At 32.9% G+C, this 144,179-nt stretch overlaps 3 protein-coding genes, 2 long non-coding RNA genes and 1 pseudogene across 6 annotated transcripts; 4 read left to right on the top strand and 2 right to left on the bottom strand.

The window, feature by feature from the left end:
* Positions 1-6,446: 6,446 nt before the first annotated feature.
* LOC144552480 (disease resistance protein RPM1-like) lies at positions 6,447-55,782 on the top strand (annotated as a pseudogene). Its single transcript, XR_013511157.1, has 2 exons — positions 6,447-6,855; positions 53,016-55,782. The product of XR_013511157.1 is annotated as a disease resistance protein RPM1-like (transcript).
* Positions 7,094-56,964, top strand: LOC144552478 (disease resistance protein RPM1-like). The gene is made up of 3 exons (XM_078300459.1): positions 7,094-7,565; positions 11,899-14,723; positions 56,535-56,964. Exon 2 carries the CDS (start codon positions 11,950-11,952, stop codon positions 14,683-14,685), a length of 2,736 nt encoding a protein of 911 aa, XP_078156585.1. The 5' UTR covers positions 7,094-7,565; positions 11,899-11,949; the 3' UTR covers positions 14,686-14,723; positions 56,535-56,964.
* LOC144552479 (disease resistance protein RPM1-like) lies at positions 29,565-39,402 on the top strand. The gene is made up of 2 exons (XM_078300460.1): positions 29,565-29,582; positions 36,618-39,402. Exon 2 carries the CDS (start codon positions 36,670-36,672, stop codon positions 39,400-39,402), a length of 2,733 nt encoding a protein of 910 aa, XP_078156586.1. The 5' UTR covers positions 29,565-29,582; positions 36,618-36,669.
* LOC144553004 (uncharacterized) lies at positions 44,753-45,620 on the bottom strand. Its single transcript, XR_013511298.1, has 4 exons — positions 45,276-45,620; positions 45,060-45,180; positions 44,897-44,970; positions 44,753-44,806 (listed from the first exon to the last, which is right to left on the bottom strand). It is a non-coding gene; the product is annotated as an uncharacterized LOC144553004 (long non-coding RNA).
* Positions 56,965-118,639: 61,675 nt separating the features above from the next.
* On the top strand, positions 118,640-119,159 carry LOC144552435 (uncharacterized). The gene is made up of 3 exons (XR_013511147.1): positions 118,640-118,797; positions 118,891-119,015; positions 119,121-119,159. It is a non-coding gene; the product is annotated as an uncharacterized LOC144552435 (long non-coding RNA).
* Positions 119,160-137,394: 18,235 nt separating this feature from the next.
* On the bottom strand, positions 137,395-138,250 carry LOC144553302 (zinc finger CCCH domain-containing protein 55-like). The gene is made up of 2 exons (XM_078301404.1): positions 137,672-138,250; positions 137,395-137,537 (listed from the first exon to the last, which is right to left on the bottom strand). Exons 1-2 carry the CDS (start codon positions 138,152-138,154, stop codon positions 137,436-137,438), a joined length of 585 nt encoding a protein of 194 aa, XP_078157530.1. The 5' UTR covers positions 138,155-138,250; the 3' UTR covers positions 137,395-137,435.
* Between the last annotated feature and the right edge of the window lie 5,929 nt (positions 138,251-144,179).

Raw genomic sequence — 144,179 nt, forward strand, 5'->3', positions numbered from 1 at the left:
GTTGTAACAACCGATACAGATTTGTTTGGTATCTGTGTCGCCCTCATCAGGATCGGTTGTGAACCGATACTGATATCTGTATATAACCGATACTGATTCTATTTTTTCCAATAGTGCATGTCTCACAATTTCTGGTCACTTCTCACTTCTTTTTAATTCCTGTTCATTCAACGCCATCTCAGAGCTTTCCTATCTCTCTCCATCGATCCCATGCCTCGATTCCTCTTGATATTAGGCCAAAGAGTAACAAAAAAGGAAAAAGAAAAAGGACAAGTCTGCAGCAACAACTGGTGCGGTGGAAGGGCTTCTAACTTACTCTTTTGTTTCTCCAGATCTAAGTTGGTAATCCCATTTTAGTTTTATTAATTTGCATTTTTTATTTAATTATGATTTCTATAATATAACTTCTTAAAACGATCCATCAGCTGGTACTTTGACTTCGCACCTTGCTGTTTGAAATATGATATTATAAACGATCAAATGTTATGAAGGGCTAAGTTTTATATTTATTTATTTATTTTCTTATCATATATATATACTTTTGGAGGAAAAAATATAATTATTTTTATTCAATGGTTATTTTTTAAATTAAATTATATATATCTATCCCAATTCTTAAAAGATTGTAAAATATTTTAAATTGATAAAAAAATATACTTTTCATAGAAAAGTTCAATATATTAGTTATAGCAATCTTACTTGTCTAAATTAAATCATTATCAAATACCATATTGGAAGTGGCATATTAATTCTTGCATAGTAAACCCTGGTTTAGTTAGGTGAGCACCAGTACAAACTATAATTTCTAGAATACCTATTGCGCACTACATCGGGACGTGATCTTGCCTGCTAATCCAACTTTGGTCTCTCACAACACTTGTTTTTATTTCATTTTCATACCACGCCATCTCAGAGCTTTCCTCCCTACATCCCTGTGACGAGGATAGACGCGCAAGTCTGTAACACTTGGTGCGGTTGAAGGGGTGCTACTAGCTTACTCTTTTCTTTCTTCGAGAGGTAAGTCCATAATCCCATTTAAATAGGGGTGTCAATGGGTACGATACGGGGAGGGTGGAACCATTTTCATACCCATACCCAATAAGAATTGACCTTACCCATACCCTACCCATACCCGTTAAGAATTTGTCTTACCCTACCCTACTCATACCCGTTATGATTAACGGGTAACGAAACGGTAGTGGGCGAATAACGAAAATACCAATATAATGGTTCGGACAGCATATGGTTAATTTTATCATTTGTTACATTCTTTCTTCTAACATTTCATTCCATCTCATTTAATTATTAAATATATATATTCATAGTATAACCTTGAGAAAGCTGACATGTAATGCAAAATTCAGACGCTGACATTAATGGATTACTTATTTAGACCAAACAATACATTATTGCCATAAAATAAGGTGAGGATATATTTTCTTTGAAACATTGTAACGCCACGTAATTCAGAATACTAAATTAAGATACAACATAAATAACGTATATATATATATTTTTATTTATCCTCCTATATCATTTTTTCTCCTTTCCTTCGCTTAATTTAACAAACTCCCCAAATTAAAAATGTCATCAGAAGAAACTAATGGGTTCCGACATAGATCATGACTTAAAATGTATATAGCAGATCATTGCCAAATCTTGAAAGCCCAATAAAACCCAATTAATTCATCGGCCGAAAGTATTATGTCAAAAGTTGCGATAGGAGAGACATTTAAAATTCAAATTGATAACTTTCCAATTATAACTGCCGCCTGTCTGATCCGTAGGATACCAAGTTAATATATATCGGTTCCTCTATGTATATGATTTAAACCCTACATCTCTGTCTCTCTCTCCGCAAATAACCCACAGAAGATTAAGAAAGGGAAAGGGGTAAGATATCTGGAGTTTGATTATTTTCCTTCCTACGTAAATAATTTTGATGTTCAATTATTTCTTTAACTGTTTTGATGATTCTTATAGCCATCAATTGGATTCCTCTATTCTGTGTTAATTGTATAATCTTTATACTATAGTTATTTCGTTTGATCAGAATTTTATCCTTTCATATAATGTTTATGCTATATTTTAGTTATTTGATAAGAATTCCTGAGGGTTATAGAAATTTTGAAACTATTTATCTATTAGGATATATTATATTATTGATAAAAATATCTTTTTAAAAATTAGTAATGATTTTGATAGTTATTAATTCTTGAAATTTCCGGAAGTGCAGAGTTCTAATTATTATTATCTTATAATTTTAGTTTTAAAACCTTATACTATATCAGAAGCTTGGATTTGTTTAGGTTTCTTAAGACTTCACCGAATTGCATCTATTATTGAGTTGCATTCATTCTTTTATTAGATGATAATTTATTTTGCCGATAATCCTAGGATTTATTCACCGATAACCCTCGAACTATTTCTATTATAAAGAACTATATTTTTAAAACTTATAAATAATATAACTAGTTTTTCTGGTAAGAAACAAACGTTAATTTAATATATGTATGATACTATATTTCTAAAACTTATAAATAATAGATATAGTTTTTCCTGGTAAGAAACAAACTTTAATATATGTACGATTGTATAATAAAATAATATTATATCTGGTTTTATATACAAATATGTCCTAATTGCATTTCCTTGAGTCGGTCAAAACAAACTTTACATATTATGTATGACTGTGTGATAAAATAATACTTTATTTACATTCCGACTATGCTTATCAACAAATATACTGACAGACAAAGGAAAAATGGTATAAATATTAATTTGGAAACCGTGTTACATGGTCTAGGTTTGAGTTCTGGAGTAGAGAGTGACGTAGAAGCGGGAGTGAACTACACCACGATAGCAGGTACGGGTTTCCTGGATTTTGTGAAATTATTACTTACCATTTTGTTTGCATTTATTTTTTTCATATAGTTGAATTATGCATGTTGGATTCGAACAACCATTTGACTTTGTTAGAGGATATTAAAAATAGAATTATTCGTTTGATCAAAGGACTTACGTGAATAGGATGTGTTGACTATGACATGAGTGATGCGCTAAATGAATGAATGAGAATTGAACAGATAATTAAAATGAACAGGGGCCGATATACTTGTGTATCGGAATGTATACATTGGGTCCGGTGTTCGACTAGACCCCTCGTTAACGTGATTGTAGGCGAAAGCGGTCCTATCACGGATGTGATTGTAGGCTGATGCGGTCCTCTCACGGACGTGATTGTAGGCTGATGCGGTCCTGTCATGGACGTGACTGTAGGCGAAAGCGGTCCTGTTACGGACGTGACTGTAGGCGGAAGCGGTCCTCTCACGGACGTGACTGTAGGCGGAAGCGGTCCTATCACAGTCAAGATCTAGCGGAATATGAATTCGCCGTCTAGTGAGACAAATAAAATGGATTAACAGAAACTTGAAAGTGAATAATGGTTTAAATATGTAGGATTGCATTGCATTAGAGGTAATTATGCATTTATTTTATCATATTTTATCTATATCATATTTGTGAGAACTAAGTTGATTTTACAAACTCCGGGCTGGAACTGAATCCCGCACTGAGAGAATGTTCGAATCTCTCACCCGTTCCATATTTATATGGGTTCCAGGTAAGGAAGAAGAGGCGCCAGAGCAAAGGTCGGGAGTAATAGCAAGCGGAAAGATCCAAGTTTAGATGAAATGCCACTTATGTTTGCTTTTGTATCGTGTGTTTTATTTTCCATAAAAATTGGTACATTTGAACAAGCATGGTTGTTATCGTATTCAAACCATGTCTGTCGTGACTACTGCTAGACTACTTTTATTACTATTGTAAGACTTGATTTGTGAAATTAAATGTGGCATTTATGGATGATTATTGATAATGTATGTGATGTGCTTACGCCTTACGTGTCAATACGTGGCGGGTTGTCTCGGGGTGTGACAAACATGAAATATTTCCATTTGTAGAATTGAGAAAAAAGACAATAACGATGAATAAGGAAGAAAACAAGAAAATAAATTTGTTGATATATATGTCTCTAGCGTTGATAGAGGCATACAACAATATGAAAAGAAGAAAAATAAATAAATTGGATATAATATTGATATATTTATATATAATATATTTCATATAATTACCCATTACCCAACGGGTACGAAATAACCTTTACCCGTACCCATACCCGTTTATCTAACGAAAAAAAATCTTTACCCATACCCATACCCAATAAACTAACGAAAAAAAAACCTTACCCATACCCGTCTTATCGAATACGATACGGGTAGGGTAAACGGGTAAACGGGTGTCATTGACACCCCTACATTTAAATTTATTAATTTTCATTTTCAATTTAAGTAAAACAATTGTGCTACAATATTGCCCCGCAAACAGTTTCATGATCAGCTAGTACTTTGACTTCGCATCTTGACTTTTGAAATATGATATATATGTTCAAATAGTATCTCGAGATATTATAAAATTAACGAATGACGACGTCTGTAAACCTTCTTATTGTACTTTAAGAGTGAAAAAATCCTAATTCTAAATAATAGAAATATTGTAACACTTAAATTTGAAATTTTTTAATAATTTTTTTCAAATAAATATTTACAGCACATCAAGAGGCTCAGATAAATGGTTTGAATTTGAAGTCACTATAACATAACTCTTAATTAAAGTTAGGGTCCACTCAAATCAGCGTATTATAACAGATCTGTTCATGAAACATTTTAGGCGTTAATTGGGATAGCTCATAGATGTAAGATGTTTCAGGCTCCTCCTCCTTCTCAATATTATTATTGTTGTTGTTGTTGTTGTCATTATTATTATCATAATCATCATTACTGTTAATATTGTTAATATTATTAATATAGGTTGTAAGAGCATTTTGGTTAAATCAATAGATTTTCTTCTATCAGAAAATAGCAGAGAAGTACAAATCTATAAATCTAATTGAACAGTTTGAATTGGTCAATCAAAACTCTAACATGAACATTTGGAGCTTCACACGCTGGCTATATTTCATTCTTTTTTTCTCCTTTTGAGGTTAAAATAACTATATTATCGTTACTTGAAGCTGGAATGAATTGAGATTGAACTAAAGTTCTCTATCCTAAAGTTTGCAGATATGGCTTCCATTTTCTTCATTGGAATTGATCTTCGCATACAAATGTTAGCAAGGCCTTGTTAAAATTTCTTATCGATCATCACAAATTTCCTGGGATCTTTAACAGATATTGGTTTCCAGGTACATAACTATGTCCTCTGATTTCGTTGCTTTCTGCTATGTTTCCTTTTTTCGTTGTTCTATTTTGTAGATTTCTACGACAGATATAATTAATATGGGATAGATATAATATATATAGAGCACCGAATATTTTTTTCTATACTGTAGTACATCACGCTTAGAAGGTCAAATGTATAAAAGGAAAAAATCAGCCGTTCAATTTTTTACTTTTTGTATGACTCGAACTAGGGAGCTCTAGAATATCAATTAAGTCAACTACCACCACATCATGATATATTTTGTTGCTAGAATACATAACTACATGTAAGTATAAGTGTTTAAACAGCTATTGAAGAGGAATAATACTTGTATTATATCGTATTGGTGGATTATTTGATTGTAATCATTTGTCTAAATAGAAATTGTTGACAAATTGTTTTTTTAGTAAAATAAATTTCTGGCAGAAAAGTCCGAGATTCCTATCCAATTTGGTTTATTCCGACCAAATTTACCCGATTCCTATTTCCACAGTCAGAAGACCGATCCCGCTTCCAGTTCCGATTTTTTCTTCTATGGTCAGATGTCCCTATTGTACTTCAGCTAGCTCTTAGTCGATGACAATACGGTACTTGATAATTTATGTATGTGCATAATTACCTCGTCATTTTTTTTTATAAATAGTAGATGACACGCCTATTAAATTTCCATTCGTAAAAAAGATTAAAGTACTATATGTTTCTACATAAATGTATAAAGAAAAAAGCTAATATTAGAAGGTAAAAAATATGGCTCATTACAATAACCAAATAAGACACACGATGGCCTCATGAATCATTTAAACCCAAGGGGACCTAAAGTCTCCAACGCATTGAGTGTCGGTGGTAGTTTCTTGAACGATGTGATGGTTCATGGTTCCTCTTCTTTCATAAGTCTCACAATTATAATGTTTAGCATTAATTATGAACTTTCATCTTTGAAACTTCTCAATCATTATCAAATACCATATTGCAAGTGTCACTTTTATCCTTACATAGCAAACCCAGCTTCTTCGGTAAGCTTGGCACCAGTTTGAACTATACTTCCCAAAACAAAAACAAAAAATCTCACTCGTGAATTTCTCAAACAACTTTTGGGCATTAAAACAGAGTGACATTGTGCCCTGACTTTACTGGTAAATTACACACCATAAACTCAATAAAATTTGAATCAAGCAACACTAACACCCAAATCAGCCATCCTTTCAACCTGATTGCTTCACAAACTCATACGATTGTGCCACTTGTAATGGATCTAGACGTCGATAAAAGTTTTACAAACTGTCATTGGCCAATTCATGCAGTGAACGGTACTGCATGAATTACCGAAGTTTCTTACAATTGGTTTATTACCTAGAGCTGTCAAGAAATAAAAAATAGAAATATATAAGAATACAAAATACACCTCGGTTTATATTACTCTTCAACTTCAGCTCTCTTTTTCTGGTTGTCATTAAGACAACTGCCATATCATATCCACAATATTGAAGTTATCTTATCTACACCTCTGTTTTTTTATTGCTCTCTTCAGATACTGAGCCAGAAGAAAAGGGGAAATGAACAAGAGATACACAGGCCCTACACAACAGAGCGTGTCAGGTATAAAATGCAACTCTGCAAGCACATACTCTTTATTTCCCTAGATATTGATCAGTAACTGTTCGCCCACTTTATTTTTGAATTAATCAATACACTAAGTTAATTGTTTAATTGGTTAGTTAATGTCTTTATTTTGGATTTAATTTTAGATAATTTACTCTAAAAAAATGTTTCAATATTATATAATATAAAAGATGAGGGATTGAATTACACCATTTTATGGTGACACATCTTGACACCATATGTTTATAAGTTATTTTTGTGATTTCAAAATCTAAACAGTTGATCTGAGCTCGTTACGAGAAACTGCTTAGGCTGACAGTTTATAAATCTGACTTGGAACTTCCTTACAGTATCATGCACTGTCTAGATGGCCCAGAAGTGTTTTAAGAAGGCCCCTCTTATCTCTTTTTTACTTCTCCCATGTGCCATCCTCCATTAATTTGTAGCGATTTAACTAAGTTTTGCCTCTTCCTGGTAGTTGTTACCACATGAAAATAGCTTGAGTTTCCACCACATGGAAATAATTAGAGTTTCACAGAAGCCTAATCGAAATTCCGTCTCCCACAATTCACTTCTCACATCTTTATTTCCTGATCACTTCTCAAAATTCGTCATCAGCTTTGCTCTCTACATCCATATCTTCGATTCCTCTCTATATTCCTGGTATGGTTGAAGGGTTGCTAGCTTATTCTTTTGTTTCTCGAGATGTAATTTGTAGGTAATCCCATTTTATTTTTATTAATTTGCATTTTTAAATTAATTAAAAAAAATATGTAGTGATATTGCTCATTTGCTTCGCAAAACGTTCTAACACCTAGTACTTTGACTTCGCATCTCAATATTATCGAGGGCTAATTTTTAAATGATCTATCTATTCTAGTTCTTTTGTGAAAGTTAGTGCCTTTAAATGCCTACTACAATTTTATAGATAAAAAATATATTTACAACGAGTCAAATAACTCTCATTCATAGATATAAACTCATTTATTCTCATAAATTCATCTAAATTACTCTAATTCAATTAATCATACTTATCTGCACTCTTAATCACCATATTAACTCATTCTCCATCTCTCTCCACTATCTCTCCACTATCGGATCCGCTTTCGTTTGATAGCCGCTGCCCTCCGATGACCAGGTCTTCTCACCGCCGTGTTCCTATTGAGATAGGTTTAGAAACTCTACTCTCTAAGCTCTGACGATATCACGTTCTTGGCTCCGGTCAGCTCAGCTCCCTCCCTTCTCTCTCATTATCCTCTCTACTCAAGGAGGTAGAGTTGAGAGAGGAAAAGATATCGTTGTGTCGGATATGAGGTATAGAAAGAAAGGAGGGGTGCGAGAGAGGAGGGCAGCTGAGGTTGATCTTGGATTTGGATTTGGTTGTTTTTGGTTTTTTTTGTTAAATTGACAAACTGTAGTTTTCAAACAAAATTCAACACATTAGTTTTAGCAAGCTTTCTTATCTAAATCATTATCAAGTACCATATTGCAAGTGGGCATTTAATCCTTGCATACAACCCAGCTTCCATAAGTTGGCACAAGTTCGAACTACACTTTCTGGAACAGGATACAAACAAAAATTAATCTCACTCCTCGAACACCTTTTGTGCATTAGAACAGGGTGACGTTTCGAGCGGACCTTGCTGGTAAATTACACACCATAAACTACTATAATTTTAACCAACTCAATGGTAAATTAAATCAAGCAATGCCAACACTCTAATCAACCATCCTTTTATCTGATTGCATCACAAACTCATGCAATAGTATATTTTCTCTTTTATTATGCGTGTAGATGTCTTAATTCGTTAACGGTTGTGATTGAAAAATAAAATTTTGAATTGAATTTCAACTCTCCGATCAAATAATCTGCCTTTATTTAATTTTATATATCTTTTTATGTTTTCTTACGTGTCAAAGTCTAAATTTATTTAAATACATACTCGCCAATGCCTATCCAGCGCTCTATGTCTCGTAGAAGCTATGCTTTCTCTTCTTTCTCCATTTTTTCCAAAAACTTTTCAAAACCCTTTATTTGATTGTCAGATACTTGATTTCTGATTGGTCTTGATTTCTTTCTATCTTTTAAATGTCATTGAAGAAATTTTTGAATTTATTGATAATTGATTAGTCATTTAAATGAACTTAGTAGGTTCTTAAATATTATTGTCAATACGACATATGATTATTATAAATATCTGTTGTCTCTTATTGTGTACAAATTGACTTTTTATTTTATATTTTGGATTTAGAATCAATCTATTTTAATATTATTAATGGATATTGTTGAATAATTTTTCTTTTCATTGGCCAATTTTTTATGAAAATGTCATTTTTCATGAGAATTTTTTTTAATTTGTTCTCTTAAAATATGTCATGTTACAACGCACAGACACGATACTTGTCACTTATGATGGATCTAAGATGGATAACATTTTATAAACTACCATTTACCTTGGGGTGCAAACGGATCAGATATTATCAGTCCAAATCTATATCCGTATTTGATTTTTTCAGATTCGGATATTCGAATACCAATAGTTTGCGAATACAGTTCAGTTTTTGAATATATATTTAGCAAGTAATATTCTTTGTTGGTTTCTTTTGATTAAAAATATGATTATATTGGGCAATACTTTTTGTTATTGAGATATTATTTTGTAATTACATCACAAGTTTAACATAAGGAAAATTATATTATTCACTATAATAATCGAATGTACGAATATAATTCATATTTTTTATTTTGTTATTTTTTATTTTCTAGTAAAAACTAATTTATTGAATAATATGTTAATTATGTTACCATATTTCAATTAGATTTTCAAATTATATTTATATCTGTATTTACATATCAGTTTTATATCAGATTCCGTTTAATATATATCTGAGCTCTCCTTCAGAGCTCACAGCCTCATAGCCAGCACATTGACCAGTTGACCACAGTCGACCTTAAAAAGAGTTATCATTAGAGCTTGGCAGCTGCTAATCCAACTTTCCCTTTCTCACAATTCCTCCTCACTTCTCACTCGTTTTTATTTTCTATTCATACGACACCATCTAAGAGCTTTCCTCTCTCTACATCCGAAGCTTCGACCCCTCTTGATATTAAGCCAAAAGGTAACAAAAAAACGAAAAGGATAGGACTATAAAAGACCCGCTAGTGCAGCAATACCGGAACGAATCTCAAGTCCGTGCAATTCCAGATCTCACAATTCATATTTTGAAATGCACGAATCTCATGAGTAGTTGTTTTCTCTGAACGAATCTCAAAACAAATGAGGAGTGGATGTGGAATCGCAGCAGATTTATTTCCAGCAACACCTGGTGCGGTTGAAGGGCTGCTAGCTTACATAAAACGATCCATCAGCTAGTACTTTCACTTCGCATCTTGATTTTTGAAATATGATATTATAAACGATCAAATGTTATCAAGGGCTTAATTTTATATATTTTTTACCTTTTATTTTTATACTTTTGGATGAAAAAAGAATTAATGTTATTCAACGGTAAATTTTTAAAATTACATTATCTGTCTATCCCAATTCTTAAAAGATATACATTTGTAAAGTATTTTAAATTGACCAAAAAAATATAATTTTCATACAAAATTTGAATTTTAAAACAAAAGTAATATATATATATATAGTCCAACAAAAGTAATACAATATTCGAGTTTTCAAAATCCAAACGGTCGATCCGAACCGTTCATCTTATTCTCCATATTAATATCTGCTTGGAGACCAAATTTTACATTTTTCTGAATTTTTTTTACTATTTATTAAGTATTTTACAAAATTGTTGATCCAACGGTGGCTGCACAAAACAGTAAAACCGTTGGATTAGCGATTTTCAAAGTGGCTTAATAAATAGTAAAAAAATTCAGAAAATTATAAAATTTGGTCTCCAAGCAGATATTACTATGGAGAATAAGATGAACGGTTCGGATCGACCGTTTGGATTTTGAAAACTTGAATATTGAGCCGTAGCACGGGAGGCCACTATGCTATCCATAGCACCCTAGCCTAACTCTATATATATATATAGAGTCCAGCTAAATTGCTGCTGGCAGCAGTTCTGCCCAAGTGCTGCTGGGGCTATGTTTAACCGTGTGATGTCCAAACAACTAATTCAAACTGTTAGATGTTTAATCTATATTATAATCTACTTGGAGACCAAATTTTACATTTTTTGAAATTTTTTTACTATTTATTAAGCTGGTTTGAAAACCTCTGATTTTAATGCTGCAGAAATTTACTGAAAACCGCTGATTTCAATGCTCATTAAAGAATAATTGTGCCGCTTATTATTTTAATGAACACCCTTTATTTGAGTCTTTCAAGCCTATGTCAATCCAACTCATCTAACATCAATCCAACTCACTTAAGATTTTCTTAAGTTTCCAATAAACACATCACCAATAGGAATGTTCAAACAATTCGGTTTGTTTGGTTCTCAATCGAACCAAAAATTTTCAATTTAAATGGATCAGTTTTTCAGTTTAAATTAATCACTTCAGTTTAGACTTTTCAAAACCAACTAAACTGAATCAACCAAATTATAATGGTTCAAGTATAATTTATATTTATTTGGTTCAATCATCATTTTCTTTCTTTCATTTTGGTTTGAATATTTTAGAACATTTAATATTTTGTATAGAATTGAAGAGCTTGTGTAGTAAAATATATACCTTTTCTTAATAATGGTGTCAATAGGTTTACTTCAGTTTGAACCGAACAAACTAAAATTTACTTCGGTTTATTCAATTCACGGTTCTATTTTTTAAAACTGAAATTTTTTTTGATTTAATTTACTATTTTACTTCGGTTTCAACCGAACTGACGGTTTATACACCTCTAATCACCAATTGGTTCCATACATAAAATTCCAACAATATTTAACTTAACATATATTTAGAATAATTGTTGTTAGTTTTTAATGAATAGAAAACCAATTTTGATAAAATTGAAAATTGTTTATATAATGAAATGGTAGGTTTTATATGATTGCCTAATTTTTATATATATTTGCTTTGAACAGCTCACGAATGAATGAATAAATAATAGTATAGTTGAACCCGGTTAACTGAGCATGGCTGAGGCGGCCATTCTTGCAGCCCTCGGGGTCCTTGGAGAAACCTTAACTAATGAAGGAGCCAAGCTAGCAATCTCAAAATTTTCAAAGCTTTGCTCAACTTACAAAAACCTTGAAGCAAACATAAACAATATTAGTAGTGAACTTCGGGTGATGCAAGCATTTCTTGATGGGATAGAAATGGACGATCAAAGCAATAAACCTCAAGTAGCTTGGATAAAAGAGGTACATGAGTTAGCAAATCACATTGAAGATATCGTATCTGAATTTGCATACCTAATTAATAATCAAAAGTTGGATGGAATATCCATTTATGTTACCAAACTTTTTAAAGATCCAAAGTTATTGGTAGACCTTAAACGAGTTGCCTCTCAATTGCTCGTAGCAGAAACTAGTCTTGTGAATATTGCAAGGATGAAAGAGAGATGGGTGCCGACAACAACTGTCAGTATTGGGGAAAACTCAAACTACTCAAATGAATCATATAAAATGGCCATCTCTGCCCATTTCGTTCATGAAGATCAAATCGTGGGAATAAAAAATAATAGCGAGAAGTTGATGAGCTGGCTAAATTCTAAAAATCTAGAACTCTCTGTGATATCTGTTTGGGGAATGGGTGGTGTAGGCAAAACAACCCTTGTTACTAATGTTTTCAATAGAGAAAAAAATAACTTTGATTCTCATGCATGGATTAATATCTCTCAATCTTATACCGTGGATAATCTTCTCCATAATATGATCTCCGAGATTTGTAAAGAAGGGCAAAATAATTCAATCAACACAGACAATAAGGATCTCAGAGAATTAAAAGAAATCGTGGTCAAACTCTTGAAAGAAAAAAAATATCTAATTGTGTTAGATGATATGTGGGATCTAAAAGCATTTCAAGATATAAGGGACACGCTTGTTAATGACCATCGAGGAAGCCGAATTATGATTACGAGTAGAATTGCAAATCTAGCATATCTTGCTCCAGAAAGCAATAGGTTAGAGCTAAAACCTTTACCAGAATTAGATTCATGGGACCTGTTTTGTAAAAAGGCATTTCCTATTGAAAGAAACCATGAATGTCCTCCTCCCTTGAAGGAGTGGGCAAAAGAGATTGTTTCGAAGTGTGACGGGTTGCCATTAGCACTTGTTTCATTGGGTGGTGTATTATCTTGCTCTGAGAATACGAAATCTGAATGGAGACGTGTACATGATCAACTAACCTGGGAACTAGACAACAACCCAAATTTGGATCCACTGAAAAATATTCTTAATCTAAGCTTCAAGTACCTTCCAAAATACCTCAAGAATTGCTTTCTACATTGTAGTTTGTTTCCAGAGGATTTTCCACTTCCAAGAAAAAAACTACTAAGGCTTTGGATAGCCGAGGGCTTTATACAACAAAAAGGGAGAAGCACATTAGAAGAGGTGGCAGAGGGTTATCTCATGGAGCTCATACATCGCAGCATGTTACAAGTGGTAAAAACAAATTATTCTGGTCGAGTGAAGAGGTGCCAAATGCATGATACATTGAGAGAGTTGGCCATCTCTTTATGCAAAAGAGGAAATTTTGGATTCATTCTAGAGGATAACAAGTCAGAAAATGCCTATAGTTCTACTCGTCGGCTGTCAATAATCAATCTAAGGGAGCCAGTCAACCATGATGTTTGTCTACCAAAACTCAGAACCTTTTTGTCAGTTGACGATAATGTGCCCTCATCTCCTTTGTTATCCATGGTTTTTGATAAGTCAAGATATCTTACTGTTTTGGATTTAGAAGGCTTGCCAATTGAAACGGTTCCAAATGCAATTGGGGATTTGTTCAATCTCCACTATTTGGGTCTGAGAGAAACAAAGGTGAAATGTTTACCAAAATCTATCAAGAAACTTCAAAACTTGCAAACATTAGATCTCTGGATTTCCCAAATACAAAAGCTACCAGACGGCATAGTAGAGTTAAAAAAGTTACGGCACCTATTTGCTGAGGTGGAGGTGGATCCAACATATAGGTCATTCCGGACTCGTACTGGAATCTCTTTACCTAAGGGCATGTTTTACCTAAAAGATCTCCAGACTATACAGGCATTAGAATCAAATGCTATGGTAGTAAGAGAACTGGGTAATTTAACTCAACTGAGAAGCATCCGAATATATAATGTGAAAGAAAACCACTCAGTAGAGTTATGCAAATCATTATCAAAGATGAGTTTCCTTTCCCATTTATCTATTAATGCAAGCGATGAGAATGAGATTCTCCAATTGGAAGAGCTAAACCTCCCACAACTTCAAAAGTTAGATCTCTATGGAAAACTGAAAGAAACCATGCTTGAATCCCCTTTATTCAAAATATCTGAGAATAACATCCAATCGCTATGGCTTTGGTGGTCTCAACTACAAAATGATCCTCTGCCATCTCTTTCCCATTGCAGAAACCTCACGTGGTTGACCCTCATAAGAGCATATGAAGGGCAACGACTAATTTTCCAAGAAGGGTGGTTTCCTAAATTGAAGAGACTGAACTTGAATATAATGCCTAATCTGATTCAAGTGGAGATGGAGCAGGGCACCATGGCGAGCCTTGAAGAGATTTGGTTGAGGGAACTGAAAAAGCTAGTGGAGGTCCCAAAGGGAATCCAGCACCTCGTTTCCCTCAAGGGGATGGTCTGCGATGATATGCCTGTTAAATTTGGGAGTTTTTCTAGAGGAAGTCACAAACTATTTCATTTCACCTGTGTTGTTCGCTAGCTGGCAGCCAATATCACACTCAATAATTTGAGTGCAAGGTAATACCTCCACTTATATTTTTTTTTTAAAATTTTGTATTCTGAAACTTCCGCATATAATTTTTTTTGTCTGTTTCTTGAGAAAAATTTGAGAATTTGTATCAATCATTAATGTATCAAGAATTTGTATCAATCATTAATGTATCAAAATTAGGGGTGAAAATGGAGTCGGATTATCCGGTTCAGAATCCGCTTTAGATCTGGATTCGGATATTACTCGGATCAGATTCGGATAATTTCTAGTCCTCTGCGAACTTTTTTACCCGGACAGACGGGACCAATTTCAACTCCCCAGTTTATTTTTTTCAAATCTTCCTCCGCACCTCTTGTTTATTTTCTTCTCCATTAAGGAATGGGCATGCACACCTCCATTTTAATCCTTTTTTATTTTTTGATTTGCTTTTTTATTTTCTTAATCTTGTTAATTGATATTTGTATCTTAAAACTTGTATGACAAAATTATCCGACCATTATTCGTTTTATATATGTATTCAATTCGGTATCTGTGGACTATCCGTTCCATATCCGTATCTGTTTAAGGCGGATTTGATTTTCAATTTTGATATATGTTTACTATCCGCATTCGTATTCGTATCTGCTCATTATCCGACGGATGCGGATATGGTATCAGCATTATCCACTCCGTTTTCACCCCTACTCAAAATGCATAAAAATATTGTTGTGTCCTTATTTGTTTATTTCCTTAGAAAACTGATCGAGACTTGTTTCTTTATGATTGTAATGACTCAACTTATTTATTCATTATTTCCAAAAAAAATAAAAAATTGTTCCTGCATGCAAGATCTATTCTATTGCCATTTTTTTCATGAATATTTTCTGTAATGAGAAAAATAACTGTTTTATTATTATTTTCTTTTTTTGGAAAATCTATGTTGTATGTTTATGTAATAAGCAAGTTTTATTTGCCACGAATAAATTTTAGGAAGCGTCTAATTGTCCACAGCTTTTTGTCCACCATTTGTCCACAGCTTTGACTTACGCGAATACTGTAAAATTACTTCTACATGCTGTATAATTATAGAATATATTACATAAAATATATCAGTTAATCACAAAACATCTAGCAACTATTTGAAGTGGTCTCATGATAGTTAGAAAAAGATTGCAACTTGCACAACATGACAAAATAAATGTATTTTCAAACTGTACTTTCGAAAATTACAGTTATAGGAAGTTATTGGCAGTTAGAGTTAGTTATTAGCGGTTATGGGTAGTTAGAGTTAATTATTAGCATCCGCATTGGGTTGAATCTTGTATACTGTAAAATTGAATCTTGTATACTGTAAAATTGAATCTTGTATACAGTAAAATTTTCAATTGAATCTTGTATACTGTAAAATTGAATCTTCTACACAATAAAATTTATAATTGAATCTTGTATACTGTAAAATTGAATCAGCAGAACTGTAAAATTGAATCTTGTATACAATAGAATTTTCAATTGAATCTTGTATACTATAAAAATTAAATCTTGTATACAGTAGAATTTTCAATTGAATCTTGCATACTATAAAATATATATTATAAAATTGAATCTCGTATACTGTAAAATTTTCAACTAATACTGTAAATTTTCAATTGAATCTTGTATATTGTAAAAAGACAGTTAGATGGGAGTGGATAAGGTTGTGGACAAATGGTGGACAAAACATAGTGGACAGAAACCTTTTCTCTAAATTTTAAATTACCATCATCTATTATATAATCACGAATAAGTTTATTTTGCTGCTTTGAAATTTTGAATACACTTAAACTAATTAGACACAATTGCAATTCCACCATGCTTTTTCTGAAGTTTAACTTTTATATTTTTCCAACCAATAATTAATTAATGTTATTGACTTGAGAGATTACGATGTCCATAATTAGTTTATTGGTTGTATATTAAATAATCGGTATAAAATAATTACTTTTTTACTCTCTCTTTTTCAAGTTTTCTTAAAACTCTACAATTGAAAAATATGTGCTTAATTCCATATTGCAGGCCTTTCACACATTTGAATTGCATGCAGCATCAATCATCCCGGAGCTCTTTGTTTAAGAAGGTTGTTATTATGTAATGAATAATATTTTGTTGTGTTTTTTCCTTCCAGTTTGGATCAAAATAAAGTTGAGTCTCAGTCCCTTGTAGTGCTTATTTATGGCAAAAATATGTGATTTGCTAAGTTGTAGGCCTCATACTACCTTAGCAACTTGCGATATAATTTGCAATTCTAAGCGTACTATCCAGGAAATTCATGACTCAAGGAACCTTGTTGAATTTGTGTTTGCTTTGTGTATTATTTTTATTTGGAATTGGATTTGATGATTGTAAATTTAACTACCATGCATGGTCTGTGTATGCTATTGTTGCCTAGTTCTATTTAACTTTTTCAGATTGGGATGAAGGGTTAAATGGCTGGTAACAATCTTGTAATTTGCTCTGTGTATTATTATTTGTACTTTGATATTGATATTTGCAAGTTTAACACCCCAATCATATGTACTATGTATGCATGCTATTGTACAACTTTAATGTAGTTGTATGCAAACAATTTTTTTTTTTTTTTTTTACTTTTTGTGATGATTTCAGTACATTATCCTAAAGAAATAATCATTCATCATTTTTTTTTCTTTTTAGTAATGCTAAGGAGTACGAATAATAATATATATAACATGGAAACTTTCTCAATAGTGATGAGGAATTGATAGCTGGAAGGGAAACTAAATTGCAGTGAACTAAATAATATTGTGATTCATGCAAATAAGCCCCTAAAGTTGAGGTCTACTTTATTTTATATAAAATCAGAGTTTAAGAAATAAAAACAGATTATGTTCCTCCTTAATATATAAGGTTTGAAATTTGCATGATTGAAATCTGGTTTACGTTACTAGGGTCTGAATAATGTTTGCCTGACATAAAATTTAACAGTACTTTCACTCTTTGGATGGTCTTCCATATGTATGGGAAATAGGATCTACAAATTACATAGGAATAACTTAATTCTTCCATTTTACATCAACTATATAATTAAAAATTGTGAGATTGTGAGAATTTATAATTTGCTTGGCGCGGTAGTGCTACGTGACAAAATATGTCAAATTTTCCTTGCATGTGTTTTGACTTTTGAAGAGAGAGTATTGTCTCTTCTTCTTCTTTCACTATCAACTATAAACTAATTAACAAAACAAAAGAAACATATTCATTAATCATTATTTTGTTCTATTTAAAAGCATAATAATATTTACCAAAATACTGCCTTAGTTGACAAAATTAGAGTTGATTTCTGCAAGTCATTATTTAGTGATGATCAAAGATTCAAAATGAAATGCAGAACGCGCGCTTCAAGTTGATTTTTCCAAAACATGTCAGTGATCTGTTCTCAGCTAGTTTACAGTTGCTGAAAAAATATAAAAAAAATATATATTATAATCACAAACAGAAAGAGCTGAAATATCAGGTCTTTACATTGGTCCTGAATTCTTCATTGTTTATGAATGGGTGTGTTATCCATTTTGTTGAGTAATTTTAAATAAGCCAATGTGGCCCAATCAAGTCAATGTTCAACTTGGCCTAGCCTGCTGGAGGTGGAAACCACATGGAAAATTATAAAAAGGTGAAACATTTAGCAGTTATAGGCACTATATGATATTTTATAAAGCATACATACAGCTATGTGTGTCTGTGTGTGTGCTATTATTATACATGCAAAGATGCATATACGATTATACATAGCTTGAATATCCAGTTTAGGATGGGTGCTCATATTGACAACATTAATTTTTTTATTAACACAACACCTTCAAATAATTTTATTGTTTAGACAAATATGCCCTTCATTAATTATTTTCTTTTAAAATTAAATCTTTCACTTATATTGATGTCTATCAATATTTCCTTCAACGTTTATTTTTCTTTTGTAAAACTATAAATTGTAGATGCATTACCATATATATGGCTTTATAGTAAAAGTAAAATGATTAACAATAAATTTATTAGATGAAATATCATGTTTCGTATGTCAACTTCTATTCTGTTCTTTCTCCACAAAAACAATTGTCTCGATTCTTCAATCCACACCATAATTGAATTATTGAACTTCAATCCCGTCCAAAACATAAATTATAATTATTTTTTTTAGTTTTATTGAGATATATATATATATATATATAGATTTAAAAGTGCATAATTAGAATAATAACTAAAATAACCTCAAGCAATATAGCTGTATTATTTCGGATCAAATAAAATACAAGAGTAGAACTAGGTTGTTCTTAAGTTTATCAAATTTTTTGATGAGCTTAAATTCAAAATTTATCAGATTGACTCCAAACGACGAATTTAAAGCTCCAAACCGTTAACACAGATCAACTTCACAAGTGATATATTTAATGACGAATTTTAATTTTTCAGATTAATTTAGTATAAAGTCAGGAGGTAAAAAAAATGATTTATGAGTTAATTTTTTTTTATACTTGACTTTATACTAATTTAATTCAAAAATTTATAAATTTGATAGGGAAATTCATCACTTGTGAAGTAAATTATCTTTAACAGTTTGGATTCATTATTTGAAGTCAATCCGATAAAATTTGGAGTTAAACTTACCAATAGATTTGGTGAAGTTAAGATCAGCTAGTTCTACTCAAAATACATATACTAAATTATTTATTAAATTTGTTAAAAAAAAAGCAATATAATAAATTGGTTCATTCTCCTGTCAATCAATACTTAAGATTTTAGATAATTTTTTTCCTCTTTTAAAAAGTTAACAAAATTAGAAGAGACGATTCAACAATTATAGAAATTAATAAGTAATAAATGATCATAGCATATAATTTGCATAAAGAAAAGATATAAAAACTACAATAATAATTATGAGGGGATAAAATTGACCATTCTATAAAGATATTTGAAAATGTTGTGTTAATAAAATAAAAAAGTGGTGTTAATATCACTGCCCATCTGGAATCAGTTGGAGACCCTAGTATGAATGCATGGCAATAATAATTTTTGAATATTGACAATTAATGAAAATTTATTTTAGGACTGCTGGTTGCTTATTAAGGAAAAATATATTTCCTAGCTGATTGTGTACTGGTATTGTTGAAATTCTTCATTGCATTGAATGTCAAATTGTCAATATGACAATTGAATATTCCAGTTATCCAATTAAGAGATACCTGCACAAATTCTTCCAAATCAGTACGGTACTCATTTAACCTTTCCCAATCTAGTAACTAGTTTCACAGTGCAACAACTTTTTTTAGTTTTTCTAATTAATTGAGGGTTAATACTTAAAAAAATTGTATGAACAGGTTGTTCCATGGTAAACAGATGTCAGTCTCTGTCTCTATCATATTTCTTCCACATAAAATAAAAAATGTTAAGATAAAAAAAACATCCCATCTCAGAGGACTATACAATATTATCATGAAACTCTATGATTAATTAGTAGTCCAACTAAAATTAGATAGCAATAATAGAGACCCAAACATTCTTAGTGCATTGCATTTGCATACAGCAAAGGTCTCAAGTTTCTTTTTACATAATTAGATCAACCTGCTGCAAGCCAAACTTGTTTTCTTCTTAATAGGAGTGAACATTGTCACATGCACCAACAAAAATTGGCAGGACCCATTACAAGACCTTGTGAAACAAGAAAAGAACTGCTTTTGTTATTTCATTATTTTGCAAAATCTATGTTGTATGTTTCGGTAATAAATAAGTTTTAAATTACCATCATCTAATATATCGCCACGAATTAGTTTTTAATTGTTTTGCTGTTTTGAATACACTTAAACTGATTAGACACAATTGCAATTCCACCATGCTTTTTCTCTGAAGTTTACCTTTTATATTTTTCAAACCATTAATTAATTAAATGTTATTCACATGAGAGATTCGCAAGTTAGAATAATTAGTTTATTCACTTTATTGGTTGTATGTTAAATAATCAGTATAAAAGAACTACTGTTTGCTCTTTTTTTTTCAAGTTTCCTTAAAACTCTTAAATTGAGAAAATATGCAATCCATTTCAAATCGCAGGTACAGGCAGCATCAATCAGCCTGGAGCACTTTGTTTTAGAAGGTTGTTATTATGTAATGAATAATATTTGGTTGTGTTTTTCCTTCCAGTTTGAATCAAAATAAAGTTGAGTCTCAGTTCCTTGTAGTGCTTGTTTATGGCAAAAGTATGTGATTTGTTAAGCTGTAGGCCTCATACTACCTTAGCAACTTGCGATATAATTTGCAATTCTAAACGCACTATCCAGGAAATTCATGACTCAAGAAACCTTGTTTAGTTTGTGTTTGCTTTCTGTATTATTTATATTTGGAATTGGATTTGATGATTGTAAATTTAACTACCATGCATGGTCTACGTATGCTATTGGGATGCTTTACTACTTAGTGATAAACATTTGGAACTTTGATTATAAATTCGGTTCAGTGACCTTATACATAATCATTTCTCATATATTACTACTACTACTACTACTACTACTACTACTATTGTTGTTATTGTTATTGTGTTTTTGTTGTAATGGTGAGGAAAGAATATATAAATATTGTAACTTTCTCACTAAAATGAGGAATTTATTGACTTGAAGGGGAAAAAACTATTAAACTTCATAACAATATAATTCCTTCAAATATGCCCTCAGAGTCTGAGAAATAACAAATTATATATGTTTGTTCCCTTACCAAGGTTTAAAATTTGCACTAAAGAATATTACGCCTACTACATAACTTTAATTAATGTTGTTGCCTAGTATTTAACTATTTCAAATTGGGATGAAGGGTAAAATGGCTAGTAACAAGCTTGTTATTTTTATTTGCTTTGTGTATTATTATTTGGACTTGGATTTGATATTTGCAAGTTTAATAGCCTGGTCACATATACTATGTATGTATGCTATTGTACAACTTTAATGTAGTTGTATGCCAAACATTTTTAACTTTTAGTGATGATTTCAGTACATTATCTTAAAAACAATATGATTCATCATATTTTTTTTTCTTTGTTGTAATGTGAAGGAGTAAGAATATTAATATAAAAAAAAACTTGAAGACTTTCTTAACTGCAACAAGGAAGTGAGTCTGGAATGGAAACAAAATTGTAGTGAACTTCATAACATTGTAATTCATAAAAAATAGGCCCCTAAAGTTGAGGCCTACATTTACAAAAAAAAAAAAAAAATCAAAGTTTAAGAAATAAAAACACATTATGTTCCTCCTTACTAGAGTTCGAAATTTGCATGATTAATGCCTGGTTTGAAAATTGTTTGCCTGACATAAAATTCATTTTTTTTTTTAGGAATACCGGGCAGAGGCTGCCGGGAGTTGCCTGACATAAAATTCAACAGTACTATGCATGGGAAATAGGATCTCCAAATTCTTCAATTCTACTACTGTCCATGAGATTGCCTATTACAATTTGAAAATTCTTTCCTCCATCGGTTCAAATGGAATATTTGCAATTACCCATTATATATAATGAATTTGTGAAAATTTTCTAATTTGTTTGACGCGGTAGTGCTATGTACATGATAAAATATGTCATTGGTAACTTATAATTCTTTGACCATGAAGTATCAACTAATTAACTGTAATTATTTTATAAATTTAGAATTAGAGGAGCTGTAAATACTTTTATCTTGGTTTAATATAGATCGTTGCTAGGGCGGCTTGCCCAGCAACCTTAAAAGAAAAAGAAAAAGAAAAAAAACTTTACCAAAATACAGCATTATTGAGTATTGACAGTGGCACTACTTCATTGATGTAGTGCTTATTTCTGTATTTCGTTATGCATTGATGATCAAAATTGAAATGCAGAACGCTTCAAGTTGATTTTTTCCAAAACATGTCAGTGGTCTGTTCTCTGGTGGTTTACAGTTGAACTGAGAAAAAAAAAATTAACATAATTACAAGCAGAGAACACTGAAAATACCAGATATATGCAACTGCCATTGAAGTTGGGCCTTTACATTGGTCCGGAATTCTTCATTGTTTCTTGAAGTTTCTTTGAACACCTGCCATGCATTAGAGCTGTTATACCATACCAGTAAATACATGCCAAAGCAACTGTAAGTTCCATCAATTCACAGGGACATTAAACCAACCGATTCATCATCAATCTCAACCAGATATAATTCTACCAGATTGCATGCCCAGTCACAGACTTAGGGGAAACTGCTATCACTGGATACCAAGTAAACAACAGAGATACTTAACTGCCAAATTTAAGGGCTCTTCTCAGTTGGGAAGCTTAGTGATGCCTTAAGACGTGGATAAGGCTTAACAAAAACTGAGCAAAAGCACACAAAATACTTTTGGTTGAGACGGACACAGCGTGAATCACAATAGCAGCGCTGATGGGGTGGATGTATTTCCTCTGGACCAAAAACAGAGCAAACCAACTGGCATTGAATAGAACAAAAGGTCAAACTGCTACAAAGAGTTGAAACAGATGGTCAAATGTGATTTAATTCACATCGACCGTCTAGAGAGAATTAAGCTCTGCGTTCGGCAAGCTTTAATGCATTTAACATGGACCGCACTCATTTGAACTCAGATGCCCTGGTAACACATGCATCATCATCTTTGTAACTATGTTATCAAGAGGAAACAGGTCTTGGCCGCCTGTAAAAGATCTGGTATATGTAGCCACGACATGACATCAGGCATCGGCTCATATTGGCCCAAATATGGTAATGTTTACTACCAGTTAAAGATCGTAATAAAACCAAAGACATTTTTTGTTTCCTGACTAACCGACCATATCGGCCCGATACTCCTATTGGACTTGGCCCAAATTTGTGGAAGATGTTATAATACCAGCAAGAGAAAACACACAACAATTTTTACTTAATATGTAGTTATGCCCTGCATGTTAAACCGGTTTTAAAAAATAAATCGAACCAATTCATTAACAGGAAAAACTGAACCATTTAATCCCATCTCTCTCGGTTCGGTTTAAAACCGATCAAACTAGACCCCATGAACAACCATTTAATGGACAGAGTTTGAGCCATTCCAATCGGTTCCATTGAGGAAAAGTTCTGAAAAATTAAGTAATTTCTAAAGGCCAGTCTTCCTAAGATCTATCTTGGATGGTGAAGATTTTCTACGCTATTCAGCATGCTAAGCAGTGACGTGCAAAATTCATTTCTTTGTGCAATTTTTCGTTAAGTCCCTTTCACTTCTCTTTAATTCCAAAATATTATAGATCTAGGAACCATTCAATATAATGGTAACCTTATTTTATTATAATTAAATATTATTTTCAAATATGATGCATGTGTTACCGGGGCATGGGCCATGGGAGTTGAGAGGAGCGGGGTCCATGTTAAATGCATTAACGCAAATGATCGATCCCGGGTACATAACAGACAGTCTAAGAGAATTAAATGATCACATGTGGCCATCTACTCTTAACTCTTTTTACCTGTCAGATATTTTCCTCTTTTCTATGGCAGTTCTTTTGCTCTGCTTTTTAATACAGAAGAAATGCATCCACCCCAACAGCCCCTCTATTGTGATTCAGTATCTCTGATGTTTTCTTGCAATCAAGGGCTAGCACTTTCCCCTAAGTTTGTGACTGGGCGTGTAATCTGGTAGAAAGACATCTTACTGGGATTTATGTTATCTTGGTTGGTTTAAATGTCCCTATGAATTGATGGAACTTACAGTAGATTTTGCGTTTACTTACTGTAAAACAGCTCTAATGCACTGCAGGTGTTTAACCAAATTTCCAAATGAGATTTTGTTGGATATTCAGACCTTGTAAGTATGACTATGATCTGGTGCAAATCTTACTGAAACAGATTTATTATACAATGATTAATGTGCTACATGTGGCGGTATTGGTTCATGTTGTTCCTAACGCTACTTAACTGGTAGAAAGATTGCCCTGTGAATTGATGGGATTTACAGTAGCTTTACTGGTAATTAATGCAACTGTTTGGTGCTTAACCACACATTTCATATCTGCTACCATCTAAGTTCACATTACAAAGGAAAACTAATTGCTGAATTCGAATCAAAAGGCAGGTTATATAGATAATTCTATTATTCTCTGACGAATAAAACTAGTTGAAATTTTTAACTCATGTGCAGTGACATTTACAACAAAACACACCACAAAAGGTATAGGTAACATATATACTGATACAAGCAAGAAAGATCAACACCCATTTCGTTATTTTACAAAATTTACTAGCTTTCTTTTTTTTCGTTAAAAAGTCTAATAGAGACTTGGTATCATAAAAGACCAGGAAATTTCCCAAGTAAATCATCTTGGCAGTTCCATGGAATATTGCATGCTAGTCTCTAGACTATACCACCTGAGTAAATCATCTTGACTTCTTCCTCTCTACCACCTGAGTAACTAGAATTTTCTGTACATAGAATTGCCAGCGCCTTGCTTCCTAAGAATCAATATTTATCACTTTCATTTTCTAGATAATTAATTATATATTTATGACTTGATGGGAATATATATGAATTTCTCTAAGATTTATTAGAATAAGAAATTTCGACTGGGAGTCTGGGAGGCTATAGCTAGGTAACTTTGACGTCCACATTGAAGAGTACTGAAGATGCTCGAGCAAAGTTAGCGTGTACTATGCTCACGTTTCGTAAACGTGAGCATAGCTCTAAAATATATTAGATTGGTTCAAAGAGACAAATCCAAACTATTGAAATTAATCTACTTCATAAGTAATGCGTGTACAAAGTCAAGGGGTAAAAAAAAGATAAAAAATGAAGGCATCAAAATAACTTATAAGCTAGATTTGATTTTTTTACTGCTTGATTTTATATTGAATAAATTTGAATTTTCAAATTTTGGTACATACACACGTCACTCGTAAATTAGATCAATTTCAATAGTTTGAATTCATCATTTAAAATTAATTCGATATATTTTAAAGTTTTGCTCACCAAATTCTTTTGATGTGCATAGCACATGCTAAATTTTAGAGTTATACTATAATTAAGCCTCCCATTTTTTTTGAGACAATGATAACAACATCTAAGTATTTTTGCTTCCAAGTTTATTTATTTATAATATAAAATTTTATACAAATTTAAATTTTTGCATACTTTATATTTTAAAGAAACTTTTAATATATTTTACAATTATTATTTTATAAGGTTCACAAATGATGGATTAGAAATTCAAATGATTTGCCTACGCCTACGGGCATGTATTGGAAGAAAGAATACAAAATGATTGGCAAATCAGGATCTAAAATTTCTAGACCCTATTCTACATGTTCCAATGAGATACGACCTTATAATATTTAGTGTGTTTAACCTCGCAACCTCCAAATATCATCAGAATGTAATACGTACACAAATGACTTTCAAATTATTCAAAATGTAATACACAAATTAACTATCTAAATAATAAAAAAATTTATCTAACATTATTTACAATTTGAACTTCATTAATTGTGACAGGCTATTAAATAAATATGGTTGCTTTAAAATTAAAATACATAGGAAATCCAAACAAAGTTTTCTAAGACCCATCTCTCTACTCTCTAGAATGGAAACCAAATTAACCTGGTTGAGTCAGGCAGGGTTGACCACTGCGTTGGCTTTTTGACGATCCAAGATAGGCTCAACAACCAAATATATATATTTCGACAAAAAGGCAGAACGAAATCCGTTTGTATACCTTTTTTTTCTTCTTCTACCCACGCATGATAATTAAAAATATATATATATCGGTAGGGATTTGGAATGTCCGATCCAAACCTAGGGTTAGATATGGGCCATGTGGCACATCTGGTCTATTTATTATTTTGGTTCCTGGTATATGTTAGCTCTCCTTGTTTCTAATAAAATCAGTGGACCTTGAATCCACTACTGTTCAAAAAAAAAAGTTTATACGTTTTATTTAAACTCAATGAAGATCAAATAATTTCTTACTCGAACAAAAATATCCAACACTAATGATAAAATATACGATGAAGGTTCAAATACCTCCATTTTTTGTGCATCCATCATGCCTTTATTTTTAAAAACTTCAATAACTCAAAATTTTGAAACTTAAAAGTCAAAATAAAACCCTTAGATATGAAGTACATCATTTTATATATATGCACGTGTAAAAAATTATAACATTTCAACTTAATTTGTTTTGACTATCATCAAGAGCTTATAAAAATATATTAATGTAGATAATTTTTAGATATTAATCTTTCAACCTATTAATTTACATTAAAAAAATAAAAATATGATAATATTTTATGAGTGCATAGAAAAAATAATATAGATCATATTTACCAATTTTATTTTAATATTTATAATTTAAATTTTAGTTATTAGCTTTTTAAAAATAGAGATATGATAAAGACATTTAAACCCTTCTCCAAATATAAGTTCAAATTTTGATATATATAATTCAAGTCATAGGGAATGACTTGTCAAAAGAGCCCGCCCAAAGCCAGAGACAAATCATTGGGTTCCACATACCAACCCAACTTGGACGGTTAGTTGTGCATCAAAAATGTTTCTTGTTAAAATGGACTTCTGAAAAAAACGAATTAATTCCAGATTCTTTACACGAGTTGCTTGGTCTCGATCCTATGAAGAAAGAAGGGTCCAGATTCTTCATTAAATTTTATCACGGATCACAAAACTTTATTTTTTTTAACAAATTGACCTCTAAAATTTGAACATATTTACATATTCACATGTAGATGCATCACTCGTCAGGTAAGCGGGTTTCAACAGTTCAAATTTGTTATTTAAAACTGATTTGACAAATTTTAGTCTTGAGTTCACCAAAAAACTTGATGAACTAATTAAGAACACCTAGTTCTACTCCTCTTATATATGTATCTGTGCATCTGTAATAAAGAATCTGGACTTCTTGCTTCACAGCTCACAAACTGATAAACGAACGTACCCTCATTTTTATAATTACAAAACTCAAAATTTAAAGCTTAAATGTAAATTAAAAGTCATTATATATGATCTATGTCATTTTTTCTATACATATCTAAAAAATCATGACAATATAACTTTTTTTTAATTAGTATTAAGAATTTTTTAAAATATATCAATGTAGATAACTTGTATTTGTTGATTTTTCAACTTATTAAGTCATATAAAATCAAATTAAAGATAATATTTTTATATAAATATAAAGAATAATATATATCACATTTAACAATTTTATTTTAACATATAAATTAAAAAAAAATTAAAAAAAAAAATTAGAAGCACCGCATTGACACACAAATAGAAGAATTTGAAGTCTCCCCAAGATTTTTATATATGCATTAAAATACGAAGAGACGTGATGCATTGAAAATGACAGACGAACTGAGAGGGCTGTCATCATCTCTAAAAAGTCAAAACAATAATGAGAATATGCAATTCAGGATTTTATGTTTCCCGTACACAAGATGCTTTTATGCAGTGCTGTGGAGAATTCATCCTACTCAAGGTAACAAATTATTTTTGTTTGAATCTGGACTGTCTAATTAAAATCCTCATTACAATTAATGTGGTTTTGTGCATTCTAACCGGATTGGTTTAGATTTTAGACAGCTGTGATTAAAAAAAAAAAAATATTAAGTTACATGATAAAATATGGATTTCTACTGCAGATGGCATGTGCTCTCTAGAGTTCAGATTTATACCATAATGATTAATGAATTATTTGGATTCGGTTAAGCGGAAACAAAAATTCGTGATTTAGAAATAATTCAGATATAAATTGAGAATAATTTGAAATTATTATCTGGACCGAAGATCTCAGCTCCACAAGAGAGCAAAAACAAAAACAAAAATTAATGAATAATTTGTAATATTTAGGAAAAATATGTAATATTCATAAATTATTCACTATTAATTTATTCAAAGTTCAATCAACCAAATAATTCGTCGTTCAGTTCGCTATTATCACAAAAACATTTAATTTACGAATAATTCGTGACTTAAATACGAATTTTGTGACTATGCTCCAGACCAATCAAAATAACCCTCTACACTTTTATGCATTTGTGCATCTACAATAAAAAATCTGAACTATTCTTACTTCCCAGTTCACGCAATCACGTCCTCATTCCCAGTTGACCACATATATAATTAGGGCTTGGTAGCTGATGATCGAACTTCTACCTCTCACAATCCATCGTCGCAATTCTCACTTATTAATTATTTCCTGTTCGTACGACGCCATCGGAGAGTTTTCCTCTCTACATGGCCTAGCTTCGAAATCCTCTCGATATTTAACCAAAAGGCAACAAAAAGAAGAAACAGAGAAAGGACCACAAAAGACGCGCAGGCGCGCAGCAACACCTGGTGCTCTTGAAGTTTAAGGGCTGTGATAGTTTCTCTTTTGTTTTTCTAGATGTAAGTGGCCCACTTAAAGTGGGTAATTCCATTTTATTTAATATTAATTTGCATTTTCAAGTAAATTAAATAAATTGTGCTACAATATTGCTTCGCAAAAGGCCGAAATTTTCATTAATATCCTCCATTAAAAAAAACCAAAAATGCCCTCAAATTTTTTTTTTTTAAATGCTCCAACCATCAAAATTTCTGGTGTGGTTTACTGTAGCACATAACTGCTAGGATTCCTAGTGGTTCTACTGTAGCTTTATTTTTATTTTTATTTTTAGGTTAAAATAAAAGTATATAATTGTTGCTTGCAGATGGAATAATTTGAGATTGGGTTAAAGTTCTCTATACTAAATTTTGCAGATATGACTGTTGTGATCGACCTTCCATTCTTTTCTTGGGCTTGATCTTCACATCCAAATGTTAATTAGCAGGGCCTCGATAAAAATTCATACAATCACATATTGGAATCTTCAACACATCTTGGTTTCGAGGTACCTCAATTAAGTTCTTTGATTTCGTTGCTTTCTACTATGTTTCTTTTTTTTTCATTTTTCTATTTTGTAGATTTACACAACATCTATAATTAATATGGGGGTAGATATAATCTATTGTTGGGTGTGAAGACAACTTGTTCACCAAGTAATGTGATATGTTACTTGATCACAAAGCAAGGTGATAGGCTACTTGGCTACCACTCTTCTTTGGTTTAGAAATGTTTGGTAGAGGAAATATCTTGTGATAGATATTTGCATTAATTAGGTTTCTTTGCTCCCAAGTTATTCTAGGCTATATAAAGGAGTCTAGACTCCCTCTTGTAATCATCACTTACAGAATAGCTTTCTTAAGCTTGTAATTCATTTCTCCTCTATAAACAATATTAGGCCAGCGGGGTTTGTGGTTTTTGACCACTCGTCTGGTTTTCCACAATTCTAGTGTTCTATTATTTCTCTCTCTCTCTCTCTCTTGCTCATCTCGGTATCGTGTTGTGTTATTGTGCGGCTACCTTGACTTTACAACTGGTATCAGAGCCCAGGTTACGGGGAGGTTCTGTTGGTGTGCAAGTCCAACTGAACGTTTGTGAAGGAGGAAGTGTTGCTTGATCAACATGGAGGATGGCAAGGCAAATATCCGATGTTTCGATGGCAAACATTTTGGTTATTGGAATCTACAAATAACCGATATGTTGTATGCCAAAGAACTAGAGGATGCGATGTTAGAGAACAAACCCGACACCATGGAGGACAAGGTGTGGAAGAAGCTAGATCGCCGTGCACTTGGTCTCATTCGCAATACCATCTTAATGGATGTGGCTTCACATGTCGCTAATGAGACCACAACCTTTAGATTCATCAAGAGACTATCTGACTTGTTTGAGAAGCCCTCGAGTTCCAACAAGATTCACCTTCTACGACGGCTATTTCAACTTCAAATGGCCGAGGCTGTTTCTGTGACGGAGCATGTAGCCGAGTTCAACCATATCGTGAACCAACTGAAGGCGATTGCATATCCCTTGGACGATGAGTTGCTCGCGCATTGCTTGTTGATCTCTATGCCGGACAGCTAGTCAACTACCATAGAGGTGATCTCGGGCCAAGAGAAGGTGACTCTCGACTATGTTCATGACCGCATCATTAGCGAAGGGATTCGTAGAAATGAGCGAGGTGAAACAAGCGAGTCGGCCCTAACCGTTCAAAGGGGTCGGGAGAGTCAAAAGGGTGAGAACCGAGGTAGATCCAAGTCGAGAGGACGAAGCAAATCTCGAACCAAAGGTGAGGCGGAGTGCTGGAATTGTGGCAAAAAGGGTCACTTGAAGCGTGACTGTAAGGCCCCTAAAAAGGCGAAGAAGAGAGGAGACGAGTCCAACTCGGTGAATGCAACAACCAAGGAGGACTCAGATGATGCTCTAGTCTTATCTGTCGACAGCCCAATCGAATCTTGGATTCTAGATTCAGGTGCTTCTTTTCATTCTACCTCTTGCAAAGAATTGATGAAAAACTTTGTAACTGGGGAATATGGAAAAGTATTCCTAGCGGATGGTAAACCTTTAGATATTACGGGCAAAGGTGATGTTCATATTAAGTTGAGCAATGGCTATAGATGGACATTGCATGATGTTCGTTACATTCCCGGGTTGAAGAAGAATTTAATCTCTGTGGGTCAATTGGATTGTGAGGGGTATAGGACCATCTTTGGAGAAGGTTCTTGGAGAATAGTGAAAGGAGCTATAGTTGTAGCACGAGGCACCAAGACGGGTACACTTTATCTAACTGACAGCAGTGTAGACTTGGTAGCAGTTGCGGGGGTTGAGACCAATCCAATCTTGTGGCACAACAGGTTGGGACACATGAGTGACAGAGGGTTGAAGGTTCTAGCATCAAAAGGGTTGTTACCGGCTATGCAGTCTGTTGAAACGGGCTTTTGTGAAGATTGCGTGCTCGGCAAACAGAAGCGGGTTAGTTTTTCAAAAGTCGGGCGAAAGCGTAAGGAAGGCAGGCTAGAACTTGTGCACACTGACGTGTGGGGACCAGCACCGGTCCAATCCCAAGGAGGCTCAAGGTACTATGTCACATTTATCGACGATTCCACTCGCAAGGTATGGGTCTACTTTCTCAAACACAAATCTGAAGTGTTTGAGGTTTTCAAGAAGTGGAAGGCAGAGGTCGAGAATGAGACCGGTCAAAAGCTGAAGTGCTTGAGATCGGACAATGGTGGCGAGTATGATGGAGCCAACTTCAAGACGTATTGTGCGGAGCATGGAGTCAAGCTAGTGCGAACAGTCCCCAATCGACCACAACAAAATAGGATTGCTGAGAGGATGAACCGAACTCTCAACGAGCGCGCTAGGGCAATGCGACTTCACGCAGATCTTCCAAAGATGTTTTGGACAGAGGCAATCAACACGGCAGCTTATCTCATCAACCGAAGTCCCTCGGTGGCCTTAGAATTCGAGCTGCCCGAAGAGAAGTGGTCGGGTAAAAAGGTATCTCTATCTCACTTGAAAATTTTTGGGTGCACGGCATATGTGCACGTGGACTCGAACAAAAGGGACAAGCTGGATGCAAAGGCCAAGAAATGTATTTTCATTGGGTATGGGTCTAATTATTTTGGTTATAGATTTTGGGATGAGAAAAGTCAAAAAGTAATTAGGTCCAGAGATGCTACCTTTAATGAAAATGAGTTATATAAGAATATGTCCAAATCTAATGTGAATGAAGTGAGAAAGATTGATTTGGGTGATTTGCAAGTCCCAAATGGTATGGCCGACAATGAAGGGATCGAAGGTGATGCGGTCCAAGGAGATCATGAAGCCGATGATGAATTTGATGATGTTGTGGCCGAAGATGCAGTCAATAATCAAGAAGAGCCCAATCCACAAGAACCAGTGTTGAGAAGGTCTACTCGGGTTCGTAAACCTAACACCAGGTACCTATCTTCCCTCAACCATTTACTTTTGACCGACTCGGGCGAGCCTGAAGACTACAGTGAGGCGATAGACTCGAGTGATGCGGTCAAGTGGGAGCGAGCAATGAAAGAGGAGTTAAGATCCCTGGAGAAGAACAAGACATGGGTCTTGACTCAATTGCCGGAAGGAAAGAAGGCGCTACAAAATAAGTGGGTGTATTGAGTTAAAGAAGAGGCAGATGGCAATAAGCGTTACAAGGCGAGATTGGTGGTCAAGGGTTTCTTACAAAAGAAAGGTATTGATTACACCGAGGTCTTCTCACCTGTGGTGAAGCTTACAACCATTCGAATTATTCTCGGTATTGTGGCGGCCGAGAATTTGCACCTAGAACAACTTGATGTGAAGACGGCTTTCCTTCACGGAGATTTGGAGGAGGAAATCTACATGATGCAGCCTGAGGGATTCGAAACTCAGGGACAGAAGGGTCTTGTGTGCAGGTTAAATAAAAGCCTATACGGTTTGAAGCAAGCTCTGAGACAGTGGTGCAAAAAATTCGACAAATTCATGAGCAGTCGTGGATTCAAACGAGGAGACACGGACCACTGTTGCTACTTCAAAGATTTTGGTGGCTCTTATGTTATTTTGCTTTTGTATGTCGATGACATGCTCATTCCAGGTGCAAGCATGAAGGAAATCAACATATTAAAGCGGCAGTTAGCACAAGAGTTCGAGATGAAGGACTTGGGTCCAGCAAGTCAAATTCTAGGCATGCGCATTTCTCGAGATCGAGCGGCAGGTACTCTAACTTTGTCGCAGGAGAAGTACATCAACAAGGTGTTGGATCGATTTCGAGTGCAAGATGCTAAACCAAGAATCACACCACTGGGAGTACAACTCAAGTTGTCAAAGGCTCAAGCACCAAAGACGAAGGAGCAAGACTACATGGCGACTGTGCCCTATTCCTCGGCAGTTGGCAGTCTCATGTATGCCATGGTATGCAGCAGACCCGACATAGCTCATGCAGTGGGAGTAGTGAGCCGTTACATGGCAAACCCCGGTACTGCACATTGGGAGGCGGTGAAATGGCTGCTAAGATACTTGAAAGGCACCTCAAGAATGGCACTGTGCTTCAAGAAAGGCGGTGTGGGTTTAGAAGGTTTCGTTGATGCGGACCTTGGTGGTGACTTGGATAGTCGGAAGAGCACTTCCGGTTATGTTTTCACGTGGGGAGGTACGGCTGTAAGTTGTAATTAGGTTTCTGTGCCCCCAAGTTATTCTAGGCTATATAAAGGAGTCTAAACTCCCTCTTGTAATCATCACTTATAGAATAGCTTTCTTAAGCTTGTAATTCATTTCCTCTATAAACAATATTAGGCCAGCGGGGTTTGTGGTTTTTGACCACCCGTCTGGTTTTTCACAATTCTAGTGTTCTATTATTTCTCTCTCTCTCTCTCTTGCTCATCTCGGTATCGTGTTGTGTTATTGTGCGGCTACCTTGACTTTACAACTGGATATGTAGAACACCGAATATTTTTTTTCTATATATTATGAGTAGAACTAGGGTGTTTTTAAGCTTATCAAATGATTAGTGCGGCTAACTCTAAAACTTATCGGAATAATTTTAAATGACGAATCCAAACCTTTGAAACTGATCATATATCAAATTTATAAATTTTTGAATTAATTTAATATAAAATCAAGTGGTAAAAAAAAAAAGGTTTATAAGCTAATTTCTTTTTTTTGAAAGTTAGTGGCTTTTATGCCTACTAACAATTCAATTGATAAAAAATGAATTTACAACGAGTCAAGTGACTCTAATTTCTAAATTTACTTCTTTATTCTTCCAAAATTCACCCTTAATCACCCTCTAAATTTGTAAATATACTCTTGTACTAGATCTACTCTTCTATTCTACTTATATACACTCATAATCACTATAATACCTTAAGTCACATCTCGCTCCACGACCATATCCGTTATTTCGACCGCCGTTGCATTTCGATGACCGGATCTACTCACCGTCACGCTCCAATCGAGATGAGAACTCTACTCTCCGAGCTCTGACCATACCACGCTGAAAACATAAGAGGTAAGAAAGGAATACAAGAATGTTTTTATTATTTCTTGATCAGTCTCAACAGTACACAGTATTGCCCTTTATATAGGGAAAGTAATTACAAGCTGTTCACAGAAACATGTAGAAGCATAGTCTGTTATAACTAACTATCTCCTAACAGCCTATGCTAACTAACACCTGTTCTAACTAACTGGGTTGACTGATCTTGAGTAGTATCTGTGATGACTCTATTACACGCTCTTTGTTCCGGTTGTCTCCGCTCGGCTCCTTTTCCTCTCCCTTTCAAGGAGGTAGAGACGAGAGAGAGAGGAGGGTATTATTCTACCGAAAGTGAAAACTCGAAGAGGAGAGGTGTGGAGTGAGAGGCAGGGTATTATTCTGTCGAAAGTGAAAACTCTAAGATTTGAGAAAATTGGAACAACATGGTACGTCATGTGAAAGATTTGATCATGGCATAGTACGGCACGTGGTCAAGCGAGTCACGCTTGGACACTTCACGTGCGGTCACGGTATGACTAACGTGCCGTGACCGTCCTTCCGAATTTAGTCACGGAACATCACGTAAAAATCCGACTTGGTCATGGCATGGCATGACGCGTCACATATTTAGCATTTTGGGGCTTTGCTAGCTTGGGTTGAAGATGAACCCGAAAATTATTGAAAGAAAAGCTGATCTTGGAATCGTAAAAAATCTTATTTAAAATTAGTGTATATAGATAGTCCATCGTCAAACATATATATAGATTTCCCCTAGCTAATTCGTAATTAACCAAAAGTTGGAACGAAAAACTGACTCAGGAATTCAATGAATATCACTAAATGCATCTTTGTTTTATAATGACCATTACAAAAAAAAAAAAAAAATGAACATGATGATGGTTTATATATTTAATTAGACTATGTCTAACGAGAGTCCGTATAGTTAACTTGCCATGTAAACAGCCACATGGGTCGCAAATGGATAAATTTTTTAAAAGGTAAAAAGTTTTGGATGAGAACTTCCATGGGATGCCAACTGCATGCATGGAGGTATGAAACTATCCGAATTTATTATTATGGATTATGGATAATTCTAATGTATGTACATTTAGGTTATTTTGTATATTTGAAAGAAATCATGAACGGAACATGATATATATATACCGCAATTCTTTGATTTGTTCAGAAGATCTTATGAGTTACATTCACGTGTGACACATCTTAAGTTTTCAAATCTCTTAAAAATTACCGGCTGAAAAAAGACCATGAAACCCAGCCATGTTTATCTGTTCCATGACTCAAGAACCTCATTCTAAGCTTGTGGTTTTCTGTAAAACCAAGTGCAAACCCTTGCTAAATGTGTCTCTTTCTTTCTGTACTTAGTTTCTCTCCGTAGAAACCTTCTCTAAATATTCGACTGTGTTCATAAGTTATTAGTTATTACTCAGACAGTGGATCATATTAATATATTATACTAGGCGAAATAGTGCCTTGTGCACTTCAAAAATTGGCAAAATAGTGAGGGTCCCTTGGTTCATGACCAGATACATAGGGTGTGAACTGTTCGGTTTGTACCTAACTGCGCCCTGATGGACAGTTACAGCACTCAAAACCTTTTCATTTATCCCAGAACGAATGCTTAAATGACTAATCGAAGCCCCATTCCATGATGGAGCCTCAAATTTCCATTAGTCGTAACACCATGTTTCATTGTTTTAAGTCTATATTGATCTATTTCTCTCAAAAAAGTCTATATCGATCTAACTCATCTAAGATTAATCCAAATCACAAGTGTCTAGGAAAACACAACACCAATTTGTTCCATACCCGAAATTCCAACTATATTTATCTAAACATATATTTAGATTAATTAATTATTACTTTTTAAAGAATAGAATATCAATTGGGAATAACAGAGAAAATTGAAAAAAAAAACATATATATATATATAGAGAGAGAGAGTGAAATTGTATAAAGATTTTATATAAAGGAAAATCAATTATTAATTTTCTATACAAAATTGAAAATTTAATGAGATAGCCTAATTTTGATATTTGCTTTGAACAGCTCTCGAATGAATGAATAAATAAGAAGTATATTTGAAGTTGATTAACTGAGCATGGCCGAGACGGCCATTCTTTCAGCCCTCAAGGTCCTTGGAGCAGCCTTGGCTGAAGAAGTAAAGAGCTTAGCAACCTCAAAAATTTCAGATCTTCGCTCAATTTACGCAAACCTCAAATTAAACATGAACAAAATTAGTACTGAACTTCAAGTGATGCAAGGATTTCTTAATGAGATAGAAACAGACCACCCAAGCAATGAATCTCAAGTAGCTTGGATAAAAGAGGTACAGAAGTTAGCAAATGATATTGAAGATATCGTGGTTGAATTTGCATACCTAATTGGTAATCAGCAGTTTGGTGGAAAATCATTTTATCTGAAAAAACTTTTTAAAGAGCCAAAGTCATTGATAGCTTTTAAACGAATTGCCTCTGAACTGCTTGAAGCAGAGGAAAGGCTTAAGAACCTTGCAAGTATTAAAGAACGATGGTTGCCAACCATAGAAAAAAAAAATGAAGAGGACTCTAACTTCTCAAACAAGTACTCACACAATGTGGCTGTCTTTGCGCATGTCGTGGATGAAGATCATCTTGTGGGCATCACAGAAGATAGGGTGAAATTAACGAAGTGGCTAAATTTTGAGGAGCTACAACTCTCTGTTGTATCCGTTTGGGGAATGGGTGGTGTAGGGAAAACTACATTGGTTACCAGTGTTTATAAGAGAGAGAGGAAAAACTTTGATCGTCATGCATGGGTTTCTATATCTCAATCATATACCCCTGAAACTATTCTATGGAATATAATCTCTGAAATATGCAGGGATGAGAAGGGTGTTACAATTGATGCAACCAACATGGATATTTTGAGATTGAATACAACTTTACAAAATCTTTTGGGAGAACATAAATATCTGATCGTCTTAGATGATATGTGGGATCCAAAAGCATTCCTTGATATAAGGGACACACTTGTTGATAACCATCGGGGAAGCAAAATAGTGATTACTAGCCGAATGGCTGAGGTAGCTAATCTTGCTCCAGAAAACAAGAGACTAGAGCTAAAACCTTTCTCAGAAACATATTCATGGTCCTTGTTTTGTAGAAAGGCTTTTAATCATGAAAAAAACCACTCATGTCCTCCTCCCCTGGAAGAGTGGGCAAGAAAGATTGCTTCAAAGTGTGGTGGATTGCCGCTAGCTATTGTTTCCATAGGTGTTATGTTGTCCTTGTTTGAGAAGACAGAATCCAAATGGAGACAGTTATTTGATCAACTTAGCTGGCAGCTAGACAACAACCCAAGCTTGGATCCATTGAAAAATATTCTTATGCTAAGTTTCAAGTACCTTCCAAAGTATCTCAAGAATTGCTTTCTATATTGTTGTTTGTTTCCAGAGGATTTTCTTCTTCCAAGAAAGAAACTGTTAAGGCTTTGGATAGCTGAGGGCTTTATAGAACAAAAAGGGAGAAGCACATTAGAAGAGGTGGCAGAGGGTTATCTCATGGAACTCGTAAATCGCTGCATGTTACAAGTGGTAGAAAAAAATTATTTTGGTAGGGTGAAGAGGTGCAAAATGCATGACACATTGAGAGAGGTGGCCATCTCTTTATGCAGAAAGGAAAATTTTGGATTGTTGCATGAGGATAATAAGTCAGAAAATGCCGATGGTTCTACTCGTCGGCTCTCGATAATCAATCTAAGGGAAACGGTCAACCATGATGTTTGTCTACCAAAACTCAGAACCTTTATGTCAGTTGACAATGATGTGTCCTCATCTCCTTTGTTATCCATGGTTTTTGATAAGTCAAGATATCTTACTGTTTTGGATTTAGTAGGCTTGCCAATTGAAACGGTTCCAAATGCAATTGGGGATTTGTTCAATCTCCACTATTTGGGTCTGAGAGAAACAAAGGTGAAATGTTTACCAAAATCTATCAAGAAACTTCAAAACTTGCAAACATTAGATCTCTGGCTTTCCCAAATACAAAACCTACCAGACGGCATAGTAGAGTTAAAAAAGTTACGGCACCTATTTGCTGAGGTGGAGGTGGATCCAACATATAGGTCATTTCGGACTCGTACTGGAATCTCTTTACCTAAGGGCATATTTTACTTGAAAGATCTCCAGACTATACAGGCATTAGAATCAAATGCTATGGTAGTAAGAGAACTGGGTAATTTAACTCAACTGAGAAGCTTCCGAATAATGAATGTGAAAGAAAACCACTCAGTAGAGTTATGCAAATCATTATCAAAGATGAGTTTCCTTTCCTTCTTATCTATTAATGCAAGCGATGAGGAAGAGATTCTCCAATTGGAAGGCTTGAACCTCCCACAACTTCAGAAGTTAGAACTCCGAGGGAAACTGAAAGAAACCATTCTTGAATCGCCTTTATTCAAAATATCTGGGACTAGCATCCAATCACTATTGCTTTGGTGGTCTCAACTACAAAATGATCCTCTGCCATCTCTTTCCCATTGCAGAAACCTCACGCGGTTGATCCTAAAGGGAGCATATGAAGGGCAACGACTAATTTTCCAAGAAGGGTGGTTTCCTAAATTGAAGAGACTGCAGTTGGATATAATGCCTAATCTGATTCAAGTGGAGATGGAGCAGGGCACCATGGCGAGCCTTGAAGAGATTTGGTTGAGGGAACTGAAAAAGCTAGTGGAGGTCCCAAAGGGAATCCAGCACCTCGTTTCCCTCAAGTGGATGGTCTGCGATGATATGCCTGTGTTGTTTCCCTCTAGAGCAAGTCACAAACTATTTCATTTCACCTGTGTTGTTCGCTAGCTGGCAGCCAATATCACACTCAATAATTTGAGTGCAAGGTATACCTCCACTTATATTTTTTTTTCAATTTTGTATTCTGAAACTTCCGCATATAACTTTTTTTGTCTGTTTCTTGAGAAAAATTTGAGGATTTGTACCAATTATTAACGTGTCAAAATGCATAAAAAGATTGTTGTGTCCTTATTTGTTTATTTCCTTAGAAAACTGATCTAGACTTGTTTCTTTATGATTGTAATGACTCAACTTATTTATTCATTATTTCCAAAAAAACAAAATTGTTCCTGCATGCAATATCTATTCTATTGCCATTTTTTTGATGAATATTTTCTGTAATGAGAAAAATAACTGTTTTATTATTATTTTCTTTTTTTGGAAAATCTATGTTGTATGTTTCTGTAATAAGCAAGTTTTATTTGCCACGAATAAATTTTAAATTACCATCATCTATTATATAATCACGAATAAGTTTATTTTGCTGCTTTGAAGACACTTAAACTGATTAGACACAATTGCAATTCCACCATGCTTTTTCTGAAGTTTAACTTTCATATTTTTCCAACCATTAATTAATTAATGTTATTGACTTGAGAGATTACGATGCCCATAATTAGTTTATTGGTTGTATATTAAATAATCGGAATAAAATAATTACTGTTTTACTCTCTTTTTTTCAAGTTTTCTTAAAACTCTACAATTGAAAAATATGTGCTAAATTTCATATTGCAGGCCTTTCACACATTTGAATTGCATGCAGCATCAATTATCCCGGAGCTCTTTGTTTAAGAAGGTTGTTATTATGTAATGAATAATATTTTGTTGTGTTTTTTCCTTCCAGTTTGGATCAAAATAAAGTTGAGTCTCAGTTCCTTGTAGTGCTTATTTATGGCAAAAATATGTGATTTGCTAAGTTGTAGGCCTCATACTACCTTAGCAACTTGCGATATAATTTGCAATTCTAAGCGTACTATCCAGGAAATTCATGACTCAAGGAACCTTGTTGAATTTGTGTTTGCTTTGTGTATTATTTTTATTTGGAATTGGATTTGATGATTGTAAATTTAACTACCATGCATGGTCTGTGTATGCTATTGTTGCCTAGTTCTATTTAACTTTTTCAGATTGAGATGAAGGATTAAATGGCTGGTAACAATCTTGTAATTTGCTCTGTGTATTATTATTTGTACTTTGATATTGATATTTGCAAGTTTAACAGCCCAATCATATGTACTATGTATGCATGCTATTGTACAACTTTAATGTAGTTGTATGCCAAACATTTTTTTTTTAAAATTTTTGTGATGATTTCAGTACATCATCCTAAAGAAATAATCGTTCATCATTTTTTTTTTCTTTTTAGTAGTGCTAAGGAGTACGAATATTAATATATATAACATGGAAACTTTCTCAATAGTGATGAGGAAATGATAGCTGGAAGGGAAACTAAATTGCAGTGAACTACGTAATATTGTGATTCATGCAAATAAGCCCCTAAAGTTGAGGTCTACTTTATTTTATATAAAATGAGAGTTTAAGAAATAAAAACACATTATGTTCCTCCTTAATATATAAGGTTTGAAATTTGCATGATTGAAATCTGGTTTACGTTACTAGGGTCTGAATAATGTTTGCCTGACATAAAATTTAACAGTACTTTCACTCTTTGGATGGTCTTCCATATGCATGGGAAATAGGATCTACAAATTACATAGGAATAACTTAATTCTTCCATTTTACATCAACTATATAATTAAAAATTGTGAGAATTTATAATTTGCTTGGCGCGGTAGTGCTACATGACAAAATATGTCAAATTTTCCTTATATATGTTTTGACTTTTGAAGAGAGAGTATTGTCTCTTCTTCTTTCACCATCAACTATAAACTAATTATCAAAACAAAAGAAACATCTTCATTAATTATTATATTATTCTATTTAAAAGCATAATAATATTTACCAAAATACTGCCTTAATTAGTTGACAAAATTAGAGTTGATTTCTGCAAGTCATTATTTAGTGATGATCAAATATTCAAAATGAAATGCAGAACGCTTCAAGTTGATTTTTTCAAAACATGTCAGTGATCTGTTCCCAGATAGTTTACAGTTGCTGAAAAAATAAAAAAATATATATTATAATCACAAACAGAAAGAGCTGAAAATACCAGGTCTTTACATTGGTCCTGAATTCTTCATTGTTTATGAATGGGTGTGTTATCCATTTTGTTGAGTAATTTTAAATAAGCCAATGTGGCCCAATCAAGTCAATGTTCAACTTGGCCCATGCAACCTGCTTGAGGTGGAAACCACATGGAAACAATACGGGACTACAATAAATTATAAAAAGGTGAAACATTTAGCATTTATAGGCACTATATGATATTTTGTAAAGCATACATATAGCTATGCCTATGTGTGTCTGTGAGTGTGCTATTAGCCTATTATTATACATGCAATAGCTTGAATATCCAGTTCAGAAAAAAAAAATTAAATATGTCATTAAAACAATAATTGGAACTTTCAGTAGGTTAACAAACAAAAACATTGATAAAATGCATATTTAAATTTCCAATTACTCAATTAATAATCTAGGTTATTGTGCCAACCTAATTTTGCAATGGTATTAGTGTCGCACAGTATCGAGCCTAACTACAATATTCAACTGTTGGAGCACAAAACAGACAAACCAGCCATGAGTGTAGAAATGAACCAAATATTTATGTTCAGTAATGAAAATTGGTTTTTTTTTTATTTACTATGGTAAAATTCTCTGAGCTCAAATTTAGTACTTTCAAGTCGTGGTGATCAAAAATACATTGGTGATCCATCATATAAAACTTTCATGTTGTGTATGGAGTCAATTTTACTGTATTCATAGCAGTTTACTCTAAACTATATAGAAAATCACGTATAAACACATAAATTTTGAATATAAATGGAGGCCAATAACCCTTTTCAATACACATGTATCCGCCTCTGAACTAAGAGCATCATATATGGGACGGGTGCTCATATTGACAACACTAATTCTTTTATTAACACAACACCTTCAAATAATTTTATTGTTTAGACAAATTTACCCTTCATTAATTATTCCCTTTTAAAATTAAATCTTTCACTTATATTGATGTCTATCGATATTTCCTTCGATGTTTATTTTTCTTTTGTAAAACTATAAATTTTAGATGCATTACCATATATATGGCTTTATAGTAAAAGTAAAATGATTAACAATAAATTTATTAGATGAAATATCATGTTTCGTATGTGAACTTCTATTCTGTTCTTTCTCCACAAAAACAATTGTCTCGATTCTTCAATCAACACCATAATTGAATTATTGAACTTCAATCCCGTCCAAACAATAAATTATAATTATTTTTTTTAGTTTTATTGAGATATATGTATAGATTTAAAAGTGCATAATTAGAAGAATAACTAAAATAACCTCAAGCAATATAGCTGTATTATTTCGGATCAAATAAAATACAAGAGTAGAACTAGGTTGTTCTTAAGTTTATCAAATTTTTTGATGAGCTTAAATTCAAAATTTATCAGATTGACTTCAAGATGAATTTAAAGTTTCAAACCGTTAACACCGATCAACTTCACAAGTGATATGTTTAATGTCAAATTTTATTTTTTCGGATTAATTTAGTATAAAGTCAAGAGGTAAAAAAATGATTTAGGAGTTAAATTATTTTTTTATTGCTTGACTTTATACTAATTTAATTCAAAAATTTATAAATTTGATATGGAAATTAACGCATCACTCGTGAAGTAAATCATCTTTAACAGTTTGGATTCATTATTTAAAATCAATCCGATAAAATTTGAAGTTAAAGACCACCTAGTTCTACTCAAAATACATATACTAAATCATTTATTAAATTTGTTAAAAAAGAGAGCAAGATAATATATTGGTTCATTCTCCTGACAATTAATACTTAAGATTTTAGATAAATTTTTTTTCCTCTTTTAAAAGGTTAACAAAATTAGAAGCACTAGTACAAAAAATACATTCACTGACTGTTGAAATACCCCTATGTCGACTGTTATAGCGGCGTCAGTAAAACCGGCGCCAGTGAAAGTTTCTTTTACTGACTCTTTAAAAACAGTCAGTACTGCTGGTCAACACTGACTCTTTGGCAAAAGAGTCAGTGTTGTGCACCAACACTGACTCTTTGACAAAGAGTCAGTGTTGAGCACCAACACCGACTCTTTTGAGAAAGAGTCAGTGTTGAGCACCAACACCGACTCTTTTCAAAAAGAGTCAGTGTTGTGCACCAACACCGACTGTTTTTCTGTGTTGGCATGATTCTGTTTTGCTAGCCATATATTACCATTCAACATTATTGACATTAAAAAATTAATATGCCACAATCACAAACAAAAGACACCAAACAAGTTACTTGCCATTAAAAATTATCCAAATTACATGCCATATATCCACATTTGAAATTTACATAACCACATAGTTGACCTCTTTCTTTTCCTCCATGAGTTCCAATTTTCCTTCCCGGTATTCTTCGCTCACCACTTCTTTTCTTGAAATTGTTGTTTGCCTTACTGATGGTACCATCTCTCTGTCTCTCTCTCCCTCTCGCTGGTACCAAAGTCATCAAAATCAAATCACTGCAGTTCTAGGTAATAGTACTGGAAAAATATATACACACTACTGACAATTCATATAAACATATTTCATAATCCTGACCAGTTAAAATATATACCTGTCCAGGTGGGTATAGGAGAGGTGCATCTGTTAGCATTATTTTGTTTGCCTCTTGTATAGCTGTCTCATGAAATTTCTATAAAGAGAACTTCCATTGATTATGATAATTTCATAAAGAAAAAGAAAAGAAAAAGAAAAGTAAAAGAAAATATATATATATATATATATATATATATATATCTTTTTCTTCTTTTTGCTTCTTTCATTCTTTCCAGCATACCACGTAATCAGATAACTAGCTAACAATAGTAATCTCAATGTCAATTCTAACATATTATAAAGTTGTAATATGTAAATTCTTCGCCCTTCAAGATATACACACTTGGTACATATGCATATACATTATGTACTTTTGGAAAAACAATTGTCATATAAAAGGAAGGAGAGAAATACCTGCACAGTTGTCGAGTTCACCATTTCTTATTTCACCAGATTCCTACAAAATAAAAAAAAAGAATTCAAAAGAAAGACAACACAATTTACACAAGAAAAGAGAAGAGAAAGAAAGAGGGCTCACTTCCAAGTCCTGAACAAAGCCATTGATTGATCGATACAGAGCATAAACTATAAGATCAAAATCTAAGCTCTGTGGTAAGAAAAATTAAGCAAGTCTTTAGCTATGAATGCCGATACATGATTCTCTTCTACTTTACATGATGCATATATGCAAGTTAACCTACACCATTTTAAGATCACATTTCATTACCTCAACCAAATAAACAATTAAACAAAACAAAATTAAATAAAAAACCATATATTAGCTTACATGATACTTTTAGGGTGATGTTGCATGACCGACCACTGCAAGTACAACCTCTTGAAATATATTAATGAAGTGGCCTACAACAAGAAACACATAATTAGTTTAATTTATGCAATATGATCCATGAAAGGATATAAATTGAAAGTGAAAGTGAAGCATAGCGTACCTGAATTTTAATGGGGAATTGAAAGGCCTTACAAACTTCTTGTATCTTTTGTTCATAAAAGATGCGCATGTATTCCCCGTCTTGACATATAAGAGAGATTTTATGTTGGTATTTGGTTCAACTGAATTTGCAAAATAAAAAAATAAAAAATTAGGGGGGGCTTTTTGCAATTTCTTTCTTTTCCAAAGAATTTCAGAAATGGTTAGAAATTGTTACCAGTGGTATTGAGGTCAAATAGAGGTTCGGGATAAGATATGGATCCATCAACATTTACTTTCACACGGGTGGTGCCATACTATTACAATTAAAAAAAGAAGTAAACCCTAAGCTGAAAATCACCTCTGAAAATCCGGGAAATGAAATTCACAGCTGAAAATCACCTCTGAATAAAGCAAGTGATACATGTAATTGATCGAAAACCACCTCTAACTAATTACCTCTGAATAAAGCAACTAATTAATCTGACCTGTGCCCAGCCGTATTTCCTGAAACATGTCATTTCAATAGGAGAATAACCTGGACAAAGAATTTTGCAAAAATTCAGCATCCAAGCTGACCCGATCGACCCGATCTCTCAATTATAAGCCTTCAACTCTCTTGAACCCCATATTCAATCAATTAACCTGAAAATTGCCCACAAAAGTACAAAATATTTCCAGTACCGAGTTGGAGCGATCGCCTACTACAAGTCCATGAAGAGCACTCCAAATTAACGCATCGTTCATCACCTTCTCCAGAAACTCATCGCTTAACAACTCGTCGGAGCCGCCGGGCCTCCAGGCGGCCAATGGGGAAGAAATCGACGAAGACGAAAGGCTCATGGTGAAACTAGTATGTCGACTGCGGTGGTACTGGAGAGGAAAAGATGAAAATGGATTGGTATATCGCTCGGAATGAGAGGTAGTGGTTTTAAGCGGTAAAGTGGAGGGAGAAAGGGAAAGGTTGGAGAGAAGGGTTTCGAAATTTTGTTTTCTTATTTGGGTTTTGAAATTAGAAGGGTTTGTCTTGGAGAGAAGGGGCAGGAAATGAAAATTTCCTTAGCGCACGCGGCTGATCGAAAAAAACGGGGGAAGAAACTTTTCGCTAGAGAGAACACTGACGGCTCCAAAAAAACAGTCAGTAAAGTGTATCAACACTGACGCTTTTAAATAACAGTCACTGTTGCTATACTTATACTGACCCTTTTATCAAAAAGAGTCAGTGTTAGTTGCCAATACTGACTGTTTTTTTTAAAACAGTCAGTGTTGATTGCCAACACTGACTATTTTTAAAAAAACAGTCAGTATTTTTTTTTCAACTATTGTATGGTTTGGAAATCGTTTTTTTGTAATATTTTTCGGAAATTGTCATTGTAGCACCTAAAAAAAAATACTCAAGTTTGTATATATTTATTTATTAAGTTATTTTCATACTATTGTATGGTTTGGAAATCGTTTTTTGGTAAGATTTTTGCATATGAAGTGGAAATATATTTCAAATTTGAATTGAGTTAATTCATGGTAGTGGTATCAGAGACTTTGTTTTAATCGATTTTTTAATTACTTGTACACATTTCTTGCATGGTTGATGCAATGATTTTTAAATTTATTGTATGATTTTTTTATGAATTTTTTTTATTACTTCATGCAATTCATAATTTTTTTTTTATATTTTATGAATTACAACAATAAAATATTTATCCATCCCTTATGAAATTGTATTGTAAAATATCCATAAATTACTTAATTGGATTCCCTTATAAAATTTGTCAAGCGACGCAAAATCCTGGTTGAAATCACATTTCAAACCAAAATAGTATAATGTGTTAAAATTTATTAATGTGTTTCAATTAAAAACAATAATTTATGATCTACGTAACAAATTTCTATCAAATAATAAGAGTAATTATTTAAGCCATTTTAACTTAAGAAGTAACCAAATATGCCCTTTATACATGGCTCATGTACGTGGGATACTGGGATCAGACAGAAAATTTGGTGCTGGCTTAACATATGCTCTCTGTTTTGCTTGTGTTTAACATAATTTCAACTGTTGCCTTCCCTTTAGGGTGAATCCAATTTTTTCTACAATAAATATATACACAACATTAGAATAATTTTATACAAAATTTGAAGTTAGAATTAAATTGAATTTAGAATAATGTACCTTAATTTATGCAAAATTCATATATGCAACATGCATGTAATGCTATATAATTTAATGTGTCAAAATTATTTAACAATTTATTTTTAAATTTACAAAATTCTAAGTTTCTAATTAACATATTTTTATTTTTATTTTCTTCAACATAAACTATATTATCATATTATTTATTTATGTACACACTTTCTTAACAACTAATCAAAGTTTAAAAATATATTATAAATTTTGGAAGACTTAATTGTATTGTAAAATATCCACAAATTAATTAATTGGATTCCCTTATCAAATTTGTCAATGAAAGAAAAAACCCGGTTGAAATCACATTTCATATAATGAACTAGTGATTTTCTTTAGGATTCTCCGTCTTCTTCTATTATCTTGTGATTATTAAATTCGTATTTGTAAAAACTTGAAAGATTTTAAGTTTTAACTTGATATTATTAAATAAATTGACGTATTACATGTGTTCAATGAAATGTTCAAAATAAAATAATATATTTTTAATTATGATATTTGAAAAAAAAAAATAAAGAAAAAAAATGTAAAATAAAATGAACAAACAGTCAACACTGACTGTTTTTAAAGGGTCAATATTCCTACTCAACACCGACTCTTCTCCAAAACAGTCAGTGTGGACACGAACACCGACTCTTTTGAAAAACAGTCAGTGTTGAGCACCAACACTGACTCTTTTTAAAGAGTCGGTATTTCTACTCAACACTGACTCTTTTTAAAAACAGTCAGTGTTGGTGATCAACACTGACTGTTTTTCAAAAGAGTCGGTGTTCGTGTCGACACTGACTGTTTTTCAAAAGAGTCAGTGTTAATCACCAACACTGACTGTTTTTCGAAAACAGTCAGTGTTGATCACCAACACTGACTGTTTTTAAAGCGTCAGAGTTGGTAATCAACACTGACTCTTGAAAAATAGTCAGTGTTGGTGTTCAACACTGACTCTTTGTTAAAAAATAGTCAGTGTTGATAACCAACACTGACTGTTTATAAAGCGTCAGTGTTGAACAACAATGCTGACTGTTATTTAATAAAAGAGTCAGTGTAGTGTGAGCAACACTGATGCTTTGCTTAAAACAGTCGGTGATTAAGGGTCGGTGAAGGGGTTTTTTGTACTAGTGAAGAGACAATTCAACAATTATAGAAATTAATAAGTAATAAATGATCATAGCATATAATTTGCATAAAGAAAAGATATAACAGCTACAATAATAATTATGAGGGAATAAAATTGTCCATTTTATAAAGATATTTGAAAATGTTGTGTTAATAAAATAAAAACGTGGTGTTAATATCACTGCTCATACGGGATCAGTTGGTGACCCTAGTATGAATGCATAGCAATAATAATTTTTCAATATTGACAATTAATGAAAATTTATTTTAGGACTGCTGGTTGCTTATTTAAGGAAAAATATCTTTCCTAGCTAATTGTGTACTGGTATTGTTGTAACACCCTGGTATACATTTTTAATTATTTTGAACTTATTTGCAATATTTAAAAAAGTGTAGGTTTAAATGTAAATTGTAAAACTTAAAGAAAAAAAAAAAGGTAAAAGACCAACGTGGCACTCATGCCACGCGGTCGTGTGCATGTCCCCACTCCTTTGTATAAATTTCCCTCACTTTAATTGATTCATTAAAAAAAAAAGAGAGATGAAATAAAATCGAAAAAAGAAAAGAAAATTAGAAAAAAAAATAATAGAAATATTTTGATTGTATGTCTGATTGGAATTCTGACTACGTCGCGTTAATTCCGAACAAGTGTTGTATCTCGAATTAAATTTATGAATTGATCGCTTATCAGGTAACCAGACTTGTCTATAATATGAGTTTTCAATTTGTATGGTTAAATTGGATTTTAATTGGGTATTGATCGGATTATGATAGTATATTTAATTGGAATATGAGGTCTAGGTACTTAAATTGTTTTTATTGGACTGGAAATACTGAGAATCGCTTGTTTCAGGGATTCCAACTAAAATTGAACTGTTTTTGTTGAAAACCTAGACCCAAATGATATTGGCGATTAAATATGCATACGTAATTTGATATTTTGATTGTGTGGATTAATCAAATCCTGTTGAAATGGTTGTTTACTATTATTAAGTCAATTATAGAGAAGTTGCGTCGTTAAATAACTGGCTACTCATCTTTGTAACTGACTCCGTATTATTTATGTTTTCTTTCTATTACGGTGTAGGTTGACAGAACGGTGGATGAATGCGAGGATGTCGTTATGTCGCGAATAATTTTTAGTATCAATTGACCAAAAAACCCAATCTAATTAGTTTTTAGGATCGGTTTTGTTAAAAAAACCGATCTAGATAGATATTAGTATCAGTTGTTTCATATAGCCGATCCAGATAGGCCGATCCTGATTCCAGTTTTTCCACTAGTGAAGATAAGGAAAGGAAAGGAAATGAAATTATTTTGGGACGACTATACATAGATTTTACCCTTCATTTTCCAGAAACGAGTTTAAGTTCTCCAGTACACATCCAGCCTCACATGTTAAGATACCATTGACCTTACAACACAAAATGAACGATAATTCAAACATGTTGTTTCATTTATGACCTACCAGTAAAAACCCTTTCTATTAAGTTGAAGAAGTTAGGAGGTTCGTCGGAGGAAGTGCTAGTGGAGCAAGAGAGGCTTTCGCCCTAGACCATATATATTTAGAGTTTAGGGTGAAAGAGAGGCGGAGGAAGTTCACAAGAGAGGCCGAGGAACGAGAGAGAGAGGCGAAGGGGATCAAGGGCTCTGTTGGACTGGAGAGATCAAGTTCTTAAATTTTATTTGAATTGAAGGGTAAAATTGAAAATATTAAAATACGTTTTTAATATAATACTTTTCAGAATAAATTTAATTAAATATGTATATTAGATGTATAATTGGGGCAATTTTATAATTTGAATGAGTTTAGAGTAGCAATTTGATAATTTTAAGTTTTTGAGTGACAATTTGATAATTTTCAAGTTTTGAAGTGACATAAAAAGTATTTTCCCTTAGTTTTACCACTTGCCTCCATGACAACTTTTGCATCTTCATTTCGCACCATTTTTAAAAGTTCTAAAATTGGTGCAGAGGCAGCCAAATTGGATTTCATCCCTTCTTGTCTCATTATGTTCATCACGCACATAGCCTGATCTACTTTTCAGTTCTTTGCATATGCTTTCAGTAAGGAAGTGTAAGTCGAGAGATCTGGTGCTACATGATTAGAGTTTAGGATCAAAGATGCTTTCATGGATTAGTGTGTAATTAAAAATGCCACTTGCAGGAAAAAGAATTAAAAAATCCATATATGCCGACCAACCAATTGTATTGAAGATTCGTTTCATGCATCAAATATTGTAATAGAGAGTGGGGACTCTTCTTAGTTTACAGTTCACACTTTGACACCCACAGACTTTAAAAATAGTTTAATTAGCTTCGCAGCTGCTAATCTAACTTCTCTCTCACAATTCATGTTTAATTTTCACTTCTTTTTCTTTCCTGCTCACAACTCGCCCCCTCAGACTCAGAGCTTTCCTCTCTACATCCAAACTTCGATTTCTCTCGATATTTGGCCGATAAATAACGAAAACATAGAAAAAGAAAAGGACGAGAAAAGACGCGCAAGTATGCAACATCTGGTGCGTTTGTAGGGCTGCTATACTAGCTTGCTCTTTTGTTTCTAGATCAAGAGGTGTGTCCGTAGTTCCATTTACTTTTCATTTTTTATTTAATTAAAAAATTGTGCTACAATGTTGCATCGCAAAACTTTCCATCCGATCACATATTATTGTGCTAACTTCGCATCTTGATTTTCGAAATTTGATATATACGATCACATATTATTTAGGGCTAATTGTCATATTCTTTTATCTTTTCTTATTATACTATTATTGTGAAAACAAATTATTGTAATTGAATGGATAGTTATTAATATAACATGATCTACCTATATATCCCAATTTTTAATTAAAAGAATGTAAAATATTTTAAATTTTACAAAATATAATTTTCATACAAAACTTAAATACAATAGTTTTAGCAAGCTTACTTATCTAAATTATTATCAAATATCATATTGCAAGTGGCATTTTAATCCTTGCATAGCAAACCCAGCTTCAATAAGGTTAGCACTAGGGGCGCTATTGGGCTAACCTTTGAGCCGAATCATAACCGGTTAAGAAATTTAAACAACATAACCGGGTCCTGTTCAAACTGAATGAGAGGAGAAAAAACCCGGACCCTGTCCAAACCAAACTCAATTTGGAAAGTCCAGACTAAGAAAAATGTCAGTATTTTAATTTGTCAGTTTAAGAAAAAGTTATTTATTTCTCTATCTAAATGTTAGTATACATAACCATATACCTAAAAATTAGTATGTAGCTGTCAAAAGTAGAGCAATAAACCATTTGTTTTGGATATGGACCAACATTTTTCTTAAAGAGGCTATGTATTTTTAATTTTTTTAATGAAGGGTAAAATTGGTAATTCTAAATATAATATGAGTTTTAGACTTTTAATTGAAAAGAGAATAAAATTGGTAAATATGTGATTTCTTAAAATTTAGAAAGGTAAATATGATATTATGAATTTTAGAGATGAAATATGTAATTTCGAAGTTTTTAAAGGATATACATGAAATTTGTCCCTAGAAAAAAAATATAAAATAAGTCCGCCGCTTATTATTTTTATGGACATAAGCCAAGGAATAATAGTAATTTTTTATTTTAGAAAAAAAAAATGTCTAAATTATTTCCGTGATAAAAGAGAATATTAGTACCAACTACAGAACTTTTTTAGTTTTTAATTTATCTTGAACCGATATATATCATCGCTATAATTATATAGAGGTTTTTTGCCGAGACAATTTTTTGGGAACTATGGTTGCCTTATCGTCGTGGTAATTCCAATTTCTTACGGACTTAAAACATATTCTTATAATCGTGCCCTGATCACCAAACACTGACCGGACACTGACTGCAACTCAAAACCTATTAATTTCTCCTCGACCAGACGGTTAAATGACCAACTGATCAAGCTCTAGAATCTTGATCGAGCCTCAAAATTCCTTATGGCTCATGGCACCCTTTATTTGAGCCTTAATTTCAAGCCTATGGCAATCCAACTCATCTGACATCAATCCAAATCACTTGAGAATTTCTAAACTTTCCAGTAAACACATCACCAATAGGGGTGTTCAAACGGTTCGGTTTGTTTGGTTTTCAATTGAACTGAAAAATTTCGATTTAAATGGATCAGTTTTTCGGTTTAAATTAATCAGTTCGGTTTAGACTTTTCAAAACCGACTATACCGAATCGACCAAATTATAATGCTTCAAGTATGATTTATATTTTATATGGTTCAATTATCATTTTCTTTCTTTCATTTTGATTTGAATATTTTAGAACATTTAATATTTTGTATAGTATTGAAGGGCTTGTGTAGTAAAATATATATCTTTTGTTAATAATTGTGCAAATATGTTTACTTCAATTTGAACTGAACAAACTGAAATTTACTTCAGTTTGTTCGGTTCGGTCCAATTTTTGAAAACCGAAAAAAATTTGATTTAATTTACTATTTTACTTCAGTTTCAACCGACCTAACGGTTTATACACCCCTAATCACCAATTGGTTCCATATATAAAATTCCAACAATATTTATCTTAACATATATTTAGAATAATTATTGTTAGTTTTTAATGAATAGAAAACCAATTTTGATAAAATTGAAAATTGTTTATATAATGAAATGGTAGGTTTTATATGATTGCCTAATTTTTATATATATTTGCTTTGAACAGCTCAGGAATGAATGAATAAATAATAGTACAATTGAACCCGGTTCACTGAGCATGGCTGAGGCGGCCATTCTTGCAGCCCTTCGGGTCCTTGGAGAAATCTTAACTCATGAAGGAGCCAAGCTAGCAATCTCAAAATTTTCAAGGCTTTGCTCAACTGACAAAAGCCTTGAAGCAAACCTAAACAATATTAATAGTGAACTTCGGGTGATGCAAGGATTTCTAGATGGGATAGAAATGGACGATGAGAGCAATAAACCTCAAGTAGCTTGGATAAAAGAGGTACATGAGTTAGCAAATCACATTGAAGATATCGTGTCTGAATTTTCATACCTAATTAATAATCAAAAGTTTGATGGAATATCCATTTATGTTATCAAACTTTTTAAAGATCCAATTGCTCGAATTGCCTCTCAATTGCTCGAAGCAGAAACAAGGCTTGTGAATCTTGCAAGGATGAAAGAGAGATGGGTGCCGACAACAAATGTCAGTACTGGGGAAAACTCAAACTACTCAAATGAATACTCATATAAAATGGCCATCTCTACCCATTTCATTGATGAAGATCAAATCGTGGGAATAAAAAATAATAGCGGGAAGTTGACAAGTTGGCTAGATTCTAAAAATCTAGAACTCTCTGTGATATCTGTTTGGGGAATGGGTGGTGTAGGCAAAACAACCATTGTTACAAATGTTTTCAAGAGAGAAAAAATTAACTTTCATTGTCATGCATGGATTAATATCTCTCAATCTTATACCGTGGATAATCTTCTCCAAAATATGATCTCCGAGATTTGTAAAGAAGGGCAAAATAATTCAATCAACACAGGTGATAAGGATCTCAGAGAATTAAAAGAAATCGTGGTAAAACTCTTGAAAGAAAAAAAATATCTAATTGTGTTAGATGATATGTGGGATCTAAAAGCATTTCAAGATATAAGGGACACGCTTGTTAATAACCATCGAGGAAGTCGAATTATGATTACGAGTAGAATTGCAAATGTAGCATCTCTTGCTCCAGAAAGCAATAGATTAGAGCTAAAACCTTTACCAGAATTAGATTCATGGGAGCTGTTTTGTAAAAAGGCGTTTCCTATTGAAAGAAACCATGAATGTCCTCCTCCCTTGCAGAAGTGGGCAAAAGAGATTGTTTCGAAGTGTGACGGGTTGCCATTAGCACTTGTTTCATTGGGTGGTGTACTATCTTGCTCTGAGAAAACGGAATCTGAATGGAGACGTGTACATGATCAATTAACCTGGGAACTAGATAACAACCCAAATTTGGATCCATTGAAAAATATTCTTAATCTAAGCTTCAAGTACCTTCCAAAATACCTCAATAATTGCTTTCTACATTGTAGTTTGTTTGCAGAGGATTTTCGCCTTCCGAGAAAAAAACTACTAAGGCTTTGGATAGCCGAGGGCTTTATACAACAAAAAGGGAGAAGCACATTAGAAGAGGTGGCAGAGGGTTATCTCATGGAGCTCATACATCGCAGCATGTTACAAGTGGTAGAAAAAAATTATTTTGGTCGAGTAAAGAGGTGTCAAATGCATGACACATTGAGAGAGTTGGCCATCTCTTTGTGCAAAAGAAAAAATTTTGGATTGATGCTAGAGGATAACAAGTCAGAAAATGCTGATAGTTCTACTCGTCGGCTCTCAATAATCAATCTACAGGAGACGGTCAATCATGATGTTTGTCTACCAAAACTCAGAACCTTTTTGTCAGTTGACAATGATGTGGTCTCGTCTCCTTTGCTATCCATGGTTTTTGACAAGTCAAGGTTTCTTACTGTTTTGGAATTAGAAGGCTTGCAAATAGAAACGGTTCCAAATGCAATTGGGGATTTGTTCAATCTCCACTACTTGGGTCTGAGAAAAACAAAGGTTAAATGTATACCAAAATCTATCAAAAAACTTCGCAACTTGCAAACACTCGATCTCGCACTTTCCAAAATACAAAACCTACCAGATGATATATCAGAGCTAAAAAAGTTACGCCATCTCTTTGTTGAGGTGGAGGTAGATCCAACATATAGGTCTTTTCGGACTCGTACTGGAATCTCTTTACCTAAGGGAATGTTTTACCTGAAAGATCTCCAGACTATACAGGCATTAGAATCAAATGCTATGGTAGTAAGAGAACTGGGTAATTTAACTCAACTGAGAAGCTTCCGAATAAGGAATGTGAAAGAAAACCACTCAGTAGAGTTATGCAAATCATTATCAAAGATGAGTTTCCTTTCCTTCGTAGATATTAATGCAAGCAATGAGGAAGAGGTTCTCCAATTGAATGGCTTGAACCTCCCACAACTTCAGAAGTTATTTCTCTGTGGGAAACTGAAAAAAACCATGCTTGAATCACCTTTATTCAACATATTTGGGAATAGTATCCAAACACTATGGCTTGAATGGTCTCAACTACAAAATGATCCTCTGCCATCTCTTTCCCATTGCAAAAATCTCACGCACTTGAACCTCAGCAAAGCATATGAAGGACGACAACTAATTTTTAAGGCAGGGTGGTTTCCTAAATTGAAGAGACTGGAATTGGAACAAATGCCTAATCTGATTCAAGTGGAAATGGAGCAGGGTACGTACCATGGCGAGCCTTGAAGAGATTGGGTTGTGGGAACTGAAACAGCTAATCGAGGTCCCAAAGGGAATCGAGCACCTCATTTCCCTAAAGCGGATGTATTGCAAAAATTTTGGGGGTTTAGCTGAAGGAACTCACCAACTATTTCATTTCACCTGTCGTGTTTTCTAGCTGGCAGCCAAATCACATTCAATGGTTTGAGTGCAAGGTATGCCTCCACAACTTCAGAATTTATAATTTTTTTTGTCCGTTACATGAAAAAAAATTGAGGATTCGTACCAATTATTAATGTGTCAAAATAAATAAATAAATTGTTTTGTCCTTATTTTTTTTATTAATTTACTTATGAAAATAGAGTTAGCTTATTAATGTGCCAATGATTTGAGTTAGCTTCTTTATGATTGTAACAGTTCTACTTATTTATTCACTATTTGTATTTCATTTTTGTTCCTGCATGCAACATTTACCCCACTGCCATTATTTTTTCATCATGAATATTTTCTATAATGAGATTGCAAGAGCTTGTGAAACAAAAAAAATAACTCTTTTTTTTTTCTAAATCTATATGTTAATTGTATGTTTTTGTAATAAATAAGTTGTTCCATGAATAATTTTTAAATTACCATCATCTATTATATTGCTACAAATTAGTTTTAGATTGTTTTTGCTATTTTGAATACACTCAAACTGATTAGACCATGTTGCAATTCCACCATGCTTTTTCTTTGAAGTTTACCTTCTATATTTTTTCACCCATGCATTAATTAAATAATGTTCTTCACATGAGAGATACTCTAGCTTAGAAATTAGTTTATTGGTCGTATATTAAATAATCAGTAAAAATAACCACTGTTTTACATTTATTTTTCAAGTTCCCTTAAAACTCCTCGATTGATAAATATGTGCTCAATTTCATATCGCAGGCCTTTCACATATTTGAATTGCATGCAGCATCAATCAGGTCGGATCTATTAGTTTAAGAAGGTTGTTATTATGTAATGAATAATATTTGGTTGTGTTTTTTTCCTTTCAGTTTGGATCAAAATAAAATTGAGTCTCAATTCCTTGTAGTGCTTATTTATGGCAAACATATGTGATTTGTTAAGCTGTAGGCTTCATAATACATTAGCAACTTGACATATAATTTGCAATTCTAAGCGCACTATCCAGGAAATTCATGACTCAAGGAACCTTGTTTTGTGTTTGCTTTGTGTATTATTTTTATTTGGAATTGGATTTGATGATTGTAAATTTAACTACCATGCATGGTCTGCATATGCTATTGGGATGTTTTACTACTTGGTGATAAACATTTGGATCTTCAATTATAAATTAAGCTCAGTGACCTTATAAATAATCATTTCAAGTATATTGTTATTATTGTTATTGTTATTGTTATTGTTATTGTTATTGTATTTTTGTTGTAATAATGGTGAGGAAAGAATGTATAAATATTAATGTAACTTTCTCACTGCCATGAGGAATTTATTGACTGGAAAGGGAAAAAACTATTAAACTTCATAACAATATAATTCTTGCAAATATGCCCTCAGAGTCTGAGAAATAACAAACTCTGTTTGCCCTCTTAGCAAGATTGAAAATTTGCACGAAAGAGTATTATGCCTACTACATAACTTTAATTAATGTTGTTGCCTAGTTCTATTTAACTTTTCAGATTGGGACGAAGGGTTAAATGGCTGGTCACAAGCTGTTATTTTTATTTGCTTTGTTTATTATTATTTGGACTTGGATTTGATATTTGCAAGTTTAACAGCCCGGTCACAATACTATGTATGTATGCTATTGTACAGCTTTAATGTAGTTGTATGCCAAACATTTTTAACTTTTGGTGATGATTTCAGTACATTATCCTAAAAAAAAATATTATTCGTAATATTTTTTTTCTTTTTTGTAATGTGAAGGAGTATGATTATTAATATAAAAAAAACTTGGAGACTTTCTTAACTGCGATGAGGAAGTGAGTCTGGAATGAAAACAAAATTGTTGCAGTGAAACTTCATAACATTGTAATTCATAAAAATAGGCCCCTAAGGTTGAGGCCTACATTTTTATAAAAAAAAAAAAAAAAAAACCAGAGTTTAAGAAATAAAAAACACAATATGCTCCTCCTTACTAGAGTTTGAAATTTGCATGATTGAAGTCTGGTTTACCTTGCCTATTACAATTTGAAAATTCTTTCCTGGATCAGTTCAAACGGATTTTTTGCAATTACCCACTATATATAATGAATTTGTAAAAATTTTCTAATTTGTTTGACGCAGTATACATGATAAAATATGTCATGGGTAACTTATAACTCTTGATTTTGAAGAGGAATTATGTTTTTTTCTTTCACCATCAACTATCAACTAATTAACTGTAATTTTTTAAGTTGAACTGTAATTATTTGTAAATTTAGATTTAGAGGAGCTGTAATTACTTTTTATCTTGGTTTAATATAAATCATTGCTAGGGCGGCTTTCCCAGCAACCTTCAAAAAAAAAAAAAAGTATCAACTAATTAACGAAATATAAGAAACATCTTCATTATTTTGTTATATTTAAAACCATAATAAACTTTACCAAATTACAGCATTATTGAGTATTGACAATGGCACTGCTGCAGCTTTGTTGATAAAATTAAAGTAGTGCTTATTTCTGTATTTCGTTATGCATTGATGATCAAAATTGAAATGCAGAACGCTTCAGGTTGATTTTTTCCTAAACATGTCAGTGATATGTTCTCTGGTAGTTTACAGTTGAACTGAGAAATAAAAATTAACATAATGACAAGCAGAGAACACTAAAAATACCAGATATATGCAACTGCCATTGAAGTTGGGTCTTTACATTGGTCCGGAATTCTTCATTGTTTCTTGAAGCTTCTTTGAACACCTGTCGTGCATTAGAGCTGTTTTATCATACCAGTAAATACATGCCAAAGCAACTGCAAGTTCCATCAATTCACAGGGACATTAAACCAACCGATTCATCATCAATCCCAACCAGATATCTTTCTACCAGATTGCATGCCCAGTGACAAACTTAGGGGAAACTGTTATCGCTGGATAGCAAGTAAACAACAGAGATACTTAACTGCCAAATTTAAGGGCTCTTCTCAGTTGGGAAGCTAAGTGATGCCTTTAGACGTGGATAAGACTTACCAAAAACAGGGCAAAAGAACACAAAATACTTTGAGAAAAGGTTTATGTCCACTGAGTTTTGTCCACAAACCCTTATCCACCGTCTCTTAACTAATTTTAACAAACCGGTCCCACCTTGGGCTCTCATCTCTGCCTCTATTTAAACCTTCTCCGATTATTCATTTCCTTTTTTGAATCTTTCCTTCCCGATTATTCATTTCCTTTCTTAGACGATTTTCTTCCTTGCTGAGGCGATTTTCTTCCTTCCCTGATCTGCACGATTTCATTCAAATCAATTTCGCTAGTTCATTCAAATTGATTTCGCTACGTTTTATAGATGGATCGGTGAACGACTTTATAGATGGATCTGGAGGCGATATGAAGAAGAATAAATTTCGCTAGTTCATTCAAATAAATTTGAATTGTAAAGTCGTTCACCGATCCATAAATTGATTTCGCTACTGAAGAAGAATCTGCGTGAGTTCATTCACCTTGTGGAGGAGTGATCTGGAGGAGAGAGACGATCTAAGAGAGTTCATTCAAATTAATTTTGCTGATTCAAACGAAATCGTAATTGTTGTTTTTTTTATTTACCTTCTCTGATTCATTTTTCCTTTGCAATGTCGATTTTAATTGAGATTACTGACTCGATCTCGTTTTTTATACATGATCGCAATGGAACCTTCAATTGTGGAGTGCGATCGAATAGAAGTTGTTTTTGTTGAAGAGCACGGCAAAATTCAAATCTAGTAAGTTATTTATGTTGAATTTGTTGTTTTTCGTTGTATGCAGTAACAGATCTAGCATTGCAAATGAAATCTGGAGGAAAGAGATGATAGAGAGGCGATATGGAGTATTGATCTGTTAATTTTACTGTATTGCCCCGTTAATTTTATAGTATTCATCTTGTCATTTTACAGTATTTATCTTGTAGAAATCTGGAGGAAATAGATGATAGAGAGGCGATATGGAGTATTAATCTGTTAATTTTACAGTATTGCCTTATTAATTTTATAATATTTATCTTGTGGAAATCTGGAAGAAAGAGATGATAGAGGCGATATGGAGTATTGATCTGTTAATTTTATAGTATTGCCCTGTTAATTTTATAGTATTAATCTTGTCATTTTACAGTATTCATCTTGTGAAAATCTGGAGGAAAGAGATGATAGAAAGGCGATATGGAGTATTGATTTGTTAATTTTGCAGTATTTATCTTGTAATTTTACAGTATTCATCTTGTAAATTTACAGTATTCATCTTGTATACAAGATTCAATTGAAAATTTTTAGTATTATGTGAAAATTTTACAGTATACAAGATTCAATTGAAAATTTACAGTATTATTTGAAAATTTTACAGTATACAAGATTCAATTTTAAAGTATATATTTTACAGTATGCAAGATTCAATTGAAAATTCTACTGTATACAAGATTTAATTTTTACAGTATACAAGATTCAATTGAAAATTCTACTGTATACAAGATTGAATTTTACAGTTTTGCTGATTCAATTTTACAGTATACAAGATTCAATTCTAAATTTTACTGTGTAGAAGATTCAATTTTACAGTATACAAGATTCAATTGAAAATTTTACTGTATACAAGATTCAATTTTACAGTATACAAGATTCAACCCAGTGCGGACGCTAATAATTAACTCTAACTGCCAATAACAGCTAATAACCGCTAATAACTAACTCTAACTGCCAATAACTTCATATAACTGTAATTTCCGAAAGTACAGTTTGAAAGTACATTTATTTTGTCCTGTTGTGCAAGTTGCAATATTTTTGTAACTATCATGGGACCACTTCAAATAGTTGCTGGATGTTTTGTGATTAACTGATATATTTTATGTGATATATTGCATAATTATACAGCATGTAGAAGTAATTTTACAGTATTCGCGTAAGTCAAAGCTGTGGACAAATGGTGGACAAAAGGCTGAGGACAATTAGACGCTTCCAAATACTTTTGGTTGAGAAGGACATAGCGTGAATCACAATAGCAGTGCTGTTGGGGTGGATGTATTTCCTCTGGACTAAAAACAGAGCAAAACAACTATCATGGAATAGAACAAAAGGTCAAACCGCTACAAAGAGTTGAAACAGATGGTCAAATGTGATTTAATTCTCATCGACCGTCTTAGCTCAATGGACAGCTGGAATCGTACACAGGCAGGTGTTGGATCATTTGTTTCAGAGCAGGAGAGAATTAAGCTCTGCGTTCGGCAAGCTTCAATGCATGCATTTAACTTGGACCCCGGTCATCTGAACTCACATGCCAATTATTGAACAAACAGATACTCCTTTATAAAATTTATTTTGAACATTAGACTCATCGGGTTGGTCACTTGAATGTTGACAGGCTAGTTCTGAAGCGGGGCAAAGGTCAATTGTACTTGCCTAGGCTAGGGGTTATCCAGTCGTTCATGTGAGCAACCCTCTTTTATCAACCCATGAAATGGTCATGTGTTATTTTAATAAATCCGTAACATAATTTGGGAACATGTCATGTGAACAACTCTATTTATCAATCGATAATAATTTCATGTTATTTAAATTAAATCTGTAGCAATGTCATGTGTTTGCTAGTTAAAGCTCTATTTTGTCAACTGATGAAAATGTCATAATCATGTGTTTTTTAATTAAATTCATAGAGTAGAACTAGCGTGTTCGTAAGTTCACCAAGCCCTCTTGTGAACTCAACTCTAAAACCTATCGAATTGGTTTTCAACGACGAATCCAAACCGTTCAAATTCTCCTACCTTACGAGTGATGCGTCTACATGTGAAAATTTTAAAATTTCGAATTAATTTTGTATAGAATCAAGTGGTCAAAAGATGTCTAAAAAATGAATGCATTAAAATTTTGTTGAACACTTGTCATGCATTAGAGATGCTTTACCTTAAATTCTGTAAATTCCATCATTTCACAGGGACATTACTCTAACCGACACAACATCAATACCATACATATATCTTTATACCAGATTGCACGCCAAGTGACGTAAGTAAATCGCTAGTGCTGGATTGCAAAAAAACAGCAGAGATACTTAGCTGCCAAATCTGAATTTTCTTCTCAGTTGAATAAGGCTTACATTTGGTTGGGGTGCACACAGCATGAATTACAATAGCAGCACTGTTGGGGTGGAACCATTTCCTCTGTACCAAAAACAGAGCAAAAGAACTGGCATTGAAAAGAGGAAAAGATCTGACCAGTAAAAATAGTCGAAGCAGATGGTCACATGTGATTTAATTCTATTTGACTGTCTTAGCTCAATGGGCACCTGGAACCGTACACGGGCAGACTTTTTTTTTTTTTTTTTTGTGAAACGATGGCACACTGTTATGTATACGGGGTATTCGATTATTTGCTTCGGAGCAGGAGAGAATTGAGCATCATCAAGCATTTAACATGGACCCCACACCTGCCAGAATTTGTATCCTCCAAGGTACCTGATTGAATACAATGAGCTCCAATGAGCTTCCAGTTCCAGCCAAGCAATTGAAATTCAGTGCCCATGTAGATATAAGGGTCTGTTTCAAGATCTAATTGTAGTCAGTCAGGTATTGCACTGGATCTGAATTCCTCCTCCCTTGACTCGGTAACACAAAGCATCATCTTTGTAACTTAGTTATCTAGGAAACCCGGGTCTATCTGATAGACATCATATCTAAATCGATATGATTCCCACTCGGAATTGATTGATTCACTTTATGATGTGTGCGTGCTTGATCTGTTCAAATATTGAAACTTCGCATACGTATCATGTAACAAATCAAATGGTTCCGAATGGACATCCAACCGATTTGAGTCAGATGCCAATTGAACGTGCCCCACTCCCGTTATCTAGAGGCCTATTCCGTACGTGTGTAAAAGATCAGGTGTACGAAGCAATCACATTGGCCCATATTGGCCCAAATATGGTAATGGTTACTACCTATTAAAGATGGCTATAAAACCAAAGACAAATTAATTGAATACATTTTCTTATCATATAACCCTTCATTCTGGCCCAAATCAGACCCATGATCAGTGTGTCAAAGCGAGGAACACGATATTCCTATTGTACTCTGCCTAAATTTCGGCCATTTTTATTAATACCCTAAAAAAAAACAAGTTTTAAAACTGCATGTAACATCCCAGTTTTTAAATATCTGGAAATTTTATTTGGCATAAAGTTATAAAAAGAAATTAATTATAACATGATTGGGATTGGTCTTGTATTTATGTAAACTAATCTCAATAACTGTCTATTTTTTTATTATATATAAATCACGTATGTGATTATACATGTTTTCCTCCATCTTGAAATATATCTATTTTGTTATGATTGAAACATATGGAAATTTTAAAGCATAAAATTATGTAGGAGCAAATATTAATTTTAAATATTATGGGGGCCTTAGAGCAAAAGTAAAGAAAACAATTATTTTACGATGACCGCATAGATTTTAGTTTGGCTAAAAAATAATCAATTTGCCTTGGATATATAGCTTCACATTGAGATGAATATAATAATCATTTTCTTAACTCGGTGCTCAACCTATTTCATTCTCTCTCTTGGAAAGGATAATATAATCCAAATGCTCACATTTTAAGAAATCAAATAAAAAAAAGTTGCAATTTCAGCAAGTTATATGGATATAAATTGTGTATTATTTAAAGTTCGTAAAATTTTATAAATCACGTATAAAGTGTAAATTATGTATAAATTAATTTCTATAATACACATGTGGCGAATAGTTCTGTGAAAAACATTCTACGATTAATTTTGTAACTAACCGTGCTACTGCTCCATTCTCATTTTCGAACTTGGAATTGTTATTAGCTCAAAATATAATAATACTAGTACATATAACAAGAGCATCTCCTTTTCACAAGAAAAAATCGACTAAGCCAAAATATTTTCTCATTCCTCTGAAAACCACAAATCCCTCCTTTCTTGTTGCTCTCTCTTTTTTCAATTATCATGTTCTTTATTTTTTTTAAAGTTAACGATGATTATCGCCAACAAATATTTTTATATTAAGGACCTAAACTTAGGACTTGTCTTGACTCTATACAATAAAGTAAAAGAAAATTAAACAGCTAGTCAAAATGGCCGCAAGGAGACCGCTGCTTTCAGTTATCATGTTCTAATGCACTTCGATTTTTGCGAGAAGAAACAGCTCAATAATACAGGATCATAGGCTTTGCCTGTGTTTTTATCGATTCTCTCATTGATTTTTATTTTTTATTTTTTAAAATGAGAACTTTTGTTATTATTTTTAGATGCTTTTCGTAAATTTTAAGGACACACCAAGAAAGATGAGGCCTGTCATCAATTTTGTTTTATTAATTTAACATTGAAAATGCCTTTTGATTGTTCTAAGTGATATAATTGTAGTCTCTAGTAGTCTAGTGTTCTAAGTGTTAGAAATTTATTTTAAAACTCAAAATTTAAATAATATTTATCTTAATATTAATGGTTTTTAACTTTATGATTTATAGAGCTAATTGTGAATTAATTCATTTAATTCAGTTTCTACATAGATGTTCATTATCTATTGCCTCAGAAAATCAAATCCAATAGATATTGAATATGAGCTGTGCGTGGCATACTGTTATTCATTTTAATCAATTGAAAAGCATAGCACAGCACTTTGCGCAAGTAACCGTTTGAGCTATACATGATGACCATTCATTCCACAAATTCAACCGTTCAATTTCTTTAATATATATAAAAACTGAAATAGAGAATGAATGAGTATGTTAATTGTCATAAATGCACATATTTATCTTGTGTTAATGTCATTTGCCTATAAATAACACATGATACTTCAAGAAATGATCATCCAATAATCCATTCAACAATTCACATTCTCTTGCTCTTCCTATTAGCTCTATAATTCATAAATTCAATTTTTATTCTCCCACAAATAAATATTTTCTTTATAAAAACATATTATTCTGCTATCATTGTTGAAAGAAGCTACATCAACCTCTACCACGGTTGCGTCCGAAGGTAGAGGAATACCGGCGTAACTTGGGGCAAGCTTAACCGATTATTCCTGCGCTTAGGACGGGAAGTTGTCTTAGGTCCGCATTTTGCAGCTCCGGTAATAAAGTTTTAATTATATTCTTGATTATATTTTTAATATAATTGTTATTTATTTTATTGATCAAAATTCAGATTTAAAATTAGTTGGTTAGTTCATATTTTTCTAACAATCTAAGGCAAATACCCGTAATCTGAATTTAATCAAATTAAAATTCTGATTTTAATTATCTTATATATTGTAGAATTAATTCGTGGATCAATTTTAATTTAGTTGATCTATGTTACATTGTTTAATATGATTATTAGAAAGAAAATAAAACTGATTACACTTCTGTTAAGTGTTTGGATAGTAATTAAAATAAATCCAGAAATCTGAATTTTCAACTTCTAATTTAAACTCTTTAAATTAGATTGTGAGCTAAATATAAAGTTATTTGAATGTATATTATAGGTTGATATATATTTATAGTTATATTTTGTAGACTCCAGTTTCTTAAAGCTTTAACGATTAATGAAAGAAATTGGATCTCCAATAAAAAATATATATATATGTTACAATAAAAATACTGCAGAAAATTTAAAAGTTAATATACCGATCCTACCAAACTATTTAAAAAAAAAAGAACAAAGCTCTCAGAATTCTTATTAAAGATTTAGAAATCTGATTTTTTAATCTTAACTCAATAATTAGAGTTACAAGTTATTTTCTGAGAAAAAAAATGGAGTTACTAGATTATTTAGTAATTCCTATTTGTAAATAAAATAAAGTTAGCAACATAATACAAATAAATTTTTAGGTTCATCGGTAAATCAAAAAAAAAAAAATACCATTAAATAAAAAAAATTAATTTAATGAAGAAACATTAACTGTGAGCAATGATTTATAATTACTCTTATATTTTATAACCGATTAATTATAATTAATTATTATAAATAGAAAAACTGAAAAGTCCTAATCAATGCTCATATATTTGCCACCTCTGTAATTTAATTGCATTAACTACCTTGATCATCTCGTTAATGAGCAAAGAAAACCAAAATAAATTGTGTGCTTTTATTTCCTAAATTAACACATGAAATTAGTGTTAGTTTCATATAATTAAAAAAATAGAGGAATTAACAAATTGGTACAACCCATCCAATCAATATTAATATTGATAATTTCCCTCATCTAATGTCTTCCATATAATTTGATGAAATATTATATTTAATATTGTGGAGGTTGTGACTTAAGAAGTCATTTTAAGAGTATATATAGTATAATATGAATATATAATTAATAACATTATTTTAAAAAAATTACAACGGGATAATTGAATTTATATAACTGCCTCTTTTAATTCAATATTTAAACACCATAATTACATCTTTAATGTTCTTAATTATCTTTAATTATCTGGAAAATTGAATGAAGAATATAAGCATCAGCAAATATTGATTCACACTTAAATGTAGTAATAGTATGTATTCTAAAACTTTACCCAAACTAAACTATTTCTTTATTAAAAAATATATATATAAGAAATAATATGGTTATTAAAAATTTATCAGTGAAACAATTGAGTCAAAAGTGATATGGTTATTAATCTTCTATGTATACAAATAAGAAATAATATGGTTATTAAAATTTATCAGCGAAGCAACTGAGTCACTGTATTTGCTGAATATATATGTTTTATTACATTAAAAGTAATTGACATCTAAAATAAAATAAATAAAAACTCCAACATACAATTCTCGGATCTAATTAATATGTAGGTTTCCAATTTTAGATATAATAATAAATTAAAACATTTATTATTTTATGTCACGTGATAATTAAATATATATTCCTATAGTATGAAAGATTACTAAACTAAAATTGAAAATATTTAATACTTCTGAAAATAAAGAATAAAAAAATGAAATGTGGGGGTGATGAAATAAAATGTACTCATTTAATTGATCAAGATAACTAATGTATATATTTGATTATGATTATGGCTAATATGTATTAAATGAGATTACATTATAGTTTTCTTGTATGTTGCAAAACATGTGAGAATTTAAATTATCATATATTATGACATGACACGAGGTGATAAAAATTTATTGAGATATACTCTATGCTTAATCTATCATTATGTCTTAAATTACTTTGATTGTATTAGAATGCATGATTTTGACATTCTATTGAAAATACTATTGTTGTCAGCTCATATATTTTATTCTAAAGTATGTGTGATTAATTTTATGTCACATGATGCTACAAAATTAATGATATGTTTCTAAAAACATTATTTCTAATTATTTTATGTGGTGAATACTATTTTGCAAGTTTCTTTGACAAATAAGAGAAAAAAAAATTCTTGCATTCTCGAGCAATAAATAATAATTCATTGACATGAAAATGTTGATGATGGACTAAAAAATCAAAGTCCTAGAGTCATCGAGGGGGATGAGATTTAGCCTAATGGGCCAATCTGGTGTGGGAACCCAACCTCTGTGATGGGCGATCCCCTGAAGGGGGTTCAATGGGTAAGAACAAGCAAATAGGTTGGCCAAGAAGCACAAGAATATTTTAGATATGGAACTTCTGTTCCAAATCCATCCCTATGGTGATCAGTGCTTCTGTGTAGTGTAATAAGATGAGTGTCCCAAGTCGGTAATTCGCGAGATGTGACTCTACACACATCCCAAAGGGAACTCTTCTATATGAGAATGACCGTATATAAAAGGCTGCGACTACTGAGTTTAGGCAACCCGTAGAATATTCTCATGAAAAAATCAAGTTAATGTGCATGGCCTCAAACGCACAACCCGCGATGTAGTTTTCTGTACTGTGTGTGTAATAATGTAAGTTCCGATCAAAGGAATCGTTGTTCAAGACCTGGTTCACTCCGATCTCCTCGGACTGAAATTATTGACACTAAGCAAAATCAAAACATTTTGCCCAATGCACAGTATAAACAATGGTAGCAGAAATATTTATATATATGTTTTTTAGTTTATTTATTTTAAATTAAATTTTGAATTTTGTGGGGGATTGTTAGAAATTTATTTTAAAACTCAAAATTTAAATAATATTTATCTTAATATTAATGGTTTTTAACTTTATGATTTATAGAGCTAATTGTGAATTAATTCATTTAATTCAGTTTCTACATAGATGCTCATTATCTATTGCCTCATAAAATCAAATCCAATAGATATTGAATATGAGCTGTGCGTGGCATACTGTTATTCATTTTAATCAATTGAAAAGCATAGCACAGCACTTTGCGCAAGTAACCGTTTGAGCTATACATGATGACCATTCATTCCTCAAATTCAACCGTTCAATTTCTTTAATATATATAAAAACTGAAATAGAGAATGAATGAGTATGTTAATTGTCATAAATGCACATATTTATCTTGTGTTAATGTCATTTGCCTATAAATAACACATGATACTTCAAGAAATGATCATCCAATAATCCATTCAACAATTCACATTCTCTTGCTCTTCCTATTAGCTCTATAATTCATAAATTCAATTTCTATTCTCCCACAAATAAATATTTTCTTTATAAAAACATATTATTCTGCTATCATTGTTGAAAGAAGCTACATCAACCTCTACCACGGTTGCGTCCGAAGGTAGAGGAATACCGGCGTAACTTGGGGCAAGCTTAACCGATTATTCCTGCACTTAGGACGGGAAGTTGCCTTAGGTCCGCATTTTGCAGCTCCGGTAATAAAGTTTTAATTATATTCTTGATTATATTTTTAATATAATTGTTATTTATTTTATTGATCAAAATTCAGATTTAAAATTAGTTGGTTAGTTCATATTTTTCTAACACTAAGCCCTGAAATCAACAAATGAAACTTACAATTTTATATATATTGATTAATATAAAAATAATTATCTCTTAAAGAAAGAAATAAAAAAATAATTTACAAACAAAAAATATATTTAAATTTTAAATTTTAAACTATAAATCCTTAATATATATATTATATATACATATAAATAATTGTGGGTATAATTTGTTTGGATATTTTCACAAATAAAGCAAACTTAGGTAACTCAAAAAAGTAGCCATCACTTGCCTAGGGCCTCAACTATGTAACTAGAGTGTAGCAAGCACCACAATATTCTAATTAGTTGCTTCATAACTTTTCACACAGAAGGTATAACAAAAGATCGAAAAACACAAAAAAGTATGCTGGATGTTGTCGATTTCTGATTGGTTGAGAAATGTGGTGGGGACCACGCGGCCAGCACACTTGTTTTCCGGGTAAAGATTAAAAAAAAAAAAAAAAAAAACAGCTTCAGCTTCAATGCTTCATGCAAGTATGCACTAATTAAAACAGCGCTGCATGAAACCAATACTGCTCTTTTAAATCTTTACACCGGAAATTTTTCCTAAATTGATGAAACCAAAATATTGTTCAAATAAAAATAAAAATTATAAATGTGTTTTCGGCTTTTTAGAACATCTCCATCCCAATAATTAATTAGCAATTCAAACAGCTGTCCACGACTAAATAGAAATTAAGGGAGTCTTTAATATCTAAAAACATATCGAACCCTCGTGATCATTTTTATAAATTATAAATTATTATTTTGAACCCTCGTGATCATTTTTTACAATCTTTTATAAAATTCAAAGGAAAAATATATATAATATGTAATGTATTTGTGTCTAAATATCTCGATCCAATATGTGAAGAGATTATAAATAAATGTATATATACTTTTTTATATCTTTTTGATGAGTTTTAGCTGGGAGAATGAAGAATTTGGAAGGGAAAAAAAAAGATTTGTTTGTGTAATTTAAGTTTAGTTATATAACTAAAACTACACAAACAAATCTTTTATTGAATCCACATTGGATTCTTAACGAGAAATGTATATTATTATTATTATTTTTTTACGCTGATTAGATGGCTTTAAATAAATTTTTCCTTTATAATACTTTTAAATTTTGGATATTCTATATTACCTAAGAAGAAATTATTGCCCATTTTTTTTACTTTGGTCAGGCAATGAATGAAAATATTTTAGAAAATAATCGTTCCAATTGATTTGGTGTTCATAGAGCCATAATTAAAAGTCTTTCACCTATTTCTATTTTTATGAAGAGTGGGGCTATGGTACTATGCATAGTGTGGTTTGGTCTGTAGTTTGTAGTCTGTATTATTAATATCTCTATTTTCAAAATTTAAATAGTCGATCTCAACCATTCAACACTATCTCTATATAGAAATGTACTTTGCAAACAAAATTTTAATTTTTTATATTTTTATTATTTTTAGACAGATAATAAAATTATTACTTTTGAATGGTCCATAATTTTTAGATCAAGTAATTTTCTACATAATTAAAACAAAATAAAATAAATAGTAAAAAGTGTGAAATTTAATCTATAAGTACATTATCATATATAAATCATGTTAAAAAAACGTTATTTTAAATTTTTAAAACAAAAATATTAATTCATAATACAGACTGAGTTGCAGAATAGTAAGCCCAAACTCGGCCCACCCAGTTCATACTAAATACTCGGAGCCAATCAGTTCGTTCAGCTCAATGCTTGGACCCAATCCACCTGCTGATTAAAGATATTTTAATCTGAAGACGAATATGCTAGAAGCGCACTGTAATTGTTAGAACACGTTTGTTAAATACATCTTTATGAATTATGTTTCCTATGTTGAAAAATACTGACTGGCAATTTTCATAAGTAAAAAAAATTTACCAGCAAAGTATTTGATGCTTGCGTCCTTGTCCATTTTGTAATAATATTAAACTAGATATTGAAAGACAACAGAGAATATGTCTACTAGAAAGTGTCACGGCACGTCAATTTAAGAAAAACTTACTGGTTGGATGATCCACTAAGATATGGATCACCAATTACGATTTGGAGAAATAAAATCAAAAGAAAATAAAAGATGTTGAGAATTAGAGAGGAAATGTAGAAGTATCTAAGATCGAGGAGAGGACGTACGTCTATCTTCGTCGCTGCGAGAGAGTCTGAAAGAGGCGCGTCTAAAAGCAACTAGGCGGAGAGCTTCTCACGCGTGCAGGTAGAGAGGAGAGGCGGAGACTTGGTCAAAGCTGCGTGTGAGCGAAGGTAGAGAGGTGGAAGGGTTTGGGATTGGAAAGGAAATCGCGTCTGGGTGCTCATGAGAGGGAGAGAGACGTCGTGAGGTTGGCGGAGGTGGCAAGGGCGAGAGAGACGTCGTGAGGAAGACGGGTAAGAAAATAAGAAATAGACTGACTATTTTACTCTTTCGAAAAAAAATAGTTTAATTTAACGCCAGATGCAATTATGATAGTTAAATAGACTATCTAATCCAAACTATCCGATAAATAAAATTAATGATTGTGATTTAATTTAATTTTGTTGTACTATAGCCAAAATCAATATACTATAAACATTCTCTTCATTTAATTAATTTTCCACATTCAACTATGGCACTTGCAGCCTCATAATACACCGCAACAATGGGAAACTGCTTGGGCAACGGGTTTTTGAGCCTTATGGAGGAAACACAAAAGGAGGATCTTCACCCAACAATTTTAGCCGACCTCGATATCTAATTCATACAATTTGCTTTAATTATATTTATTATAAAACATACTTCCATATTAAATATATTTATTTTATTTTATTTTTTACCTTTATCCAATTTGTTTCCCTACAATATCTAATTCATACAATTTGCTTTATAGTATCAAGCAATTTTTAATGTCTACATTCACATAGTTCTAAATTCTAATATGAACTTTTAAGTGTTTACAATGAGCATTCAATACTTCAATAGGTCCAAACATAAATTGTTTCATACATAAAACATGATTTTCACAAGTTATTCAACACGAAACGCAATGTGATCGAATGAATAGAAAATGTGTGAACATCTTTTCTATCAGGCATTATTCACATGTTATTCTTCTCTTCTTTATTGGAGATAAATTAGATTTAAATTAATAAACAAGACTCTAATCCCAAAGTGTATTTATTATCTTAGTTAATGATATTAATTGAGAGTTTGGTTAAAAGATTAGAACACCTCTATCCCACTTAGAGATAAATTACTAATGTTGACCTTAAAAAGTTACAATTAAAAATATAGATCAATTGCTAATTTGGCATAAATTAGCAATATGTTAATAAATATAATATCAAATGGATAATTAATTTGTAATTATAGACAATTACAAGATATAAAGCTTGAAAATTTTAAATTATTAATATATATATAGATGTAGTTTTAGAAATGAAAGTAATATAAAATTAATTGAGAGGTAATTACTAGAATTATTGATGTGATATTTTTTTTTACAATTTCTGAGATATAGATCTCAAAAAAGGAAACGGAGAATATAACTAGAGATGGAACAAAAAAAAGACTTATGTTCGTTTAAGACAATCTCCCATTGTGCATACGAAATTACAAGATAAGTCTCTAACAATAAAGTAACATATATTGCAAAACAATCCATGCTAACATTGCTACTATGAATATTATTACATAGTATGAAAAAAAGGTATGACAAAATTAGAGCGTCTTCGTTCTTGTAAATGCAAAAAATAAATTCATGTCCTATATTAACAATTTTCTTCACATTAATACCAAAATGTTTTCATCTCTGCAATTTAAGCTCCGTTGACGCGGCAAAAATAATTAATTTAGCAAAGATGTTTCGTTTTGTAATTGAAGGAATTAATATGTTCATACCACTTGTAAAATAATTACAAAAACTTATATAATCCTTCAAAATAAATTACTATTTTAGAAAAATTACTAAATTATTAAGATATTTTGCATCCTTATAATTGAAACTGTGTCAAAGCACCTTAATTATAAATTCATCAGACTTGAATTTGATTGCTCAGTTAAGAGGCAAAAATATCTCAAACATTGCTTTAATATTTTTATTCTGCTCATATTCATGTATTGGCAACACTAATATATAGCAAATTTATGATCTACATATAATTGGGTTACGTGTTCGATCATATCGGCGAAATATGGCTGCTGAAATAAGTTACTGACGGAACTTGTGTTTTTTTATTCTAGAAATAGTAGTGAAAGAAATTAACCAAAAAAAAATCTCTAAAATCGCAATAATTTTTGCCATCATCATTGTCCAACACATTGCTTCTCATCCGAAATATTTATTTTTATCATTTAAGAAAAAAAGTTAAACCAAATAATTACGAATTCTGATAAATTTATTTTTAATACGGTCGCAGTTCCGACAAATTTTCTTTTCCTTTTTTTTTCTCAAAGTTTGGGTTTTCAACGATTTTGACCAAAAAATGGTTTTGGATTGGCCGAGAAAACTTTTGGAACGCACAAAAATCAAAGAAATGGCGTTGACCAAGAAATATAAAAGCTGTGGTTGCAAAAAAAAAAAAAAAAAAAATTTCTCCGCAGTTTCACAGTTTAAAAGTACGGATATCCAATTTTGAACTTCTAATAATTTTGTTAAATCCTAAAATTAGTAACTTGTTAAGACCATACCTATTATCCTTCTACAAATTTTATATATTTTCAACACATAATAACATTAATAATAAATTCAAAAACTTCAATTTCACAAGCCAAAGTAAAGATATGTGATGTAAATCTCTAGTTTAAACAAATATAAATACTCGTTTATATATAACTGATTTTTTATAATATAAATATGGATTATTTTTTTTTATAAACACATAATTAAGTTTTGATATGGAAACTATTAGGTGATGTTTGGTTGTATCCTAAAATTTTGGAAGTCTAAGTTGGTTATTCCACTTAGGCCGCCCTATGTTAATTATATTTGATTAAATATCTTTATGTCATCTCTTAAGTTGTTATTATTTGGTTGAAATGAGGTGACTTAATTAAGTATATGGTTTAATTTGCTATTTTTTGCGTCCATTACTATAGCTAAAATCTATGTTGCATGGATACAGGTACGGGTATCGTATTGGATACGATACAAATACAGCGATATGATATTTTTCAAAAAAATTGGATACGATATAGCTATTATATATATTATTTTTTATTATTTTAATTTTATTATTAATTCAACACTTGTATTATGTAACAAAAAATAATTTAATTAGTTGAACACTTACATTATTAATTTAAGTTAGTTTATAAAATACGATACTGTGTATATAAGTTTTACAATTAATTCAGAAACGACTCTATATGTGGCACTCGTATTTAATTTATTTGACCCATTGTCACAGAAATTCAACACCTATATTCACTTCATCGATCCATTGCACATTTGCACTTAAATTAAGTGCCACAAAAAATCTTTCATCAACTAGTAGAATAGATATTTCGTGTTGGTCATAAATAAACTAAACTGGAATTCTGGAAACGAGGGTCGCGTACAGGAATTATTTTCATAAACCATAATTGAAAAATGGATTCTTAGGAACCAATATGATTACAATTTTTTTTTCAAAAACCATAAGAACCGTGGGAACGTCACGGTCTGGCATTTTTTTTTTCCAGACCGTGTGCTTCTCACGGTCTTGCCAAAATTTTTTATTTTTTATTTTTTATTTTTTAAAAAAAAACATATTTTTTTTCAGACCGTGGGGTTCCCACGGTCTCAATTTTTTTTTTTTTTTTTTTTATAAAACAGAATTTTTTTTTAATTTTTTGTATTAAAATATTAGAAATGTTGAATATGTTTCTTTGAAAATAGATGAAATACAATATAATTTGATTTATTAGAAATACTGCAATAAATAACCCGGATCAATATTTTTCAGGTCGGATTTTTTGCGGCTGTAAGAAAAATTAATATATTTATTTATGTGTTATTAGAAAAAAATAAAAATGCTTAGATTCTGAGTTATTGATCCCGGTTCAAAAGTCACTTCTAGGTAATCCAGAAAATATTGTGATCCCTCTAGGACATTTAATTTATAAAAAGTTATATCTATTTTGAGAATTCTTTTTGAATAACAATTATTAAATAACTTAAAAGTTATTATTATTTTCAAAAATATATACAACTTTTCATAAATTAAATTTACTAGAAAGATCACAATATTTTATAGATTACCTAGAAATGACTTTTGAACCGGGATCAATAACTCAGAATCTAAGCATTTTTATTTTTTTCTAATAACACATAAATAAATATATTAATTTTTCTTACAGCCGTGAAAAATCCGACCTGAAAAATATTGATCCGGGTTATTTATTGCAGTATTTCTAATAAATCAAATTATATTGTATTTCATCTATTTTCAAATAAACATATTCAACATTTCTAATATTTTAATACAAAAAATTAAAAAAAAATTCTGTTTTATAAAAAAAAAAAAAAAAAAAAATTGAGACCGTGGGAACCCTACGGTCTGAAAAAAAAATCTGTTTTTTTTAAAAAAATAAAAATAAAAATTTGGCAAGACCGTGAGAAGCACACGGTCTGGAAAAAAAAAAAAATGCCAGACCGTGAGGTTCCCACGGTTCTTATGATTTTTGAAAAAAAAGTTGTAATCATATTGGTTCCCTAAGAATCCATTTTTCAATTATGGTTTATGAAAAAAATTCCGCGTACAGACGGTACTTATTAATTGAAGAGAGAGGAGAGAGAAGCAGCAATTGAAGGCGTTGGAGGAGAGAATCAGAGAATAGCACAGGCCCCCACACCCACTTGAAGCCCTTTGAATGAGCCAATGAGGGAACGAATCCAGAGCAGAAAAATTGGAAAAAACAAGACACGGGTACGGAGCCCTATACAGCGTATCCGAGTAACATAGGCTAAAACAGAACTAAGGTAATGTCCTTTACCCTTATTTAGTTGAATTTGATGTAATAAGTAATAACCTATGTTTAGGGGTGTAAACGGAGCCGGATTATTCGACGGATATCCGCTCCGAATCCGCTTATAATCCGAATCCGAATTAAACGGATCCGGATAATTATCAAATATTCACAGAATATCTGGATTCGGATACGGATACGGATACGGATAGTAAGTATAAAACGGAGCGGATATCCGAACCATCCGGAACATGGTTGGACCCGCTAAGAACCCCATATGGTGAGGCGAACCTGGACCCGCTAGGAGGACCTTCAGCGCTAAAACAAATTTGCTTGAGCTGGAATTCGAACCCTTGTCCTCTAGCATCAAGGCTTAGCATCAAACCACTACACCACTTTAACTTTTGTTACTATTCTTTTATTTTATATATATACTATATCAACATATCATCTCTTATCTCTTCACTACACCACTTTAACTTTTGTTACCATTCTTTTATTTTATATATGAGGAAGGTTCAAATGCCTCCATGTTTTTGTGCCTCCATCATGCCTCCATCTCTCTCCATCATTTTCAAAGTTCAAACAGTCGATCCGAACCGCTCAACCTAACCTCCATACTAAAACATGTTTGGAGACCAAATTTTATATTTTTAGGAATTTTTTTACTATTTTTTTAGATAGGTACAAAAATACTGTTTTTAGATGGTTCAGATTTACTGATTTTGTATCTATCTAAAAAAATTCCTAAAAATATAAAATTTGGTCTCCAAACATATTTTAGTATGGAGGTTAGGTTGAGCGGTTCGGATCGACTGTTTGAACTTTCAAAATGATAGAGAGAGATGGAGGCATGATGGAGGCACAAAAACATGGAGGCATTTGAACCCTCTCTTCAATATTATAATTAATATTTTTATCTTACAAGTTAATATATCTTAATTATCCGACCATTATTTGTTTTATATCCGTATTCCAATCCGTATCCGTGGACTATCCGTTCCGTATCCGTATCCGTTTAAGGCGGATTTGGTTTTGAATTTTGATATCCGTTTACTATCCGTATCCGTATTCGTATCCGCTCATTATCCGACGGATGCGGATATGGTATCAGCATTATCCGCTCCGTATCCGTTTAAGGCGGATTTGGTTTTGAATTTTGATATCCGTTTACTATCCGTATCCGTATTCGTATCCGCTCATTATCCGACGGATGCGGATATGGTATCAGCATTATCCGCTCCGTTTTCACCCCTACCTATGTTACACGGATACGCCATATTAGATCCTGTACCAGTATCCGATACGTATCGGATACGGATATGCGTACGATACGGCTACGTCAGCTGGCGTATCTGATGATGTGGCGTATCCTTAATATTATGATACGGTCAACGATACCCACAAAAACGCGTGGATACGTCTCATTTCTATTCGGATACGGAGATGATACGTCTGCAGATGCTTTCGTTCCTTCTGTGAGCCGCGCGTGGACCGACAATTTTAATTTTGTGTGCACGCCGCGTGTAGACCAAGTGCAACCAACAAATTTGGGGCAAAGACCAAGCCGTACCCAACAAATTTGGAGCAAAATTCCTAGTCTCCAACTAGAATCGAACCAAGGTTCTAAGGGTAACCAAACATACGCATCAACCACTGCACCCACTCAACTTTGTTGTTGTAACACAGTAGTTGTATTTATAAACTTATATAAAGCACCTTATTTAGAATTTTTGATATTTAATTTATATAATATAAATTTTGAATCAATAATATAATTAATATAATATATAATAGGCGTATCGTATCTGAGATTTTTGAAAATTGCCGTATCACCGTATCCATATCGTATCCGATACGATACCCGTACCCGTATCCATGCAACACAGGTAATAACACTATACACAAACCAAACAAAATTCTATAGAAGTGCAAATAGAGGACAAATCTATTTTATTCTAGTTTTTCATGTGTGCAATTAAACTTGAGAAGACTATCAACACAAGTTTCTGGACAATACTTGGTATTTAGTTTTCAAACACAAGATAGCCAAATAGAAATAAAGTCTTACGAAATTTATAATTGCTAATAACTTCTTACATTATATCAAAATAATAAGGTCTTACATAGTATTATCGGATCGACAAGAGGGAAATAGTTTCACAAAAATAATAGTATTATTGGCTTAACAACTAAATATTTAGGCCATTTGATGGACTAAACCTTATTCCACCTGGATAAGTGGTTTAATTTTAAATTTAAACCTAGTTAATTCATATTTGGTGGAATAACCAACGCTTAAACTCATTATTCTATGATTTAGACCTCAATCAAACATGACTTACAAATATATTAATTGAGCATAGCATTTTTTTTTTTGGATTGTTTTATATGGTAAACTACATCAATTTATTTGGAAAGTCTGTAGACAGGTTTTGTATATAACCAATTAAATTAATCTGGTTGTCTTGAATTTTACAAATTAAATTTTTACACTCAAATATCAACCTTCCAAAATAATTATATATTCTAAAAATATAATCATAACTTTAAATTTACTATTGCGACGTGGTGAATTAATTAATCATCTTGTTCATAGTTCTCGAGTCGTGCACGAATCAAGAAACAATTAATGGACGGCTGGCATTGGATCATTTGATTTGATAATCTAACCATCCTCTAATGTCAAAGGTTTCCCAGTTCAGATCCTGGCAGAAGAGGAGAACTCCTGGCCATGGCAGCGATGGAGGAAGGGGGCCCGGAGGATGGTGCTGCCACTCAGGTGCCTTTTGGGATGGATAGCAATACAGATCCAATGTCTGAAAGCGCCCAAGGCACTGAAAATAAACACTCCATTGATTGGAGTGACTTAAAAAACTAGATATTGTTTACATGTTTTAGCTATGGAAACAAATCTGCTATGATTCTTGAGAATCACAGGACCCTACTTTTCCAAATCTACCCATTCATTTGTTTTGAGATTTGTGCATATAAAACAACAGATTTTGAGATTTGTGCATTTAAAAAATTGAGGGATGGATTTGGAAAAGCAGGGCCCTATGATTCTTTTGAGAATCGCAGCAAATTTATTTCCTTTAGCTATTGCTTCTGTTTCTTTCTTTCTTATCTTTTTTTTAGTAAAAGTTGGAGGTCAAGTCATCAAACTATTTAATATCCTTGTAATACAACAAAGAATTTCTCTCAAATATTGCTTATGTTTCTTATTTGAGGTCTTACTGCTTATTTTGGTATAGTTTACCTTATGTTTGGTTTATTTAGCTGTTATGCTTTTGTGTATGATCTGATGTAAGAACAGTTGTAACAACTCAAGTATTTGTTTTAGGCTTCCTCTTTGAATATCTTTGCGGGTGCTTTTTGGTTTCAATACGAAAACGGTGGGCTATCTACTATTTTTCCAAAAAAAAAAAAAAATTCTAATCTGACCATGTGAATTCAAATTGTCATATATAATTCTTCTACGGAACTATGAACGTGTCATAATAAATGAAAAAAAATTGGTTATCTGACCATTTGAATTCAAATTATCATATATGAATGCTTTATAATCAAATAAAAAAAAATTGGTTGTGGTTAAGTACACATGACACGTGCTACTTTCAGAAAGGCTTCGCAAATTTTGCAAGAAGAGATTAGCTTTATATATGTGCATATATATCGCACGTACTCAACTGGAAACCTGATGAATTCAGAATACGGTTACATACGACCACATCAAACCTTATGCAAAGATACTATTTAAAACACTAATTTATTATAAATCGTTTCTCGTGAGATGAATTAGTAAAACTAAACGGGGCAGTGTAATCCGTGAGACACTATTTATAGCTCAAGCTCCAAATTTATTTTCTCCGAGTCCATATTCTCGGAGGTAACATAATATTTTTGTTTAGATCCAACCCGTCTGATCAGAATCGGAACTAATCCGATCCGAGATGGAATGCACGGAGCTCTTTTAATATCGTGGATATTCTGATTGGATCGGCAGTCCAGATATACAGAAAAGTTTTGTTACCTTGAGTGATATGAATTCCTGGCTCTTCAATTCACTCAATTTCTCTCTCTCTCTCTCACAAGGTCGCGATAGAAATGCATTATTCCCCTAAGATTTGGTCAAGATAGAGGCTGCCAAAAGATGTCGTGTAATTAAGAGGATTCAAGTAGAGGGTACACTATTAATTCACCATAACAAAACATGCAACAAGCCACTTATCTCATCGCTAATTGCAAAATTGATCTTTCTCCATGGACTGTACCTTTAAAAACTACTTACTACGTACTGGGGCTGTTTTTGAAGCAAAATTTTGTTCACGGCAAGATGACCATTTTCTAGAACTTTAACCTTTGAATCATCTCCAGAAGCTAAAATAATGCTACTAATCACATCGAACAGTGTAATGCACTTATTCATTGATTTGACAGAATTATTTCTGTAGCTCCTTCACAAAACCATAGAATATGGCCGTCTTGAACCTAGGCCAGGTCAGGCCCAATAACAGAACAGAGGCCAGGCCGAATATGCACAACAAGAATGAGACACCTTTCGCGAGGATAAAAAAGTGACTTTTTGCGACGGACTACTCTCATTCTTCAGCTTTTTCTTTTTGCGACGGTACTTTTCGCGAGGGAGTACTGTCATAAATTTGTTTTTTCTCTCGCAAAAAGTATCTACATTGTTGTAGTGATGCAATTACTTACGTTGCAGTGGATTGAAACTTTAATTTCTGTAATTAACTAAACCATCACGCAACCCGAAGCACCACAATTTAATTATTTAGGAAGCAAATGATTTAAATCCAAACTGCACCGATCTAGTTCAAGTCTTCTAGACTTCATTTTGTCCAAACTAAATGTTAGGTTGAAAATAACTGATTGATAGAGAAAAAAAAAAAAGGAAAACAAAACCCAGTTTGCATCATAGCAAATGTTAACAGGCGCATCAAAAGTACATTTTTTTTAAGGTTTACATAAAGCAAAACATCTTCGTCATAGGGTACAAGTATCACAACTAGTAAGCATTAAGCACTGCCAACAACGGGAGTTCCTCTCAAGACAGATAACAAAATTCTTGAGATATACAAAATAAGATGGAGGCAGAGATAACAAAATAAGATGGTTATATATATTACAGGACTCATTCCTAACATCTTTAGCATCCAATCTCAAGCCAGGGATAACTTCAAAAGCATTTGGAACGATATCCTGCAACAATAAAGAAACAAAAATTAACATTAACTGTTGAAGATAAACAAACAAAACACTCAAATGGAGATGGTATCTTGGGTAGACCAGGCAAAAGTAAAAAAAATTACAAATTACACCCTTTCACTTTTTTCCTTTCCCTTATCCCGATACTTTCTGTATTTGATTATTTTCTCAACACCTCTTTGGTCATTTCTCTATTTTTCTCTAACAGCTAGAAGCCATTGTATCCATTATAAATAGGACTTAGATTTTGCACAATGAAATGTATGTATGATGATCAATTAATGAAATATTTCTTCTTCAAATTCCATCTGAATTTGCAAATCAACTTTAGACCTAGAAATCTTGAAATAAGCCTACGAAGGAGGGTGACAAGGACAACCAAACAAAATGTTACAAATTGTCTTCAAAATTCTAAATGAGAAAGAAAAAATTATCAGATTTTTTGTTATAATAGGAGATTGGGCACACTTTGCAGTGATTTACAATGATTATTCTACTGACCAGAAAGCATAACTGATGTCGTTGCACCCTATTATTGTGAAGCGAATGAAACTGTGAAAGGTTGTGACTGTTTAGATTCAAAGGGATAAGTTTGGTTCGGTATCAATATGGAGTGCATCTAGACAGTTCAACTTACATTTCAGAGAAGTCCAAGCCTAACGTGTGAATAACTTCTGACATTTTGGACGAATCAGCATCAATGGTGGCATTGATCATGTACTTGAAGCCAGTCATTTTACACATAGCATTCCCCAAATGCATCCAACAGAGGCATCTCTTTGCATAGTAGACACTTGCATTGTCAGAATCTTCCTCTATTGCCTACATTAAAAGCAGCTTAATAGCTTTAGAATTATTCAATGAAAAATAATTTTCCAATAACAGGTCAGAATAGTTATTTACTTACATAATTACAGAGGACTAGTGCTGCAAGAAACTCTTTCTAGAATAGCATATCTTTGATTTTTTGTTTCAGATCCACAAGTCTATTCTTGGAAAGAACTTTACACTAAATCCATCAAAAGTATGTCAGTAAAGCTAATATATTGTTATTTTTTGTTGTTCAAATAAAAAAAAATATTGTTATTTTGTTATTTTGTTATTTTGTTATTTTCCCGAAAATTTTGCTCAAAAAAAATTCTCATACAAGAACACATTCATCCAAACATAAAGAAAGGAAATATGTACCTCTTTTTCAATCTTTTCAGATGTAACATGACTAAGTAAGCCTTTAATGCTCCAATCTGGCACCATTGCAATAGGAGGTGTTACAGGAAAGAGAATTTCCACAAACTCAATTTTACCACTCATTGTTGCTACTTCTATTGGTAACCTTCCAGACTGCAACATGTTGAAAGTTGGTACTTAATTGACATGCAGATTTGTTAAATTCAAATTATATAATTACTAGCTATGTGAAAAGTCAATATATACTTGACTAATTTACTCATTCGTATTGCAATTTATTCATAAAAGGACAACTAAATCTTTTACCCTTCAAACTACCTCGACTAATTTACTCATTTAACTAACCTAAAAAAAGAAAAAGAAATATCTCATATAAACCTACAGAAATTACAAAGCATGAATAAAAAAAACTCTATTTTCACCATATTTTTTTAATCAAGAGACAACTAGCACACGATTGCTTGAATAAACGGACAGGGTCGAGGTACTTTAATTATCTACTATGTAATACAACAACAGAAAGATGAGCTATGGTGATAATTCCCAGTTTTAAGGGCTATAAGCTATGCAATATCTCACTTTTAGCAAGGGGAATATCATATTTTTTTTACGTAAACTCACTTCATCAGGGAGATTGGGGTCGGCTCCAGATTCCAACAAGTACTCCATCAGCTTCTTGGAATGGTAAGCCAAACTTAACACCGGTATCTTGTTCACATCAGCCCCAGCGTACGATATTCAAAATGAACATATGATGATAAAAACGTATAACATTACGACTGATGACAATAAAAACAATTTTGGACAAATAACACTTAACATTTTACAGTACATACAAAAAATGAGGATAGTTTCAATTCCATTAATTTTTGCAACTACCACCAAATAATCAGAATATTTGAGACATTTGCAACTAATTAAGAACCCACAATTTACGTATTTTGACAGATAAGTGAATTTCATTTATAACTTACCATACTTAAAAATCAAACAAAGTGAACTGAAATGTAGGCTCACAATTTTACGGATAATTCATCATTAATAGATTTGGTTGACTTGATTTATCTGGGCTAACTTGCCAAGTTTTGTGTAGTCCTATTTAAATGCTCATGAGTATTATTTACACCCAAAAGATATATGGTTGGTGTTAAGGTAAACATAATCTATGTTATAGGTCTAACTTAGAAGTATTGATGCAGTAGTAAACTTGTAGTTTACAAAGATACAGTGGAACAAAAAAGATGATTCCAGCTCCTAAATACAAGTGTCAGAATAGCAAGATTTTTTACCTTGATCAGAAGTTCTACAATTTCCTTTGTTTGATTTGATGGATGAAATGTACATTTCTCATTATTCATCATGGCAATAAGGAGAGGCGTCACGACACCGCATAACAACTCATTTGGCTGACAGGACAATAGTTCAATTGGTGAATGTAATACAGGTTATAACTAAGTTTTTACATTCTTTAAAATTGGCAAGAGTTTTAGCTAGGTTGGGGCAAGAATTTTAATTTCTGACAATATAACATGTATTTGAGGAAAGAGAAAAATGAAAGAGTCAAGTACATCAACATTGTGAGCCAACAAAACCTTCATACAAGATACGTGGCCAAGCAAAGTGGCTAAAAGCAAGGGTGACCCGGTAAAGTTTTGCACATCGACTTTAGCACCTTTAGATATTAACACTTCAATTGCTCGAGGGTTATCTGAAATAAGAAAGAGTGTCATTTCTTTTTTATCGCCCATAACACTTAAATTAGAAATGATGCACATTCTGGTTAGATTTTTGCATATGACACCTTCCATTTTGTTGTCTTTTTCTATGTCAAAACTAAACAAAAAAATTGAAATAAATATTTCGTATATTATTATTCATCGTTATATGTCACATCTTTTGGGTCCTACTGTTGCTCATGGGCCTTAGTTTTGGTCTACCTATATGATTTTTTTTTATTAATTTATTTTTTATAAAAAAAAAATTATTTTGTATGAAAATTAGTTTTTATTATTTTATAATATATTCCGTTGCAACGCGTCCGACGCTAGTATTAAATATACGTGGTTCGCATCAAATTGTATTTGTATCTGTCATCATTCATACATGTTTCGTTGAGCTATTAATGGGAATTGAAATTGAGAATTGACCGCAGTTCTCTCGAATTATTTTGTTTTTCTTTAATTATTTATTTCCAATATATATTAATTATTATGCCCATGATTGTTTGTTATAATTTCCATAAAAGCAATTATATTCTATGTTTTATTTTTTAAATTATATAAAGTTGTAAAAGAAATAAAAAGTAATAAATAATGTGTCAGCTTTTAGGTGTGCTTAACAAAAAAATTACATTTTGGTTTCGCTTTTGATCATTTTGTTGAAAATTCTTATTTGATCAGCTGCTATTAGAGATAAGTTATTAGTAATGTGTTTTGTGTTTGATATATATATTATGTTTAGTATTGTGCAAAATTGTGTTTAATATTATTTTTATTTTATAGTTTTATATTTAAATTGATGTTTCCATTCACCAATAATGAGGTTAGAAAAGTGTGGGTCTTGACGCTGTGCGGTAGTACTATCTTCATTCTATTATTAAGCACATTGGGTGTCCAATCCGCCAACGGCTACGATTGAAAAATAAAACTTCGAATTTGATCTCAGCCCTCCAATTACATAATTTGTCTTCTTTTGATCAAATGCATTTGTTTTATGTATAGAAGTCTAAATTTAGTTAAAACATACTCACCACATGTGCTGCCAGTGTTTTAATATTCGGTCTATTCGGCCGAATATTCTTATTCGGTTGGAAACCGAATAGGAAATGAGTATTCGGTCCAATATTCGGTTTCGAATATTCGGCTGAATATTTCCGAATAGAGAATAAAAATCCGAATAAGAATTGAATATTTCCGAATATGAACCGAATATTTCCGAATAGAGAATAAGAACCGAATATTTTCAAATATGAACCAAATATTTTTGAGTATGAACCAAATATTTCCGAATAGAGAATAAGAATCTGAATAAGAACCGAATAAGAACCGAATAAGTTGTAATTTCATTTATTTAAATTTGAACTTATGTTTTATTTATGCTTATTTGTAGTTTTGTAATTTGTACTGAGGGTTGTTAACTTGTTCTAACTTGTGTTATATTTTATTTATGTTTATTTGTAATGTTTATCTATGTTTATCTATATTTATTAGAGTTAATGCCTATAATTTTTCATTTGAAAATCCGAATATATAAATCCGAATAAAAATCCGAATATTCGGCCTCATACTGTATATTCGGTATTCGGTGGCTTTCCGAATACTGAATAAGAAACGAATATTAAAACACAGTGTGCTGCCACACAAAACGTTACAATTAAAATTGAACAAACTCTGAAATTTAGCGATATATTTATTTGTTTCCTTATTTTTTTGTTAATTTCCATTTTCTCTTCTTCAATTGATAAAACTCTACCTTCCACTTTTCATTTTCTTGTTTCTTTGTTTCCTTACTTTTTCTTCATTTCTTTATGGATCACAATGGAATTTTTTTTTATTTCCTTATTTCGCTTCCTTTGTTGCTATACATATTGTTGTGGGCAATTTAGAATATATTTTCAATATAAAACATAACAGTGTGTGTGTGTGTATATATTCTAAATTGGAAACAAAAAAAGAAGAAGAATATAAATTGGAAACAAAGAAGAATATAAATTGGAAACAAAGAAGAATATAAATTAGAAAGTATGTGTGAATATATGTTTCTCTTATAATATGTGTGTATATATATATCATATACATGCACACGATAACACTTTTTATTTATGTTTTTTGATATTATATTATATATTGATATTGAATTATTGTACGATATTTGATATTAGATTCGAATCAAGCTATTATTTGATATCATTGGTACTTAAAAATAAATAATCATCACATCATCAAATTGTTACCAGAAATCACGATTAAAGTTAATTAAAAATACAGAATCATATGAATTTTCTATTAGCATGTATCTTAATTTTTGGATAATTATTATTTTCATTGATATATTTTTTTTCTTATAATATGTCACCGTTGCAACGCACGGGTATGATACTAGTATTTAATATAAATAAATAAATATGCAAAATAATTTCCTTTTTTAGAAAGAAAAAAAAGTTATAGAAAAATTAGTATTTAATGGTTTTGATAAATACTTAACTTGAAATTCAGATAAAATATTTTGTACCACTTAGTTTGGAACAAAACATATATTTAATTGTCATCGTGAACTTAATTATCATGATTTACGAAACCTGTCGGAATTCTGGTATCGAAACGTGCCGTGAGTTTTTCATATATGTTATGTCGAACATCAATATCCAAATGTTCTCTAATTAAAGAAGTATAGGCAAGTTAATTCGATATAAATTAAATTAAATTTCATATTCACAGACTTTTTATAAACTTTGACTGATCTCATCACATACATATAGAAAGCTGCAAAATAATCTGATATTGCTCAGCTCTAAATGACGGTTCAACGAATCCTACAGGCCGGGTTTTTTTTTTTTTTTTTTTTGAGCTAAAATTAGGGTCAGTGCCCTCATTTCATTACATAAAAAGGTCTTTTACAAAAGAGTTGTATAATGCTGGTAAATGAAAAGGCAAAGTAAATGAAAAGCAAATTAAAAAGAAGAAAAGAAAATGTTGTTATTATATGTAATAGCACCAAGCTTCCACCAGTGTTGTCATCCTTGATTTTCAAAGAATCCTATATACAGGCCGGCTTGATTTTCAAATTTTGCTACCAGAGCATTAATTTCAAAATGAGAAATTAACAATTTATCGTACAATCCATTTCAATTTCTTTCAATATAGCCGATGCTTGGACAGGTTTTCTCCAATGCATCATTTGTCGTTTTATGTGATTCATCATTATATATATTGACATGTTGTATCTCCTTTATCACTGTCAAATTCATAACATCTATGGTAAGTGGATCAATCAATGTTTTTTATAGTTTAGAATTTTCAGATCAAGTGATTTTCTATCAATTTTAAAAAATAGTAAAAAAAATTCTAAAAATTATAAAATTCAGCATATAAGTACATATTCATATGGAAATCATGTGAAATCATCTTGAACAGTTTAAATCAACTGTTATAATTTTCAAGACTTGAAATTTTGGTGATGTGATCCACTTACCAATGCACATGTTTTTAGTTTTTGAGTTGTTGATTCAAAACTAGTGGCATCCTGTAGCTGTCACCATGGTGAAAGAATCCATGATTTGGAAACCAAAAGAATTAGTTAGAACTGAGAAGTATTAAAAGATGACAAAATACGCAACTAGTATAATATCCTCAGATTGACAAAATACACTAGTATAATTTCCACAAAATACGCAACTAGTAGAAAATCAACCGTTCAACATAATCTCTATATGAAAATGTACTTTGCAAACAAAATTTTATCTCTGATTGATGAAAAAAAAAAATAAGGAAAATAAAGCCCAATTTGCATCATAGCAAATGTTAACAACAAGACTACATTTTTTTTTAAGGTTTACATATTAACTTCATAAAGTAAAACATCTTCTTCATAGGGTACAAGTATCACAACTAGTAAGCATTAAGCACCGCCAACAACGAGAATTCCTCTCAAGACACAGAGAGAACAAAATTCTTGAGATATAACAAGATGGTTATATATATTACAGGACTCATTCCTAACATCTTTAGCATCCCACCAACAGATGCTCGAAGGACGCAGTGGGATGTGCTTCGCCCAAAATGCAAACTGTCTGAAAAACTTCTAATTCTGCAAAAAAAAATTAAAATTATAACAGAGTGCTAAAAACATTCCAAGTCTGAAACTCATCTATCATAGTAAATGCTAAATGGACCATACTTACATTTGGAGTTCGTCACTGTTTACTCAGAAACATATCTCCCCATCGTCTCGCAGTGAATTTCACATTGCCAAGTCCACAACCCTACTACAACCATAATTGCTTGCTCCTGAAAATGGGAAGCACGTGAGTAAAATTTATATAACAAAGATGATAGTTGTTTATTTCTTGGGAGATAATGACCAAAACTGAATTACAACTAATGTATTTGCAATCATTGGCCTAAGAGAGATATAATGTGTGACAACTTGTACGAATACAAAAGGAGTCCAGCCTTGGTCATTCAGGTGCAAATTATAAGCCAGTTGATAAATAAGATAAATCACACGAGTATTTAAATGAAAACTTATCTCGCAAAATCATGCCAACAAGGAGCCAGAATTTGCAACCCATAAGGCAAAACAGTTTGCAACCTGTCTTATTCTGCAAAACAAAAATAAAATCATAACAGAGAAAACTCAAATAGAAAAGAGTAATTTAAATATTGATGTGACTAAAGGCACTTACTTGCCTCTGAGCAATGGGCATTTGCTGTGAAAGGTCAAGGTTGCTGCCTCACAACTGGTGCACACTTGGAGTTCCAAAAAACCTCAGCATGCTCGTGGGAACCAGGCGAAGAGCGTGCACACAGTGCCCCACATTGCAGCCACAAATGCCAACAGATATCTGTTAGCAACGATTGACATAAAATTAATTAAAATTAAAGAGTACCAAGAGCAAATTAATACTAATTATAACTACATGTACCTTCTCCAAGAAAAAGTTTGTCACTGTTTCTTCAGAAACATCTCTCCCCATCGCTTCGCAGTGAATTTCAAATCGCCAAGTCCACAACCTCACTACAATGCTCCTGAAAATAGGTAGCGCATCATTAAAATTTATAGCCTAACATTTAGCTAATTTTTCCAAGAAAGCAATTAAACAGAACAACAAGTTCATACCGTTCACACAAGATAATGGCCAACAGTTATTCTATAACAAAGATGATGCCAACATGGAGCCACAATTTGCAACCCATAAGGCAAACAGTTTGCAACCCGTCTTATTCTGCAGAAACAAAAGAAAATCATAACAGAGAAAACTCAAATAGAAAAGAGTAATTTAAATATTGATGTGACTAAAGGCACTTACTTGCCTCTGAGCAATGGGCATTTGCTGTGAAAGGTCAAGGTTGCTGGCTCACAACTGGTGCACACTTGGAGTTCCAAAAAACCTCAGCATGCTCGTGGGAACCAGGCGAAGAGCGTGCACACAGTGCCCCACATTGCAGCCACAAATGCCAACAGATACCTGTCAGCAACGATTGACATAAAATTAATTAAAATTAAAGAGTACCAAGAGCAAATTAATACTAATTATAACTAAATGTACCTTCCCCAAGAAAAAGTTTGTCACTGTTTCTTCAGAAACATCTCTCCCCATCGTCTCGCAGTGAATTTCAAATCGCCAAGTCCACAACCTCACTACAATGCTCCTGAAAATAGGTAGCGTATCATTAAAATTTATAGCCTAACCTTTAGCTAATTTTTCCAAGAAAGCAATTAAACAGAACAACAAGTTCATACCATTCACACAAGATAATGACCAACAGTTATTCTATAACAAAGATGATACTTGTATTCGTACAAGTTGTCACACATTATATCTCTCTTAGGCCAAGGATTGAAAATACATTAGTTGGAAATCAGTTTTGGTCATTATCCCCTAAAAATTAAACAAATCTCATCTTCGTTATAGAATTGAACTTGTTGTTCTGTTTAGGACCAGCCATGGTCATCCAGGTGCAAATTATAAGCTAGCTGGCAAATATGATAAATGACACTAGTAAGAAAAAGGGAAAAAAAAATAACTTATCTCGCAAAATCATCCCACTATGGAGCCAGACCTACAGCTTTGGCGCTGCACCAACAGATGCTCGAAGGACGCAGTGGGATGTGCTTCGCTCAAAATATAAACAATCAGTAAGCCTTCCAATTCTGCAAAACAAAAATAAAATTAAAACAGAGTGCTAAAAACATTCCACGTCTGAAACTCATCTATCATAGTAAGTGCTAAATGGACCATACTTACATTTGGAGTTCGTCACTGTTTACTCAGAAACATATCTCCCCATCGTCTCGCAGTGAATTTCACATTGCCAAGTCCACAACCCTGCTACCACCATAATTGCTTGCTCCTGAAAATGGGAAGCACATGAGTAAAATTTATATAACAAAGATGATAGTTGTTTATTTCTTGGGAGATAATGACCAAAACTGAATTACAACTAATGTATTTCCAATCATTGCCCTAAGAGAGATATAATGTGTGACAACTTGTACGAATACAAAAGGAGTCCAGCCTTGGTCATTCAGGTCCAAATTATTAGCGAGTTGATAAATAAGATAAATGACACGAGTATGTAAAAGAAAACTTATCTCGCAAATTCATGCCAACATGGAGCCACAATTTGCAACCCATAAGGCAAACAGTTTGCAACCCGTCTTATTCTGCAGAAACAAAAGAAAATCATAACAGAGAAAACTCAAATAGAAAAGAGTAATTTAAATATTGATGTGACTAAAGGCACTTACTTGCCTCTGAGCAATGGGCATTTGCTGTGAAAGGTCAAGGTTGCTGGCTCACAACTGGTGCACACTTGGAGTTCCAAAAAACCTCAGCATGCTCGTGGGAACCAGGCGAAGAGCGTGCACACAGTGCCCCACATTGCAGCCACAAATGCCAACAGATATCTGTTAGCAACGATTGACATAAAATTAATTAAAATTAAAGAGTACCAAGAGCAAATTAATACTAATTATAACTACATGTACCTTCTCCAAGAAAAAGTTTGTCACTGTTTCTTCAGAAACATCTCTCCCCATCGCTTCGCAGTGAATTTCAAATCGCCAAGTCCACAACCTCACTACAATGCTCCTGAAAATAGGTAGCGCATCATTAAAATTTATAGCCTAACATTTAGCTAATTTTTCCAAGAAAGCAATTAAACAGAACAACAAGTTCATACCGTTCACACAAGATAATGGCCAACAGTTATTCTATAACAAAGATGATACTTGTATTCGTACAAGTTGTCACACATTATATCTCTCTTAGGCCAAGGATTGAAAATACATTAGTTGGGAATCAGTTTTGGTCATTATCCCCTAAAAATTAAACAAATCTCATCTTCGTTATAGAATTGAACTTGTTGTTCTGTTTAGGACCAGCCATGGTCATCCAGGTGCAAATTATAAGCTATCTGGCAAATAAGATAAATGACACTAGTAAGAAAAAGGGAAAAAAAATAACTTATCTCGCAAAATCATCCCACTATGGAGCCAGACCTACAGCTTTGGCGCTGCACCAACAGATGCTCGAAGGACGCAGTGGGATGTGCTTCGCTCAAAATGCAAACAATCAGTAAGCCTTCCAATTCTGCAAAACAAAAATAAAATTAAAACAGAGTGCTAAAAACATTCCACGTCTGAAACTCATCTATCATAGTAAGTGCTAAATGGACCATACTTACATTTGGAGTTCGTCACTGTTTACTCAGAAACATATCTCCCCATCGTCTCGCAGTGAATTTCACATCGCCAAGTCCACAACCCTGCTACAACCATAATTGCTTGCTCCTGAAAATGGGAAGCACGTGAGTAAAATTTATATAACAAAGATGATAGTTGTTTATTTCTTGGGAGATAATGACCAAAACTGAATTACAACTAATGTATTTGCAATCATTGGCCTAAGAGAGATATAATGTGTGACAACTTGTACGAATACAAAAGGAGTCCAGCCTTGGTCATTCAGGTGCAAATTATTAGCGAGTTGATAAATAAGATAAATGACACGAGTATGTAAAAGAAAACTTATCTCGCAAAATCATGCCAACATGGAGCCACAATTTGCAACCCATAAGGCAAACAGTTTCCAACCCGTCTTATTCTGCAGAAACAAAAGAAAATCATAACAGAGAAAACTCAAATAGAAAAGAGTAATTTAAATATTGATGTGACTAAAGGCAGTTACTTGCCTCTGAGCAATGGGCATTTGCTGTGAAAGGTCAAGGTTGCTGGCTCACAACTGGTGCACACTTCGAGTTCCAAAAAACCTCAGCATGCTCGTGGGAACCAGGCGAAGAGCGTGCACACAGTGCCCCACATTGCAGCCACAAATGCCAACAGATACCTGTCAGCAACGATTGACATAAAATTAATTAAAATTAAAGAGTACCAAGAGCAAATTAATACTAATTATAACTAAATGTACCTTCCCCAAGAAAAAGTTTGTCACTGTTTCTTCAGAAACATCTCTCCCCATCGTCTCGCAGTGAATTTCAAATCGCCAAGTCCACAACCTCACTACAATGCTCCTGAAAATAGGTAGCGCATCATTAAAATTTATAGCCTAACCTTTAGCTAATTTTTCCAAGAAAGCAATTAAACAGAACAACAAGTTCATACCGTTCACACAAGATAATGACCAACAGTTATTCTATAACAAAGATGATACTTGTATTCGTACAAGTTGTCACACATTATATCTCTCTTAGGCCAAGGATTGAAAATACATTAGTTGGGAATCAGTTTTGGTCATTATCCCCTAAAAATTAAACAAATCTCATCTTCGTTATAGAATTGAACTTGTTGTTCTGTTTAGGACCAGCCAAGGTCATCCAGGTGCAAATTATAAGCTAGCTGGCAAATAAGATAAATGACAGGAGTATGTAAAAGAAAACTTATCTCGCAAAATCATGCCAACATGGAGCCACAATTTGCAACCCATAAGGCAAACAGTTTGCAACCCGTCTTATTCGGCAGAAACAAAAGAAAATCATAACAGAGAAAACTCAAATAGAAAAGAGTAATTTAAATATTGATGTGACTAAAGGCACTTACTTGCCTCTGAGCAATGGGCATTTGCTGTGAAAAGTCAAGGTTGCTGGCTCACAACTGGTGCACACTTGGAGTTCCAAAAAACCTCAGCATGCTCGTGGGAACCAGGCGAAGAGCGTGCACACAGTGCCCCACATTGCAGCCACAAATGCCAACAGATACTTGTCAGCAACGATTGACATAAAATTAATTAAAATTAAAGAGTACCAAGAGCAAATTAATACTAATTATAACTAAATGTACCTTCCCCAAGAAAAAGTTTGTCACTGTTTCTTCAGAAACATCTCTCCCCATCGTCTCGCAGTGAATTTCAAATCGCCAAGTCCACAACCTCACTACAATGCTCCTGAAAATAGGTAGCGTATCATTAAAATTTATAGCCTAACCTTTAGCTAATTTTTCCAAGAAAGCAATTAAACAGAACAACAAGTTCATACCATTCACACAAGATAATGACCAACAGTTATTCTATAACAAAGATGATACTTGTATTCGTACAAGTTGTCACACATTATATCTCTCTTAGGCCAAGGATTGAAAATACATTAGTTGGAAATCAGTTTTGGTCATTATCCCCTAAAAATTAAACAAATCTCATCTTCGTTATAGAATTGAACTTGTTGTTCTGTTTAGGACCAGCCATGGTCATCCAGGTGCAAATTATAAGCTAGCTGGCAAATATGATAAATGACACTAGTAAGAAAAAGGGAAAAAAAAATAACTTATCTCGCAAAATCATCCCACTATGGAGCCAGACCTACAGCTTTGGCGCTGCACCAACAGATGCTCGAAGGACGCAGTGGGATGTGCTTCGCTCAAAATATAAACAATCAGTAAGCCTTCCAATTCTGCAAAACAAAAATAAAATTAAAACAGAGTGCTAAAAACATTCCACGTCTGAAACTCATCTATCATAGTAAGTGCTAAATGGACCATACTTACATTTGGAGTTCGTCACTCTTTACTCAGAAACATATCTCCCCATCGTCTCGCAGTGAATTTCACATTGCCAAGTCCACAACCCTGCTACCACCATAATTGCTTGCTCCTGAAAATGGGAAGCACATGAGTAAAATTTATATAACAAAGATGATAGTTGTTTATTTCTTGGGAGATAATGACCAAAACTGAATTACAACTAATGTATTTCCAATCATTGCCCTAAGAGAGAGATAATGTGTGACAACTTGTACGAATACAAAAGGAGTCCAGCCTTGGTCATTCAGGTCCAAATTATTAGCGAGTTGATAAATAAGATAAATGACACGAGTATGTAAAAGAAAACTTATCTCGCAAAATCATGCCAACATGGAGCCACAATTTGCAACCCATAAGGCAAACAGTTTCCAACCCGTCTTATTCTGCAGAAACAAAAGAAAATCATAACAGAGAAAACTCAAATAGAAAAGAGTAATTTAAATATTGATGTGACTAAAGGCAGTTACTTGCCTCTGAGCAATGGGCATTTGCTGTGAAAGGTCAAGGTTGCTGGCTCACAACTGGTGCACACTTCGAGTTCCAAAAAACCTCAGCATGCTCGTGGGAGCCAGGCGAAGAGCGTGCACACAGTGCCCCACATTGCAGCCACAAATGCCAACAGATACCTGTCAGCAACGATTGACATAAAATTAATTAAAATTAAAGAGTACCAAGAGCAAATTAATACTAATTATAACTAAATGTACCTTCCCCAAGAAAAAGTTTGTCACTGTTTCTTCAGAAACATCTCTCCCCATCGTCTCGCAGTGAATTTCAAATCGCCAAGTCCACAACCTCACTACAATGCTCCTGAAAATAGGTAGCGTATCATTAAAATTTATAGCCTAACCTTTAGCTAATTTTTCCAAGAAAGCAATTAAACAGAACAACAAGTTCATACCATTCACACAAGATAATGACCAACAGTTATTCTATAACAAAGATGATACTTGTATTCGTACAAGTTGTCACACATTATATCTCTCTTAGGCCAAGGATTGAAAATACATTAGTTGGAAATCAGTTTTGGTCATTATCCCCTAAAAATTAAACAAATCTCATCTTCGTTATAGAGTTGAACTAGTTGTTCTGTTTAGGACCAGCCATGGTTATCCAGGTGCAAATTATAAGCTATCTGGCAAATAAGATAAATGACACTAGTAAGAAAAAGGGAAAAAAAATAGCTTATCTCGCAAAATCATCCCACTATGGAGCCAGACCTACAGCTTTGGCGCTGCACCAACAGATGCTCGAAGGACGCAGTGGGATGTGCTTCGCCCAAAATGCAAACAATCAGTAAGCCTTCCAATTCTGCAAAACAAAAATAAAATTAAAACAGAGTGCTAAAAACATTCCAAGTCTGAAACTCATCTATCATAGTAAGTGCTAAATGGACCATACTTACATTTGGAGTTCGTCACTGTTTACTCAGAAACATATCTCCCCATCGTCTCGCAGTGAATTTCACATCGCCAAGTCCACAACCCTGCTACAACCATAATTGCTTGCTCCTGAAAATGGGAAGCACATGAGTAAAATTTATATAACAAAGATGATAGTTGTTTATTTCTTGGGAGATAATGACCAAAACTGAATTACAACTAATGTATTTCCAATCATTGCCCTAAGAGAGATATAATGTGTGACAACTTGTACGAATACAAAAGGAGTCCAGCCTTGGTCATTCAGGTGCAAATTATTAGCGAGTTGATAAATAAGATAAATGACACGAGTATGTAAAAGAAAACTTATCTCGCAAAATCATGCCAACATGGAGCCACAATTTGCAACCCATAAGGCAAACAGTTTGCAACCCGTCTTATTCTGCAGAAACAAAAGAAAATCATAACAGAGAAAACTCAAATAGAAAAGAGTAATTTAAATATTGATGTGACTAAAGGCACTTACTTGCCTCTGAGCAATGGGCATTTGCTGTGAAAGGTCATGGTTGCTGGCTCACAACTGGTGCACACTTGGAGTTCCAAAAAACCTCAGCATGCTCGTGGGAACCAGGCGAAGAGCGTGCACACAGTGCCCCACATTGCAGCCACAAATGCCAACAGATACCTGTCAGCAACGATTGACATAAAATTAATTAAAATTAAAGAGTACCGAGAGCAAATAAATACTAATTATAACTAAATGTACCTTCCCCAAGAAAAAGTTTGTCACTGTTTCTTCAGAAACATCTCTCCCATCGTCTCGCAGTGAATTTCAAATCGCCAAGTCCACAACCTCACTACAATGCTCCTGAAAATAGGTAGCGCATCATTAAAATTTATAGCCCAACCTTTAGCTAAATTTTCCAAGAAAGCAATTAAACAGAACAACAAGTTCATACCGTTCACACAAGATAATGGCCAACAGTTATTCTATAACAAAGATGATACTTGTATTCGTACAAGTTGTCACACATTATATCTCTCTTAGGCTAAGAATTGAAAATACATTAGTTGGGAATCAGTTTTGGTCATTATCCCCTAAAAATTAAACAAATCGCATCTTCGTTATAGAGTTGAACTAGTTGTTCTGTTTAGGACCAGCCATGGTTATCCAGGTGCAAATTATAAGCTATCTGGCAAATAAGATAAATGACACTAGTAAGAAAAAGGGAAAAAAAAATAACTTATCTCGCAAAATCATCCCACTATGGAGCCAGACCTACAGCTTTGGCGCTGCACCAACAGATGCTCGAAGGACGCAGTGGGATGTGCTTCGCCCAAAATGCAACACAATCAGTAAGCCTTCCAATTCTGCAAAACAAAAATAAAATTAAAACAGAGTGCTAAAAACATTCCAAGTCTGAAACTCATCTATCATAATAAATGCTAAATGGACCATACTTACATTTGGAGTTCGTCACTGTTTACTCAGAAACATATCTCCCCATCGTCTCGCAGTGAATTTCACATCGCCAAGTCCACAACCCTGCTACAACCATAATTGCTTGCTCCTGAAAATGGGAAGCACCTGAGTAAAATTTATATAACAAAGATGATAGTTGTTTATTTCTTGGGAGATAATGACCAAAACTGAATTACAACTAATGTATTTCCAATCATTGGCCTAAGAGAGATATAATGTGTGACAACTTGTACGAATACAAAAGGAGTCCAGCCTTGGTCATTCAGGTGCAAATTATTAGCGAGTTGATAAATAAGATAAATGACACGAGTATGTAAAAGAAAACTTATCTCGCAAAATCATGCCAACATGGAGCCACAATTTGCAACCCATAAGGCAAACAGTTTGCAACCCGTCTTATTCTGCAAAAACAAAAGAAAATCATAACAGAGAAAACTCAAATAGAAAAGAGTAATTTAAATATTGATGTGACTAAAGGCACTTACTTGCCTCCGAGCAATGGGCATTTACTGTGAAAGGTCAAGGTTGCTGGCTCACAACTGGTGCACACTTCGAGTTCCAAAAAACCTCAGCATGCTCGTGGGAACCAGGCGAAGAGCGTGCACACAGTGCCCCACATTGCAGCCACAAATGCCAACAGATACCTGTCAGCAACGATTGACATAAAATTAATTAAAATTAAAGAGTACCAAGAGCAAATAAATACTAATTATAACTAAATGTACCTTCCCCAAGAAAAAGTTTGTCACTGTTTCTTCAGAAACATCTCTCCTTATCGTCTCGCAATGAATTTCAAATCGCCAAGTCCACAACCTCACTACAATGCTCCTGAAAATAGGTAGCGCATCATTAAAATTTATAGCCTAACCTTTAGCTAATTTTTCCAAGAAAGCAATTAAACAGAACAACAAGTTCATACCGTTCACACAAGATAATGTCCAACAGTTATTCTATAACAAAGATGATACTTGTATTCTTACAAGTTGTCACAGATTATATCTCACTTAGGCCAAGGATTGAAAATACATTAGTTGGGAATCAGTTTTGGTCATTATCCCCTAAAAATTAAACAAATCTCATCTTCGTTATAGAATTGAACTTGTTGTTCTGTTTAGGACCAGCCATGGTCATCCAGGTGCAAATTATAAGCTAGCTGGCAAATAAGATAAATGACACTAGTAAGAAAAAGGGAAAAAAAAAAAAACTTATCTCGCAAAATCATCCCACTATGGAGCAAGACCTGCAGCTTTGGCGCTGCACCAACAGATGCTCGAAGGACGCAATGGGATGTGCTTCGCCCAAAATGCAAACAATCTGAAATCTTTCTAATTCTGCAAAACAAAAATAAAATTCAAACAGAGTGCTAAAAACATGCCAAGTCTGAAACTAATCTATCATAGTAACTGCTAAATGGATCATACTTACATTTGGAGTTCGTCACTGTTTACTCAGAAACATATCTCCCCATCGTCTCGCAGTGTATTTCACATCGCCAAGTCCACAACCCTGCTACAACCATAATGGCTTGCTCCTGAAAATGGGAAGCACATCATTAAAATTTATATAACAAAGATGATAGTTGTGTATTTCTTGGGAGATAATGACCAAAACTGAATTACAACTAACGTATTTCCAATCATTGACAGAAGAGAGATATAATGTGTGACAACTTGTACGAATACAAAAGGAGTCCAGCCTTGGTCATTCAGGTGCAAATTATAAGCCAATTGATAAATAAGATAATTGACACGAGTATGTAAAAGAAAACTTATCTCACAAAATCATGCCAATATGGAGCCAGAGTTTGCAACCCATAAGGCAAACAGGTTGCAACCCGTCTTATTCTGCAAAACAAAAATAAAATCATAACAGAGAAAACTGAAATAGAAAAGAGTAATTTAAATATTGATGTGATTAAAGGCACTTCCTCACTTCTGACCAATGGACATTTGCTGTGAAAGGTCAAGGTTGCTGGCTCACAACTGGTGCACACTTCGAGTTCCAAAAAACCTCAGCATGCTCGTGGGAACCAGGCGAAGAGATTGCACACAATGCCCCACATTGCAGCCACAAATGCCAACAGATACCTGTTAGCAACGATTGACATAAAATTAATTAAAATTAAATAGTACCAAGAGCAAATAAATATTAATTCTAACTAAATGTACCTTCCCCAAGAAAAAATTTGTCACTGTTTCTTCAGAAACATCTCTCCCCATCGTCTCGCAGTGAATTTCAAATCGCCATGTCCACAACCTCACTACAATGCTCCTGAAAATAGGTAGCGCATCATTAAAATTTATAGCCTAACCTTTAGCTAATTTTTTCAAGAAAGCAATTAAACAGAACAACAAGTTCATACCGTTCACACTAGATAATGGTCAACAGTTATTCTATAACAAAGATGATACTTGTATTTGTTCACGTTGTCACACATTATATCTATCTTAGGGCAATGATTGAAAATACATTAGTTGGGATTCAGTTTTGGTCATTATACCCTAAAAATTAAACAAATCTCATCTTTGTTATAGAATTCAGCTTGTTGTTCTGTTTAGGACCAGCCATGGTCATCCAGGTTCAAATTACAAGCTATCTGGCAAATAAGATAAATGACACTAGTAAGAAAAAGGGAAAAAAAAATAACTTATCTCGCAAAATCATCCCACTATGGAGCCAGACCTACAGCTTTGGCGCTGCACCAACAGATGCTCGAAGGACGCAGTGGGATGTGCTTCGCCCAAAATGCAAACAATCTGAAATCTTTCTAATTCTGCAACACAAAAATAAAATTAAAACAGAGTGCTAAAAACATTCCACGTCTGAAACTCATCTATCATAATAAATCCTAATTGGACCATACTTACATTTGGAGTTCGTCACTGTTTACTCAGAAACAAATCTCCCCATCGTCTCGCAGTGAATTTCACATCGCCAAGTCCACAACCCTGCTACAACCATAATTGCTTGCTCCTGAAAATGGGAAGCACGTGAGTAAAATTTATATAACAAAGATGATAGTTGTTTATTTCTTGGGAGATAATGACCAAAACTGAATTACAACTAATGTATTTCCAATCATTGGCCTAAGAGAGATATAATGTGTGACAACTTGTACGAATACAAAAGGAGTCCAGCCATGGTCATTCAGGTGCAAATTATTAGCGAGTTGATAAATAAGATAAATGACACGAGTATGTAAAAGAAAACTTATCTCGCAAAATCATGCCAACATGGAGCCACAATTTGCAACCCATAAGGCAAACAGTTTGCAACCCGTCTTACTCTGCAAAAACAAAAGAAAATCATAACAGAGAAAACTCAAATAGAAAAGAGTAATTTAAATATTGATGTGACTAAAGGCACTTACTTGCCTCTGAGCAATGGGCATTTGCTGTGAAAGGTCAAGGTTGCTGGCTCACAACTGGTGCACACTTGGAGTTCCAAAAATCTCAGCATGCTCGTGGGAACCAGGCGAAGAGCGTGCACACAGTGCCCCACATTGCAGCCACAAATGCCAACAGATACCTGTCAGCAACGATTGACATAAAATTAATTAAAATTAAAGAGTACCAAGAGCAAATAAATACTAATTATAACTAAATGTACCTTCCCTAAGAAAAAGTTTGTCACTGTTTCTTCAGAAACATCTCTCCCTATCGTCTCGCAGTGAATTTCAAATCGCCAAGTCCACAACCTCACTACAATGCTCCTGAAAATAGGTAGCGCATCATGAAAATTTATAGCCTAACCTTTAGCTAATTTTTCCAAGAAAGCAATTAAACAGAACAACAAGTTCATACCGTTCACACAAGATAATGGCCAACAGTTATTCTATAACAAAGATGATACTTATATTCTTACAAGTTGTCACACATTATATCTCACTTAGGCCAAGGATTGAAAATACATTAGTTGGGAATCAGTTTTGGTCATTATCCCCTAAAAATTAAACAAATCTCATCTTCGTTATAGAATTGAACTTGTTGTTCTGTTTAGGACCAGCCATGGTCATCCAGGTGCAAATTATAAGCTAGCTGGCAAATAAGATAAATGACACTAGTAAGAAAAAGGGAAAAAAAAAAAAAACTTATCTCGCAAAATCATCCCACTATGGAACCAGACCTGCAGCTTTGGCGCTGCACCAACAGATTCTCGAAGGACGCAGTGGGATGTGCTTCGCCCAAAATGCAAACAATCTGAAATCTTTCTAATTCTGCAAAACAAAAATAAAATTAAAACAGAGTGCTAAAAACATGCCAAGTCTGAAACTAATCTATCATAGTAAATACTAAATGGATCATACTTACATTTGGAGTTCGTCACTGTTTACTCAGAAACATATCTCCCCATCGTCTCGCAGTGAATTTCACATTGCCAAGTCCACAACCCTGCTACAACCATAATGGCTTGCTCCTGAAAATGGGAAGCACATCATTAAAATTTATATAACAAAGATGATAGTTGTGTATTTCTTGGGAGATAATGACCAAAACTGAATTACAACTAACGTATTTCCAATCATTGACTGAAGAGAGATATAATGTGTGACAACTTCTACGAATACAAAAGGAGTCCAGCCTTGGTCATTCAGGTGCAAATTATAAGCCAATTGATAAATAAGATAAATGACACGAGTATGTAAAAGAAAACTTATCTCACAAAATCATGCCAATATGGAGCCAGAGTTTCCAACCCATAAGGCAAACAGTTTGCAACCCGTCTTATTCTGCAAAACAAAAATAAAATCATAACAGAGAAAACTGAAATAGAAAAGAGTAATTTAAATATTGATGTGATTAAAGGCACTTCCTCACTTCTGACCAATGGGCATTTGCTGTGAAAGGTCAAGGTTGCTGGCTCACAACTGGTGCACACTTCGAGTTCCAAAAAACCTCAGCATTCTCGTGGGAACCAGGCGAAGAGATTGCACACAATGCCCCACATTGCAGCCACAAATGCCAACAGATACCTGTTAGCAACGATTGACATAAAATTAATTAAAATTAAATAGTACCAAGAGCAAATAAATATTAATTCTAACTAAATGTACCTTCCCCAAGAAAAAATTTGTCACTGTTTCTTCAGAAACATCTCTCCCCATCGTCTCGCAGTGAATTTCAAATCGCCATGTCCACAACCTCACTACAATGCTCCTGAAAATAGGTAGCGCATCATTAAAATTTATAGCCTAACCTTTAGCTAATTTTTTCAAGAAAGCAATTAAACAGAACAACAAGTTCATACCGTTCACACTAGATAATGGTCAACAGTTATTCTATAACAAAGATGATACTTGTATTCGTTCACGTTGTCACACATTATATCTATCTTAGGCCAATGATTGAAAATACATTAGTTGGGATTCAGTTTTGGTCATTATACCCTAAAAATTAAACAAATCTCATCTTTGTTATAGAATTCAGCTTGTTGTTCTGTTTAGGACCAGCTATGGTCAATCAGGTGCAAATTATAAGCTAGCTGACAAATAAGATAAATGACACTAGTATGAAAAAGGGAAAAAAAAAAAACTTATCTCGCAAACTCATCCCACTACGGAGCCAGACCTACAGCTTTGGCGCTGCACCAACAGATGCTCGAAGGACGCAGTGGGATGTGCTTCGCACAAAATGCAAACAATCTGAAAGCCTTCTAATTCTTCAAAACAAAAATAAAATTAAAACAGAGTGCTAAAAACATGCCAAGTCTGAAACTATTCTATCATAGTAAATGCTAAATGGATCATACTTACATTTGGAGTTCGTCACTGTTTACTCAGAAACATATCTCCCCATCGTCTCGCAGTGTATTTCACATCGCCAAGTCCACAACCCTACTACAACCATAATTGTTTGCTCCTGAAAATGGGAAGCACATCATTAAAATTTATATAATAAAGATGATAGTTGTTTATTTCTTGGGAGATAATGACCAAAACTGAATTACAACTAACGTATTTCCAATCATTGGCTTAAGAGAGATATAATGTGTGACAACTTGTACGAATACAAAAGGAGTCCAGCCTTGGTCATTCAGGTGCAAATTATAAGCCAGTTGATAAATAAGATAAATCACACGAGTATTTAAATGAAAACTTATCTCGCAAAATCATGCCAACAAGGAGCCAGAATTTGCAACCCATAAGGCAAAACAGTTTGCAACCGGTCTTATTCTGCAAAACAAAAATAAAATCATAACAGAGAAAACTCAAATAGAAAAGAGTAATTTAAATATTGATGTGACTAAAGGCACTTACTTGCCTCTGAGCAATGGGCATTTGCTGTGAAAGGTCAAGGTTGCTGGCTCACAACTGGTGCACACTTCGAGTTCCAAAAAACCTCAGCATGCTCGTGGGAACCAGGCGAAGAGATTGCACACAATGCCCCACATTGCAGCCACAAATGCCAACAGATACCTGTTAGCAACGATTGACATAAAATTAATTAAAATTAAATAGTACCAAGAGCAAATAAATATTAATTCTAACTAAATGTACCTTCCCCAAGAAAAAATTTGTCACTGTTTCTTCAGAAACATCTCTCCCCATCGTCTCGCAGTGAATTTCAAATCGCCATGTCCACAACCTCACTACAATGCTCCTGAAAATAGGTAGCGCATCATTAAAATTTATAGCCTAACCTTTAGCTAATTTTTTCAAGAAAGCAATTAAACAGAACAACAAGTTCATACCGTTCACACTAGATAATGGTCAACAGTTATTCTATAACAAAGATGATACTTGTATTCGTTCACGTTGTCACACATTATATCTATCTTAGGCCAATGATTGAAAATACATTAGTTGGGATTCAGTTTTGGTCATTATACCCTAAAAATTAAACAAATCTCATCTTTGTTATAGAATTCAGCTTGTTGTTCTGTTTAGGACCAGCTATGGTCAATCAGGTGCAAATTATAAGCTAGCTGACAAATAAGATAAATGACACTAGTATGAAAAAGGGAAAAAAAAAAAACTTATCTCGCAAACTCATCCCACTATGGAGCCAGACCTACAGCTTTGGCGCTGCACCAACAGATGCTCGAAGGACGCAGTGGGATGTGCTTCGCACAAAATGCAAACAATCTGAAAGCCTTCTAATTCTGCAAAACAAAAATAAAATTAAAACAGAGTGCTAAAAACATGCCAAGTCTGAAACTATTCTATCATAGTAAATACTAAATGGATCATACTTACATTTGGAGTTCGTCACTGTTTACTCAGAAACATATCTCCCCATCGTCTCGCAGTGTATTTCACATCGCCAAGTCCACAACCCTACTACAACCATAATTGTTTGCTCCTGAAAATGGGAAGCACATCATTAAAATTTATATAATAAAGATGATAGTTGTTTATTTCTTGGGAGATAATGACCAAAACTGAATTACAACTAACGTATTTCCAATCATTGCCTTAAGAGAGATATAATGTGGGACAACTTGTACGAATACAAAAGGAGTCCAGCCTTGGTCATTCAGGTGCAAATTATAAGCCAGTTGATAAATAAGATAAATCACACGAGTATTTAAATGAAAACTTATCTCGCAAAATCATGCCAACAAGGAGCCAGAATTTGCAACCCATAAGGCAAAACAGTTTGCAACCTGTCTTATTCTGCAAAACAAAAATAAAATCATAACAGAGAAAACTCAAATAGAAAAGAGTAATTTAAATATTGATGTGACTAAAGGCACTTACTTGCCTCTGAGCAATGGGCATTTGCTGTGAAAGGTCAAGGTTGCTGGCTCACAACTGGTGCACACTTCGAGTTCCAAAAAACCTCAGCATGCTCGTGGGAACCAGGCGAAGAGCGTGCACACAGTGCCCCATATTGCAGCCACAAATGCCAACAGATACCTGTTAGCAACGATTGCCATAAAATTAATTAAAATTAAAGAGTACCAAGAGCAAACATATACTAATTCTAACTAAATGTACCCTCCCCAAGAAAACGTTTGTCACTGTTTCTTCAGAAACATCTCTCTCCATCGTCTCACAGTGAATTTCACATCGCCATGTCCACAACCTCACTACAATGCTCCTGAAAATTGGTTGCGCATCATTAAAATTTATAACCTAACCTTTAGCTAATTTTTTCAAGAAAGCAATTAAACAGAACAACAAGTTCATACCGTTCACACAAGATAATGGCCAACAGTTATTCTATAACAAAGATGATACTTGTATTCGTGCAAGTTGTCACACATTATATCTATCTTAGGCCAATGATTGAAAATACATTAGTTGGGATTCAGTTTTGGTCATTATACACTAAAAATTAAACAAATCTCATCTTTGTTATAGAATTGAGTTTGTTGTTCTGTTTAGGACCAGCCAAGGTCATTCAGGTGCAAATTATAAGCTAGCTGACAAATAAGATAAATGACACTAGTATGAAAAAGGGAAAAAAAAAAACTTATCTCGGAAAATCATCCCACTATGGAGCCAGACCTACAGCTTTGGCGCTGCACCAACAGATGCTCGAAGGACGCAGTGGGATGTGCTTCGCCCAAAATGCAAACAATATGAAAGCCTTCTAATTCTGCAAAACAAAAATAAAATTAAAACAGAGTGCTAAAAACATTCCAAGTCTGAAACGCATCTATCATAGTAAATGCTAAATGGACCATACTTACATTTCGAGTTCGTCACTGTTTATTCAGAAACATATCTCCCCATCGTCTCGCAGTGAATTTCACATCGTCAAGTCCACAACCTTACTACAACCATAATTGTTTGCTCCTGAAAATGGGAAGCACATCATTAAAATTTATATAACAAAGATGATAGTTGTTTATTTCTTAGGAGATAATGACCAAAACTGAATTACAACTAATGTATTTCCAATCATTGGCCTAAGAGAGATATAATGTGTGACAACTAGTACGAATACAAAAGGAGTCCAGCCTTGGTCATTCAGGTGCAAATTATAAGTCAGTGGATAAATAAGATAAATGACACGAGTATGTAAAAGAAAACTTATCTCGCAAAATCATACCAATATGGAGCCAGAGTTTGCAACCCGTCTTATTCTGCAAAAGAAAAATTAAATAATAATAGAGAAAACTGAAATATAAAAGAGTAATTTAAATATTGATGTGATTAAAGGCACTTTCTCACCTCTGAGCAATGGGCATTTGCTATGAAAGCTCAAGGTTGCTAGCTCACAACTGGTGCACACTTCGAGTTCCAAAAAACCTCAGCACGCTTGTGGGAACAAGGCGAAGAGCGTGCACACAATGCCCCACATTGCAGCCACAAATGCCAACAGATACATGTAAGACAACTATTGATATTAGATCAATTAAAATTAAAGAGTTCCGACAGGAAACAAATACTTAACAAGATTAAAGAAAAGGGTTTTAAGCTTAACAGTTTAGCCGAGGTAATTCTTAATTGTTCAAAAAAGCAATTGTTAGACAATTTTTACAGATCATGACGAGGAAGGTAAATCATTCATTCTAACTATATGTATCATACTCATCAAAAAGTTCATTAGTGTTTATTCATGCACATATCTCCATATTGTCTAACCATGAATTTCAGGACATATTAGGTTTCTCCTGAAAATAGGTAGTGCATCATTAAAATTTATAACCCAACCAATTTAGCTAATTTTTCAAAAAAGCAATTAAACAGAACAACAAGTTCATACCATTCAGACATGATAGTGGTCACCAGTTATTCTAGAACAAAGATGATATTTGTTTTTGTTTTTTTTGAGATAATGACCAAAACTGAATCTCAACTAATGTATTTCCAATCATTGGCCTAAGAGAGATAATGTGTGACAACTTATACGAATACAAAAGGAGTCCAGTCTTAGTCATTTAAGTGCAAGTTATTAGCCAGCTGAAAAATAGGATAAGTGACAAGTAAAAACAAAAAAAAATACTTATCTCGCAAAATCAGGCCAATATGGAGCCAGACTTACAGCTTTCGAGCTGGACTAACAGATGCTCGAAGGACGCAGTGAGATGTGTTTTGCCCATACAGCAAACGGTTTGAAACCCATCAAACTCATCTTATTCTGCAAAACAAAAATAATATTACAACATAGTAAATTGGACTAGAAAAGAGTAATCTAATATTGATGTGATTAAAAATACTTACTTGCCTCTGGGCATTTTGGCATTTGCTATGATAGCTCAAGTGTGCTAGCGCACAACTGGTGCAAACTTCGAGTTCCAATAATAATCAGCATTATCTATGACATCATTTATAATAGTGAAATTAATTTTTACAGTAGGAAAGAACAACAGGCAACACAATTCCAACTCGAGTTGAAAGTGAATCTTTGCTCTTCTCTACCAAGATACCCATTAACTTTACATCCGGCAAGTGCCACTTTTCACACAAAAAGGAAACGGGTCTTCCCAGAATGCTCTACTTTAAATTAACCCAATCCATAAAAATAAAGATATATTTTTACATTAGGAAAGAACAATGGTCGACATGTCAGCAGCTGAAAAATAAAAATGAAGATATGAACCAAATATTTTGAAACAGTAAATTCTAAGATATGCGGGACCCTATTACTATTAAAGCAATTATGTTCTTAACACCTATGGATTACACATCAGCTCCAGAAAATATAAGATATTAGCTAACATGCAAAAAATAAAAAATTAAACAAACATAGTACTGATGCACTAGCATCACAGTTGCCAATGTTTCCATATTATAATGGGACATACTTAAGGTAAACATGTTTGCAACTTTTATCATGCATAAAATATTTAGAGTATAACCAACTGCTGAAACAAATTAACTGCTTACAAAATTGGTTACTACATGAGCAGACCTAGAACTCTAACTCAGAGAAATAGTAGCCAGTGTGCTAAGGGGAGTAGATATATAATGATAGTAAATAAAAAAAATCTACACAATACCTTCTATGTCAAGTAAACTTGTCATAAAATTACCACAACTTTGTATTTCTTTTCAAGTCTTCTTACAACTACAAATTGTCTTCCTGCAACACAAGAAAACTGGTCCTCAGCACAAAAGAAGAATGGAGAGTTTATAATTCAAAAAATTGATTAAAAGTCTTTGATGTCAACCTCACCTGTTATACTAGAAAATATTGCACTTCAATTAATCGAGCATTTGGCTGTGTAGGAAAGCTGTAAAACCACAATTTATGAGCATTTCAACATCAAGGTTTCCTCTTTGGCTCCCCCTGGAACTGAAGAAGAAAAAGAAGAAGAAATTCAGGTCATGATTCAGAATTCAACAATTCAAGGCACTAGTGTTGCAAGCCAGCTTACACCCACCCTCAACCATTACAGAGAAATAATGAAAATTGAAGTTGGTACTGCCTCCATCAACAAAAGCATTTACCGACCGTACATAGCAAGATCATGAAGTGCTGCAAGTTGACATCTGGCATGGCCAAAACTAATTCATGGCAACCCACCACCACGATAAACAAACAAGTGATAATAGATCTAATAAATTAGATAAAATTAAGTTTTACATTAGGGAAGAATAATAGTAGATGTGTCAAAAGATAGAAAAAAAAATCAAGATATGAACAGATTTTGGATTTCATCCAACAACAGTTTGGACCAATGCCTTAATCTGTTGGCACCTTAGACCATGTGATTACATTGTAATTTGATTACTGAGCCAATAATAAAGTTACTACTGCTGGTTTATTTGAGACATTACTGTAAAATTGAAAGCCTAAATAATCTGTACTTCATAGTAAAAAACAGAGATGGAAAATTTAAAAGTATGGCCCCTGGCACCCTCTCATCAGGCTATAATATCAACAAAGCTCGTAATTTTACATAAACAAATTGAACATATTTAAATGGTCTGGGAGATGTCAAATTAAACTAATAAAAAGACTTGTGCTACGTGATTATGTTTGCGAGTTTGTAGTAGGTGCAAAATAATACTTCTGACAGGCATTTGCTTCACCAAATTATTTGATTACTATTTATTAACTAAAAAAAATTCTAATCAAATATGCAAAACTATTGGAAAAGTATCTGAATTCCGATGAGCCCCGGGTCCTACAGTGTCCAACACTATCTGAATTAAGCAAAATTCTAACTTGGGAATTGAGCAAACACAGAGAGAATCCTACCAGAACCAAAGCAACCGAACTGACTATAAACTTGAACCCATATTTCCCAAAAAAAGAAACCCAGTAATCTAACCCAACAAAGTGTACTGGTTATGACTCAGGAAGAAGTGAAGAACTAAGTTGAACGTGATTTTTCCTATACCTCCAGGGGTGACTATGAAAATAGTCTGAAAAAAGAAGTTGACCCAAACCCAAATGCACCAGAACCAAATTACATGAAAGTAATTAAAAAAAAAAGCAAGGAAAAAAGAAATCATACCTCAGCACATGAAAGCTAGAAAAAGGATCGGGGTCCATGCTTTCTCCAAGTTCGCAGGCACCAACATTTTCAAGCGGCAGTCCATCTAACATACGAAAGTCTCTGATAAAAAAAATTCATTCACAAATGGTATTAATTGTCTAGTTAAAATGATCTCACATGGTGGTTACAGTAACAGTAAAATTGATCTACTCTTTATTGTTAAAAATTGCAACATTTTCTGTGAAATAGAAAGAGGATAAAACTATTTTACGATCAGCTGACATGAACTCAGGAACCTGAGCAAGAGGATTAACTTTGAATTCAGGTACTGACATGAACTCATCTGCTAAGATGAATCCACCACTGTTTTCGATACAACTGACATAATTGATTGACCAAAACTCTAAAGCTTTTCACTTGTAATAGAGAAACAAATTAAATAATAATTAAACTCTAAAGCTTTTCAATTGTAACAGTTGCCTCAGAAGGAAAAAATCTACAAATGTTGTTTACAAAAATTAACATAAAATTTAAAACTTTTAAGTCGAAAGCTGAAACAAAAGTACATATTTAGTTACTTAACCTCAAAGGACTTGACATCTCTTGCAAGCTGCTCTGCATTTATCCCTTCCCGCCGTACAAGTAATCTGACCAAATTCAAAATTATTTCCTAAGCAGCACAAATGCACAATAGCAAATCTCGAATGAAATTGATTTATTTGTGGCAAATCGCAAATCATTTCACAAATTCATTTCACAAATTCATTTCGCAAATAGCAAATCTCGAGTGAGGTTACTTTTGGGTCGGGGTCGGGTAGAAGAGTAAAAGGCAGCAGGCCGAGAAAGATAAAAATGAGTTGCACTAACTAATAGGGAAATTTTCTAAATTCAAGCTCAAGTCTTTAATTGCCTTTTTAAGCTCAAGGTCACTTCTTGACTAAGTAAAGACTGCAAGTCGGTGCGGTGAAAAGATTCCGAAAGATTTTATTCGCTTTTATAAATGTTTACAGAGGATTAAACTATTCTTGTGTACAAAGAAAGGACAAAATCATTTCAGAGAGTTTATTTCTTGACAAGTTAATTAATGATCAAAATCAGCAATAAATTATGACAACTTGACAAGTTACTTTCTTGACAAGTTACTTCCAATATAGTAGCAATCAATTATAGAAACATATACAAATTATAATGACCTGAGATTTGGTTCACCGTTTAATATTATATATTACAAGAGGAAATATTTTATTATATTACGAAAGTATATCAATATTATATATGTTGATAATTTCTTTCGGCTCTACAAATTTTGTTAACAATTTACTCTTGAACAAAATATTTTGGCTTTGCCAAAAAATCACTAGAGAAAATAGCATATTTACTTGTATAAATTAAATGTGAATTGATCCTTAAAAAACATACACAATACAACTTATTGTGAATAATTTAGATAGTCGATTTGTGATTAAAAAAGTAAAATAATAGCACCCTGACACTACAATAAAAAAAAAAATATCGATGAAGCTTTATTCCTTTTATGTTTCTTGTAATGTCAGCATTGGTACAAAATTTTCAAACAAATTCAATGCAAGATCACAGAAAGAAGAGAACATCGTGAGATTATGAAAATCAAATAATCTATAAACAACAACAATATTATTTACATGTGGAAAGATACGGCAGTTGAAAAAATACGAGGGTCAAAACATCTCTGCATTTAAATTTCTTAATTAAATATGATGTACCGATAAAAAATAAATAGTACGTGTTAATATGTATACTCAAATTTTACAGTGACATTCTTAAATTGTATGGCACCATGAACAACAAATTCATTTAAATTAAACCACGATAGAATTAGACCGGAAAGACACAATGCGGAATGCACTTAAGAATTATAATAAGAAAAACAAGTAATATTTTTCTTCACATATGAAATAAAGCCAAAGTACTTAAATGCTTCCGTTTGCTTCTTGATTCTCTTTATTAAGTATTATTAACTGTCAAAGAGTTTGTTTAAAATAATGTTTCGACAATATATATATAAGGCCAGAGTTTTAAAGAAGTAAATATTTAAATATTTGTTTTCAATTTCATAACAGTGAACTGATAGCTATTAACTCATTTAATTATACTTTCCCAACTTCCGAGAATCAACAAAGCAGGAAAATAATTTGTACTGACGTGCCATGATGAGCTTATAAATTTATTTATGTTTATATTAAAAAAAACAAATAATTGTTTCTTAGGAATAAACTCAAAAGTGAATAAAAATATTGTTTATTGTTCCAGTTTTCATCCATCTTTGTGAAATAAATTTAGCCATTTTTTTACGAGCAAAAATTTGAACAAATAGGATGTTCTACACAATGTGAGAATCAAGCAGGTATACGTATGTTCTTAGAGTGTGATAAGGCTTACGGTGCTAATAAATTAAGGTTAGAATTTTTAATACCGCCTTATCTTAATAATTTTGATACCATTTTCATATATTATGTTAAAAAAATTTGAAAAGAAAACTGTAAGCATGTTGCTCTTCTTATAATTTGATTTTCTATTAACATTCAAGCGATTTAGATTTTTTTTTAAGTAAAAGTTAGAAGTCAAACCATCTAACTATTTGATATTTACAAAGAATTTTTTATCAAAATTTCAAACCGTGATTTATATTTTATTTAGTATTTGATTAAATATCATTAAATATTGACTTTTGCAAATTTAATTCGAGGATACTTCGATGATATATATTCAAAATTGAACATTTTGTAGCAAATTAATTGCCATAGTATTATATAGTATATTGTCACATATGGTATAATTTGAAGAGTGTATAGCCCATATTAGTCCGTACGTGCTATAGAGAGTTAGAAAATCGCTTTGATCAAAAGAATTTAGACCGTTTAAAAGTAAAGATTTTCTAACTATCTAAAAAATAATAAACAAATTTAAAATATATAATTTAATTTGTAAATATATTTTCATAAAAGATTCATATTGAACAATTATGATTAACTTTTTAATTTTGAATATAAAAATATTGATCAATAGTACGGACTAATTCACACTATGCATTAGTACCACAATCTCACTCTAATTTGAGTAGAACTAGGGTGTTCTTAAGCTCACCAAGGCACCTTGGTGAGCTTAACTCCAAGACCTATTAGATTGGCTTCAAACAACAAATTCAAACCGTTAAAACCGATTTACTTCATGAGTAATGAATTTACATATCAAGTTTTTAGAATTTTGAATTAATTTTGTATAAAGTCAAGTGGTCAAAAAATATTTTAAAAAATGAATGCACTGAAATTAATTTATAAACCTTCTAATTTTGACCGCTTGACTTTATACTAAAATAATTCAAAAACTTAAAATCTTTGCATGTAAATTCATCACTTGTGAAGTACATAGATTTCAACGGCTTGAATTTATCGTTTGAAACCGATATAATATATTTTGGAGTTAAGCTCACCAAACACCTTTGTTAGCTTAAGGACACCCTAGTTTTACTCCTCTCATTCGAAAGGTAATTGTCAAAATTTAAATTTCGGCAGCCTATTTATTAGAATCAAAAGTTTGTCTCCCTTAATATTACGCCTACACTAAACATTGAATTCGGGTCTCTAAAGTAACCTAATTTTTTAGTTTTGATCCAAACCGTCCGAGCTGCTCTAACACGAATATTAAAGGAGCCCGTGCGATCGTATTAATCAGAATTTCTGATTGGATGGTCTGGATCAAAACTAAAAAAAATGAGTTTAGGGGATACACTCTAGTGTATGATGCTTGAATGAGGGATTTAATATACGTTTGCAATTTAATAAATAAAATGTAAAAAAGGTTGCTTTTGAAGTTCCAAAATAATTACCTTGTGCTTCGGATTAATTACAAATTGTTATAAATCGACTTATTTATAATGACCATGATATCGAAACTCCCATCTTTTTATTTTAGTAAATAATATAGAATTAAAATTCTACAAATTTTGGAGGCAAAATTCCCAAAAAATGTTACATAAATGCTGTTGTTGTTACTATCATTGCTAGTTTGCTACCTAATTGTTTGATTAGTTAATATTTTTTTTCTGACTAGATAACTCTATGAGGGCCTGTTCGGTCTGGTTACTGTTTCTGTGGGAAAAAGAAAATTCAGTTCAATTGAATTTTTTGTTTCCCACCGAAATAGTAAAAAGCAGTGCAAATTTGGAGCATTCCTATGCCTATGCCTATGCCTATTCCCATTAGTGGGGCGAACAGGCCTGAATAATTATCTATCTATTTTGCATAACATCAAGTAAATTTTAGGTTTGGTAAATTTCAATGATTGTTTGCATTCAGTTTGTTAGTCCAGCATTTATTTTATTTTTTTAATATTTAATTTATTTGCTTGGTATTTAATTAACTTGTTTGACTTAAGACATATAAATTATAATACAAAATTTAGGTTGTATTTTTATATTACAATTCAGCTTATAGACCTCAGTATTCATTTGATTAGAAATACTAGATTGGACAATGTATTTTGTCGTATATAATGAACTATAAAGTTCAAATATAATCAAAATTTTGTCCGAAGTTTGTCAGAGCATTGTTGAACTTCCATCGAAGTTCGTCCGAGCACGCTAAAATTCACCGCAGTATGGTGTCAACGGTACGAAACTGATCGGATATTAGTATTTTCATACATTTATTATATTAACAGAATTTTTTTTTATCTTTATCTGTACTTGACAAGTTAAATGAAAAAAACTTTACAAATATCCATTTTATCGAATACAATACAATTTGAATAAACAAATAAAAAATACTATTAAATGGATATATACGAGTTATAAATTAAATACATCATATCATTCATCTTTTGTATGTTAATATAAATTTATAGAGTAAAGCTAATATACACTTAAGTGTACCGTACACTTAACTTTATGACCGTCAGATTTCTTTAAAAGTCATGTAGATTATTTAAAAGTCGTGGTAGCACGACTTTTAAAGAAATCTGATGGCTCTAAGGTTAAGTGTACGGTACACTTGGTACACTTAAGTGTATATTAGCTTTACTCAAATTTATATATAATTTTTTATTTATTACCATATTGGATAATAGTAATGAATAATTTTTTATTTGTATCTCTCTCTGTTGTGTCAACTAACTTTTTTTCTTATCCTTATCTATATCATAAATTAAACGAAAAATGTTATCAATACTTGTCTGGTCAAATATCAAATTAACGAGTAAAGGGTGTCATTGACAGTTTGACATCCCCTACATTGGAGTCTTGTTGGATGTTTTGTAAATAAGTGGATTAAAATAATTTGATTATTTAAATATTAATTAGTCAAAATATTATTATTGACCGGTCAAAATAGTAGGAAACATCAATTTGGATTTATAATTTTTTGGTTTACAAAAAAAAAAAAAAAAAACCCGGCCTACCCGTGAACCCGGACCGGACCGCCCCCCCCCTATCTGGACCGCCTTGCCTCCCTACCCAGACTGCCCTATCCCCGAACTCGAGATGGGCACGGGTTTGAGAATAAAAACCATGCTACCCGGACTGTTTCACTCGTATACCAGTGTCGCCCGTGTCCGGGTTTAACCCGGACCGCCCGGTCCGGCCCGTTTGCAAAACACTAGGTATAGACAAGGAAAATATAAATGATTTTTTAAGAAGAATAAGAATCAAAAGTTACTGATAGCTCAATACATTTGTGGCCATATTAAATTTCAAAATGAAATAGTAAGAGAAGAAAAAAAAACAACTGAATTAAAGAAGGTTATAAAAAGAAAAAAAAAGTGGAAAAACAGAAAGATGAAATTAGAACTGAACTCAACTCAAGAGAGAGGCCTGATTTGCATAAGTTAAGATCTAATTAAGGTAACTATATTGTGTATGTACACCTCTTAATTTGATTAAAGGAGAGTTTTTTTTTAATTAATTCTGAAGTAGAAGGTGAAGAGACTGACGGAGGTAAGATGAAAGAATGTCATTAAATAATCAATTAAATAAATAAAAATATTCTTATCAATGAGTTGAAAAGTGAATGTCCACGTGTCAAATAGAAAGACACCTTTTTCGAAAAAGTCCACGTCATTCGAGACTTGTTGCCAAGACTACATATTGTTGCTGCAGAATAGGTAGATTCTAGAGGGAGATCAAAAAAAGATAAAGAAAAAAACAAGAGCCCTGCTACATATTCCTTTTAGCTTTCTCATGTTTTTTTTTTAGTTCAACTTTTTATTTCTAGTTGCTACTTTTATCTTTTAGGAACTGAGGAATGGTAGTGGACTAGTGGTACCGATACCGTATCAGGTCAATTCAGTTTTTATTTTCTTTTTTAAGTTGTTGTTTCTTTTTAAGTTGATATTCTTATCGTTCTAACTTTGTTGGCTGGTATCATTACGTAACGTAAGACTTTTTCTATCAATGCATGCGTAAAATGCTTTTTAGTAAAGAAAAAAAATAAAAATAAAAACTGGTCTGAAATTTTTATTAATATTAAAAAAATTAAAAAATTTAACAACCTGTGCTCTTTTGTTGGAATTCCAAATCTGCTCAAATCGGACAAATATTATTTCTGATTTGAGTAGATTTGAAATTCCCAATAAAAGTGTGCAGATGGTTAAATTTTTTTTATATTAATAAATATTTTGGCAAATTGGTAGTGATTGATTGCGTACTAAACCTAATGAGGTTTAAATTGATTATTTCAATTTAGGTTAACCTAAATTATTCATGTTTGATTGATGTCTAAAGTTATATCCTCACTTAAGTTATTCATTATGGTAAAAATTTAATGACTCAAGGCATGCTTTATTACAAATTATTTTGTCTTACAAAATTTGTAATATCAATAATGAAACTATTCTTTGTATTTTTGTTTTCATTTTTATTGAAAGAAATTGTGTAAGACAATGAGTTATGTACAAATTAATTATACATCTTAGAGATGCACATTGTGCTTAGTGAATCTTATTTAATTAAACTTATATTTATATAAATTTATTTTGTCAAAAATATGTTGGGTTGCTGAACAAAAAAAATATTTATTTGTTGTATAATTTCCAAAAAATATTTTATTTAATTATTTTCTAAATTGTATATTTTGTTCATTTAGAAATTATGACATTTTTAAAAAAATATATTGAATCTATTAATTAAGATATAAGTTATTTGATGTTTAAATGGAAGCATAATTAGCTGCCTATTCTATATTTCTTAAAAAGTGATTGAAATAATAAAATCAAGAAAAAGTTAGGTCTTATATTCAAATAAAATAAAACTATTTGGAAAGGTGGGTTAGTTTAGATCAATTTAGGTAAATCTAAGGATCGAATTATTCTATTTTAGTCCGACTCAACTAGATTATGTTTGACAAAATAAGTAAAATCTAAGATCTTTATTCCACTATTTAATTCACAATCAAATATGATAAAAACATAACCAATAGAACAAATTCTTTTCAACCAAACCAGATGAATAAAAAACTAAGAATGAGAAAGATAGATGAGATTTGAGACAACTTTTTTCGTGCAATAAGTCCATGTTATCCAAGACTTGTTGACAAGACTACACGTAACTGCAGAACTAAACGATAAGCAACCCAAACAAATAAAAGAACGTATTGTCATGGTCTTCATGTAGGGGTGCACAAAAAATTCGAGATTCGTGATTCGATTCGAGTTCGGTTCGAAAAAATTCGAAAAAAATTCGATTCGAAAGTAATTCGGTTCGAAATTAATTCAAACCAGTTCGATTCGAAATTAAATCAATTTCGAATTCGAACCCAGGCTGATTCGATCACTACTACAGAGTTTCAAATCTGCACCGGTCAAACAACACCGGATTTGACAAAACCGGTTCTGTATGTATCTTAGCAGCGGTTAAACTTACAACCGGTGCTAAATGTCTAACATACAACACCGGTTTGTTTCTAAAAACCGGTGCTAAATATCCAGCACCGGTTTATTATTATTAACCGGTGTTGTATGTTAGACATTTAGCACCGGTCTTTTAAATAACCGGTGTTGTATATTTAGCACCGGTTTGTGCAAATAAACCGGTGTTGTATGTTAGACATTTAGCACCGGTTTATTATTATTAACCGGTGTTGTATGTAACAGGTACAATATTAAAACCCTAGCTGCCTCTTTCTTTCTCTCTCAATTGACCTGTTCCGAAAAGCTACGCGAAATTTCACTGTTTCAACTCTCTCCATTGTTTCTCCACTCCATCTGGTGTAAATTCGGGTAACAACTTGTTCTTTGATTCTTATTTGTGAAATTTTCGTAAATTGTTGAAATTGATCTAAATTTATGAAAACTTGTAGTGCATTTTGTCTTTTTCGAAATATTGATCCGCTTCACTCTCTCCATCATCTCTTCACGTGAATTTCCACTCTTCCTTTAGTATTTCTCTGCTATTTTGGATCTTTACCCTCCCTTCACTTGATGTGGTTAGTAAATATATATTATTCTCAATTTAAAAAATTTAATTACATGCATGTTGAATATTAATTTAAATGATTACTTTGTTATATAGATAGTTTATTATATATGTATATATAGATTGAACAAATCTATATATACATTCGGTGAGTAGTATTGTATTAACCAAATAATATCGAACATATATTAGTATGCCTTTAGGTCATATGCCCATTCAAAATTAACATAGTTACCACACTTTTTATATCTTTGGTTGTCATTGTTAATTAAAATTTAGCATGTGTGAATATTTTGAGAGATGAAAATAAGGTACTAGTTAAATTTAATTTGATGCAGTTCTCTTTAAGTTCATTAAGTTCAACATCTAAATTAACAATTTAATATAATTTCATGCAGTGCTTAAGTTCGTCGGCGTATTCAATGGAAGATCTTCAACAATTTCAGACAATATGGACTAATTTCTTTGTGGAAAAGTGTTTGTAATTGACTATGAAGTTATCTTAACTTGTTTTAGTTAAGATAGTGTGAGAGATGATATTATCTTAGCTTGTTTTTATTGAAACTATCAAATTTAGTTAAGATGATAATTTTAAATTATGTGTTAATGTTTTGTCCATTCTATATTTTGCACATATGAATATTTAATTTATGGCTAGCAAATTTGGAGGCTAGCCTAATGTAAAACCGAATTCCAAACGATAAGAACAAAATTAGCACCGGTTTTGATCTAAAAACCGGTTCAAAAAACAAATTACTGAACAATTCAATTGATATATAACACCGGTTTTTATGAAGAAACAGATTTAGCTTATAACATTTAGCACCGGTTTTTACGTACAAACCGGTGTTGATTCATTACATTTAGCACCGGTTTTTACGTACAAACCGGTGTTGTTTCATTACATTTAGCACCGGTTTTTACGTACAAACCGGTATTGCTTCATTACATTTAGCACCGGTTTTTTCATAAAAACCGGTGTTGTTGCAATACATTTAGCACCGGTTTTAAACCGGTGCTAATCTATCAGTGGAATCAGCACCGGCCCGATCAGCACCGGTATGAAAACCGGTTTTAAATGTAAAAAAAAACCGGTGCAGATTTGAAATTCTGTAGTAGTGGATTCGAAAGGTTCGCGAATTTATTTTGGTTCGAATCTCCGCGAAACAGGGACCGTCCAATTAATTTGCGATGAACAAAACGGCAGTCGCCAGGATTCTCTCCCTCTCGCTCTCGCTCTCACTCTCGCTAAAACCTAAACCTAGCCGACTTTCTCTCTTCTGCTCAGTCCGCTCCGCTCCGTCACCTCTCCTACGCTGCGCTGGCGAATTCCACCATTTCTCCTTCTTGAATCTCGTTCAATGCAAAGAGTTTAGCCCCTACCTTCCCTCACAGAAATTCGCCTCGCCCAGGTTAGAATCTCAATTTTCAATCTCGTGTTTGTAGTAAGGTCAAATCTAGGCTTCATTCATTAGATTCAAACTTTTGTTTTCACTCGATGGCAGACTTTTCTTTCTGGTACGAAGGAAGGGGCTAAGCTCTCAACGTACCACCTAAAACTTCGCTTCGTTTTTCTTCTCGGTTGCCAGTGGCACTTTTTCCGTCTCCTCTCTTCGGCCATCGAGTAAATGTGCAGTAAGTTCACTATTAGCAGCACTCTTGCATAAATAAATATTTCATATTGTATATTTTTTTTATTAGCAGAACTCTTATTGATTTACTAATTTACTGTTAGGGAGGGAAAGGTGTTACTGATCTGAAGGATCCTCTGAAGGTCAATAATATATTTTTTCATGATACATTAAATTGGTTTTATCTTTCTTTTTCTCAGACATCTAATTACTAAATGGATTATTGTTTCCTTTTGTATAGAGTATATTTGGTGAGTCTTTACTGGACGAAGAGGAATTTTTGCAAACCTTCTCGATAAGGTCAATAATATTTCATATTGTGCTTCTTTTTTCTTCTTAAATGATCTAACAAGAAGGATAGTATAGTAATTTCAGACTTAATATGGTGTTTTTCAAAAGCAATTCTCCTTTTTTAATGTTATGCTTCTTATCGTCAGAAACACTGTTGCTGACGGAGAAGTAGTTCACCTTGATTTCTCAAAGAAAGATGCAATTTCTAATTCTGGTAACAAGGACTCTATAATTGAGGTGCTTTTATTTATTTTCACTCTCTTGTATCATAATATTGTAATTATAATATTTTTAACTTGTAGAAATAAACTGGTACTTAGTTGCTGGTTTGCCAGTGGACTGGTACTAGCTGCAACTAGTACTTAGAGTGAAACTGAAACTGCATCAGAAATCTGAAACTGATTAGAGAGTGAAACTGAAACTGATCAGAAAAACAAAATCTGAAACTGAAACTGTATCTGTTTGAAATCTGGCATTAGGGCAGCATGAAATCTAGCATTAGGGCATTAGAGTGAAACTGAAACTGCATCTGTTTGAAATCTGAATCTCAAGTTATATGCTGATAATTTTAAGCCCGTATATATTTAACAGTAAAATATTGCTGCAAATTTCGAATCAAGTTGTTGAAATTTCTTTTGAAACATGACCGTTACAAATTTGAGAGCGTACGGTCTCTGTTAGAATTTTCCATGTACCGTTTTGTTGTGGTAATTGATATGTTTGGAGTGCTTTAATAAATTCATTTGAGTGAGAATTCAGATATTTTGATCTCTGAATTTCTCTTAAAAATATTAAATTATTCCTTAAACTTTTAAAAATAAGTCAGATTATTTCTTGAACTTTAAAAAGATAAATTAGAAGGATTAATTTGATTAAGTTAGAGGTGGCAACCATCAACCAGGCAGGTTGTTATATGTTCTAGTCGGGGTCCATTTGTCTTTGAAGAATTGTTCTCTTGAAAAAAGAAATGCCAACTTGTCAAGCCTAAAATTATTAGTCATTAGGGCAGTTTCAGTTTCAGTTTTCAAACAGATGCAGTTTCAGTTTCACTCTAATGCCAGATTTAACTTGGCATTAGGGCAGCATAAAATTATTAGTCATTTTTTCTCTTTTACTTGTTAGCTGAAATATGGCATTAGGGCAGCATGAGGCATCTATACTATGTATATTTTAGGGTTAGGGTTTTCGAAAGATGCATTGATTTTTGGCATTTTGAGATTTTGTCAGTTTTGCATTACATGTCACTGCTGGGCTATAGATCTGTTCAAGGAATTAGGGTCCTATGTGCTTATTTTATTTTGTTTAGAGTTAGTAACTTTATCATTATAATTTATCATAGGCCTTGTTTGTTTGGATTTTCAGGAATGTTTATTTAATGCTAATTTGGATAATATTTCTGATTTAGATTGTTCTTTGCACAAAATACTAATGAAGAAGATGATCATTCTGTTGGTTGTTTAATTTTCAGGTGGCAATGTGACAGCAAGCAATGTGATCGTTATGTTGATTGTTTAGTATCAATTTGTGATTGTTCTATTGATTTAGAGACATGATTTTTATTTAGGATAATATTTGAGTTTGTAATAATTATAAATATGTAGTGATTGTTTTATTGATATTTAGATTGTACTTTGTTTGTTTCGAAAAACATCTGGGTAAGCATTTAATCGAATTGTTGGATAGATCTAGAAAAGTAATTTTGAATTGCCTCAAGAAAAACATATGTATAAAAATATGCAGCCTAGTTTAACTGAATTTCGAATCTGCTTCAATTTAACTGAATTTTGAATTTGCCTCAATTTCGAACTAAATTTCGAATCTGCCTCAATTTCGAACTAAATTTCGAATCTGCCTCAATTTCAAACCATCTATGTTCAATTTCGAATTGCTGTGTTCATTTAACTGAATTGCTCTCAATTTCGAACTAATTTCGAATCAAATCGAACTAGTTCGAATTATACCGAACCAAATTCGAACTGGCCTTTCAGGTTCGAAATCTATTTCAATTTCGAACTGGGTTTGATTCGAAATTATTTCGAATTCGAATTCGAACTAGGATAGATTCGATTTGGTTCGGTTCGTTTGCAGCCCTCGACTTCATGTTATGAAATTAATTAACACTATATAAATTAAAAGGAGTCAGTGAGAATAAGTTTCATATAATATTAAAAGAAAACTTTGTGTAGGTATATGACGCCGAACTCAGTCTCTAATGTCAACTTCGCTATTGACGAATTTTGAAATAATTTAGCGGAATTAGAAATAATTTTGTAAGAGGAGAGATGGAGATTGCTCTGATACCACTTGACAACACACACATTCCAAACTCTACTATGCGTGTATAGATTTTGTTTGATTTAGTGAGATATTGAATAATTTGTGAAGGAAATCAAGTAAAAAATATTTATATATTATTAAAAGCTTCAAGAACAAGATGACATGTCAATATGTCAAAGTTTTTTTTTTTAATGTAGAGGAAGAAAGATAAAGTATTAAAGATTCAAAAGCAAGTGTAGGTTTCTTTTTTTCTGGATAGAAAATATTTCTTATTTTATTTTTGTACTGAAATAAAAAAAAATGTATGATTCAACCGAGGAAGGATTTTTTATAGATTTCCTCCTCAATCAAAAAAGAGTCGATTAAAAAAGTTGAGGGAGAATCCTACCTCTACTTAATCGACAGAAACCACAAATCCAATAAGAAGCGATTCCTATAAATCAAAAGATCAAAAGAATTCTTAGAACTTCGAAATAAAAATGAATGAGAATTCATATTTTATATGCATATAAATACATGAAGTCTTCCCATTAATTTAATGAATGGGTTGACCTTTTATTTCAAAAAAAAAATTCAAATATTTCAGGCAATTCTATTATATCATTTATATATAACATATGTATTCATAAAGTAACTTTATTGGGCCGAGTTGGATTTGAACCAGCGTAGACATATCGTCAACGAATTTACAGTCCGTCCCAATACATCCATCATATAATAAATAACATAGAAAAACTAAAAGTCCAACTTAGAAAATGACTATCTCTTGAAAACTCAAACATAATTAAAATAATATATAAAATGTAAATAGTCAAACCTATAAAATAGTAATATAATAGAGTCTTGTAGAAAAATACAACATAACTTAAGGGTATAGCAACACTGATGCTTCGGTTATTTAATAAAAGAGTCAGTGTAGGTATAGCAACACTGATGCTTCGGTTAAAACAGTCGGTGATTAAGGGTCGGTGAAGGGGTTTTTTGTACTAGTGACATCTCATCTTATTATTTTTCATCTCTCGTTCTCTCAATCTCAATCTCAATCTCAATCTCAATCTCGATATTTTTATTATTCTAAAATTTTAAATTTATTGTTAAAAAAAAAATAGTTATAAATTTAATTCATTCTACAAATACGCAAACAAAATTACGAGCCTATTGAAATTTAATTCATCCTAATGTTTTGTGCACTATTTAAAAATTGAACAACAAAATAACTTCAAACTTGCTTAAAAGCTAACCAAGTATATTAAAGGACGGAAAAAAAAAACTTTGAAAAAAACGGAGATATTGAAAAAATATATAATTATCTTCTTAAACTCTTTCCTAAATTTTCTTTCTAGCTAGTCATGTTACATAGCTTTCTAAAAATTGAAACCCATATTTTGATAGTTGCAATGAATAATTCAACCAATACATAATACATTGGTTTTGGTTTTAGCGGAAGATTTATTGACGAAATTTAAGTTATGTATTTTTATTCAAAGTATCTTATATGAAAATAAGAAAAGTTTTTTTGAAAATTGAAAATAAGAAAAGTTAACAAGAAAGAATTCAATATACACAATTTTTACTCACGTTATGTTATCATAAATAGGTATATTTTTATCCATTCTATCTTTAGACGGAACAAGCAAAAGTTAACAAAAAATAATCAACGTTCCAATATTAAAGTAAACAAGAAATAATTAAATATTTCCAATTTTTACTTGCGTTATATACCATAAATATGCATATCTTTATTCACCGTATCTTAGATAAAATAAGAAAGTATATATTAACAAGAAAGAATTCAATGTTTCCAATTTTTACTTGCGTTGATATGTCATAAATATCCATATCTTTATTCAATGTATCTTAGGACTTAGATAGAAGAAGAAAAAGCTAACCAGAAAAAAATTCAATGTCCCCAATTTTTACTTCCATTATTATCATAAATATGCATATCTTTAACCACTGTAACTTAAATAGAATAAAAAATTCAATGTTTCCATTATTATCGTAAAACTCATATAGCGAATGAGAATGACAATTTTAAATCACTGGATATTTATTATGAACAAATTATGTCCATACATGATCATGATTTCTCTTGTTTATTTTATTGAACATTGCAAGACGCGTCAAAATCATCTAAACCGTTATAATTGTACAATGTTTTTTTGACAAGAATATAATTGTACAATGTTTATAAATGCAAAAACAAACACTTCAGATTGAATTTAATATTAGTAACATTATTTGGAATTTCAACTTGAATTATTAGCGGTGAAAAAATATTATACGTTTTGTCAATCATCTAGAAATGAAAAAGAAAAAAACCAAAATCATTTTAATTGCTTGAGATAATTTTGTCTAGGCTCTTCATCAATGAACGCACATCATTTTATTTGCAAGCGTTAATTTTATTTTTGAAGTAAAATTATATATAAATTTAAAATTTTCACACAATTCGTGTTTAACACAAAATACGTTTTATACAAAGACGGATTTAAGTAAAAAGTTAAGATCAATTAATTTCCACTTAAAAAAATTATATTTATATATAATTTTCTATATTTATAATAAAATATTATGATATTTTCGTAAAAAAAAAAGTTATATATAATTGATCTCCATAATTCAAAATTCTGACTGCCGTTTTTGATTTCATGCATCCATTGATGGACAAGTTCCAGACTAGCTAGATATTACATGCTTTACATGTTACAGTCAATGTACTTTCAAAAAAATATTTTTTCTTTGTACAAGCTTTTTAAATTGAGATAGAAAAAAATAAAATAGGAAACAAGAAGAAAACTGACAAGGAGAAAGATTGATCAGAGTTGAGGTATATATACCTTTTTCGTGCAAATTATCATGTCCAGCTTTCAATCATGTTTGGATATCAAGTCATCTCATATCAGATCGAGTTAACTTTGAATCTTTAAGTGGTCTCAAATTAAGTTGACTCATATTGCATTAAATAAATTTGACTTTTAAAAATTGTGAGTCCAATTTGAATTTAATCGGATCGGATAAATTTTTTGCTGCTTCTAATAGCCACAAATCCATTTTGTTAGCTATGATCACAAAGATAAATCCATAGAACCAACTTTGCATATAATTAAGTTGATTTTTTTTCTAAAGAAAACAATTGTAATAACGACTCGAATATTATGCCAAGCGCTAAATATTTGACGCCAACTGCGGGCAGAAAGGTTGCAGCAAGGATTTGACTGATTTTTTTTTTTATGTGATGCACTTAAAAAATAAAATAGAGAAATGACATTGTTTTGAGAAATTTTCAAAAGTAATGATGATACTTTTTAGCGTCTGACTCATTTTTTTTCTGGGTGTTACTTCACGGTGTGTGGCTGAGGTTTTTTTTTTATTTAGACTTGTGTACTTTAGGTCAGTGACGTAGTCACAAATTGAAGATAAAAATATTAACAATTGAAATTTCACAAAAATATTAAAACTTAGGTTCGAAAACTACAAATTTCATCTAAAATTATATGTTCTAATATATAATATGTTTTTCTTTTTTTTCTTTTTTTTTTTTTGATAATTCTGATAGTGGCTATCAGGAATACATACATATATAATATGTTTTTCACATAAAAAAATTAACATGATATACAAGGAGCACTATTACAAAAACAATAATGATACGCAACAAATTATACACGGGACGAGAAATTTCTAACAAAATAGTGTGTAAAGGGAGGAGTTGATGCACTCAGCCAATAGTCCAATACACATACGATTACTTAAAAGAAAACAGTACTGTACAAAAGGCACCTGAATTTAATTCTCTAATCCTTGGCCGGAGCTCTTAGAAAGCCTCTTTACTGCTACCACTTGTCCATTTGGAAGGATTCCCTAGAGCAATTAGGTAGAGATATATATAAGCACAAAAATTGACTTTTATAATAGGGAAAATTGTGAGATTGCCACTACAAAATCTTCAAAATGTGAGAATGCCACTACAAACTTTAAAATTGTAGAAATGCCACTCTAAATTTGCTTAAATCTTAAATTTGTCATTTATACTGTATTATTCTTGTTATTAAAATTTTGGACTAAAATACCCTTCTCATTTGAGTTCGATGGGCAGATCCACCGTAGAAGAACCAAAGAAGAAGAAGAAGGTTGAAGGCACCGTGCGCGCTCTGCCGCCCTCGTCGAATCTATCGGCCGCTCTCTCTGACTGAAACCTCCGATTATATTGCATCGTGGCTTGTCAAGATTTTCTTTTCTGCACTTTGCTCGCGATTCCCTGTGAGTAACCTCAATTTTGTTTCTCTCTCTTTGTCGGATCAATTACAGCCCAATTTTATGAAATTTCCTATTTTTCTATCATCCGTATAAGATTGAATAAAGCTTATTCTCGTCAGTGCCATGTGTTAATTTCCTTTAAATTTTCTAGAGTTTGGTTGCCTTGTGCTCCAATCACTGTAAAAATCAAAACTTAAAATTTAACAGTTCTACAGTGTCTAGTTCACGCGACACAATGTACATGCCATCCAATTGGTAATGATAACAAGATGTACAGGCCATCTATTTTTAGTACCAAGTTTTAGTACCAATTTCCTAAATTGCTATTGGTACGATACCAATTTCAGAATCTGTGTTGCTTGTGATCGAATTGGTATGATCAATCTTACCAAATTACTTGTTGTGTATTTGTGAGATGTGGTGAAAATCTGAATGTTTGGAGACAAATTAAATATTGAGAAATTACATAATTTGTTGATTTTAAGATTTTAACAAACTGTACCAGCTTCTCCTATCCTAGTAAGATTTGTTAAAATCATAAAATCTAGATTTCGATTATTCAATACTAGACTTTGAACAATATTGTTTCGATTAGGTGTCTATGATGGTCGATGTTGTTTCTTGAATTCTTTATGTTGTTATATTCCTTTTTGATTGCTTATAGATCTTGTACCTATGTTCTAGTCTTTGGATTCCTAATACCAAACTGGTACAGTCTAAGAATAGAACATTGGAACTATTAAACTTTCAAGTTAATATTAGTGAGTCATTTTGTTACTCCTTAATGGTTACAAGCTATTAGAGCTCTAGAATAGTTACAAGTATGAATTTTGATATGGATCGGGCGGTTTACACCCAGCTTTGGATAAGGCAAAGCCTTGTCTCAAAGCCCTTCAGACAGTTTTAAGCATGTAGTTTGCTTTCTTTATACATGAACTTCTAGGAGAAAGTGAGATGGTTATGGTACCATAATTGTTGTAATAAACTTAATTTTTTATTTTCTATTCTTGTTTGTACAGAGACCAGCACAGTAGAAACCTCAGACTGGTGATAGGGAAGAATGCAAGCGCTGGCCCGTATGAGAGCTGAATTTTTTTATGTGGCTAAGAGACCACCACCTCTGGCTGTGTGTCTTTTCATGAGGACATTGGCAAAAGGAGTTAAAACATAATTGAGTTTGTTGGAACAATAAAGAATGTTGTTGTAGGCTTTACTCTTAGAGATTTATGTTTAGAAAGGATGTATGTTGTATGCTTGTAAGAATTTTTTCTGATATGCTTACGAAGGATGTATGGCGTTGTTATTTTAATGACAACATTGTATGCTTATAACTTTGTTTTCATTGTGATGTATTCTTATAATTATGTTATGACAATATTGCTTCTACTTTTCCAAATTAGCCATGTGTTTCCTTTGATAACAGATAGTGTACTTGTATCAGAGGTAGTTTATGATTGTAACTCCATTGCATTCAATTTGAATCTTAATCTAAATCTATGCCAACAAAAATGCCTTCAATCATTCAAGCAAGATGAATATAAGTATCTGCAAAGACATTAGCTTATTAGAGAGGCATTTTAGTCCTTATTTATCCAATTTTCAGGAAAAAATCTGCCTCAGCATTTCCATAATTCTAAAACATACAACTAAATTGTCAACATACTAACCTATATCAATGAATTGCCAAAAAATCTGCCTCAGCATTTCCATAATTCTAAAACAAACGTATACAACAGTTTGAAAGCCTTCCATCTAAAAATAAAACCACAAAATACCACACAGCTAAGCCTACCTCTACCACTTGTTAAATTGCATCATTTTTAAATAAGTTAGCAAAAATTCTCCCAAAGTTTAGCATCCAGATCAATTCTCTCAGCCAATCTTTGTGGAGACAGTCTTTTTTTTTTGACAGCTTCCCTCCTATTAAATAAAGTATCCAAAATTAAATAAAGTATCCAAAATTCAACCAAGAAATTTTGGAATACTGACAAGTGCTTAAACAAATAAATTGAAGAAAAAAGGGGAGGCCGAAATGCAGTAATACTGTTTTCATCATATAGCAGCACAGACAGATTACATCAACCTCCTATAATTTCAATTACATTCTAAAGAAATCTCGCCCCACTCAATCTGATCAAGCCATCCAAACCAGAAATGTAGGAATTACTACTATATGCCCAATATTCTAAAGTAATTACAGCAATCTCGTGCAGCTCCTCACAACCCAATTAAGAATAAAAAGTATAAAAAAAAGAATCAAATTCATAGATTAACTATAGAAGAAGGAGATAAGATAGTACTATGAGCTTATCTGGTGATTCTTTCTGACATGACAGTGGTGTATCAGTCGTTACCTCTTCCGTAGACAGCGGCACGAAAGGTATAGACGCCGCTGCCGATGTGGCAGCTGATGTGGACGAAGAGGAAAGGAGGGGGTGGCAGAGACCAACATAGGAGAGAACAACGGCGGAGGATACCTCTCATGGCACCGACAGTTGGCGGAGAACAACGGCGATCGTAAGGGATCGTAAGGATCGGCGAGAGAGGGAGGCAGGGATAGACAGGAGGCCATTTCTTATTCTTAATTTTACTTTAAGGGTATAACCGGAAATACGAAAATACGTATTCTAAAACAGAATTTTTCAAATTATTTTTAATAAAAATAGTATAAAAATTGTATAGGAATGGCATTTTTCACAATTAATGAAGTTTTAGAGTGACATTTCTACCATTTTGAAATTTGTAGTGACATTCTTACATTTTGAAGGTTTTGTAGTGGCAATCTCACAATTTTTCCTTTTTAATATATCACACTAGCTCCCTAAAGTATCAATCAACCAATTCTTACCTACGGGTTTTTCCTCAAAAAAAAAATCAACCAATTCTCATTGTTATCCTTAAAATCAGTGCTGGGTTCTTCTTTTGAATAATTCAAAGAAATTTAGAACGCGACTGCAAATCTCTTGGTCTTCTTTGCTTTTTGTCGTTTCAACTTCCAAACCCTCTGTTAAAAATCCATTGGACCAAATGCTGTTATTTAGTACTGACTAGTGGGTCTATACAGAAATCAAGTCTGTTAATCCCTTATAGCCTTTCTTCAGAAAAAAATAACACAGATTTTGTTTCAGGGAATTTGAAACAGAAGAGCCGGGCTCTTTAAATGTCTTGGAAACGAGAAGCTGAATTGACAGGGTCAGTTTAACTTCGGAATACATCTTCTCCATTTAGGCCAAACAGGGGACATTCATTCTCAAAGCAGAACTAGAGAAAATTTAGTATGATTAATTGATTAATTGATTATTTATTTTATTTTCGGTAAAGTAAACCGAGGTGATAATTAGGGGGCGTAGATAGATAGAGAGGACTTGGTATATATATTACATCATATTTATAGTTTGCACTTCTTACAAGAAAATGATTTTATGATCTCGCAGTAAATAAAAATTGAAATGTATATCAATCATTCAGTAAGAAAAACAATCTTTTATTTGTCTATCCTGCATAATCGTAAAACATTCATATTTATATTTTATAGATTAATTTGATAATTGTATACACGTCTAAAACATTAAACATCTTATGATTGAACGTAGGATGAATTCAAGATAAATTATAAAAGCATTATATTACGCGTTCAAAAGTTTATACTGAATTTATACAATCTGAAAAATCATGGATAAATGTGTTTAAAGTTTGAACCTGATCCTCATGTCATACTTAAAAAAATTAAAATATTATGAACAACCAATATCCTTGATCACAAGTGTAAGATGCATGCATTCAATCTTGAACTTTATGATCATTTTTGAGAGAATGAAACTTTTTTTTAACAACAGGAGAACTGGATTTTGCTCCTAATATTTTTGTTAAATTGCGAGTCATCTGATTTTCTTCTCTAGAAATATGAATGCCCCTGATTGTTTCATTCTTTTTAAATAACAGCCATGCTTTCCACGCCTTGTGATATACTCGACTTAATTTTCCTCCCCAACAAGCAACATTGACAATCCGTTGTTGACTGATTAGATATTACACAAAACGGTTATCACAGTGTGCGCGCGCTCTCTCTCTCTCCTCTTCTCTCCTTCGAAAAGATTGCTCTATCTGTTTTTTTTTTGTTTTTTTTAGTACCTCAACTCCTTTTTTATTATGTAGGTTAGTCCACTGCATGATTTGACTGTATAATTTAATACCTACGGGTTTTTTATCAAAAAAAAAAGATTGTATAATTTAAAAAAACGACAATCAATGCAGATTACATATATAGAGAGCCCTCAGCCCTGCCAATTAGATTCAGAGCAGGTTAATTAAAATAAAAAAATAAAACTTAACCAAATTAATTTGATATCGCCGGTGATAAAATGGAACTTGGATTTTTTCTGACAAACAATGCATCCGAAAATATTTACTTTGGTATCTCGATCTCCACTGTGAAATCCAATTATCTCCATTTCTCTCATTTTAGATGCAATTCGGGTTTCAATTTGCCATGTTGTTTTCTTAAACAACGAATGATAAATATAAATGGATACATTATCTATTTTTTAAATGTAGTGCAAAATTTGGATTACCTTATTCTGATAAGATAATGAGCTATCTATTCTAGGCATCCGGCTAATTACTCAAAATAAAAGAAATAGCACTTCTTGATTTTTGTATTCTGATTTAAACAAACTTAATATTTCTTTCACTGGGTTAGGTAGGGCAGAGGCTAATTTTTTTTTTTTCAATTAAGTCATATACCTTAGCCACATTATTTGTTGTATGTTTATTAAATAATATTGCTACTTGTTGTACAGTTAAATAAAGGGAAAAAAATTTGATTCAGAATAGAGGCATGTAATTATTTTCTTTTATTGTAAAGTCAATATCACATCACATCAATCAATGATATATGCACATTTTTTTTTTCTCTTTTCTCCATCTTGTAATGGATTGTTTGTAATAATGTAATTCACAAATAAATGGTTGGTTATATAATATCCCCATTTTTTATATAATACCCTAAAATAATGTTACTAATCAATTCTCACATTTCAAATTTTTCAAAATCTGCACTGACCGCTTCAAAGTGAGGCGGTCCACTTCAAGACCCAGCCACCCCCATAGTGGGGCGATCAGCTCTGGATAGTGTATTGAAAACGGGCTGGACTAGACGGGTACGGGTCAAACCAGCACGAGCAGGGGTTGGCACAGACACGGGTTGCTCGGGTCCGCGGGTAGCTCGGGTAGGGTAGTACGGGTTTATTTTCAAAAATCCTTACCCGGCCCGGCTCAACCACCTGGGTAGCACGGATCCACGGGTTGGTTCAGACGGGTACGGGTCCGGACCGGCTTTTTTTTTATTTTTTTTCTGTTGCTGTTGTCAAGTACCGAGTACTGTACTAGTAGTTTGTATATCTAAAGAAATATACAAATCGGATGTATATTTGTCTTGCATGTTAGTTCAGCAGATATATTTTGCCAGGTGCATAGCCTTCATTAGGATAAATTTTCTTATAATAATTAAGTTGTTGAGATGTTGGTGTTGCTAATTAAGAAAAAAAAAAAAAAGGGTGTAAGGGTGTCCGTAGATTAAGGTAAAACAATTGCAAAAACAATTGTGAAAATTGTAATAGTAGATCAATTACCAGAAGCCTAATATATAATACATGATACCATGCTACATTTAAAAAAAAAAAAAATTAATACAAGAATGACAAGATTTTTTTTTTAATCTAATTAAATTTTCGTTGTAAAGAATCTTTAGTCCGCAGGTAACCAGTATAAACTGTTCACATCATCGGAAAAGATGTTTGATTTTATGTGACTGATCCGTGCGTGTGCACGTGTTGTTCCTGCAATAAAACTTTTTTTTTTTAAATGAATTTTTTTGGGCGGGTAGGCAGGTTCACGGGATGGTCTGGGTTCGGGTTTGGCACAGTCCGGATTATCACGGATTTTTTTTCCAAAAAAAGGGTTCCGGCCCGTTTTAACCCTTACCCGGGTTACCCATGTACCCATTCCAAACCCGGCTATGGGTACAGTCCAGTCGGGTACGGACCACGGGCGGTCTGATCCGGATTCGACCCGGACGGATTATTTCAATATACTAGCTCTAGAAGTGGACCGCTCCACAGTGGAGCGGTTAGCTATAAATGCTTTATAAATAGTGGTTTTTTTTCTCTCTTGCCCATTTACAATTCATTTTCAATAGTAGACGAGTAGGGGTGTCAACGGTTACGATACGGGTCAGGTGGAGATATTTTCATACTCATACCCGTTATGATAACAAAAACAATTTTTTACCCTTACCCGTATTTTCGAATACGGTACGGGTTGGGTAAACGGATAAAAAAATATCATTAACATTTCGATTTGTGTTTACGATGAAATATTTTTCAAAATAAAAAAAAAATAATGAATACAACTAATTTGTATTATGAAAATTTAATAAAATACAAAAACTTTATTGTATCATGTATCATCTTCATACAAATATATAACTATATATAATTTTATTGTTTAAAAATTATCTTATACGAAAACGGGTAAGATAACGAAAAAAAAATCATTACCCTTACCCATACCCGATTAGCTAATGAAAAAAAAATATTACCCTTACTCGTGTTTTCGGATACGATACGGATCGGGTAAATAGATAAAAGGGTGCCATTGACACCCCTACAGACGAGAAAGAGAGAGAAATCTACTAATTAAAAACAATACATCTACATTTTTCCTTTAACAAACTACATTTGCCAATAAACCTTTATTAGTAATCTACTAGTAAAAAAAAATACCTAAAATTGCTTAAGAAATCGTCTAAAAATCGCCAATTTAGAAATTTTTTGAATCCAAGGGTAGATCCAGTATTTTTTTATTTTTTTAGGGTAATAATAAAACAATCAATATAATATGATAGTGCATTGAAATATTAATATTATTATCAAACAAACTAAAAGTTTGCAATTTCATGAATAGTTGTATATTAGTTTGTAATTTTATTTTCTACTACTGATTTCCATTTTTCATGTGAATAAGGAAATTATGTGAGTTAGGAGAAGTCTGTGAAGCGAATGATGGATTATTAAATAAAGAACGCATTGTTTGTACAGCTCCTAAAAAAAAAATTCAAAAAATACTATTCAAAACAATAATACGAATTAAATATAGATAGGATTGAAGTAACATTTCAATGAATATTTTTGTGCTCAAGCGTGATATCGTTCAATAATCATGTTGTTCAATTTTTTATTACATACACGCTGATAACACTGTTGAGTGTTGACGCAACGGAAGAATTTGCTATGCTGGCTTCACATACCCCCTCTTCTCGAATCAATGACAGAAAGAAAAAGAACCTCAATTAGCTATCCTCAATTAGGATAGCTTTTGAACATATGGCCCTGTTCGGCAACAAGGATTAAGCAACGAAGAATTAAGAACTTAAGAAGCATTAAGAAGTTCGTGTTCGACAAATAACAAAGATTAAGATTATAGTATATATTTGAATAAAAAATATACATGAGAAGTGAAAGACTATTTTACCCTTCATATTGTTGTTGTCATATGACATGATTGATTAATCAAATTGTGTTATAATTTTAACTAAAAGTAATTAAATATATTTCATCAACGTAATCAAATTGGTCATTTTTTTAACATACATATAGAAAAATATAGATTATAGTGAATTATTTTATTTTACCATCCGTATATTATTTTTTCTATGGTTAACATTTTTATAAAGCATAAAACACAAAAATAAATGAAGACAATTAAATCCATCTAAAATAGACAATTTGGTCATGAAATGAAGAAAAAAATTCAAGTTTTTTTCTCAATTACCATTTTCATTCGTGTTACAACCATTCTCAATTACCATTTTCATTCATGTTACTCTCATTCATTCATTTTTTTTTATTAAACGGAGAATATAATGCAAAATGTATTTCTCTGTTTTCTGTATCAGTGTCGTTGTTGTTTCTCTATTTTGTGTATTGTCCTTCTTCTCTTTTCTGATTTTACAGGTTTGTTCACTCAGTTTATATTGTACTCATTCGTTAATAGCAACATAATGTAAACTTCACTATCTAATTGAGAAATACTAATGAAAGAAATTATACTGAACAAGAGGGATGTCAATAGAAAGAGCATTTCGACGAGAATGTCAGTGTGTATCAGAATTCGAAGTTATTCGTCGGAGGGTCCTCCATCTGCGCTAGAAAGAGTCATTTTTGTTCCTTTTCCACACCTAGGGACGCGTGCTGCCTCTTGAAGAAGAAGATGATAAAAAATGAAAAAGAAACGGGAAGGGCATAAGGATTAAGGAGGCTAATAAAATATGAAAAAAGAAACATAGAGGACGTTAAGGAGGTCAATAAAAAATTCAAAAGAAATGAAAATGACCTTAATGAGGTCATCTCCGAGAGATACAATTGTAAAAAGAAATATACTTTTTGGTGTTTGAGCTCTAAAGGAAGCTGAACGTTAAGGAGGGGGGCACCCAGGATTAAGATTTTGAGATAAGGAGGATGTCTTAATCTTGCTTAAGGAGATACCGTTTGGCAGGATTAACATGGATTAAGAGTTAAAGGAGCTTCAAGGAACCTTAATTTTGTCCAACCGAACAGCACCATATGTAATAAGGCGATCTAAGCCAATTGCTTGTAACCCTGGCAAAGCAGGTGGTGAATGAAAGTGCCTACGGGCTTCAAATCAAAATAAAATAAAATAAAATAACGCTGTTGAATTGGTAAAATTGTTATTGCAGTCTTGCAAGAGTTGTTCCAAAGCTATTAGCTTCTTCAAAGTCAAAGATTTAAAGTAAATTTAATTATGTTTTCCAAAGTTGTGTGCTAGGCATAATAAAAAAATGGTCGTCTGGGATTTTTCTGAAATAGTATTTTTTTTTTTTGAGTAAAGTTGGAGATCAAACCATCTAATTATTTAATACCCTTGTTATTAAAACAAATGATTTCTCCCATCTGAATTTTGAACTCATGACATGAAATAGTACTTTTTAAGTTTTACTTGGGCGGATAGAGATATATATATATTTTTTGTTACTAGGTAACAATTATAAGGCATGTAAGGTTGAACTTGAGTGAATGCGATCTTCTGCAGTAAATTAAATTTTGAATTTGTTTAAAATCGAATTAGTTGACTTGAATTCGGACCAAATTTAATTTTAACGCTTTAAGAAATATTAATAAACTGAATTCGGACCAATTTAAAATTTCAAGAAAAATGTCTTTGATCACATATGTATGATCTTCTCTAGAACAAATGGTGCACCAATTGATATGAAATTTTGAGTTCTTCCATTCCCTTTTACTCTTGGGTCATAAAATTTTTGGACTCATATCAAACATAAAAATACAATAATTTTAACATTGTAAGGTCTGCCAAAAAAATTTGAGGTTAGGTATACATTAGAGGAAGATGTAGAATTTAGTGTTCATTGATCTTGCGAGAATTGTTCCAAAGTTATTTGCTTCTTGAACATACAGCCTCACTCGAAAAAAAAGGTATCTGTGAGGTTATCATTGTGAATAAAATTGACATAGATGATTTTTTGTTGCTGATAATATTAGTAATAGGTTTTAATTTAATTTAGATAAGATTAAAAAAAAAACAGTTCTATAAGTATGTTGGAGAATATATAAATAGCATATCAAAAAATTATGTGAAATTTTGAATATTGTTTGGAGATGCGAGTATGCAACAATGAATGTTAATTCTTTTGAAGCAAACAAGATTTGGTAATTTTTTTAGATTGAAGACTTGAAGTTCTTAAATCACTTTAGTGATATGCAGTCAGTTTCAAACACGTCATCTCGTATACTGAGAGCAGTGCTTTAGCCAATTGTTCGATACATGTTTCTCAAATCATCCCAAGATAGTATTAAATCTAAATTGTCAATTTTTTTTTATTGAATAGTAAATAAACGAATCAAGTCCCATCGTTTTTAATTTACATAATATGTAAACGTATGTATCATGTGCATATGTGTTAAATTTTAATTATTTTATGCCTTTTAATTAATTTAGCTTGTTAATGACAAATCATTTCGTCCAATGCTCTAGCACGGTTTTTGGTGCATAAAAAAGAAGGAACTATGTATATATATTAAGAGCGAACTATATAAGAATTTTAAAGTGAAAAAATGATGAACTTTCTGATAAATGAGAGATAGACGCGCGATCTTTTATTGATGATATCATGATAGTAGGAAACCATTTTATTTCATAAGTGCCAACTGTCAACTTATTCTTTTTTTCTTACCATTTTGACCTTGGCATAATTATCATGTCTGATGCGTTATTATTTTTTCGGAGCAAATTACACCGACTGTCAGGAGCTACAACAACATGCTCTCAATTGAAACCACCCATGGAAGCGGACTGGAGAGCCTTCTACAAATATTATAGAGCATGGGAATTGCTAAAGAATTAGAAGGATTCTAGTTGTCAGTATGAATAAAAGGGTCTAAACTGAACCTTCGTTAGTTGTCAGTATGAATTACAAGGATTTATCGTCTTCTGGAGCAGGGTTGCAATTAGCATCTAAAAACCGTATTTTTGATAATCATGCACTTGTTTAAATCACCAAGGTCTCGCATATTCCAATTGAGAATTTTAAAAAGAAATAGAAATTCTTAGGTTCCATTGACATTGCTGATTACACAAAAGATGTAGTGCTCATCACTAATTCAGAACCACAAAAAGGATGCAGAAATAGAAAATAAAACATAAAACTTAGCCTAGTCATTGCCTAAACAGAGGCATTGCCTCCATCTTCATCTTGCAGGAGATCATCTTCAGAGTCAAAGTTGAAGGCATCCAGAACTGATTCGTCGCCTTCAGTGTCGTGCAGTTCATACTGGTGGTTGTGCTCAGTGTCGCCATCCAGTTTTTCCTCCTCAGCAGCAGGGTTGTCAGAGGCCGCAGTCTGGTTCAGCCTGATGATCATTAAGAGGTTGCTCCACTAGCACTTCATCCGCCGGTGCAGCCAACACAGCCGCTTCCTCTTTAATCACTATGGCGGTTGTACTACACATACATGATATACTTAATACATTAAAATTTATCAGATCAGAGATGCATGCACTAAATTGTCCTACAAAAAACAGGCTCAGATATAATAAGAATAGTATTGGTATCACACAGTGAGCAGGAATGAAGTTCTCTGCTAAACTAGTTAATCTGGAAAACATAGAATAAGCCATGGTGAAGCCTGACATAAATTGAACAGAACAGCCCATAAATTTCAACTCTTCGCTAGTAATTTCTCACATAAATCACCTATATAAACAAACAGATGACCCATTAAGCCTTAAATATATCCTTTTTGTTTTTTGTGTACCTAACGAATCAACTTTAAACTCCATTGAAAAGTCTCTTAACAATATCCTTCTTTAAATAATATCAACATAATCCATATGAAACAAGTGTAAACTGATTGTTCACCAATATAACAACGCATGTGACAGTACTATGCTATCTGCAAAATACAAATCCTATTATATACTACTGTCATAGGAAAACCATTGAATTTATGTATGCAAAAAGATAGAAAGACTTATTTATCTCAATTTAAATAAATATTATGTAACTACAATGTTTATACCACTCAACAATACATAAGAACTGACAATGTACCTCATATTTATTATGACGTCCTCACTCACAAACCTTCCCAGGTACATCTGTAGAAGGAAAGTATGATATATATTTTATGATAAACTAGCTAGAAACTTATCAAGTTCATTAAAAAAAAAAAGAACCCGAAGTAAAAGGAACATAATTTACTTAATCAAAAGAGAGAAAACTATATACACACCTGTAGAAATTTGCTCAGACAGTCATTTTGTTCTTTTACAAACTTGCATATGTTCTCATGGGTCTGAGGGACATAAGTTCCAAGGGATCGAGTGACATTATTCACAAACTTACCAAGTATCTGCCGGTAATTGGCTTCTTTCAAGTGCCGATTTAACCAAAACGGCTTCAGCTTTGGCTTTGCAAAACCTATCAGTGCCCATTCAAAGCTGTGGTTATCAACCTCATTGGGTTTCTCTCCTGCTGCTGTTCCATTTGCCACAAAGTGATTTTGGTTCAGTTGTGACTGTCCCAGCTTGGGAACCTCAGGAGTTGGGTCCACTGGATTGACAGCAGACAACTCAGACCCAGTATCTGATCCTCTAGCCTGAGAGGTCCCCACATTTGTGTATGTGCATGATATAGGTTGCATAACTGCATCAGTATTTGGCTTCTCAGCAACACTATTTTGATTTGTTTGTGACATCCCCACCTTGGAAGCCATGATTGGATTCTGTTGATTTGAGAGAGATTGAGAGGCAGTTGGATTCACTGAAAAGGTACTGGTAGCATGTGAACTTGCAATACATACATCATTATCCCATTGAGATGCCATTTGGAGTTCCTCACAGTTTATTCAGAAACATATCTCCCCATCGTCTCGCAGTGAATTTCACATCGCCAAGTCCACAACCCTACTACAACCATAATTGCTTGCTCCTGAAAATGGGAAGCACATCATTAAAATTTATATAACAAAGATGATAGTTGTTTATTTCTTGGGAGATAATGACCAAACCTGAATTACAACTAATGTATTTCCAATCATTGGCCTAAGAGAGATATAATGTGTGACTTGTACGAATACAAAAGGAGTCCAACCTTGGTCATTCAGGTGCAAATTATAAGCTAGTTGATAAATAAGATAAATGACACGAGTATGTAAAAGAAAACGTATCTCGCAAAATCATGCCAACATGGAGCCAGAATTTGCAACCCATAAGGCAAACAGTTTGCAACCCGTCTTATTCTGCAAAACAAAAATAAAATCATAACAGAGAAAACTCAAATAGAAAACAGTAATTTAAATATTGATGTGACTAAAGGCACTTACTTGCCTCTGAGCAATGGGCATTTGCAGTGATAGCTCAAGGTTGCTGGCTCACAACTGGTACACACTTCGAGTTCCAAAACACCTCAGCATGCTCGTGAGAACCAGCCGAAGACCGTGCACACAATGCCCCACATTGCAGCCACAAATGCCAACAGATACCTGTCAGCAACGATTGACATAAAATTAATTAAAATTAAAGAGTACCAAGAGCAAACAAACACTAATTCTAACTAAATGTACCGTCCCCAAGAAAACGTTAGTCACTGTTTCTGCGGAAACATCTCTCCCCATCGTCTCGCAGTGAATTTCACATCGCCAAGGCCACAACCTCACTACAATGCTCCTGAAAATAGGTAGCGCATCATTAAAATTTATAGCCTAACCTTTAGCTAATTTTTCCAAGAAAGCAATTAAACAGAACAACAAGTTCATACCGTTCAAACAAGATCATGGCCAAAAGTTATTCTATAACAAAGATGATACTTGTATTCGTACAAGTTGTCACACATTATATCTCTCTTAGGCCAATGATAGAAAATATATTAGTTGGGATTCAGTTTTGGTCATTATACCCTACAAATTAAACAAATCTCATCTTTGTTATAGAATTGAACTTGTTGTTCTGTTTAGGACCAGCCATAGTCATTCGGGTGCAAATTATAAGCGAGCTGACAAATAAGATAAATGACACTAGTACGAAAAAGGAAAAAAAAAAATAAACTTATCTCGCAAAATAATCCCACTATGGAGCCAAACCTACAGCTTTGGCGCTGCACCAACAGATGGTCGAAGGACGCAGTGGCGTGTGCTTCTCCCAAAATGCAAACAGTCTGAAAGTCTTCTGCAAAACAAAAATAAAATTAAAACAGAGTGCTAAAAACAACACAAGTCTGAAATTCATCTATCATGGTAAATGCTAAATGGACCATACTTACATTTGGAGTTCGTCACTTTTTACTTAGACACATATATCCCCATCGTCTCGCAATGAAATTCACATCGTCAAGTCCACAACCCTACTACAACCATAATTGCTTGCTTCTGAAAATGGGAAGCACATCATTAAAATTTATATAACAAATATGATAGTTGTTTATTTCTTAGGAGATAATGACCAAAACTGAATTACAACTAATGTTTTTCCAATCATTGGCCTAAGAGAGATATAATGTGTGACAACTTGTACGAATACAAAAGGAGTCCAGCCTTGGTCATTCAGGTGCAAATTATAAGCCCGTTGATAAATACGATAAATGACACGAGTATGTAAAAGAAAACTTATCTCGCAAAATCATGCCAACATGGCGCCAGAATTTGCAACCCATAAGGCAAACAGTTTGCAACCCGTCTTATTCTGTAAAACAAAAATAAAATAATAACAGAGAAAACTCAAAAAGAAAAGAGTAATTTAAATATTGATATGACTAAAGGCACTTACTTGCCTCTGACCAATGGGCATTTGCTGTGATAGCTCAAGGTTGCTGGCTCACAACTGGTCCACACTTCGAGTTCCAAAACACCTCAGCACGCTCGTGAGAACCAGCCGAAGACCGTGCACACAATGCCCCACATTGCAGCCACAAATGCCAACAGATACCTGTCAGCAACAATTGACATAAAATTAATTAAAATTAAAGAGTACCAAGAGCAAACAAATACTAATTCTAACTAAATGTACCGTCCCCAAGAAAACGTTAGTCACTGTTTCTGCGGAAACATCTCTCCCCATCGTCTCGCAGTGAATTTCTCATCACCAAGTCCACAACCTCACTACAATGCTCCTGAAAATAGGTAGCGCATCATTAAAATTTATAGCCGAACCTTTTGCTAATTTTTCCAAAAACGCAATTAAACAGAACAACAAGTTCATGCCGTTCACACAAGATAATGGCCAACAGTTATTCTATAACAAAGATGATACTTGTATTCGTAAAAGTTGTCACACATTATATCTCTCTTAGGCCAATGATTGAAAATATATTAGTTGGGATTCAGTTTTGGTCATTATCCCCTACAAATTAAACAAATCTCATCTTTGTTATAGAATTGAACTTGGGGTTCTGTTTAGGACCAGCCATGGTCATTCGGGTGCAAATTATAAGCGAGCTAACAAATAAGATAAATGACACTAGTACGAAAAAGGAAAAAAAAAATAAACTTATCTCGCAAAATCATCCCACTATGGAGCCAGACTTACAGCTTTGGCGCTGCACCAACAGATGGTCGAAAGACGCAGTGGCGTGTGCTTCTCCCAAAATGCAAACAGTCTGAAAGTCTTCTAATTCTGCAAAACAAAAATAAAATTAAATCAGAGTGCTAAAAACAACACAAGTCTGAAATTCATCTATCATGGTAAATGCTAAATGGACCATACTTACATTTGGAGTTCGTCACTTTTTACTTAGACACATATATCCCCATCGTCTCGCAGTGAAATTCACATCGTCAAGTCCACAACCCTACTACAACCATAATTGCTTGCTTCTGAAAATGGGAAGCACATCATTAAAATTTATATAACAAATATGATAGTTGTTTATTTCTTAGGAGATAATGACCAAAACTGAATTACAACTAATGTTTTTCCAATCATTGGCCTAAGAGAGATATAATGTGTGACAACTTGTACGAATACAAAAGGAGTCCAGCCTTGGTCATTCAGGTGCAAATTATAAGCCCGTTGATAAATACGATAAATGACACGAGTATGTAAAAGAAAACTTATCTCGCAATATCATGCCAACATGGAGCCAGAATTTCCAACCCATAAGGCAAACAGTTTGCAACCCGTCTTATTCTGTAAAACAAAAATAAAATAATAACAGAGAAAACTCAAAAAGAAAATAGTAATTTAAATATTGATATGACTAAAGGCACTTACTTGCCTCTGACCAATGGGCATTTGCTGTGATAGCTCAAGGTTGCTGGCTCACAACTGGTCCACACTTCGAGTTCCAAAACACCTCAGCACGCTCGTGAGAACCAGCCGAAGACCGTGCACACAATGCCCCACATTGCAGCCACAAATGCCAACAGATACCTGTCAGCAACAATTGACATAAAATTAATTAAAATTAAAGAGTACCAAGAGCAAACAAATAATAATTCTAACTAAATGTACCGTCCCCAAGAAAACGTTAGTCACTGTTTCTGCGGAAACATCTCTCCCCATCGTCTCGCAGTGAATTTCTCATCACCAAGTCCACAACCTCACTACAATGCTCCTGAAAATAGGTAGCGCATCATTAAAATTTATAGCCTAACCTTTTGCTAATTTTTCCAAAAAAGCAATTAAACAGAACAACAAGTTCATGCCGTTCACACAAGATAATGGCCAACAGTTATTCTATAACAAAGATGATACTTGTATTCGTAAAAGTTGTCACACATTATATCTCTCTTAGGCCAATGATTGAAAATATATTAGTTGGGATTCAGTTTTGGTCATTATCCCCTACAAATTAAACAAATCTCATCTTTGTTATAGAATGGAACTTGGTGTTCTGTTTAGGACCAGCCATGGTCATTCGGGTGCAAATTATAAGCGAGCTGACAAATAAGATAAATGACACTAGTACGAAAAAGGAAAAAAAAAATAAACTTATCTCGCCAAATCATCCCACTATGGAGCCAGACCTACAGCTTTGGCGCTGCACCAACATATGGTCGAAGGACGCAGTGGGATGTGCTTCCCCCAAAATGCAAACAGTCTGAAAGTCTTCTAATTCTGCAAAACAAAAATAAAATTAAAACCGAGTGCTAAAAACATACCAAGTCTGAAATTCATCTATCATAGTAAATGCTAAATGGACCATACTTACATTTGGAGTCCGTCACTTTTTACTCAGACACATATCTCCCCATCGTCTCGCAGTGAATTTCACACATCGTCAAGTCCACAACCCTACTACGACCAGAATTGCTTGCTTCTGAAAATGGGAAGCACATCATTAAAATTTATATAACAAATATGATAGTTGTTTATTTCTGGGGAGATAATGACCAAAACTGAATTACAACTAATGTATTTCCAATCATTGGCCTAAGAGAGATATAATGTGTGACAACTTGTACGAATACAAAAGGAGTCCAGCCTTGGTCATTCAGGTGCAAATTATAAGACAGTTGATAAATACGATAAATGACACGAGTACGTAAAAGAAAACTTATCTCGCAAAATCATGCCAACATGGCGCCAGAATTTGCAAACCATAAGGCAAACAGTTTGCAACCCGTCTTATTCTGCAAACCAAAAATAAAATAATAACAGAGAAAACTCAAATAGAAAAGAGTAATTTAAATATTGATATGACTAAAGGCACTTACTTGCCTCTGACCAATGGGCATTTGCTGTGATAGCTCAAGGTTGCTGGCTCACAACTGGTCCACACTTCGAGTTCCAAAACACCTCAGCGCGCTCGTGAGAACCAGCCGAAGACCGTGCACACAATGCCCCACATTGCAGCCACAAATGCCAACAGATACCTGTCAGCAACAATTGACATAAAATTAATTAAAATTAAAGAGTACCAAGAGCAAACAAATAATAATTCTAACTAAATGTACCGTCCCCAAGAAAACGTTAGTCACTGTTTCTGCGGAAACATCTCTCCCCATCGTCTCGCAGTGAATTTCTCATCACCAAGTCCACAACCTCACTACAATGCTCCTGAAAATAGGTAGCGCATCATTAAAATTTATAGCCTAACCTTTTGCTAATTTTTCCAAAAAAGCAATTAAACAGAACAACAAGTTCATGCCGTTCACACAAGATAATGGCCAACAGTTATTCTATAACAAAGATGATACTTGTATTCGTAAAAGTTGTCACACATTATATCTCTCTTAGGCCAATGATTGAAAATATATTAGTTGGGATTCAGTTTTGGTCATTATCCCCTACAAATTAAACAAATCTCATCTTTGTTATAGAATTGAACTTGGTGTTCTGTTTAGGACCAGCCATGGTCATTCGGGTGCAAATTATAAGCGAGCTAACAAATAAGATAAATGACACTAGTACGAAAAAGGAAAAAAAAAATAAACTTATCTCGCAAAATCATCCCACTATGGAGCCAGACCTACAGCTTTGGCGCTGCACCAACATATGGTCGAAGGACGCAGTGGCGTGTGCTTCTCCCAAAATGCAAACAGTCTGAAAGTCTTCTAATTCTGCAAAACAAAAATAAAATTAAATCAGAGTGCTAAAAACAACACAAGTCTGAAATTCATCTATCATGGTAAATGCTAAATGGACCATACTTAAATTTGGAGTTCGTCACTTTTTACTTAGACACATATATCCCCATCGTCTCGCAGTGAAATTCACATCGTTAAGTCCACAACCCTACTACAACCATAATTGCTTGCTTCTGAAAATGGGAAGCACATCATTAAAATTTATATAACAAATATG

This window comes from Carex rostrata, chromosome 4 (genome assembly GCF_964058835.1).
Source record: "Carex rostrata chromosome 4, lpCarRost1.2, whole genome shotgun sequence".
Taxonomy (NCBI): domain Eukaryota; kingdom Viridiplantae; phylum Streptophyta; class Magnoliopsida; order Poales; family Cyperaceae; genus Carex; species Carex rostrata.

Coding starts and splice junctions, on each gene's coding strand:
- LOC144552478 (XM_078300459.1), top strand. CDS start 11,950: ATGGCTGAGGCGGCCATTCTTGCAGCCCTCGGGGTCCTTGGAGAAACC.
- LOC144553302 (XM_078301404.1), bottom strand. CDS start 138,154: ATGGCTTCCAAGGTGGGGATGTCACAAACAAATCAAAATAGTGTTGCT. Junction 137,538..137,671: donor GTCTGAGCAAATTTCTACAG/GTGTGTATATAG, acceptor TTCCTTCTACAG/ATGTACCTGGGAAGGTTTGT.
- LOC144552479 (XM_078300460.1), top strand. CDS start 36,670: ATGGCCGAGACGGCCATTCTTTCAGCCCTCAAGGTCCTTGGAGCAGCC.